This window comes from Dryobates pubescens, chromosome 8 (assembly GCF_014839835.1).
Source record: "Dryobates pubescens isolate bDryPub1 chromosome 8, bDryPub1.pri, whole genome shotgun sequence".
Taxonomy (NCBI): domain Eukaryota; kingdom Metazoa; phylum Chordata; class Aves; order Piciformes; family Picidae; genus Dryobates; species Dryobates pubescens.
This window is the reverse complement of record NC_071619.1, coordinates 15,953,105-16,097,283: the sequence shown is the minus strand read 5'-3', so window position 1 is coordinate 16,097,283 and position 144,179 is coordinate 15,953,105. Positions and strand designations below refer to the sequence as shown.

The 144,179-nt window shown below is 40.9% G+C and overlaps 5 protein-coding genes across 13 annotated transcripts; 1 reads left to right on the top strand and 4 right to left on the bottom strand.

Annotated features, from left to right (window-relative positions):
• Nucleotides 1-32,369: 32,369 nt before the first annotated feature.
• On the bottom strand, nucleotides 32,370-33,947 carry CH25H (cholesterol 25-hydroxylase). Its single transcript, XM_009897725.2, has one exon. It carries the CDS (start codon nucleotides 33,712-33,714, stop codon nucleotides 32,890-32,892), a length of 825 nt encoding a protein of 274 aa, XP_009896027.1. The 5' UTR covers nucleotides 33,715-33,947; the 3' UTR covers nucleotides 32,370-32,889.
• A 6,458-nt stretch (nucleotides 33,948-40,405) lies between these two features.
• On the bottom strand, nucleotides 40,406-54,925 carry LIPA (lipase A, lysosomal acid type). The gene is made up of 9 exons (XM_009897726.2): nucleotides 54,703-54,925; nucleotides 52,866-52,986; nucleotides 47,632-47,830; nucleotides 47,190-47,299; nucleotides 46,424-46,560; nucleotides 44,972-45,118; nucleotides 43,817-43,888; nucleotides 42,692-42,763; nucleotides 40,406-42,445 (listed from the first exon to the last, which is right to left on the bottom strand). The coding sequence occupies exons 1-9, from the start codon at nucleotides 54,802-54,804 to the stop codon at nucleotides 42,212-42,214; spliced, it is 1,194 nt and encodes a 397-aa protein (XP_009896028.2). The 5' UTR covers nucleotides 54,805-54,925; the 3' UTR covers nucleotides 40,406-42,211.
• A 787-nt stretch (nucleotides 54,926-55,712) lies between these two features.
• On the top strand, nucleotides 55,713-59,346 carry LOC104297782 (interferon-induced protein with tetratricopeptide repeats 5). The gene is made up of 2 exons (XM_054163651.1): nucleotides 55,713-55,837; nucleotides 57,864-59,346. Exons 1-2 carry the CDS (start codon nucleotides 55,713-55,715, stop codon nucleotides 59,287-59,289), a joined length of 1,551 nt encoding a protein of 516 aa, XP_054019626.1. The 3' UTR covers nucleotides 59,290-59,346.
• Nucleotides 59,347-65,121: 5,775 nt separating this feature from the next.
• On the bottom strand, nucleotides 65,122-95,740 carry SLC16A12 (solute carrier family 16 member 12). 7 transcript variants are annotated; one of them, XM_054163462.1, is made up of 8 exons: nucleotides 81,027-81,062; nucleotides 77,440-77,520; nucleotides 75,303-75,514; nucleotides 72,582-72,685; nucleotides 71,192-71,335; nucleotides 68,409-69,000; nucleotides 66,824-67,083; nucleotides 65,122-65,687 (listed from the first exon to the last, which is right to left on the bottom strand). In XM_054163462.1, the coding sequence occupies exons 3-8, from the start codon at nucleotides 75,401-75,403 to the stop codon at nucleotides 65,425-65,427; spliced, it is 1,464 nt and encodes a 487-aa protein (XP_054019437.1). In that variant the 5' UTR covers nucleotides 75,404-75,514; nucleotides 77,440-77,520; nucleotides 81,027-81,062; the 3' UTR covers nucleotides 65,122-65,424. The 7 variants fall into 7 exon arrangements, with proteins under 7 accessions (XP_054019437.1, XP_054019439.1, XP_054019441.1 ...); XM_054163464.1 differs by lacking the exons at nucleotides 77,440-77,520; nucleotides 81,027-81,062 and adding an exon at nucleotides 95,627-95,740; XM_054163466.1 differs by lacking the exon at nucleotides 71,192-71,335.
• A 12,148-nt stretch (nucleotides 95,741-107,888) lies between these two features.
• Nucleotides 107,889-139,581, bottom strand: PANK1 (pantothenate kinase 1). Of its 3 annotated transcripts, none has more exons than XM_054163389.1 (7): nucleotides 133,631-133,969; nucleotides 124,580-124,932; nucleotides 116,214-116,467; nucleotides 114,476-114,652; nucleotides 113,905-114,028; nucleotides 109,083-109,208; nucleotides 107,889-108,458 (listed from the first exon to the last, which is right to left on the bottom strand). In XM_054163389.1, the coding sequence occupies exons 1-7, from the start codon at nucleotides 133,884-133,886 to the stop codon at nucleotides 108,399-108,401; spliced, it is 1,350 nt and encodes a 449-aa protein (XP_054019364.1). In that variant the 5' UTR covers nucleotides 133,887-133,969; the 3' UTR covers nucleotides 107,889-108,398. The 3 variants fall into 3 exon arrangements, with proteins under 3 accessions (XP_054019364.1, XP_009896030.1, XP_054019365.1); XM_009897728.2 differs by lacking the exon at nucleotides 133,631-133,969 and adding an exon at nucleotides 133,166-133,297 and having other exon boundaries at nucleotides 107,892-108,458; XM_054163390.1 differs by lacking the exon at nucleotides 133,631-133,969 and adding an exon at nucleotides 139,483-139,581 and having other exon boundaries at nucleotides 107,893-108,458.
• Between the last annotated feature and the right edge of the window lie 4,598 nt (nucleotides 139,582-144,179).

The following is a 144,179-nucleotide window of genomic DNA, read 5'->3' as shown; positions in this document are numbered from 1 at the left end:
CAAGCCCTTGACTAAGACCAGATGAGACAAACTAGTTCAGGATGATCATTCATGTGCTGGTTTTGACTGGAATAGAGTTAATTTAATTCAGCTAGATAGTATGGGGCAATATTTTGGATTTGTGCTGGAAACAATGTTGATAACACGGGGCAGCTTCAGTCACTGCTGAGCAGTGCTTACACAGATTCAAGGCCTTTTCTGCTTCTCACAGCACCCCATGAGCAAGATGGTTAGGGGTGCACAAGAAACTGGGAGGGAACATGGCTGAGACATCTGACCCTACCTGGCCAAAGGGATATTCCATAGTATATGATGTCATTCTCAGCATATAAAGGTAGGGGAATAAGAAGAGGGAGACACAGACATTTGAAGTGATGGCATTTTGTCTTCCCAAGCAACCATTACGATAGAGCCCTCCTTTCCTGGAGATTGCTGAACCTTTGCCTGCTGACAGGGAGTAGCGAACAAACTCCTTGTTTCGCTTTACTTATGTTAGCAGATTTTGCTTTTTCACATCTCACAAGTTTTCTCACTTCTACCCTTTTATATTTCTGATTCTCTCCTCCATCCCTTGAAGGGATTGAGCAAGTGGCTGTGCAGTGTTTATTTGCCATATAGATTAAACCATGACAGTTATTTTGGGGTGACTGTTCCTCACCATCTTTAAAATGTGCCTTGCCATGCTCTGGGTGTCTTCCATGACAGCTCCACACCAGATATTTCAAACACTGGTAGACAACACCCAGGCTCTCTCAGAACACAGAGACACATTTCAGAGACAAAGAGTCTTAAAAAAAAGTTAAAAAGGCAGGCATGTGTTCTCTCCTTCCCACCAACCACAGCCTTAAACTCTCTTCATCTCACTCTTGTGTCTTCTCCCTCCCCACCATATGTCTGGTTTGTGACAGCATTCAAATCAAGTGCAAGGAACTGGCTTATGATCACTTGCTCTTATGAGTCAGAAAGGACCAAGCCATGAGAGATCTATTTTAAGAAGCTGGTGCTGAGATACTTACTTGTCAGTTGCTGAAATGTGGGACATTCTTCATTAGAAAAGCAACATGTTCATTACTGATTCAAAGGTCACCCTCTGCTGATGTTTATGACCTTGGTCTGACACACAAGAGTATCTGAAGGAAGGGTATCATCAGAACAGTTATAGCATTGCAAGCAAACTTAATCCCCAATGTAAAGTTATCCCTTTTGTTTGTCTATCATGGGACTTAATCCACTCTCTTGAAATATTCTTAATTTTATCTTCCTAATTTTAAAGAATAGAATAGAATAGAATAGAATAGAATAGAATAGAATAGACCAGGTTGGAAGAGACCTTCAAGATCATCACGTCCAACCTATCATCCAACACCACCTAATCAACTAAACCATGTAACCAAGCACCCTATCAAGTCTCCTCCTGTACACCTCTAATGATGGTGACTCCACCACCTCCCTGGGCAGCCCATTCCAATGGGCAATCACTCTCTCTGTGTAGAACTTTTTCCTAACCTCCAGCCTAAACCTCCCCTGGTGCAGCTTGAGACTGTGTCCTCTTGTTCTGGTGCTGGTTGCCTGGGAGAAGAGACCAACCTCAACCTGTCTGATTGACATTAAAGTATTTGGGGCAGATTTTGTGCAATGACTTTCATGAGGGACTGGCTCTGGATTTTACTTTTGAAGTTTTATACCAAAAAATCTGTCCATTTGGCAATGCTGTATGGTTTGGCAAGTGATCACGTATCCCCTGTAAAGCTGCATGCAAAGCATACAGGATTTTGGATGTCTTTTCTGCGTAGGCTCCTGATGCCCTTAGTTAATAGTATGTTATGCATGTTTGCACAAATATGTGTATATTCTATGTATATATTCTTGCTGAAGTGCAGTTGCATTTGGTGTGTGGTCTGTAGAGATGAACTGTAGAAGTTTGGCATCAGTGCAAGCTGTAAAAGCTTCATGTCATTGTACAGTCAACTACTCAGTCCTTCTTGACAGTCAAGCATAGAATCCTTAATAACTTCTCAAAAGAAATCTGAAGACATTTCCAGCTTTCAGCACAGGCAATTTACAGTATTTAAATAAGAGGAAGGTCAGAGAGACCAGACTTGGCACTGCTGGGAACTGACAGATGTTTTTGAGACCAAAAAAAAAGAAAAGGAAAAGGTCACTTTAAAAAAAGCTGCTGAAAGATTCCCATTTCTTTACTAATTGGTAATAAAATGAGGTTTCAGAAAGAGTCACCAAAAAGAACAGAGAATTCCCCAAGGTTTGTTGCCCATCTTTGTTCCTGTTCATAAATGCATATTATGTAACAGAAGGGAGACCATTACTTATCATTAGCCAGCAACTGAGTAGGAGAACATAAATGCAGGGAAACAGCACAAGAAACCTGCAAAATCCAGCCAGTAAAGAAAGTAACTTAAATTCACAGAGACCATTGCTGTAATCTTTCTATGTTATACCAAATCTGCTTGCCTACATCACATTTGCACTCATGTAACACAGCTGGGCTGTCTTCCAGCCACTTGGGCTTTCCTTATCTGAAACGGAACTACTACCTTTCCTGGTTTAATAGTAACTCTGGAGTTTACACGGTTTTTCCTTTCACCAGGAACTGAACTGGAAGTGCTCAGAGGACAAATAGAGGGCAGTAAGCATGTGGGCACAGTAGGTAGTGTGAGTTGAAGCACAGGTTAACAGCAGAGGATAACTGAATTGCTAACAGGAGAAAAAGATGCTACATACAACGTACATCAGGTCTATGCTGCTGCCTCTGACTTAGCCACAAGCTTCAGTTTTTCCCCAGTATTGTGCAGAACTGAGCAAGAGGAGAAACCTGTTAACATATATAACAGTCCATGTTTTAAGGCAGAATCATGAACCTGTATGGCTCCTAATGGATGTCTGTGAACAGCTCTTTCTGATGATGGCTGAAAAACCTTCTGAGAATCATATTCTAGCCTTTCCTGATAGTTGCCCCTTATACATCTTCCTAATATATTACATTTCCCTAATGTCTAGCCAAATCTTCTGTTACTGTATTTGAAACTCACCATTTCTATCCTACTAACAGTAGGTATATATATGTGTGTGTATATATATAAACACAATTACTTCTATCTTTGAAGCAGCTCTTTAAGCATTTGATGACTATTATGTCTCCTATCAGTCTTCCTTTTTGAGTAAGCAACTCCAGAGTCCCATTTTTCCCCATCTTTCCTCATAGATTATGTATTCTAAATCCTAATTACCATTCCTCTTCTCTGATTTACCTCCAATGTGTCTACATCCTTCTAAAGCCATACTGCTTCAACTAGGCATAGTGCTACAGATAATACTTGGCTAATGTCAAGTGAAAAAACCTTTATGCATCCTGCAAGCTAAGCTCTTTGTTTATATGATTCAGAATTTGTCATTTACAGAGAAGCACTGTTGATGAATTTTTGTTTTTCCATGCACTCAGTTCTTCTGTCACTTAACCACGTGTTCTCTTGCAACAGACTACTTAATTTGTTAAAATCACATCCTATTTTTTGTCAAACCATTTCTTCCAATTTTCAATTTTTGAATTCTACTTCCTTTAATTTACTGAAAAATATTATCCAAGACAAGCTTATGAAGCACCTGATTCTTCCATGTTAACCATCCTCTGCTAGAATGATCTGCATTGTGTTTCCCTGTTTTGCTAATCTGAATAGCATGAAAAGCCTCAGTGAAATCACAAACATCTAAACCCTGTTCTTTCCTCCATGCTCACAAGGTGGTTACACAAAGTCTTACAAGGGAAATAAATCTGTTTGGAAATAGTTTAACAGCTTATTATGACTTTCAGCTGATGAATCTTAGTCTTCATTTCTTCTTTTCCACTTTCCTTTGGAGGGGCAGGGCAGGGCAGGGCAGGGCAGGGCAGGGAAGGGCAGGGCAGGGCAGGGAAGGGCAGGGCAGGGAAGGGCAGGGAAGGGCAGGGAAGGGCAGGGCAGGGCAGGGAAGGGAAGGGAAGGGGTCCTAGCAGTGGGTAGAAATGTATCTTCAGCTCAGAACTCTGTAGATGAAGTTGCTATAGTCAGCAGTATACAAGGAGATGCTGGGGAGTGGGGGAAAGTAGAATTAAATGTAACACTGGAAGGTCTGCTTGGAAGGTCATAGACTTCAAAAGCAAGCAGTATATACCTCCTGCTCAAAAGGAAATAACAGAAAGCATCATTAAAAGTGCATGAAAATTGTTAGAACATCATGAAAATGCTTCTAAAATGTAATTGCAAACTGAATTTAACAATTGGAGGACATCCTGTCATTTCTGAGAAAAGCCAGTTTTTATCTTGTGTACATATTCCTGGCAAGAAACAATCAAATCATATTGCCAACCCCTTTTTTTTTTTTTTTTAATTCAAATAGCCTGAAAATTCCAAGTGAACACTCAAAGGAAAACAAAAAGTTAAGTGCCTTTCTTAAATAAGAAAATTATTGCCCCATTGTGCCTGGTCTAAGAAGTAGTTATTATAATGGGATGAACAGGATCTCTTTCAACTATCTATACGAGTGCTTCAGTCATTGCAGCTAAGTATGCTGATGACAGTATTGGCTTTTTTCACACAGACAGCCCTTCTGTGGCTTCTCATTGCTTCAACAATGCAATATTTCTGTTTTCATGCATCTGATCTCACTAAACCATTGAAGAAGTTAACCAATTAAAAGATCAGTTAATGTATAGAATGTATAGAATCAATGAAGTTGGTGAGGACCGCTGGAGGTCATCTACTCCAATCCTCTGCTCAAGGCAGGGCCAGTTTTGAAGTCAGATCAAGTGCTCAGGACCTTGTCCAGTCAAGTTCTGAAAAATCTCTCTTTTATATTATTATGCTAGAAGTTATCCACCATGAAAGGCTTTCTTGAGAAATATTGTTGCAATTTGACATGTCAGTTGGCTTCACCGTGCATACCACACCTGGTACAATCTTGATCCTCTCACACTACATGAGGTCACAGACATTGACTGTAGCATCAGCAGTCTGTTTACCACATACTTTTAATTCAAAAAGACACTCCCAAAAGAAGTGCTGCCGTCATATATGACATGAGCTGAAATGATTAAGTAGCAATCAATTTATTTGTGGTTTCTTCTCCCGTAATGTCTTCCTGCTTACACAGTCCCTTATAAAAACCTTCCAAGCAGTATGTGACTGTTTGAGGCTGTGCCTTTAAGGAAGGGGCACACTGGCTAAATGTTTATAAAATATTTTGTATTCTAAATGAATTTCATTGGCGGATTTAGGGGGAGGTAAAGTCTTGGACCCAGAGCAACTAGAACTTTGCTTCAGTTTTTCCTTTCTCCCCTCTCGCTTTCAGCTGGACTGCTTCTGGGCTTCTGGCCAACAGATAAGAGATACTAACTTCCTGTACCTAGGCCTCTGTCTGTCTTGCTAACCACCCTGCTCTCTTTTTCTCACCCTCTTTGGGGGAGAAGGGAGGTAGAGGGATGAGGGGGGCACAGGGCGAAGCCCCCTCTGTTGGGGGTCTGGTTTCTGATTGTGTTTATTTGCTGTATATTTCTGTATATATATTGTGAAATACCTGTATATACTGTGTTATATATAATCTGTTTCCTATATATGCTTGTAAATATAGTCTATGTTTCTCTGACTGAGTTTAGCCGTGGTTTCTTACTCTGTGGGGGAGGGAGAGCTAGGCCTTTCCTTTCAACCCACCACACAGTACTAGAACTATTTAGTGAAGGAAGAAGCCTCTGGGGGACTAATATAGAATAAGGAAGGCAGGATTTGATATCAGCAATCTATTTGAAAAGCTTCACTCCTTTTCATAATGAGAAAGACTTTGCTCAATATCCACTCTGCACAGAGCTATGCAAAGTGCCCTCAGTGGGCACGGGAAAGTTCCAGAGCACCTCACTGCTGGAACGGAAAGTCTGAGTGACTCCAAACACTGACAAAGGTACGCGGAGGAGTGCAAAACAATGATATTTCACTTAGTGAAAGCCTACAGGCCTACTGCAGTTTCAACCACCTGACGTCAGCTAGTAGAAACAAGCCTAATGCAGGTAGGTCTTCTAGTCAAGGCAGTGCTGGAGGGAAGAGTGGGCAGATAGCTATTCTCACAACCAAAATTTCCATTTACCTATCGAGCTTCAAGAAGTGGGAATCCCTTACAAATTGAGAAGAATGATCCCACATTCTTTCCCATGTGTTAAGGCATGCAGGTTGGTGTAAGACTCAGGTGTCTTGGATTTAATTTATTGAAATTATTTCTTCCCTGTTGCTTCCTGTGTCAGAGGGAGAACTTGAGCCATAAGCAAAATTTATAGCTTTTAATGTACATTTCTTTAAAAAGACAAATAATTGAAATGTACTTCATCTAATCTTGCCACTATTTTCAGCCAAGTTGTTTTATCCACTACAGATTCAAAGAAAAAGAAAAACCAAAACTCTTCAAACTAAAATAAAATTTCAAAATAAAATTTCAGAACTAATTTCAGCAATGAAAAACAACAACTTTAATGGTAGACTCCTTTGAGAAAGAATCTTACTCTTAACATATTTCACACTGTTTGATTCTGCTACCACTTTATATGTTTTAAAACCAACACCTTGAAAATAAAACATGATCTATCACAAAGTAAATAATGTTTCCTGGCAGAAAAAGTAAGTGTTACAACAAGTGTTTCCTGGCAGAAAATGAAGAGTTGCAGCCTGCTTCAGCTAGTCCAGTCCCTGCTTGCAGTCATGCTAATTCTTCTTTTTACACCTAAAAATTAGTATGTTATCACCACTGAACATCTCAGCCATTGCTGAAACCAAAACTGTATCTACGCCATGCAATTAAGCACCCAGCTAGGCTTACCGTGGCCCAGCTTCCCTTAACCAGTAAAATGAACTGGCCAATCCTGCTTCTAGCCACCCATGTCTGGCCAGTTAGATGTATTAGAACCCTTGAACTGAGGTCTATCCCTCTTGGCCAATGTTTACTGACTAATAAATCACCCCTTCTTACCACATTCACAGCATAATCCTTACAGAATCACAGAATTTCAGGGGCTGGAAGGGACCTTGAAAGACCTTCTAGTCTAACCCTTCTGCCAGAGCAGGATCACCTACACCAGATTACACAGTAACATATCCAGGCGAGTTTTGAATATCTCCAGAGAGGGAAACTCTACAACCACCCTGGGCAGCCTGTTCCAGTGCTCCATCACCCTCACAGTGAAAACATTTTTCCTCATATTTACATGAAACTTCCTATGTCTCACCTTCCACCCACTGCCCCTTGGCCTGTGTTGCAATCACTTTACTCCTCAGTTTGTGTTTCTGGAGAGACAGACTGTATAGAGGCTTTCTTCAGGCTTATGGCTCCCTCCATACCACCGAGCATGCGGAAGAATGCAGGAGAATTTCTTTCCATTTAGAAGGGATTACTATTTATCAAAGCTCATTGGGTGAGTGATACAGTCATGGTGCCATGTTTTCACATACCAAAGATTCCCTTCCTGAAATAGGCACACTGGCATTTTCTGTAATACCAAAGTGTTACTTCAAGACAGCAAATGGACACTCCACTCCCCACGTTACCACATAATGAACTCCAATTTTTGTTACCAAGCACTGGATCACAGTAAATGCTGCAACCATACACAGACACAAGAACTACCAAAGCTTAGCTCAAGGTGACAGTCATGCTCGTGTTATGTGACTTGAGGCAAGCTCCAAAGCAATTAGGTTTTTTCCAAAAATATTTTGTAGAATGACACCAGGTAGTCTTGTTTGGCCCCAACTTATCCCATCTGCTATTAATGACATCAAAGAAAAGAGTTCAGGATTGTTCCTGCAGCTTTCCTAGAAATGTCCCAGCGCTGCCTGCCATACAGATACATATTTTTCAACCTGAATGAGATTAGTGTAACCTACCTAAAGGAGTAATATGGAAATTAAGCATTAGTCATAAGATCACCCAAAGTTTAAGTTTTTCTGAGTCTGGCCAGCTCAGGCAGGACACAGACATGGGCAGAAAGGCTGACCATTTGGACAAGCCTAGTTGAAGGAAGATGCCTGGGTGGATCACCTAAGAAATGGATAACTGTGAAAAACTGCTCTGAAAGGAAAGGTAAAACAGTTAAGATATGACTTTTAAGTATTATATGCCTTTTAGCTGCAGAAGCTGAGAGAAAAGGAGTATAGAAAGACCTAAAGGCTTAATGCTACACACAAAATCTGGCACCTCAGAAGTGCTTTGAACATCCTGAAAGTAGCGAATACTACAGCTAAGGAAATGTTAGTTTGCAAATACCTCACCTGAGAAAACCTCATGAATAACCTTATGAGGCTAAACACATCCTAACTGCAAAAAATAACTCTCTCCTGTACATTCCAGTCATTCAGATCTCATCAAAAAGGAAACCTTTAACAGTTTAACAAAAGCAGGAATACCGAATGAGACAACTTAATGACTCACCAAACATGCTGAGATCCCAGAGAGAAGAGCATGTCCCTAGAGGAAACATCTGGACAGATCAAAGGCTTTTTACCTTGGTTAGTTGTTTCAAGACTAGCATCTTCCCTTAAGCAGACAAAAGTCTTCTTAGTGGAAGACTAATTTTTACAAGAAATATTGGCTTGGTTATATTTGGTGAAGAAGAAAATTTATTTACATATTATGGATAATCTCTCAGAGATAAGTATATGCCAGGAAAACTTTGTTTTTCTTCATCAGAATTACAGAATTTTACAATCCAAGAGTGCTGTGTTTTCTACAGTGAAAACTGAAAACAAATTAATCTCCTTTTCATTATCTCAGAACTTATTTGCAAATTACTCTGCTTTGGCTTAGCCCTGGTAACATTTAGTAAGTGCAGGAAGAAACCACTTGGAGCATGTAATACAAATAAAGCAAATGCACACAAATGTCTCTGATGACATAGTGTTCACTGCTCAAATGAAATTTAATTCAGCACTGACTTACAGCTATACCCAAATGTTTATTCTAAGCTCACCAGTCCGCAAGTCTGGGGGTTTTTTGTTTGTTTGTTTGGGGGGAGGGGTAGGTTGTTGTTGGTTTGGGATTTTTTGGTAATTAGATTCTGCTTATTTTGCTGTTTCTCACAAAAAAACCCAAATATTTTGGTTTTCCCTGCCAACACACAATACAAAGAGAAACCTGCTTCTGTCAGAGTAAAACTGTTTGGCACATCAGAAGAGCACATACACTGACTGTTTGGTCATAGCAACAAGCATCGCTTACAGAATAGACCCTTTTCTTACTCTCAACTTGCCCAATAAATGGCACCATAGATTTTTAGCACATTATCATTAACATCTGATAGCTCTCAGACACCTCTGCAAGCTGGTGCCAATGGAAACTAATTATACTCTTAAAATACCTTCCCGTCTCTCCCTTCTCACTCCTGATTTTACCCTGTAACTTGCTTTGAGAAGGAGTATAACCACTCGAAAGATCACTCCAAACTTGAAACTGCTCATCTCTACTGTATACAGAGATGAGAGGCACACACTCAAATGAGTAGAAGAAAGTTTAGAAATTAAACAGCTTTTCTAATGAGTAGGAAACTATGCACTATTGAACTGTATATTAAAAAAAACCCACAACATTTCTGAACAGGCCACTTTGAAATATGCAGTCAGAGTTCATATATAGAGTTGTCTACCAATTTCCCAAGCACTTGCTATGCTTTGGAGAACGATTCATCACAGAAATAGGAACTTACATGGTATTTCAGGAGCAAATACACATGAATAATATTTTAACTAAGATTAAGCACACAAATGCAATGCCTTCAGGAAGCAATTTCTAATAAAATAGTGACAGCAATAGTAGTGACACATTAGTCACTAGGAAACTTCAAAACTAAAGAATACTCTACCATCTGGGATGAGTTTCTAATACATTGTTTTCTACACAGACAACTGTTGTAAAGTAAATTGCTGCTTCAGAAACAAGAGAGGGAAAGCTTGTTGTCCACACTGCACCTTGCCTTTCCTTTCAAAGGAACATATTGACAAAACATTGCTCACCTTTCATTTCATAAAACCATTTGAATAGCATCTTTCATCTCATAATACCATTTGAATAGCTTCCAAAGTAGAAAACTTTAATGGCAGTAGAGTGTTGAGAACATCTGTCATACTTCTCTCAAAGCCAGAATTAAAAATGCAGGAACTGCTCTGTAAAACATAGTGCCAAAAGTAATCATAGTATCATCCTGTCTTCTTTTCCCTAATGTACCCCTAAATTGAGCTCATGTGTGGTACTTTAAGATGGTCATGGAAAACAGAATGATCTCCTATGTCACTGAACTCATGCATTTTCCCCACAAAAGCAGAAGTAACTCTCACTTTCCAGCCCATTCAGTTTCTACTGCACATTTAGCACAAGCTGAAAGCCAGCGTGAGGTCACAAAGCCATTTCATCCATTACTCTTGTCCAAATGAGGAAGAGTTAGCCTGTGAATCCTAGCTGAAAGGCGACAGACACTGTGTCCACCAAGTGTCTGAACACACTTTTCTGATAAGTGTGTCCCTGCTTTTCTGTCCCTGCTTAGGGAAGAGACCCATGTAATTCAAAGACATATGTTAAATGAGGGAGTGAAAGTATTTTTACAGGAAGAGATTTATATTCTGAGATTTTTTGAATTAGGGTTGGTTTTGATATGACCAACCACGTACAAGGCCATCTTTATCAGAAACTTGCCAGTAGTCCAGTTCTGAAGCCTGAATCAAAGATGAAACTTGACAATCCTGTTTTCTCCAAAGTGAAAATATTTCTTCCCTCTGTTGATTTTCTTTTGTCCTAGACAAACAGTCATAAACTTGTCATGAATCCCACTGAAAGATAGTTCACTTTCATGTCATTCTGTGCCATCCTCTGTGAGGGAAGAGATGCAGGACTTGAATTCAACATTTTGATCACTGAGCACTCGAGATGTTTGTTCTCATTAGGGCCATTGAGATCATCAGGCAGCATAATCTGATCTGCTATATAGATTGGTGCTGGCCAAGAAACTCAGTCCTGTAAGATGACCCTTAAAATAGATGCAGAGGACAGAACAAGTGTTGTCAGTACTACTTGGAATGTTGGTGACAGTAGGCAGCTGCAGGACAAAGACATGTTTGCAGGTGATGGTATTAGCAGAGAGATGTCAAGGAACCTTCACTCTAGCAGCTTCCTTTTTATTTCACCTCAAAAAACCATTTCCCAGTTCCTAGACTTCCTTTCATTTTCCTCTTCTGCTGACCCTCTCTTTGCTACTGTGCAAGCCTCCAGCTTTCTCTACATGGGGACATTCAGAGTGGCCTACCCCCACCAAAAAGACTTCGGCTGCCTCTATCAGCCAGGATTTTCCCAGCATATAAAGACCTGACTAATGTGAGATTTGAAAGTCAAGTATTATTCATACCTACATCTTCAAAACAGGTCTAAAAATACTAACAGAAGTTGTTATTATGCTTCCACAGCATAAACATTCCCTGATTTCCTATAATTATAGCTAAGCCTCATGAAGAGAGGGTATAATCAGAATAATAAAACTGTGTCTTGAAGCATTCACTCAGTAGGACTAAAATTACAGTTTTAAGCAAGATGTTTGTGCTTTCTGAAAATTCCAAACATAAATACTTTTAACAGAAATATAGCACAAAAACCCATTTTTACACACAGAGTCCTGTGTCCAGTTCTGGGCCCCTCAGTTTAAGAAGGACATTAAGACACTTGAATGTGTCCAGAGAAGGGCAACAAGGCTGGGAAGAGGACTTGAGCACAAGCCGTACAAGGAGAGGCTGAGGCAGCTGGGATTGTTTAGCCTGGAGAAGAGGAGGCTCAGGGGAAACCTTATTGCTGTCTACAACTACCTGAAGGGTGGTTGTAGCCAGGAGGGAGTTGGTCTCTTCTCTCAAGCAACCAGCACCAGAACAAGAGGACACAATCTCAAGCTGTGCCAGGGGACATTTAGGCTCAAGGTGAGGAGAAAGTTCTTCACTGAGAGAGTCATTTGCCATTGGATGGTCTGTGATGGTCTGATTGAGTCATCTTATTAATAGTCCACAACACACCAGTGGCCTGTGACCATAAAGGTACTGAGATATATCAAGTCCTTCACCAAGAAGTCCCTTCTCCAAGATATACTCCTGCCTCCTCTAAGTGCAGCCTTTATTTTGAGACAAGGAGGTAGTATCTTTGGACAATGTGAGGCAAAAAGGAAAATTAACAGTATACATACCAGCATTAAAGTGTCAGGTAAACCAAGAAGAGCTGCATTAACCTTGAGGTCTCAGATTTCCTGGGCAACCAAGAGCTCTTGGAGAGCTGTCTATGTTGCTGTGTACATAGCAGCTAAAGTCTTTTTGGCTGCTTGCCTGAGATCGGAAAGTTCACTGCCACACAGTAAAATGCTCACAGATCTCACCGCCGCACTGTTCTCACAGCAAAGGCAATTCTGACCTCCCCTGCCAGAACCTATTGACACTATACTATCCTATCAAATAATAACCACAGAACTTATCAACACTATAAAAATAACACTAAAACAAAGGGGGGAAACTGAGCTTGATTACACAACACACCTTCCACATTGCAGGTCAAGGAAGCAGAGAACATTTTATACACTAAGCCAAAGCACAAACATGAACTATACAGAGAGGTGCTCATTTCAGAGGGGCACCATCTGAAATTCTGTTCATGAAATAGCCATTTCTCATCCTTTTGTACCACATACTCTATCTGCAAGGCTAGGCCAGCAGAATATTTTGACACAAATTTAGCAGGAAATTTTTGTTAAAGAAAAAAAAAAATCTACTACAGCTTGTGTGCTGAAAATCATAGCAGGAAATGTGACATAATAGCAGTAAAATCAGTAATACTCTGTTCAGGGCAAAACCAAAAGAGAAGAAACATCTTAGAGGTAGTTTAAGGTGCTTTACCTGCCAAAGTTCCCACATCAGTGTTCATAGGTTTCTACTCATATTTTCCTTTAAAAGGTGTTTTCTCCTCTCACTGTAAATGAAGCTACATTGTCAGCCGAGGAAACAAACCAGAGTACTTTGTAGTCAGACTGGGGGGAAAAAATTACACTGAGAGTTTTGCTCTGTAATTTCTCCCATTTAGCTCATAATGAAAACAGTTAATGCAAAATTTTGTTGTTCCTTGTGGTTACTGAGCTGATAAATGTTAGTCTCCACTTGGGAATTTGATAACCATTACAGCAAATGGCTTTACCTGATCTATGTAAATTGTCCAATGTGTCTGAAAACATACATTGAATTTTTTGTACTCCAAAAATTTGATCAAAATTCAACCTCTGTTAGGTGTTTTGCAGTTACTGGGACTATTTCATCATAATTAAGCAAAAATTATTTACTCTAAGTGTAATTCTGATCAGTAAAAACTTCCAAGGTTAAATGAAACCAGAACTCGTAGCTGCAAGGAGGAGATCTGTCCCTCTGCACTTACCAGCCATTCGGAAGTGACAGGTAAGGGGAATCACCCATGGAACTGCCTAAAGTGTGCCTCACACCATTGCCCTGATGAGCTCTGGTTTCTAGCACAGAAAAGGAGGAAACATGCTACCTTATTTTATTCCTTCCTTGTACTGAGATTGGACTAAGCCACATGTCATCCACAAATGGAAGCTACCTCCTAAAGACTGCTGAATTCAGGGACGTGAGGAATTAATTGCCTGTCTGGCATCTGTGTGCCAGGTTAGGGGGGGAAAAAACTCCTTAACTCACCTGTAGGCTTTATGCCACTACAACTCACAAGTATTGCTAGCTAATGAATTGATCTGTCTACAATTCCAGCACAAACCTCAATTGCCAGACTTTCTTATGGGACATAGAAAGGATTTTCTCATGTGGGAGAAATTTCAAACTGAAGTGTAAACATCCCAGCAGTATGAACCTCTGGTCACATTTCCATCTGTCAGAGCTTTAGATGTTTCTAATGCATTTGGCAAACAAACAAACAAACATGCAAATCAATTGTAAAAGCAAAAAGCCTTCCAAGGCTACAAGACCTACTTCTGTGTTTTCATTAAAAACTAAACCTTCTTAAAATATAACACCAAGGTATTAAAACACTGAAAAGAATATTTTTTTAAAGTTTAATAAAATCATAGTAATTGCCTCTAATTGAAAACCAGTGATTGATATATGGGGTGGAGATGATGCTGGGTATTCCAATACATGAGTCTGCTTAATGCAAGGGAATTCCCTCCAAGTTCCCTGCAGAACAGTTTCCTGTAATAGCATGTTTATCTGTCAGAAGCTCTTATCCTTTCAGCAGCGTATCTGATGAACACAAAACCTTGTTAAAGAGTAATACAGCCCCACTAGGAAGACAATGAGAAGGTCGCTACACCACTCAGCACTGATTCATCTTAGCCTTGACCAGTATCTGATCATCTACAAATAACCTAATCACTTTCACTCTCATTCTATTTGTCCAGATCAAACACAAGGAACCAAAACTTAATAAAACAAATCCTTTAAAAAAATCCCACCTTCTTTAGACCTGCAAGTGATACCTCAGCACTGCAAACAAGTATCACAGAATTTTGGGGGCATGCAAAAGCATATATAATCTTGATTTTGTTCATTACTGCAGACCAGATCCTCCAGTGTAGCTGAGAACTCTGTCTTAGGAATTCTCTAACCTCTTTTCTCACCCTTCATGACCTCTGCTTATCCCTTCCCCCTGCTTTTTACTTTGCCCTCAGTGAATAAAAATTAAACACTTGTAACAAAACTAGCCTGTTCAATCCACCTATATAGTAAGTTGTTGACATTTTCTGTATTCCTATGAGGAAAACATGGTCTATTTTCAGCAGCTCTGACCTTTTGTGTACCTTCTTTGTATCCCTCGCTCCTTTTCCTTTATGTACAAGGCACACCCTGATAGCCAGTTCCTATCCTCTACCTCTAAGTGTTGTTATCTGGCCTCATAATTTTCCCCAACAACTTAGAAAGATAACAAAGTTTGTGGACAAGGTGCAATCTAATGTACATAAACCTGATAAGGGAGTTAATGTATAATGGAAAAGGGAAATAAGTTAAAAAGCAAGTTAAAATCCCCTAAGAACGTGCCATGTTAGAGTACCAATGAACTGTAATAAAAACCAGGGGCAAAACTATTCAACAGGGCTATAAAACCTCCTGTAAAATAAGAGCTGCAATCCAACTGTTTACTTTTATCCAGTCATTCTTAACTTTTAATCTAAATAAGTCCCCTATTTTTCCTCTATGTGCTTTTCAGAGGTTGCAACCACTTCCCCAACTAAGCTCCTGTAAACACTCCAACACATCAGTCATGCATTAGATGTCATAGAAAGTGTTTTCTTCCACTCTACAAACTGGCAGCTTCAGTAAAGCTAACTAGAAGTAGTACATCGATCGATGGATTTCTGCTTCTGACAACAAACAGAAGAAACTCTCTCTAAGTAGTTCACCAAGTGGCTTATTTAGGCTCAAAAGTAATGAACAGGCTATTGTGAAAGGAATAATGAAGTTCAGATGTCTGCTGCAAAGTGTTCCCAAAAAATCCAAAAAGAATATTACTATATTTGTATCATCAATAAAACTTTTAACTCCTCTTTGTTATCCCTTTTCCTCCCTTAAAGCTATGACTTTTGTCTGCCCAAAACCCAGAGAAGGACTTGGAGACCTTCGTCTCTTCAAGTCTTCAGTTTCAGCCTACAGCTAAATCACAGCAGTTCTTTCTGTCTAAGAAACTTCCTACCCTAGCCAGCCAGCCAAAAATCCTATCCATGTTCTCATTACATCCAGTATTGTAAAATCCTTTTCTCAGAAGTTATTAAGCAGTCTTTTCCTGCTCTAATCTACCTAGAAAGCAGCTGAAAAGATCAGTACCCTCAGCTTTTCTCCATCACACCCTTCCACTGTTGGGCTCTACATGAAACTGAAGCTCTTCATCTTACCTTTCAAGGCCTTTCCAATTTCTGCCTATCTACACAGAAAGATTAGCTTCCAGTGTGGGCAGCTTATTCATCACCAGTGTTCATCTCAGGAAGGCACTTCTTGCTAAGATTCAGGCTTGTAAGAAGCTCCCATTAAACAAAGTAAAAGCATACTGCTATCCTTTTCCAAGAACACACAATCCCTTTTCCCATGATATACAGATGAGAGTGGTGACCAAAACTGCCTATCTCCTTCCAACTCTTTGGAGCTTCCTGTTCTTCCTTGCTTTACACAGCACATACACGGCTGGAGGGGGTGTGAGAAGGGAAACGGAGGATGTTGGAGGTACCCTATGTTTACACAGTTCCAGTCACAATAGTCCATCCATAAGTGCAGTTCCTAGACACCATGGTAATAAATAAACAGTGACAGCATGCCCAGCAGAGGCAGGCTTCTCGAGACAGGCTGCGAGGCCTGAATCCTTCTCTAGCACAGTGCAGATTTCACTTAAAACAGCTAGCTGCTTTCCTAGCTCTGTTTCCATGAAGAGGCTGTTTCCAGCACTCAGCCCTGCTCCGAGAATTGCACAGAAGCAAAGCTCTGATAAATCTTGTCAGGCATCTGGGGACTCGGACCAGACCTCTGCACTAATGCACTGGCTGCTCGTGGTGCTGAGTGAGTGTGAGAAGCTCAAGCACTTTCAGTGAGGACAGGAAAGCATACTGGCAGCTCCACAAAGTGATTCACAGCTTCCCAGGAAGCACTCTTCTATTGAGATGACTACATTCCCTGCCTTGTACGCTCTCTGCTGACAGGATAAAAGTTCAAAGGGTCAGTGATTCGCCAGCAGATGCTGGGGGAAGGCAACCACAGAGCAGACTTCAGCTACACCATCAAAATGAAGGAAGCACAGTGCCAATGCATTACATACCAACCCGGAGAGTATCACCAGCTGGCTATGTAACTCTGTGAACAACGTTGTCAAGGTTAAAGAAAAAGTTGAGCTATCTGCTAGAAGAAAGTAATATAGAAGTCTCTGCACTTAGGAGGGGATCCTGCTGGGGTTCATCACTTCTCTTCCAACTGTGAAGGCTGAGCACAGGCAAGAAACACTGGGAGACAGCAGAGAACTGGAGAAAATTCAGAAGCCACGAATTTCACTCAGGAAGTGTCAGTGCCTGTCACAGACAGCACTAAGCTGACTAATTCAGGTCTATCTGGAAACAGAAGAAACCACATTACTCTAGAAACTGTCAGGGACTTCTGGAGTTCACCCAGACCAACTTCCTGATCACAGCAGGGCTAGCTTTAAATAGCACCCACAGATCTCAGGCAGCTCTTGTCTGTGCTGACCTGGCTGAGCTGAAGTCAAGTATTTGTAGTAATAGAAGCAGAAGGTAGCTTAAGCCACACTCTACACACCATGTGAATGTCCATAGTGCCACCATATACACACATTCGTTCCTCTGCCCTTCTGTTTTCTTTGCATCTTCAGCCAGATGCAATTCACTGTGTGCTAGAAAGCCAAGCATTCTCCTCATCTGTGTGCAAGAATTAAAAGACGAAGAGCCAAGAGTCATCTGCACAATGAAGACTTTTTGCAGACTTCTTAATTTTCTCTGCTGCTCATAAAGGAACTGGGGGCAGGGAGAACATTACAGCCCTCACTATGGATAGCATTTGGGTTGACATTCAAGTACAAACCAGCTTTGCACTATTAGACTTTCTGCTACCAGAAGGGACTACAGCAGTCAACTTGAATACACTCTGACCTAGATTTTTCAGAAGCCCATAAAGAAGACAGTTGTTTCCATCCACTTTCACAGACATGCACTGATGCACTTAGCATTCTATGTGTTGAAAAATAATTCTTTAAAAAACAATATTTTATTTTAACATATACAGACAGTAGGTTGAGAGTTGGATTTTGGGTGAGGATGCAAATGATCTGGATAGGAAATGGGAGCAGAGGGATTTAATTATTCCCCCAAAAGCAGTCTCGGAATTTAAATCTTGCATCACTGTTTGAAGATCAGCAGAAACATTCCAGGCAGATCCAAGTCAGTTAATTTCCTAGTCCAGCTGCTATGCTTGTTATTAACTGGTGCCAACTGATGTTTGGACAATTAGTCACCTCACACTTTCAGCAACATGACATTTTTCCTTGTTGATATTCCTATGGGAATTTTCTGCTGCATATTTTGGGAAGTTACCTGCCAGACCTGGATCTCATGCTACATACCTTCAAAAACCTGCTGCTGTCTTATGATGATTTATGTAAGAACACCTTAGTGAGGAGCCCTAAAAAGCCATATTTCTCATGACACGAAGACTGAAAACTGTAACATTTTCTCCAAGAAGTATTAAGTCAGAATTCATAATAGTTAGTGGAGGGCACAAGTGAGATGACGGTGATGATCTATTTCCTTTGACAATTTTTTACTTTCCTAGTTTGTGGTTTTAATAAATAAGAGGAATGTTGCTAATTAAACTGAGTTGATAAGGAACACATCTCTAATGGGCTGCATCAAGAGAAGCAGATCCAGCAGGTCGAGAGAGGTGCTCTACTCTATGTCTCGCTGTTCATGATTTCCCTCAGCATCACATCCTCCATGGCTCATCTGGTTACCCAATCAAAATGATTCATCAGGATTTTGTCTCTCTCCTCCCTGAAGAAAATAGTAGCATCTAAAGCTACTCAATCTTCTTTCACAGAAGCTTGATTTTTTTTGTTTCATTTTTATGTTTGGTGAGGGGGTTGCATTTTGTTTGTAAAGAAATGACAGTGATGCCAGGGCACATCATCTTTCTTCAGTTTCACATTCAAAATGTCTTTTAAAATTGTGGAACACTACTGGGAATCTCAGTTCTAATTCTGACCACATTTTTTTTTTTTGCAGAAAGCAGTGTCCCAGGTTATGTGACTTTGAAGTTCTTCAAAATACAGGCCACCCTCCCCTACAGCTGATTCCTAGCAGCCACCTCTACAACTCTTTAAACCAGCTCTGCCCAGCACAGTACTGGGAGCTTTGCTCAGTTTCACCCTTGTTCATGTGATACACTGTTAGAGATTACAATGACCTTCAGAAAAGAACAGAGCTCAACAAAAGGGCTTTGTAGACCAAACTCATACTAGCTATAATGACCTCTTCAGTAAAGAACTAATGATTAGTTTCAATTCTGAATGATATGAAATATTTACTACGGGATCTAGCACCTATGGTTATGACTACTGTCTAGTTAGAAGACATGTAATCAGAACAGATTGAGCAAGCAGAAATGAAATTGCTTTATATGTGGCAAAATAATTCTTGGATATAAAACCCCACAGCAATTAGGGTTAAAAGAAAAACAAACCTCAAAGTGTATGTAAAATAAACTCAAAAGATGATTCAGCTGCAGCATGCAGAATGATCAACTGCTTTCAGAATGGCAGCATGCAGGCTTTTGCTCTCACCATCAGAAAAGGGAAGCAGCCCTTGCAGTCTTTGCTTCTAGATAATCCCCAAACCCAAAGAAAATCTCAAGGAAAATGAGAGCCCAGAGGTAGGAATGTCATTATTTCCAGCACCTGATAAATTCAATGTACAAACTGTGCATGACCTCCAAAATAGACTGCAGTTTTCTTTCCCTGCTGATATCAAATCATCCATCCAAATAAATTAAAGGATTAAAATATCCACTAAACCATAATACACGCTGCCAGTACCCCAACTAGGGAAACCTTTTTATTAATGAGATTATAAGATGCAGAAAATAGATGTGTTGTGTGTGCATTCCCGATTGCTATACAATACCAAAAAGATGAGGCAGAGTAAAGTAATGTGAAGAAAGAAAAACACACTCCTTTGATGTCAGATTTGAAATACAGAAATGAATCCTCTAGAGATGTGTCTAATTCTTCCATAGCAGCTAAGTGTGGTGTGTTTGTTGGTGGTTTCTTTTTTTTTTCAGCATAAAACAAAGCTTTTATTTTCTGCAAAAGATGCATATTTGGATTATTAAAAACAGCTAAGTCAGTCACTTCCCTCCCCCCATCTCCCTACCCCACGGGGCTAAAAGTAACTTTTATAGTAATATCTGTATCATTCATTTCCATTTTTCCAAAATTCAACGGTTTACATTTTTGTTCCCAAATTGAATGAATCATTTTGGATTCATATAAAACTTAAAATGACCAAGAAATAAGTAATGTAACTCTCCTTCTATAAAAGAAAAGAAAAATACTCCACTTGGTTTGATTCCAAATGACTGTTTTTCCACGTGAGGCAATTAAAGTCACGGAAAGCTCCAATTTTTCAGTGATGCATGCAGCTGCTTCTAGACACCTCTGCACATCTGTGGACCCCTTCCCCCGTTGCCTCTGGAGGAAGGAGACCAAGGTTCTACCCCTGTAGAGACAGTTGAAGGCATCAGAGCACTGCTCTCTGTTCCAGCCTTGAACTTGTCCCCTTTTTAAACTCCTCTGCTGCCATTAAACTGTCTCCTGCAGAGCCGCCATGAGCTACACTATGTTGTGGGTTCTGGGAGAACATGGAAGCTGGAGATTAAAAACAGCAGATGTTGCAAAGAAAAAGAGTTTGAGGGCAGAGGAGTAGGAGACTATGAAACTGGTCATTAGGAAAAATGTGGTGATGGCACAGGCAAACGGTACAGGATGGAATAAGGCAAAATGAAGAAAGGAAAATAAAACCAAAATGCAAAAAAAAAGAGACTTTTAGTGTAAGTACTTTTGATGTGAAGTTTTGCATTTCAATGTGGTCATAATTTTAAGTCTCTGTTTTCACTTCAGAATGAATTTTGCATTAATGTAATTAAGCTAAAATTCTTATATTAGATAGTTCTAAGTTACCTAATTTTAATTTACTGCAGAATAATTATATATCACTAAGATGACCTACTCTAGGTGATCATGCATTGGCAGGGAGGTGGGACTAGATGAATTTTTGAGGTCACTTCCACCTTCCTGATGTTATGTGATTCTGTGATGACATTGGCCTGCTTTATTGTCTCCAGTCCTCAGTTTACCTGACTAGGAAAGGAGTAGGGAAACAGGCCCTCTGTTTCTGCAGCTCTTAGAAAAGGAGATCGTACTGGACACACTTTGTGCTCAATCTGTAGCTCAGTGTCTAGACAGAAAGTAGTTCCATAAGTAGAAGCTGGATCTTTGTGAGCTTCTTCTCAACCTTTTATCCAGCCTAGTTAGTTTTCCTTCTCAATCCTAGAAAAACCACACAGTCTTTATTCCAATTCTGGACCAACAAATTATCAGCATCACACAGTCCTCTCCAGATCTGAGTCTACCTGTGGGCAGACTGCATATTGCAAAGCAAAATGCATGTAGGCAGTAACAGCCATAGACCTATGCAGAACATAACCAAGAAAGATTTAGCATCTGTGTTGCAGGTTGCTTCCTAAGGGATCAGGAATGAACATTTTCAGTCAAATGAAGTCCAGTCATTTGAACTCATGACTGAAATTTCTTCGGTTTTGCAAATCTCTGTTAGCCCAATTTCCAGAAAACTGTTTTAAAAAGTTATAACCTGAGTGCAAACAAACAAACAAAACCAACAAGGTTGACAACTGATTGAAAATAAGGCACCTCAAATCATGATAGATAAAAGATTTTAACACATGTTATAGAATAGAATAGAATAGACCAGACCAGGTTGGAAGAGACCTTCAAGATCATCGTGTCCAACCTATCATCCAACACCATCTAATCAACTAAACCATGGCACCAAGCACCCCATCAAGTCTCCTCCTGAACACCTCCAATGACAGCAACTCCACCACCTCCTCAGGCAGCCCATTCCAATGGGCAGTCACTCTCTCTGTGTAGAACTTCTTCCTAACCTCCAGCCTAAACCTCCCCTGGTGCAGCTTGAGACTGTGTCCTCTTGTTCTGGTGCTGGTTGCCTGGGAGAAAAGACCAACCTCTGCCTGTCTACAACCTCCCTTAAGGTAGTTGTAGAGAGCAACAAGGTCGCCCCTGAGTCTCCTCCAGGCTAAGCAACCCCAGCTCCCTCAGCCTCTCCTCATAGAGCTTGTGTTCCAAACCCCTCACCAACTTCATTGCCCTTCTTTGGACATGTTCCAGCAAGTCAACATCCTTCCTAAACTGAGGAGCCCAGAATGGGACACAATACTCAAGGTTATCATGTTGTCCTCAATATGTCATTAGAAGAGTTGCAAACTAGCATTACTTCTAACTGTTGGTGGTCTCTCAATTTTCATTCCCTTAAAAGGAGGCCCAGTAATAAAGTTGACCAAGGATCAGAAAGACCTGGAGACAAAACTGTAATTTCAGAGTGGTATGGTCACACACACACACACACAAAAAGTAGTGGGGGAACACCTCCAAAAAAGGAGAGAGGATGAATGAGAATTGTGAGTACAAAAATAACAAGATTTAAGAGAGCAATTGTCATTGTTGCAAGGACAGGTAGTTAGCTTTAGCCAGTGTTTAGATTAGTCGTTTCCACAGATTTCACTCTACTACCCTCACAATGCTACTTGAGGACTAACATGGGATTTCACATGGAGAGGAAACTCCCCCTTTACCACAAAAAAATGTTCTACTCTCTCAGTCCTCAAAGACTGTTATTCCCCTTTAATATTACAAAGTTGAGAAAATCCCAGAAAATATTTCAGGTCCTTTTACTTTTGAGTAAGCATTCCCCACCCCACCACTCCCTCCCTCCCCCTAGACTCAGAGGCTAGTTTTGGCTTATAGGAAACACTGTTGAAGTCTTCACCAGCACTTCCTTTTTCTTTTTCTTTTCTTCCCCCACCCCTTCTGGAGGGGAGGTTTAAGCTTCATCTTGACAAACTGCAAGTCAAAACCAAAACCAAGCTTCTAGCCAGAAGAAAGGATTAGGGCCCACTCAGGTTGTTTTTTACTCATTCTTTCTGCTCAAGATGCAAAACAATTTTATATCCACCAGGATGACACAACTCAGATCAATGCAACACCTGCAGGCAAGGGGAATGCTTTTCAGAGTATTGCTCAAGCACTGCTGAAGCACAGCTTGTCTCAACTGATCTCTGAGAGAGGAAGTGTTTCTGGAACTGGTAACATGCTTGCCGAAGCTGAAAGAAAAAAATCTCAGCTGTTTTGATTTTCAGATATGCTCCAAGGCTTGTTCTATCTCTAAGAGGTGCAAGGCAAAGCAGAGTGTGGGGGGAAAGCTGGAACTACAAGGCTTTCTGTAGGTGAGGATGCAGAACTGAGGGGACAACTGAGCTGCATGAGGCTGGGGTTGGTTTTACTAGGATGTGGGATTCATAGATACATGTAAGTTCAGGTGTGGAAGGGAGTGCTATAGTCAAAAAGACTGGCAGCCAGGGTACACAGTTTGGGACAGACCAATCGCTTTGGATCTACAGGACAGTTTCAGATAAGAAGAAAAATTCAGATTAACTGAATCTACACACAGCTTCCTGACTAGTCTACTCAATTTTCAAAAACCTTGCACAGTTTTAGAGACAAATAAAAACAATTGGTAATTCCCAGGAAAATTCTTTATAGTAATTTTATCTCCACATAATATGTAGTACTTTCCTTCTCAGAAAAGGCTACTTCTTTTGATAATTAATGCCTCTGCACCCAGAATTTATAGTGGTTTACATTGCTGTCATGCAATCTTGGCTTTTAAACTCATAAAGATTCTATAAAAGAGAAGTGATTGCCTTAGGAAAAGAGTTTGCAATAATGATACTGCAAATTTATTTTTGGTGGACAGTGATAATTAAAACTACAGAAAATTACATATTCATGCCTTTAAATCACAATGTTTCTGTGCTTTCACTTCGAACTGCTGCTATTCTACAGCAAAACGTCACTGGGTATTGTTATCAGTCCCAAAATAATGTGAGAGCTGAAATTTACAGTTTTTCCTTCACTGATATCCATAGTGTTTGGAACTTGGTTTTAGGACAAAGATTATTTAGTCAAGGTTGAAGCTACCTTTCTTAGTGAATGCCAGATAAACTGCAGCTCTCCTAGTGTTTTTAGCCACTCAAGCTACCTTTATGGTCATGCTTCTGACCTCTTCCACCCTTGATACAGTTTCAGAAGTTGGGCATCCCTAGGTACTCTGTTTCTCTTACCTTTTTCTTTTTAACTCCCCTTCTCTGAAATCAGCTACATATTTGTTATCAGCCCCTTTGGTTGATCTTCTTGTTAGACAGTATATTCTTATTGTGAATACATCAGGCCTTATGAAGACCAACAGCAAGTACATGAAATCATTCAATGGCACTGTATCTATAATGGATTACACTACAGTTCCACAAAATCCTCAGTTGTCTCCCACATTCCCAAAGCTCACCTCCCCCCTACGCATACTGCAACATCAGGCTTGCATCTCATTTGACCTTTAGCTAAAGAACAGACAGAGCAGGCTGCAATTAATCCAGAGCTGCATATTTGTGCAGGGGCTGACAGAATGCTTTCACACAGAGAAAACCAGGGATGGTTCCTCCCTGCTTTTTTGCAAATGAGTAAATAAAATGGTGTAAATATCTCTCACCTTTGCCCAGCTAGTGATTTTCATAAAATGTCAGAGCACTTAATATCTTTTGGACCTCTCCTTGCCTGGCCAACTCTACTGAGCTGTGTAACAAGCTCACAAATTACTGGAAGATCCTGACAGACACTGGACTTGCGTAACTGTTGTCTCTTTCTGAAACTGAGTAAAAAAAGGACATTATCACCACCACCCACGTTTCAGCCATCCACTTCTCTGGCAGCATGTCTTGACTTGGGGGAAAACATTTAGGTTGCTTCTGAGACTGACCATGTGTGCCCACATCTCCTTATCTCCTTCACAGCCCTTTGTGGAGAACTCTGCCTCTACTAAACTACTAACCACAATTCTGGTTTCTAGTCAGCTCCAGGTTTCTTACACAATAGCTTAATATACCACAGGTTTATATATACAAACAAAAGAATACGCAGGGCTTTAGTTATTTTTTTCCCTCTGTTATTTATGCATATATTAATAATGTGAAGATATATATATGCTCTATCATGAGCTACTTCACATACTGATGGACAAGTACCAGAAGTGCTATACACCCATTTCTAATAATTTCATTCTGAAATTCCCACCCAAAAAGAAAGAAAAAGCAGTCACAGTATCACAGTACATTAGAGGTTGGAAGTGACCTCAAAAGATCATCACGTCCAACCCCCCTGCCAAAGCAGCATCACTTAGGGTAGTCTGTACAGGAATGCATCCAGGTGGGTTTTGAATGTCTCCAGAGAAGGAGACTCCACAACCTCTCTGGGCAGCCTGTTCCAGGGCTTCATCACCCTCACTGTAAAGAGGTTTCTCCTCATGTTGAGGTGCAATCTTCTATGTTCAAGCTTGTACCTGTGGTTTCTTGTCTTATTACTGTGCACCACCAAAAAGACTTGGCCCCCTCCACTTGACACCCATCCCTCTCAGTCTTCTCTTCTCAGTCCTTTCAAGAAAGCCACTGACAAATGTTGACTAAGCAACACTTACCTTTGTGTAGCGAGTCCAAGCCTAGCTTCAGATCTCATGTTGTTTCTTACAGGCTGTTGAGTTTTACAGGTTGTTGTTTTTCCCATTACAAGGGAGAAGTACTGTAAGCACAGAGCTTTAACAGCATAATTATTAGAGAGCCCTTACAGCACTGGATTTTACATCTTTGATCACATGTACTTCAACAAGCAAAAAGAGCTTCTAAATCCCTCTCCTTGCCACAGACACCTAGAAGCTTATTTGGTGCTACACCTGCATAAAATAGCCCAGATCTGTAATAACAGCACAGAGAAATAAAGCCCCTCTACTTGTTTTGTTTGGGTATTGGTACTTTGTAGCTGACACACCCATCAGCTCTTCAGGTGGGAAATAAAGGCCCATTACTTGTTTTGTTTAGGTATTAGGGCTTTGTAGCCAAGACACACCCCTCAGCTTTTCAGGTATCTGAAAGGACCAGTTCCTGCCAAGCCAAATTTAGATACAGTTTTCACAAAATACATGTTACAGATTTCTTTGCTCTTAGCTCAGAACTTCAATTCCATCAGGAAGGTGTAGGTAGCATGAAAACCGTTTGGCAGAGATAAGCAAAGCATATAATAGAATTTTTCTGCTAAAAGGCTTGGGAAGGAAAGAGTGAAAATTTACTTTCCACTGTGGGTTTTGTTGGTTTGTTTGTTTGTTTGTTGTGTTGGTTTTGTTTTGGTTTGGTTTAGTTTAAAACCTCCTACAATTATAAGTTTAGTTCTTATTCTCAGACTTAATGGGAAAAATGCATTAGGCCAATAGAAGATGAAGAATGTGTATATTGAAGGATTTTAGTCTGAATTTTGCTTTGCTTTGGCTATAACAATTAGAAACATAATTCATCTTCAGAGAATGCTTATGTCTTTTGGCAGCAAGAAGCAGGTGCTATAAGTAATTCCTGAGTGCAGAAGGTCCATACTATGCCTCTAGCCTCCTGGGAAATAGCCTTTTCTTCTATGTGTATGATGCTCCTGGCACCTAGAATGTGGATAGGGTTTCAAAGTTGTATTAGGAATGATAGCAATGAAAGAGGACTTACTGCAAATTATTGAGGTCTGTCAGGATAACTGACTTCTAGAAATTATACTGGTGCTAGTACATGAGCACTAATTTATCTCACTACTCTGATTAAGAGGCCTAAGAGAACAGCAGGGAAAAGTTGAAGTTCAGCAAAGGAAACAGAGTATGAGCTTGAATGCATGTGCCTTTCCACATACAACATGCCCTGATTTTTGTTACCTGTCTGTAGCTATCAAAGAGTACTCTTCTGCTAGCTGTGCCAAATGCGGCAGGAAGTGAAATGCCTTCTTCTAAAATATGGTTCAATTCCTTAAGATACAAATCTGAGTCACAAAAAGAGAAAAAAAGGAATCTCAAAAATGCATGTAGTACATTGGCTAAATGATGCCATTAATTTCCAGAAAGAAAAGAACACAGAATGGTTGGCTTAGGGACTGAGTGTAACAGTAGTGAGAGAGGCATTTTGGTTATAAACACAGCACTGGGATTTGCTAGAAAGCAGAAAAAAAGAGTAAACTGTTCATCATGGTACTTGCAAAAGAGTGTTGCTACACAGACTAACTGTCTGACAGCCAGTTGCAAAGTAGTGACTTTTCCTCAGCTTTCTGGCCAAGGCAACACACCTGCTACATAATATGAAATGGAGCTGTCCTAACTGGAAAAGCAGTTCCCCACAGGCCAGGCACAAGAAGCATCAGACAGTGCTGAATCCAGCAGGATGAGCCACAGCTGTGGGAACAGAGGACAGTCACTAGCTGGAAACAATCAAGTCCACAGAATGAGTAATTAAATATTTGTTTGTTTTCATCACCACATTAGTAGCAAAGCTACTAAGCCATCACTCGCTTTATTGAGGCTCCAATATTGGGGTTGGTCTGATCACAGTGGAATTGTCACTAGCAAGAAATGATGCCTTCAACCACTGCATCAGCTCTGCATCAGCATGGCCCTATTGACCTAACAGGCACAGTCCCACCAGAGCCCCTTTCTCTCACACCTCATTAGTCTGATTAGTTTCCTCACCAGAGGACCTGGCATTTGCTTTGTATCCATGGAAGAAACCACATATGGGAGCATTTGAGCTATCCTACCACCCACAAACACACTACAGCATAGACATCCAGCATGAGTTAAGGTCACTTTAGTGAGCATGATGAGCCAAACCAAGATCTCCCTATATTACAATTGAGGAGGCGAAAGCCTTCTCTCCTGCTCCTTTAATGCAGAATGAGCTGGTCTCAAGTGGGTTCTAGAAGGCAGGTAGGAAGGTAACAAGAGGCTCTCCCAAAGGGGAGAAGACATAACAAAAAAATACCTGAAATGCAAATCAGCCTGCAGGGAGCTCAGTAAAGTGATAGAGGCAAATGCTTGCTTTCTCAGATGTAGTTTTCCAGGACAGGTTGTGAAGGATAAGCCTCCTTTTGAAGCAGGACATGTGCAGGCAATGTATTACAGGTCCTCAGCTGATGCAGGCGCAAGGGAGTGATGATCTGCCTAAGTGAAAAACCACTGAAAACCTGGCAAAGTAGCTGGCAGTCCTCAGCCAGTGTTCTTAGGGTGGAAGGAGAGGCTGTCAGCAGCTGCTCAAGGGTGACCAGGAAAAAGAAATACCTGTGGAGAAGATCACTGAGACAGGAGGGGGAAAATAAAAGGGGGGTAGGAGGGAAAGCAGCTGGCAGACAACGGCAGTTTCTGTAAGCGTAAGCTCTACCTGGCAACTAAACTCTCTCACAGAGTCCTCTCTTGCAAGTCACTGTGTTTTGCTGCTGTGGGAATTTCTAGAAAGGATTAGGTAACAGGAAGAAAAAGCTGCATGTATATGTGGAGTTTGTGATGGTGCAGTGGTAGGAACCTGAGAGCTGAAAGCACCTGTGCCACAGGGTTCCTGTGCTGTCAGAGCAGTACCTGACAGCCAGTGTGTGATGCACCAAGAGACAATGATGGAAGTGTCTGCAGACACAATGAGTTCTGTTCCTGTTCTCCTTTCCTCCCTTGTCTACATTTACGGTTCTGATCACGGAAATCACTACAGCTTGAGAGATAAGTTGATTAGAAACATTTTCAAATCTTTTTTAAAAGGCAAAAGTCTGAAAAGGGGGATTAAAAAAACCCCAAAACATCAGCATCACTTTCCACAGCTACAAGCTCCTCTGCACTAGTTCTGTTGCCTGCAAAGTCCAGAATGATTGGGTTTGGGGGTTGTGTGGTTTTTTGGTGTGTCCTAAGAAATTCAAATTTCCATAAATTGGAAACACATTGAAGTTTTGGAAAACAATTGTTTGGCTGTTGTTGTTTCAAGAAAAACATACTGCAAACAATTTTGGACAGTGCTACAAAGACTTCTCAGGTGAGATTGTGCATTGTAGTCCAGAGCAATGCAGGATCAGCCTAAATATTTGAGCAAACTGGCACATAAGCCAATCCCAGCATACGAGGCCAGGGTCTTGAACACAATTTACACATAAATGTGATAGTAGGCTCACACTGATTAGTCTCTCCACCAAAGTAATCTGGGAATAAATCTAGATTCTTGTATCTTGAGAGAATAAAAGGTGACTGATTTTATTCATACATATAGAATGATAACTGGCTCAAAAAGAGCTGCATGGATGTAGGCAGGTAATAATGGAAGTGTAATAACTGAACATGGAAGCAAGAATAAGTAAAACTGCTGGAGTGACTGCTGAGTCCACTAAGATAAAGCCACATCAAAGAGTTATTCAATCCTTCCAATAATGTTGAAGAGGAACAGATGGTAGGTGTTCTGTCATTAAAAATTGCTTCAAAACAAATGTAGAGAGAGAATAGTCTGATAGTCCAAAGAGATGCTAGTTTTTCATTCAATCCAAGTAACACACCAGATAAACCAAGTCAGTAAGTCCATTAATGATACAGACTACACTTCAAATAATAAATCATATCTGCAGACTGTGTTGTTTTTCTCCTGTAAAGTATTTGCAATTGATTAACATGAATAAGGAACAAGGGCAACAAGGCTGGGGAGAGGTCTGCAGCACAGCCCTGTAACGAGAGGCTAAGGGAGCTGGAGCTGTTTAGCCTGGAGGAGAGGAGGCTCAGGGGAAACCTTATTGCTCTCTACAACTACCTGAAAGGAGGCTGTAGCCAGATGGGGGTCAGTCTCTTCTCCCAGGCAATCAGCAACTGAACAAGAGGACACAGTCTCAAGCTGTGCCAGGGGAAGTTTAGGCTCAAGGTGAAAAGAAAGTTCTTCACAGAAAGAGTAACTGGCCATTGGAATGTGTTGCCCAGGGAGATAGTGGAGTCACTATCCCTGGAGGCGTTCAAAAAGGGATTGGACGTGGCACTTGGAGCCATGGTTTAGTTGATTAGATGGTGTTGGGTCATAGGCTGGACTTGATGATCTCTGAGGTCTTTTCCAACCTTATTGATTCTACGATTCTGTGATTCTCCAAAATGAGTACTGACACATCATGGCTCTGAGCTTCATACACTCTCTCTGAAGCACACACACTTTGTTGCAGGGCTGAGAACACACCCACTGAGCAAAAACTTGTCCCATTATAGTATTGTATTCCTTTACCTCCAAATCACCAAACCAGGCATCAAAAATCTCATTCAATAGCTTCAGGATTCTGTGCAAACATCCTCTACTCACAAATGACAACAGATTAGCTTTTGGCAGATTAGATAGGAAGTCTGTGTGGCACATTATGTCACATATGATGAGGAAGGAAGCTAGGAAAATTTTGGAACAGAAAAAAGATTGGATTGGGTTTCTGACATAAACCTTACAATAAAGTGTAATGCCATTCCATTTGTCTGGTAAAGACTTGTGGTGATGACCATGGGAAAATACAAATATAGGAAGTAACATCTGTAAAATCCTGTTTTAAAATCTCACCACCATAAATACACAGAACTTGCTGTGCTTTCATGCTCAGGGGTGCAGTATATGCTGAACCTTCAATGAAAACAGGAACAAAAACAACTCTTATTTGTTTAATTGTCTGTATATGTTTCTGTCTACATTTGCTATTCATTGAATCACAGAGGCCTGAAGTTACACATTTGTCTGGGTCTTCTGCTCACAAGTGTTTCTCATACATACATCCAAAGTTCTATTATAGTCACTGTTACACAAAGTGCTTCAATATACATACAGTATGCAAATGGTTTCAATCCCTCACAGGTCCCTTCAGAGCTGGAGAAATGTCATAGGATTGTGCCATGATGACGAAGTACAGATATTTCTGGAATGGAATTCAGATAAGCCATTCCAGACATGTACTTAACAAATTTTCACTTGACAATTTTTTTGTATTGCTGTGATTATATTTTTATTATTCCAAGTTCATGCACTAACAAGCCTTTACACCAAGATTCAGGGTCAGATTGGCAAGAGCTTCAGTATGGTATAACCCTGGGAAATTCCACATTTCAGGAAATGCATTCTTGGTGTGTGTTGAAACATTCAAAAGTTGAGGATGCGAGGGAGAAACAAGTGGGATCATCGTGTAGTACATTTCCTCCTTCCACGGCTGCTGCAGTCACCCTCACTAACATTACACCACACTGTCAATGCCAAATGAGACTTGACAAGAGCAAGCACAGTTTTGCCTGCAGTTGACTAGGACTCTTTCTCTAGTAATGCAACATTTGCTATATCAGCTCTTAGGCTTCACAGGCACGCACAAAAAAAAGGCAGAATAATCCTACAGATTCAGCTACAACCTTTTGTATAGGATATATGCTCACAGGCAAGATACCCAGCTACCAATTAGCCTTAGAGACCAAGCATCACTAAACAGCACAAAGAAATTGGAGACTTTATTTTGCCTCTTGCACTTGGCGGGGGGGGGGGGGGGGGGGGGGGGAAACACAAACAATAAAAACAACAAAACCCTACTTCATTCTCTTTGTACCACCCCTCAAAATACTTCAGATTATATGACCAGAAAGATTGGGAATTCTTTCTTTCAGCTGCTTGCCCTCCTCTGTGATAAGCAGAGAGTAGTTAAGTATTAAGATTGCAGTGTTTCATACTGTTTATGAAGATGTTTATGAAAATTATTTCCTGTTATCAAAAAGATGTGGTGTCCAAAAGTGCTGCTTCCTTTATGAGTTCACATTGCTGGAAATACTAAGGGTTCTCTCTTCTCCTGGACAAATAGCCTCTGTAAGGCCACACAACCCTCTTTGTTATTACAAGGACATTTTTGGACAATGATGCATAAGTGTTAATCACACTCTCTACATTATTTGCACTTTCTCTGTTCCCACCACTATCCTGCAAAGTTATGAGTAATACAGGATAGAAGATTATAAACATTAAAACATTAGGTAGTGGACATTAGAAATCCACATGGAGCTCTGCTGAATAAGACATGGAAGACTTCTCTCTTTATGCTTATCTTTTCAGTGTGACTTCTGTGAGACTACATGGCAATGTGTTTTATATAACTGTTGTTCTAGTAACATGTACTATTGTTTAGGATCCTGAAAGCTTTGATTCTATTCCTCTGAAATCTGTTGGAAGAATCATCTATCTTGTAGCAACCCTCTTGATATTCCTTGCACGCAAGGAACAATTAATGGATGTGTTTGTGAAGGGCCATCATTCATGCTCCCTTTTATTAAGGGTCTGCTTAATGATCCATTCTCATATCATAAATTCAGGTATTCAAGCTTCTCACAAATGTAATAACAAAATTTCACCATGGCTTGGAAACCTGCCAAAAATCTGTTTCTACAAAACTGATTCTTGAGAAAAAGTAAATGGCTCCCTTCTGAAATCGTGTGACAATGAAAAACAATACCTCTGCAAAAGGAATCATACCTGTTCCTAGCATGAACAGAGGAATGAATAAAATGAAACAGAGTGGAATTTCATAAGAAGGACCACATTTATTCTCTATTAAAACTAGACAGTACATTAAGGTTTAAAACATAAATATCAAAATTATTGCAGTTGGCCAACTAGCTTTGTTTGGCAGCAATATTTTACAACATCAATAATATTCTCTGGCAGATTAAACTCCACAAAATCCATGATGCATCTTTTCTGTTTACATCACAAGTCATCCTACAACAGTAAGATAGTGGTTTTGGTGTATGTATAAAACACCATTACAAATCAAGGCTTTATGAAAGCTGGAAAGAAGGAAAGAAGAGAGAATGTCTCATAATGCTTCCCTTACACTTTTGACTCAAACAAATTTAAGCAAAACATATAAACCATCTACAGTCATTCAACATAGGCATTTCCAAGTACACATATAAAACCACATATATTAAAAGGATTTGTTATAAATAGCTATTGTTTTCATAGGCAGCTTCATATATACAATCTTCTGTATGTCTTTGAAAACTTAATGTTTCAGTTCAGTCTGTAAAAAATAGAAAAGTTCATCCACAGGTAAATATCCTCAATTAGAATGTGATTCTGTGAATGTCCCAAAGAGTTTGTCCCAATGGGTGAAGTAAGGAGCATAGTTTGATTTGAATTTCAGATGATGGAGATCATGATGTGGTGCTCCTCCATACAAACCAAAAGGCACAAGTCGGTGAGTTGACCACGGAAAGTCGTATCCTGAATGGTCCTCCACTGACAACCAAATATTTACAAGGAAGAAAATAATCTCTGTCAAAGGATGGCACCTGAGGAACACTGGGTTGATAGCAGCAAAGAATCCCAGTGAGAGCAATTCCCACACACTGGAATACTGTGTAGTAAGAGCAAACGTTGACACATGCTTATGATGCACTTTGTGGAAGGTCTTGTAGAGCCAAGGCACCTTGTGATGAAGCAAATGCCACAGGAAGTACTCAAAATCAAACAGAAGCAGGCAAGCTCCTACTTCTAGCAGGACCTCAGGCAGCTCTGGAGCTATCACTGGTAGGTTCAATGGTCTGCAGTACCAGTGGAGGAATGTCACCGGAAAGATCAAAACAACGTGGTGATATGCACTTTGGATAATGCAAGGCACCATCATTCCAAGAGTTGGATAGTTTTGCGGCTGGATTTTGTATTTTCTCAGGTTTGGTAGTCTAGTGCTTAAAAAGTCCAGTGCAATATATGGAAGACAGAAAGCCATATATGCTGTAAAAGAAAACAGCACTGGGAAAAAAGGTGACTTGATCAGTTGCTCCTTGGCTGTGACAAAGTCCCAAAGAGGCTGAAGGCACAACCTGTCCTGATGTCCAGCCATTGCATAGCTGAGCAGCACTTTGTTTGGCAGGCTGTAGTTCATGCTGATTGCAGTCTGAGAGGTTGGTAAATCCTGCAAGCCTTTATCTAGCCTGCTCGAGGGAAAACTCCACCCATCAGAAATCCTCCTTGCTTAGTAATACGAAGCTTTAAAGAGGAAGTTCTCTTTCCTGTTATACACAAGTGATATAATGCATTACAATCCTAGAACAGATTAAGCTGACCAAGGTAATCACTGGAGCTCTACAGCAGGCTTGCACAATAGGAAAACTAAACAGAAATGCAGAACACTGGAATTCAGAGCAAGAGTGTAGGAACATTTTCCACTCCACTTAGTGCATAGACTTGAAAAGTTGCTGTCTTGTACTCATTTTAAGTTGTGCCATCCTTTATTATCCTTTTGCCTTTAGAGGTAAGGAAATCAATCTTTTAATGTGACTGCTACCAAATATGTATGTGTACCTAAACCCCAGGTTCGACCTGTGGATGTTTGGTGCAAAGACATGTCCACCTAATGATCCCCAGGGTACACAGCAGACCATGTCAAAGCCTTTAAGAGACCTATGCTATGATTCCAGTCTGAATGTGGTGGCTGGGACTTATCTTCCTCTGCTTTTGAGTTCATGTTCTCCTTTATGTCTCTCAATCTACTTGACATGGTAAAATCCATCTGACTTGACTAGATGCAAAATTGAGCCAACAACTTTTGAAGAACCAAATGTTCCCCAGTTGCTGGAAAGAACATAAGGTAAAATCTCATTATGCCTCTAGATAGCTATTTAGTGACAAGTATTACTACTGTATTATTACAATATTCACTCTCACTTAGCATCCTAATCGCTCTTTGAGCGATACGATATGGAAATCATCCTGTACCCAACCTAACTTACTCAACAAAAAGATCCGCTGCTTAGACCTATGTCCTTTAAATGAATTTCCTTTGACCACAGGCAAGCACATAACAGAGAGAAGCCAGCAGGCTAGTCTCCCAACAGTTCTACTCTGTTGAAGGTATTTTAGGAGTAAATGATGGAAGTTCTGATTTAACCACTAAGACATCATCTCTTTTGTGCTTCTAGAAGACAAAACTCTGAACATTTAGGGAAATGGAGCTTGCCATCAGCTTCCTGTGAACTCACCTCTTTTGTAGGTACAGCATTTAGTCTAATATTAGAAATGAGCTCAACTTCCTGGATGACTTTATTAGCTTGTTCAGACAATTTTAGTTCTTTGCTATTCAAAAGAGAAATCTGAGGGGGGAAACAGGCAACAGAATGTCCTTGCTTCTCAATAATTAAGAATGATTAATTAGTAGTGACCTTTCTGAACTATACACAGACTTCTAATACTAAAGTTTGCTTTCAGGCTCAACTGTTTTCAAGAGCTTCTGCTCTTAAGGAAGCACCAATTTTGCTCTCTCCTTGGACTTCAGGTCACTTACTGAAGCAGTAACATTATCAGTGCTGTTATTTAGGCCATTACAAGTTCTTGGTTGGACACAGGTGAGGTACAGCCTTCAAAGATTGTACCCATGGCACACACATTTTAGAAATAGAGTCATATTCCCTGCTGTTGTAAGACTGTTCTTTTGAACCAACTAATTCAGACCATTGACTGTAGTGAACCTAAAACCCAGTGAGAGAGATTAATTTAATGGATGAGGATCTATATCAAAGAACTTCATTTCAATCTTCTGACTGTATTGTATCCTAACCTCAATTTCACAACATGGACATGAAAAATATGTTTGTAGCTCAGTCACCATTTGGGTCTGAAGATATTCTTGTGAAAGATGCTTTCTGTTGACATAGTTACAATCAGGACTCAAGCCTCCTAGATGGGATACTTGATTCTCTATTTTATTAGAATTTTTATTCAGGAACTAAATTTAATCTATTGTGTGTTTCAAAATCTGCCTTGAGGCAGACTGAAAGAAATTGCTCAATTGCCCTAAAGACAGTCCTCTGACTAATTCCCAATAGCTGTGTGAAGTCTGAAGAAGTTTTAGAACCACTGCTGCCTATAAGCTAAAATTTAAAGAATAGGCATTTTGCCTGAACATTAAGTCATAGAAAAATATTCTTAAGTCCCTTAAGGAAAAAAATCACAGAATTCTGCAGTCTTATTACTAGTAAATCCTGCAACATACAGCATAGGCACTAGGCGAGCAGAACCAGCCTGGGCTCCACACCCCACCTGCCGGTGCTCCGCAGGATGGGCCCCACTGGCAAGGACTGCTGGCAAGGACTGCCGGCTGGGATCTGCCGCAGCCTCGGCGGGGGACTGCGCTGAGGAAAAATGAATCCTCACGCATCGGAGATAGCAAACCCTCATTCTCCAGTGACTGAGTTCAAGCTCTTCAACTGACACATCAAAAAGCACTTCTCACATACTTCTGCTCCGCTAACTTAGGTTTCTTTGTCAGCAGGAGGTACATCGTGAAGAAAAGACAAAGTGCATGCAAATCCTTTCTGTAGTTGATTCAGCAATACAACTCCATTTTTTTTTTTTCACTCAGCTTACAGTTCTGCCAAAGTTTCCCAGTGTGTTACAAGACTTTAAACGGGTCTCTCAAAAATCAAGCCTCCTGCTACAGAGTTTAGGTTGAAGGGCACATAGTTTGGAATGAGGCCCCGCAAAGGGTCTTAAATAGATTCCACATGAGCACAAGATGCAAGCACCTACCCCAGGCGTCACTGTTAGGTATGAGCTATATGGTAAACAACAAAACATGAAGTGGGTAGGAAAATGAGGAAAAGGTTTGCAGGAGGGAAAACCAGGTCAATATACTGAGAGTAATGTCACATCAGCAGAGGCAAAATTTCCTTTCCCTTCCTCCTCTTCTTCCCCCTGTAAGGGGAATTGCTGTTCCACCAGAGACAGGAAACATCCAAGTGCAAGGCACTTGGGTATCGAAGTGCATGCTGAGCATTCTATCAGGAAAAAAAGTGCTGGAAAAGAGGGCTGTTAACTTGTTCAGGACAGTAGCAGGGGAGCAGGACAGTAACCAGAGCAAAGAAAGGCAGGGACAGTCCCTTCTCTAATTTTAAAATAGTTACCATGCTGGAAAAAATACAGTAAATCTGAGGTCCTCGCATCCTAAACTCACCTTACTCCAAGAGCGTGAGTGCAAGGAGACACTGTTCAGCAGTACTGATGGCAGTTCCGCGGGGGTGCGGGTCTAAGCCAGCTCTTTATGCTCCCCTGTGCTGGGCTGCAGCGGCCTCTCCGCGGGCAACAGCACCCCCCAGTGCAGAACAGCGCTGCCAGCAGGCCCGCTCCCCACCGACCGCTCCAGACAGCCCGCCCCTGACACGGCTTTCAAAGTAGAGGTTTGCTTTCTGTTAACGTTACAGTTATCGGGAAATATTTCTCAGACTTCGTTAAAATTTTCAAGGATAACAAAATATCCACTCTTTTGCAAGCATAGCGCTGTCACAGGCTGTAGAGGTGTAATAAGTTGGGAGGGAAAGAGGAATCTTTGCATATTTACATCTTTTCAACCTAGAGTCCCCTTCTTTCAACATATACCTAGATCCAAGTATAGATCTGAATCCAAAGAAGGGACATGGCTCTTTGCATCCCGGGTAAGCAGCTTGAGCCCTGAGCCCATGTGTATGCTGAGTACTTGAGGATGAAGAACACATACTCCTGAGTTCAGTTTCATGGAAAACTTTAGCCTAATCTCAAAATACTTTTCTTAACAAAAGCTAACACATCTTCTTAGTCAAAATACTTTCATACCAGCACTCCAACTCCCCAGCCAAGCTTCACTGAAAATTTCTCCAACCAGCATGAAAAGACAGTTTAATCAAAGGTCTTTTTAATGAAATCCTAACAATGGCTGGGGATTGAAAGGTGCTAGCAAAGGGAAGTGATAATAATCAGAACTCACCTTATCAGGATATGTCTTCAAAATAGAATCATAGAATCAATAAGGTTGGAAAAAACCTCAGAGATCATCAAGTCCAACCTGTCACCCAACACCTTGTGACTAAGCCATGGCTTCAAGTGCCATGTCCAATCCCCAAAGGTGCAAGATGTTAGGGCATGATTCATCTGTCCCTATATATCTAAGCTAGGTCAGATGAATCAGTTCCTAAAAGTACTAATTTGTCTCTAGTACCTTGAAAGAGAGCTTAGAGACTAGCTGAGGTGTAAACACTGTGGAGAAAGTAGATGCTGTACATGCCACAGGCAGACACAGAAGAGGTCTACTGACCTCTTCACTTTTTCACTTGGCATATTGTTGGGTTTGGTTGTTGTTTGGTTGGGTTTTCTAACCAGATCTCAAGCTGAGGTTAACAAAGGTAGCTGCAGAAGGATGTAAAACATGAGAACATGATGACTGCCAATGCATGTGTGCACCTGTGGCATATCCTGCCCAAACCACTCATATCCCTGTGGATACAACTTTGTTCACTTGCAGTTAATTCCACTCTATCCAAGTAACTGCAGCACTGGGATTTCACAAGTGGAAAAAATGCATTTCCAAACCTAAACCAATGAAGTTTGAAATCTCTGCATCTCAATTCCTAACACATCCAATGCAACCAGTACACTGTATGTACAGAAGGTAGGAAGCACACAGATTAACTGCAACAAAATTAATCTGCCCATCAATATTGGGCAATTTGCTGTATTTTAAATGTCATACCACATTGTGAGTTTATCAAAGGAAAAAAAAATGGGTTGTAGTAACATGGCCAGTATTAAACTAGAGTCAAGTTTTGACATCTTCCTAGTCTCTAGACTCAGTCTTTCAAGGCAGAATTTTCAATATTACCTAAATAATTTTCCCAGTCCAACCTGACCAGCTCTTCCAGAAACATCTGTTACTCTAAATGGAAGATTCAACACACAGGAAAAGGTTAATTTCAAATTTAGCAAACAAAAGGTACACCTACACTGCCCTGGCATCTGCCAGAGTTTTGTGCCCAAGTCTCCTGAATGTCCATGCCATTCACCCTCAAGATCCATTCTGGAGCAAGGGCTGTTGTTTCCAGGCTGGAAAGAACTAGGCAGAGACTAAGGCCCACCCCCCCCACACTGCAAGAAAGAACTGTATGAGTGTGACTCACATTGGATTTGGCTTCTCCCAGACTAACCAGTATTTCAGCTAGCATGATGTCCTAAGACATCCTTGGTGTTACACAACAAAAAGACATATATGACAGGCTGCAAACCAGCTTCCCCACAGCAGCCCAAGGCCACATCTTAAAAGGACCATACTCAAAATCAATAGCTCCATTGTTGGGAAGGTTTCTTAGCATCAGTATAAAATTATACTAAATGTAGCACAAGCTGGTTTTATACAAACTGGAGAGCAGTGTTGGTTCTAGCTCATCTATCAGTACATCCATGTAAATGCATATGAATTTTGTGTCCCACGAGTACATGTGTTTGTGTGCGTACACACATGCATGAGGGGTAACTGGTCCCTGACATAGCTGCCTAGGCTGTGCCAAAATAGATATGATCCTTGTAAGCACGACTGCAGCAGAGTTATTCTTGACCCATAATTGCTACAGTCACAATCTTGAGAAGCAGGCATCTGCTTTGCTTCTCCAGACATAAATACTACTGAGAATCCTAGCGAGAAGTCCCCTTCCTAGGATGTCACACCCCTAAAGACTCTCACATCTAATGGATTCGTTTTCACTGTTGTTCTGGTCACTTGTTCTTAAGTTTCCACAGCAGCTGGTTATTTTTTCCTTTAGGGCATAGCTATATTGCTTAACAAAAGAAGGATCAGGTAATGAGCTCAGGAATTCACACTTATTGTCACACTACTTAATTCTTGGCGAGTCTGGAAATCCATCAGCTGAACAGGAACTGCATTCTCCTGGCTTTTTACTGTAGTTTGTGTCAGTAAATGCTGAGATCGTCACTAGGTGTCAGCTGTCTCTGTTATGCCCAATACACTTCTGTATTATCCAAACCTGATGTTCAGTCAACCTGTAATACAAAGATGTCTATAGAATAGACACTAAGGATGTAAGATTTGTTTTGAGAAATGTACCATTCAGCACCAAGCTGCTTGCTCTTCCCTACCTTCAGAATGTTTTAGTTTGTACATTTCTTCCCACTGACACTTCTTCAAGTTTGTGTCATGCTTGTAATTTAGCAAGCCAGGGAGAGCACAGAAGCTCACAATTCATTCCTGCAGCCGTCTCAGCTCCAAGGAAGCAGAGCAACTCCAGCTTTTGTGTAAAGCTTCCACTGTTCTGGCTTTATTTCCAGGCAGACGGAAGGTTTAATCAGCTGACCGAGCCTGGAAAACACGGGATTTAATACACCCTGTTTTCCTGACTGCACATTTACTGTACTCAGAATGTACAGAAAGGTACAGCCTGAGCTCTATTATTTATTCAATATTTCCTGCTGAAGATAACAAAGGTCAAAAGCTAGGTCAAATGTACCCAAAGTAAAGCTTAGTTCCCTGCCTTAGTACATGCTTAAATGCTATTGATGAGATTACCAGGCAGTCCATTAAGCAATCCAATTACCCAAGATGATATGTGATACAAGGTGAATGTAATACAAGAAGCTTTTCACTATGTCAGTGGTTTGCAAGGAGCCCCAAATAGAAGGTTAAAAAATAACTCTTTACAAGCAGTTATTTACAATTGCTACCTTACTTAAAAGTCTCTCAGCAGACCCCAAAACATGAGTGGCCCTTTAGGCTTAGGAAAAGCCTAAACAAGTTAATGGAAGCTTACTGGGCTTTTTTTATTGTACCTGTTCTATGCATAAGTATTTGTGAAAACCAGGCTCAGCTGACAGGATTCTGCCCCAGAGAGTCACATGCATTCATGAAACAAGTGAAACAACACAAGGCTCTGAACTCCAAGCAGGTCTCATGTTTATTGAAAGATCTCAAGCTTAGTATTCGTGATGCACATAGCTCTTGCTGTATCACATACCTTCACAACTGCTATGTTGGCCACTTCAGATTCCTACACATACTTCCTTTCAGCACAGCAAGATGAAGTAAGTATGGCTGTTATAAAAGAAAACAGAAGTCCTGCTAGGAATTGCAACTGAAATACCACGAACCACTTTTTCCTTAACACAGCCTGAGGATTCTCTGAGTCTCAATTAAAAAAACCAATACAAATTCAAACCAACAAACCCTAATTTACAGCTTGTGTATCTTTTTGCACTTCTTTTTTTTTAAACAAAAAAGTTTTCCTCGATTAAAAATGCACTATTTGCTATGCCATGTAGCAAAGATTTTTGTAATTCTGTTTGGATTAGAGACAAAAATCTGAGTTGAATCCAACCATGGCACAGAGATGATCACCTGAAGAGAGGCAACTGACTCGAGAGGTTGCTCATACATCAACATTTGGTATGGAACTTTTGTGCAAAGCAGAGGAGCGCAGTCCTCTGCATAGTCAATGGAAAGAGCAAGGCACCTATACTACAGAATTACAGCTCCAAAGTCAGTTCCCTAAAGATGATGTGAATCATCTGCCCCACTAAATGAGGGCTTAGCCCCATTCTGAATTGAAATGGAGACAACTGAAAACTGCCTTTAATACTGTCAGGCTTCACAAGGGTGTTGTGTGGTTCTTGAACACCATGGTGGCAAGCACCACATGAGTAGCTAAGAAGTAAATAGATCTTCAAAGCAGCAGATGATTAAGAGAAGTCCATTGGCAAATTAAGTGGCTCAAGCTATAGAATCAGTGCTTTGGCTCTTCCCTCACCCGCTTGTTTTCTAGTGGTCAGTGCAAAGAAAACAAAACATGAGTATATTACATCATTCTTCTTGAAAGCCATAATCTATTGACAAACCTAAGTGAAAGTGGTTATTTCTTTTAACTGCTTCTCTTGTTCCAGGAATCTTCATGGGCAAGCAACAATCTTTATTCATAGATGGCTTGTGAAACACAAAAGGCTTCAGGGACACCATTAAATCAAGAAAAATGTAGCAATACATCAGTCCCAAAATAGAAGACTGCATCCTGACAATGGGGATGACCTCTGGCTTCATGACAGTTCTTTTGGCCAACATTGAAAAATAAAGTAATATGACATAGCTAGCTTGTAAGCGATGGCTAAAATAACACCACCCAAAAAAAGTCACTAAGTGCTTTTGAAAGTACCAACACCAAATGGATCACTGCAGTACAAGAAGTACTTCCACAAGGTACTCAGAAATGACAGATGATGGCAGTGTTCCATGCACACTGAAATACTTATTAATCATCAAGCACAGGAGGTGCTGAATGGATTATCTCGTCTTTCAGACACGTCACTACATTTACGGACGCATGATACACTCCTTTTGAACAAAACCACACTGCTGTTTTGTTAAGTACTGTGTGCAAAATCAGAGGGACACATCGAGGGTTTCTGCAGGAGAGAGAAGTAATACTGAGAAAAACAAACCAACTATGAATCCAATTCAGCAGTCGTTGCCGGCATTTTAAAAATGCATGATAAAAACCCAGTGTAGCATTGCTGCCAGAAAAGCATGTCCCAGAGAGGTGGATTCCTGGTGAACTGACACTCTGAAACACCATGCAGGTTCAGAGATACTTCCTAATCATGTTAATTATCTCGTTATACATGCGGTAAGGGGCATCAAGGCCCCAGATGAAATCCAGATGTTCCCATTCTGGAATGTTTTTGTGGTAAACCAAGTTTGTGATCTGAGTGAGCAGCATAGCAACATCCTTGGGGTCTGCCAGCCAGTCTTGTCCGCCGGTCCACACCGCGGTTGGTACAGTCATCTTCTTTATCTTGTAGAATGGGGGAGTAGACTGTGGAGGAGAAAAGCGAAAACAAAAGCATTAGGAGGAGTCTCCAACATGATACTACACTGCAGTGGAGCAGACTAGCAAATATAAGAATGTGTCAGATTTTCATTATCTCTTCCTTTCTTGGGCATCTAGAGAGGGGAGCTGAAGTCCTGACTCAACAGAAAGTGTTAACCCAGAGAAGTGCACAAGGACTTCTTTTTTTTTGTCACACTCAAGAATTGTAACATAATCAGAAGAGATGTCTACCTGGTTATAGTGAGCCATATTTGCAGCCTTGCTTCCCCAGTCATAAGCTTTGAGTTCCCCAGTCTTCACAGCCTAGAAATAAATATTCACACATTCACTAAGAAGTGAATTATTTCTGTTTTAGTAATAAAGTACTACAGGTCATCCAGAGAACAGGCAAAGGCAACAGACACAAGAAATGGCAAAATACCAAATATTAGCAAGGACAAGTGTCACTGCTTCACCTAGCATCACAGGAGAGGGAAACATTAACATTCAGTATCAGACTTTGTCCTCAAGGGACAAAGGATTTCACACTCTTTCATAGCAACAGTAGGAAAGATTAAGGAAAACAGCTCAGCATACCAAAACTCAGGATACATCAACTCCATGTTTACTTCTGAAATATTTACCTTGCTGTCTAAATGGCTAGGAGCACAGCATGGAACCTTCTTAGAAAGTCTGTTCTGCATGATTTACCACCTATTATTTTTCAGAAACAGAAGTCTGTATCACAGGGATTTGGGAAAAAAAAAAGTCTTCACCAATTTCTTTCTGAGCCAATGCTTGAACAGCTATGTGCAGAAGAACACATTGTTTCTGTATAGAGCACCAAGTCCAGTTGTATCACAAATGGACTATCACAAGTAGCACTCATGATCACTGCTTGTATGGTAAATGTCTTCTTGTATTTGCCAGCCTACTGAGCAAACTTCAGGCACAGTATGATCACGGGGATAAATGCACTGAAGTGAAATTCAAAACTAAGCCAAACAGAATGGAACAGAAAAGGAAGTCTGCTGCTCTTCACTGGCTAAAAACATTAACTTGGAATCAAAACAATTTACTGAAAGGGAAGCAAATACTTGTTACAACAGCCCTCTAAATTATTCCATTGCATTGTTTGTTGGCCTGAAATACTTAGAGTTAGCCTGCCTTCAAAGGCACAGAGGAAAGGGGCGAGCCCCTGTAAGTCAGTACCATCAAAGCAGCTGAAATGAACAGTTGCCATTCTAACAAGTGGCAGTTTCAGAATTTTGCTTGGGCTATGCTGCATACATATTTTGGCATTTTATGCCATTTAAGTATCAGAGACATCGCTATTCTACAAACAGAGCCATGAACATTGCAGATTCTGGAAACTACCTGGCTCCAGTGGATCATGTTTTGTACAGATGTCCCTGCTGGGCAGTGTGTTGAATATACATCCACTCGGCTCTGCAACAAGATAATGAGTAGGGTTTACTCCTCACAGTGCAAACATTATTGCTTCCTCAACAACTACCAAAAAAATTTCCATTCCTCTTACAACTGTTATAAGCAAAAGTTAACTGAAGCCACACATACAGCTCAAGTAAAAGATTTACATGCTTTAAGGATTACTTGAAATTAACTGCTGGACTTTAAAGATGAACTTTAAACCTGATAATAATAGCCTTTAAGCCTTTTTTTATATATTCATAATATATTTTAAAATGTGCTAGCATTCTAAAAGTTGAGAGGGCCTTAACTAATACTTAGATGGACCTCCAGTGAAACATGTTACTCCACAACTAGACAAAGCAACTGTCAGTCCAAAGTGATTCAGAACTTCATACACTTTCAGTTTAAAAGTACAAAACACCCAGGGGAAACTTAAAATCCTATCAGGCAAAAAAAATACTATGCACCATTAAAACCATGAAAACTGTGTGCTGGGCAAGGAAACATCAAAAATCCCTGCACTTTCAGCTTAATATGAAAAAAATAAATACATTTTTGCACAGAGAATGGTGACAAAAAATGCTACTAATTCTGCCTTCACTCACATGAGGGTGAACTGACACCAGATTCTGCCAATTTCAGGGTGTTAGAAACACTTTAAGAAGCATAATGGGGAAAGGTAATGACAACTGGTGTGGACTAACTAGCTTTTAAATAATCAAATAAGTCCTATGAAAAAGTCCCTTGGAACTAGAGCCACAGATGAAGCCATCATCAGGGTCAAAAATTAGTCTCAGGTAAAACAATTGCACGAAGAGATCAGGAAACAGTTCTCTTGCAAATGGTTGAAAACTACATCTTTATTCCTCACTTCCTTATCTGAAATAACGTATTCTAGATTCCCAGTAACATTTTAAAAGGTTAATTCTATCCATCCAAGCTGGGCAACTATATCTATATTCATTCAAACTCAGTATCATGAAGGCAGAATTTATTTTTTTAATAGGCACAGGTAAAGGACAATCAGTACAGTGATACACAGACAACACTGTGTCTCTGTTCACAGTAACTCAGCTATTAGAAGCTGCCCAAACATACCATATTCAAGTTTCTCTCATTAAAACCACACAAAAGAAAGAACACATTGCCACAAAGGTCATCAAGTATTCTGTGGGTGCAAACATGGGTAGCAAGCCACTTCAGCAAAAAATTCTGAGGGAGGAATTGCTTCTTTCCAAACATATCCTACAAAATAAACACATAGGACAAACTTATAATTACATAGAATCACCCAGGTTTAGATTTATACTACAACACTCTTGAGGCAATTATTTCCATTTGCACTGGTGACAGGCATGTCATATGAAAATGATTTATATCACCTTATCAATCTTGTTTGCAGTCCAATGGCAGGGTCACAGTTAGTGCTTCTGCTACAAATTTTACAGTCCATTACCCCCACAAAAATATGTGGGAAATGGGACTATTACAGAATTCCAAACCTAACCTCAAACTCTAAACAGTTTCAAGGAGTCCTACGTGGTTTCTTGTCATGAGAACTGATTAAGGTCAACATATTTTAAGCTGCATCTGCTAATGTTAAATGGCTTTGTACTTGCAACTTCTGCTCAAACCATGTGAGCAAAACCAGTTGCATAAGCTGTTGTAGCCACTTCCTCTTGATATGTATTTTGAAAACATCCAAAGATTTGAAAGTGGCCCACTGACCACTTCCTTAAAAGTGACACAGCTTTTCAAAGGTAGCAGCTGACCAGTGAGCTTGTGGCTCTCATGTACTTTTGCACTCCAGTTTTTCTGCAAGTCACCATGAGAATCAAGTTCTTCAGCCCAACTCAAACACTTGCACAGGGCACTGATCAGCTACTTCCTCATCAGACAAAGCTCTTTACACAAGGAACAAGAGACCCCACTTGTCAGTGTTACTTTTATGTATCTGCCTCTGGAGCAGGGAAATAAGGCAAACAGACACGCATTAAATGTGTATGAGTTATGTTAGAGAAGGGTTTATCTCACAGAACAAACAGCTCTGTGTGGGGATCTCCACAGGTGGCCAAAGGAAAAGTGATGGTTAAAAATGACACATAGCAGGGTGTTCACAATGGCTGGCTTCAAGCACTTACTGCAGCCTGCATCTGACTACACTCCCTTTGATGTTAATGGGGAAAGGTAAAGTCCAGAGGGTGATTCACAACATCTAAATAAAGCTGCTACTCTTAATCACGCTCTGAAGAGTCCTCTTCTGGTACTAAATGGTTGATTGTGAAACATATCTGTTGAAAGTTCATGAGAATTCAAAAGTACTCTATATAGAGCTATCTACTCATTAGTCATATGATTTCTCACAATGCAAATTCCAGAAACAGGAAGATGGAAAAACATAATTTTACTTAATTAGTCAAATTGTAATTGTAAAAAATTACTTTCAACTGACACAAACTGACTCATTAGACAGCAGTGAAGTCAGAGAAGCCACTGATAACTTTCATAGACAACTTATGCATCTTAAAACGTTTACACTCAAATACACACCTTGAGTAGCATGTCAGGAAACACTCCCAATTTTACCAGAGGACTAGTGGCAAACTTGACTGTAGCTACTGGTGCCAAGGCAAAGAACATTTTGATCTTCTTAGCCAGCTGTGGCAAAGTTGAAAAAGCAATGAAAGCTGTAAGTAATATGAGAATCATTAACAAACCTCAGTGACAGAAGTTAGATAAGAATTTTACCTGGCAGTGATTCTATAAAATTAAGGTATTCTGAGTATGCACAAGTATTTTTCAGATTAGTAGTCTGGTTGTTTTCTCCATGATCAGTTTTGGCATGTTAAAATAATCCAGTTACTGTGGAGGACAAATTAAATGAGGCAAATCAGCAGGATTTGTTTTCTTCTGAAAAAAACCCCAAATTTGTGCAAACCAACCCAACGCTCTTCCAGCTCTTTCTATCTGCAGGTCTAAAAGCACCTAAGTCAGACCTTACATACAGCAAAATATTCTGGAAATGGGGTCTTTACATGTCTGACAATTCTCATTTTGTTATGCACAGTTCAACCTGTTTTAATAGAAAGTGTACTGGTGTATCTGTGACTTCAATTTACCTTTTCAACAGCTTCCCACTTGAAATAAACACAGAAAGGTTATGTGCAGTCTTTTTTTTTTTAACTGATGAATATTCCATGAAGCAGGTAAAACCCAGAAGCAGTAAACTTTAAAAGCTTCATCATTAAATAACATATATGAACTTGGTATCATTTCAAACGCAATTATATTGTAACAAACACATCTCTTCACATACCCATTGTGGTGCCCTGTGAATGGCCAACATAAAATATTTGGTTTTGGCCAGTCTTCTTCAAAATGAAGTCCACTGAGGCTGGAATGTCATATTTAGCCATTTCATCAAAGCTGCAAAGCAAAGATAGAAAGTCAGTTGTGTAAGTAAAGTTATCAGTGTGGAAGTGGTGCATAGAGCTTTACTGCACTGCAGACCAATTGTTTGGATGCAAATTTTCCTTCTGATGAAGAATCACTTTGGTGATTTGAGTCTTCACATCATGCACAGGTTGAAGTAACTGATCATGTAAGAAGGCTGCCTCAGGATACTATACTGACCACAAAAATCCCCTTTACTGCCTCTACATATATGACAGTACAAATAACCAGAAAAAAACCCCACAACCTTATGTATTCACAGCACGTGTGCAGTTTCTCTAGTTCCTCTAGCAAGATGAGAATACCTGAAAACCCAGAATTCCTCTTGCTTCACCGTGTAGTGTATATGTTTCCTGGACCAGGTGTTCCCTCTGCTGTTTCCCAGCCATACATCATAGCCAGCATCTGCCAGCATAAAACCAAGGCTGTTGTAATCCAAGTTCGTGATCCAGTTGCTGGCATCTGCAAGCAAACCATGCTGGAGAAACACAGCAGGCCTCGGACCTGAAAAATAAAGGATTTACTTTAGCTTTCTGTTTATCTAGACTTGAGTGCCTAAGAATAATTCAAGTGAGTTATTGAAAAGCCTATTCAGAATTGCACTTTGAATATTTAATCTATTTGACTTAATCCACTAAGAAGAGCATGTGCCATGAAATCATGTTTTCACAAAAAGCTACTTTCAGTGAAGAAATTTTTCCTAATATCTAATCCAAACCTCCCCTGGTGCAACTTGAGGCCATTTCCTCTTGTCCTGCAACTCATTACGTGGAAGAGACACTTGCAAGCTCTTCCACCAGCTCCCACAGTATCCTCAGGTGGATTCCATCTGGCACCATAGACTTGTGTGCATACAGGTGGAGTAGCAGGTTGCTAACTGTTTCCTCTTGGATTGTGGGAGTTTTATTCTCCTCTTTGTCTTTGTCTTTCAGCTCTGGGGGCTGAGTACCTTGAGGATAACTTAACTACTGAGGACCGAGGCAGAGAAAGCATTAAGTACCTCATCCTTTTGTTCATCCTTTGTGACACTGTATTCCCCCCTGCACCTAATAAAGGATGGAGATTATTTTTGGCCCTCCTTTTGTTGCAGATTTGTAAAACCACTTTTTGTTATCTTTTACAGGAATGGCAGATTAAGTTGTAGCTGTATTTCCACCTTTCTAATTTCCTCCCTGCATAACCTAATGATAATCTTACAATCTTCTTACACTCTCTACTCAGCTAGGCCTGGCTTCTTCCCCACCTGCTCATCTTTTGGCACAAGGGGACAGCCTGCTTCTGTGCCTTTCTTTAAGATTTCCTTCTTGAACAATGTCCAGCTTTCCTGGACTCCTTTGTCACTGGTGGGCCTACATGAGAAAGAACTTTCACCCCATGACTTGAGTAGTTAAAAGAACAACCACAGTCAAGACCCAGGCGAAATTTAGGAAGCCTCTCTCCCAACTTCCTCATCCTGAAAAGGGAAATGTCACTTATGTGGAATATACATTAAAAAAAATGAAGGTTCTTGCTTCTACACAAAGAAAATAAACTAACATGCAAACCTTTAGGAGAAACATGACCTTCAGAAAATCCAGAGACCTGTCTCTGGACCTTGGATTAGCACAGGTGTTTCCCTGTGCATTTTTTTCGCCTGCTTTAACAACTGATAACAGTGTAACTTCAGCTTAATGCAACAGATTGCTGAGGAATTTACCTCCTACAGTGACACATCATTCTACTACAATACTTACTCACAAAATACTTCCCCCATTGATAATTCAGACTTGGATCTTTCAGTAGCAACAGCCCAATCACAACTGTTTCAGTCACCTACAACTCCCATTCCACACCATGTCCATAAATGTTTGCTCTGAGCTCTAAACTGCAAATCAGCAATATTGCTCCCTTCTGGCAAACTTTATACCCATGACAAGGAAGCTTTTCAGTGCCTCCTTTTCCCTGTTTGTTAAAAAAAAAATAATCACATTGTAGTGTACTGTCCCTGCAATCAGAGCAACTCTCCAGCAGTGCCAAACTGGTACTGGCAGCAGTGCAGTTCACTGCAAGTGTTTACCCCGTTGCAATAATACTTCATTGTCACTGCTTTATGAACAGTGTGTGGGATTTTCAAGCCAAACATTAAATTTGCTTCCAGTAATGTTCATGTTTAGCTTTGATACCATCATTCCTTTTACTACACTCAGATCAACCAGCTTCTGATTTTCTGAAGAGGAGGCTCCCCTCAAGCTGCTACTTGCATGTTTCATAACATATCAAGGGGGAAACTGTTTAACTGCTTTATTGCTTTAATTCTGTTCTCCCAAGAGCCTCCAAGTTCTGCCATTTCCCTTTTCACTTTAGGAAGCAGTCACCAGATCTGCATGTGAATTGTACAGGCATATGACAACCCCCAGAGGGAAAATAAGCAAGGTAGGTCCTTAAAGTAGACTTTCTGCTGGGGAACATTTTGTTCTCTTGACTGCACCCCCAGGAAGCTGAAGACAGATTTATTTCCATGCTCTTCTTTCCCATGCTATGCAGCTGTTTTAGATTATTAGTTAATACTAAAACCAAAAGTCATTGATGTTTTGCTTTTAGGTTCTCTGGATGTTCTTCTGTTTTTTGTTCTTTTTTAAAGCTATAGAACTGTAGGGTTAGTTCCAAAACATCATGTGGTATGTAATTCCAAGGGATCCTATTCACATTATGCAGGTATTGCAAAAGAAGTATTATAGCATATGTACACTAAGTCAGCAGTACCATTGGTATCTTTCTGAGAAAAGATACCAAGTCTATAAAAACTGAAGATCAACATGAACTTTGAAATCTTCGTTCTTCCAGAGATCATACTTCCCCAAATGTGCTTAGTAATCCTTGTTTTGAAAATTAAAGCACTTTGCAAAACATGAACTTGGGGTCGAGGGTGTGGCAAGGGGAATGTGGAGAATTCCCACAGGTCAGGAAACTTCTGTTTGCTTATGTCATCAATGATGGATTTGACAAAAATCAACAGGTACAAAGGCAGCCTTTTTCCTCCTGAGGAAACCTGTGGACTTCTCTGGAATTAAGTACAATGACACCTGCCAGGTTTGACTGGCCTCAGCCATGTACTGATCTTTACACACTCACCTTGCGAGAGACTGAACAGTACAAACATCCTAACTCATACAAAACCAACAGATAAGCTCAGGAGGACTGTTGCTTGGCCTTTGGCAGAGGAGAAGGTTTTTCCACAGATTTTTTTCACACCCCAGGCTATTGAACAATCACAGATTTCTTTTGTGAGCTCCACGTTTTTACCTCACATCCTTGGTTTTGTCACCCCAAAGGGTACTAAGGCAGTCAGAATATGTATAGTTTCTATGCAGACAGGCTATTATTTTATGGATGCAATTTTCTGTAGCATCTTTCATATAGGGTGGTGACAAGACTGATACCAACTGCAGCCACTGCTGCTTAAATACCTTATGCAGTCTGCGAGTACAGCAAACCAAAGGATACGCATGTCTCTTCTTCCATATCCTGTCCCCACAAAAACCTTTGCCCGTATCATTTTCCTAATTTTCAGCTTACATTCACCCTATCCTTCACAGAACCAGAGAACTGTTTTGGTTGGAAGAGACCCCTAAGACTCCGAGTCCAACTTTCAACCTAACACCACCACGGCCATTAAACTATGTACCCAGGTGCCTCGTCTATATGTTTTTTGAACACCTCCAGGTATGGTGACTACCACCTACCTGGGCACCCTGTTCCAATGCCTGACCACTCTTTCTGCAAAGAATTTTTTCCTAATAGCCTACCTAAACCTCCCCCAGCACAATTTCAGTCCATTTCCTCTCCTATCACCTGATACTAGGGAGAAGAGACCAACCTCCATCTCACTACAACCTCGTTTTGGTTGTTGTAGAATTTTGTTGTGGGTGATTTTTTTTGTTGTTGCTGTTAAGAAAAGGAACAAAGAGCTATCACTAACTAACACTAATTTCTTTCCACTTTCCAAATGTGGTTTTTGTCTAGTCTCTAGTTCACAGCCTTGTCTGCAATGGCTCAACCTTCAGGAAAAAGTCATCCCCAAAAGTGTACACAGGTAACAGAGAGCACAAACACTATTAAACAAGTGAAAGAGCCAGATAGATACAGATCTAGTCTTCAACCCACCAGTATGACTTGCAAAAAAAACCCTGGAAAGAAGGCACTGCTGACTTTTCATTATTTTCTATAGTACTGCTGCTGACATATCTTTAGGTAATTTTGAAAGGCATGTTGTTGAACTTGTTTTAGCCTCTACATGCAAGAGAAACATAGCTTTAAAGAAGGAATGATGAAGAGAAGAAACAAGAGGCAGAAACAGGGAGGATCTCCAGTCACCTGCAATAATTAGTCTCTCTCCTCCCCACCTCCTCAACTGTATATACTCTCCATCCCTTCCATGGTATTATACCAGCTTTGACAGTAATTCTTACAGCTTGTAAGAGTGCTCTGGTGGCACATGCAAATGCTCCTCCCAGTCCCCCATCAAATTACATCCATAAAGCAACACTGTCTGTACCAACTGTTGTCAACTACCTGTTACACTCGTATACATTGCAAATGGAAGTATTACACTCAACATGCTCTGAAGGGATTTTATTCTTTTACCTATTTAAGCATAGAATACATAGAATAAACCAGGTTGGAAGAGACCTTCAAGATCATCGCGTCCAACCCATCAACAAATCCAACACCACCTAAACAACTAACCCACGGCACCAAGCACCCCATCAAGTCTTCTCCTGCAAACCTCCAACGATGGCGACTCCACCACCTCCCCAGGCAGCCCATTCCAATGGGCAATCACTCTTTCTGTATAGAACTTTTTCCTAACATCCAACCTGAACCTCCCCTGGCACAGCCTGAGACTGTGTCCTCTAAAACACAGTAGTATGCAGGATTTGTCTGGTTGCACCTTACTGCAAAGGGAGCTTCAGAGAGGTTAACATTAAGTAACAAGTTCTCACTGTATACAGAAATCAGACAATGATTATTTTGTGAACACTGCAGTGGGAACCCTAGTAGTTTAGTTTTATTTCACCAAAAGAGGCATGCAAACTGCACCACTTTGAAAAATGGTCAGGCATTTTTAACAAACTTATTTGTTACCAAAAAAAAAGCATTTTTAAAAATGGAGCTTGGAATAACCAAAAAATGTTATAGTCAATCTCTTTTCAAGGCACTTTATCCCTTAAAAAAAAAATAAATCCCACATAACCCTTACTTTTAACTTCCTAGAAAATCCAGGCTTCTCAGCCCCACCACCACCCCCCTCCCCCAAAAAAGTAAAATACAACAACAACAAAAATATACCAGGAAAAGATAGCTTTATGTGTCCTCCTTTACTTAAATCACTCTATATGTATGTGCCTGATCTAATTTGGCTGTGACATCCACCAATAAAACATTTTAACTGCATGGCTCATACAGTCTTTGATCCTTTTCTGGATTATCACATGAGCAAATGGTTTCAGAACAAAGAGAGTTTGTCCATGACTTTCTATTTTTCCAAGCAGACACATACCTTTGCTCTTCTCCAGACCTTTTCTTCCATAAGGAATTCTGTTAATGGACAGGATGTATCCATCTTCTGTTGTCACTTCATACTCCTCACTAGGGTATCCCCTGAAGGTAATAATTTGACTCTGAAGAAAGAAAAGAAAGCACCTCAGAGTCAGACTGCCAGCCGCCTCAGTTCATTAACATGAGCAAAGCACTCCAGGTTCCTTCCAAAATTAAAGGACGCGGTAGGAATGTGCCATACCACACATCCATTAAATGTAGACATGCTTTTTTATGAGACTCATTCCAGTGCAGAGTCAGGAACCAGTCAGAGCACAAACCATACACTAGGGGTTTGGAAGGATTCCCTAGCATGTCTCTGTCCACTGCCCAATTGGGTACTCATACACCGCTTACAGTAAGAAAGGAGACTGAAGTGCTCAAAAGGGGAATATGGTAACAGAGTAAACCACCAAACATGTGGATTCAGCAGCCAAAAATTGAAACTGTCAGCTCTCAAGGAAAGCAGTATCTTCAGTAACAAACAAGTGAGGACAGCAAAATGCCATTGGCACCCCAGCAGCATATGGAATAAGAGGAGGAAGAGTTCATCTCTCCTGAAGGGAAAGGCTTCCTTAAGAATATTTCAGATTTATATCTGAATTCAAATTCTTTATTTTACAGAGGACACAACCACGTTTAAGCTGCGTGCTGAAATAAACCACAAACACAGCATCTTTAAAACACACTCTTCACATGCAAGCTGCCAACAGCACCACCTCAGCTCACAGCTTCAGGTGCCATTTCTTACTCGCCTTTCTCCTCAAGCCCTATGTCCATTGTAGAACTTCTAAGTCCCTTTGCAAACAATCCACATGAGAAAATAATAATAGAAATATCCACACTTGTTTAACGCAATGATTTCATATATATGTTCATTAATAAGCTTATCTCCCGTCTCTTATGTCTGAAGCTTTATGTTACTTTGATGCAATTCCATCAGGACAAAGAACTTGCAATTTAATTTGTTTCATGACAGCAAGCATGCCTTGAAAAAATGTAAAACATGCAAGACATGACCAGAGTTCTGTTCTTAGACTGCTGGGCAAGGAGGAACATTTAATTAAACATGCTTTTTCTTTTAAATTGATCTTTAATAATCACATTAATCCACACTGACATCAACATTCCAGCATGATTTTAAGTCTAAATTCCATTCAAATGCCTTAGACTAAATGACTACTTTCAGTCCTCAAAGTTGGATTTTGATGGTAACATCGAGTCAAGAACTTCTTTTCTCACAGACCTTAAGCATTTCTAGATTGAAGTATCTTCTCACACGTGAAAAACTTGCAGTTTGGATGGGGTTGAGCAAATAGTAATTCATAACAATTACTAACAGGAAATATTTCCTGGAGTTGGCTATTGCGGCAAGTGAACTTAAAGAGAGCAAATGCCAAATGGGAAGAAAAGCAGTTGCGGGGCTGAACACAGGAGCATCGGGCTAGCAGCACAAGTGTGCCTCATAAACATGCACTTTTCTAGCACTTCAGGAGGATCCTGACTTGCAAAAAAACCACAGGTCTGGGCCTGAAAATACGTGAAACATCACCCACGGGCAGCATAGTACCAAGGGCCTGCAAGAAGAAGAGACAGAGGGCGTATAGGCAGGTGTAAATAAGCAGTAGCATGCTGACTGCTGACCAGTGGCTGAAGCATGCCCGTGGAACCGTAAAGGTGCCGTACGCCGCCCAGACACCCCTCTGCTCCTCTCTTCGCCCCCTTACACCCCGCAGCCACAGCCGGTGACAAATCTCGGACACCTTCCCCTCACTGCCGCGCCCCACCGCGCCACTCACGATGTTCATGTTCGTTTCGGGGTCCACATGTCTTCTCCCGCTGGTGAATGCGCCCGACCCTGCGATGGTCTGTAGCAGGAAAGCGACCACCAGGCCCCGCATCCTGGCCTTACGGGAAGCAAGCAGGAGGCCCCGGCTCGCCACGGCGAAGCAGAACTCGGCTCTGAGGCGGGACAGGCGGGCCCCGTCGAAGCTTACGTACCGCCCCCCCGAGCGCGGTGACCGGCACGAGACCGCGTGACAGAGGCGGGGGCGACCCTGGCTGACAGGGCGAGGGCAGCCGCGGGCTAGTTACAGCGGCGGGGAGGCAGCCGCGGGCTGCAGCAGTTGTAGCAGCCCCGAGCGGGTGAACGAGCGCGGCTGGCCCCGCCGCACGGCGCTGACAAGCAGGGCACCTGGGTCTGCCCCGCACCCCTTCGTGCCTCTCCCTTGGAGTTACTCTGTCGCAGCAGAACCACCCGGCGGCACAATGACCCACCCTCCGCGGAAAGCTGCTGCTGCAGCGCCAGGACGGACCTGCACCGCTGCCCGCCGGCCCGCTGCTCCCTGTGCAGATGAGCGCGGCGGGAGGAGGGCGCTAGGCCAGCGGAGCCGCTCAGGTCATGCGGCGCGGCCTATGGGCGGTGGCAAAAACCGCCAGGCCCACCCCCACCGGGCTCCGCAGGGCGGGAGCTTGCCCCGGGGTCGAGCCCACCGATCCTCGCGCAACCCGCGGCCCACTGCTGCCACTGTGCCACTGGCCTCCATCGCTCGGCGACGAGGCGAGGGTGCGCGGCCTTGGACTGCCTGAGCCGGTGTGATTCAGCGTTTGTCAACAATGTCCGCCCGCCCCCCCCCCCCCGCCCCCCCCCGCCCCGCAGACTCCACTTTCAGAACTCTTTCAGCCCTCCTCGTCTCCTGCATCTGTGCCTCATCCGATGTCTCCAGAAACTATCTAAGTGCCTCCCTGCGAGGATGTGTTTATTTTCTGACCTGATCCCACCCCAGAGCCGCAGCAGTCTCCAGGGGGAATGGGTCAGCAGCAAGGAGGGGATGAAGCCTTGTCCACCGCGCCGCCTTCCCGTAGCTGGAGCATCCTTGGGGGAAGCCTTGCCAATGCACTACACACCTGCACGTCGGGAAGACCTCGACCTTTGTATAGCACTATAAAGCGTTGTCAGCGATCACTATTATTCTTACACAAATAGATCATTTATTCATTGCCTTTGAGAATAGTATAAATCTATGTAATACAAACAGGATTAAATTACATACAAGCACACACTTTTAGCACAGTTTTATCTTCATGCTCTGAGGCAATTAATTGGCACTGCACTGCATATCTGTAATTTCTCAGAAAAGCGTGCCTGTGGTCAGGGAATGTGAGACCAGGTTTACAGAAACTTGAATGAAATTCAATCCTATAATGTAAATACTCATGTTACTAGGTCCAGGTCCATAGCAATACCTGCAGACTAATACAGAAACCTGATATACATAATGGTAGAAGAGGTGTGTCAAGAACAAAAAATACTTCTCATTATTTAGAAAGCATTAAGATTTTAATTGAAAAAATTATGTTCTCATAGTATCTCCCTTTCCTGATACACAGGTACACTTGATACAAGTGGCACTATGGCACCCTTTGCATTCTTGGATCCCATTTCTTACAGTTGTGTGCTTTTAAAGACTCCTCAGTTTCTGTTTCCTATGAGCAGCTGTTCGAGATTCAGACACAAGTTTCACTTTCTGTTTCCCTGTTAATTACCCACGGATTAACTAATAACAGGAACACATAAAAGGGATGTCCTCACAGCAGCACCACTAGTTTGGTTTTGAAACTACATGAAGCCAAGTGACTAGAGAAGGAAAACCATGAGGTGAGTATGCAAGCTACCTTCTGAAAGTTGCTTTTTTTGCTATGCCATGGGAAAAAAATGCTTATTATTTATATAAATGTAATCAGTAAGGGACTTTCAGGGTTGAAACAGCAGAAAATATTACAGAATATTTACTGGAAGAATCAAAAGAGAATAAGGATGGTACTGAATATTGTAATGTTACTGCTTCTCTGGCAGGGGTCAGTCCCTGTGCATGGAACTGACAGAAAAACTATGTGCATGCAGTTCAGGGATGAAATCCAGGTTGCTACTGTAGCTGGTGTCCAGCCAATGGGTGACTGACAGTGATGCATTTGAGAATTTACTTTCCCATTTTGACAACTGCAAGGACCAGCAAGCAGGTTCTGGGGTGCATTTTCTGGAGACCATCACATGTGCACAGCGGCACATGCATACGTGCACACACAACTAGAGTTGTAAACAAGTAAATTGCGTTTACTGGCTTCATGTTGAACTAAGCTAAATTGTGTTTCATTTGCATCACAAGTCTGTGACATTCATGAAAATTCATTTCCCAAAAAAATGCCTTTTCATTAATTACTCTCCACTGTTGTTTGCAACCATGACACTTTTATGGTTCCCAGTTGAGGCAATAAGAAGCAATACACACTTTAATTTAATGGTACTGCTTAAATGCTTCCAGCTATTCCTGCAGTCTGCTGATTTGGGAGCCAGTGTCTGTTCTGTGGTATTTGCAGCCTAAGGTTTCTAACAAGATAGCATAACAAACTTATTCTCTGTTCCTTTTCAACTCAGATGAACTGTAATTGCCTCACATGAGGCCTTCTAATTGGGAACTGTTACTAATACCAATCAAAAATGCTAGTTAGGCAGAGGAGATTATTTGAGAAAGGCAAAGAAGTCTGTAAAACAACATATGCATGAACGACATTTATAAATACCAGTTTGATCTGAGAAAGTTTTCTATTGGATTACCTGTTTTGAGTAGGCTTCAGCAATTGTTACCAGCATAGGAAATGTTCCTCAGACCCAGCCAGCTTTACCATAGAGACTACATTCTCCTCTTTGACATCCAGAACACTATCTCTGTGTAAGAGGTACTCTTACGCACTGGCAAGGAGAATTACTCAAATAACCTTTCAGCTCTTTAGACCTGTCTTCCTACGGCTTGGGCTTGTTTGAAGTATTGTTTACTAGTGGCACCTGCTAAAGTATTGTCTGGTTTTGAGATACATCATGCCTAGTTTAAAAACAAGAGAAGCAAAAATCGAATGGAGTGTAAGTAAGTTTATGGGGGGTTTTTTATTCTTTTTTTTTCAGTACTGTTTCAAATAATTCCTTGAGGAGTGCCCTGCAGCAGCTAGAATGTTATTTTACATGGCCTTTGCTGAAGGATGATGTGGATCTCAATGACCTAGAGGAGAAAATAGGCTATCAGATTGAGTTTTTAATAAAAGCCAGGATCAGAAGTTATAATCTACTATCCTATGTATGCCACCTAAAGAATTCAAATGAGGAAGCCCTGAGAACTCTCCAAAAAGCTGAAGAAGAAGTTAAAAAATATCATCCAGATGAAATTGCCAGGAGAAGTCTTGTAACCTGGGGGAACTATGCCTGGATCTATTACCACATGGAGAGATATGAAGAAGCTCAAACTTACGTAAGCAAAGTGGAAAACAGCTGCAAAAAGCTTTCAAGTACTCCTCATTGGAAAGCTCAGCTTCCTGAGATCTATGCTGAGGAAGGATGGGCACTAATAAAATTTGGGGAAAAACACTATGAGAGAGCAAAGATTTGCTTTGAAAATGCTCTGCAGAATGAACCAAACAATCCAGAATTTAATGCTGGCTATGCAATAGCGATGTATCGTTTGCAATATCATTTTAAGAGTCAAAGACAGTCCCTGGAGCTCCTGAAGCGTGCAGTAGAACTGGATCCAGAGAATACTTCTGTTGTGGCATTACTTGCAGTAAAACTTCAGGACTTAAGGCAAACTGATGAAGGGGAGAGATACATTGAAGAAGCAATGAAGAAAACTCCTGATCATCCTGATGTCCTGCGATATGCTGCCAAATTTTACAGAAGGAAAGGAGAATTGGACAAAGCAGTGAAGATTTTGAAGAAGGCCTTAACAGTGACACCAAATTCTGCCACTTTGCTTCACCAGCTAGGACTCTGCTACAGATCAGAGTTGATTCAACTGAAAAAGGCTGAAATACACCCACCTCAAGAGCAAGTGGATAGACTCATCGAACTTTGCATTTTTCATTTTAAAAGTGCAATAGACAAAAAGACAACATTTTTTCATTCATATATGGACCTGGCAAACATGTATGCAGAAGGAAAAAGGTATAAAGAAGCAGAAGACACTTTTCAGAAAGCATTTCAGGTAAATAATCTATCCAATAATGATAAACAACAATTCTACTACTGTTATGGCAACTTTAAGCTCTTTCATGTGAAAAAAGAATCTGAAGCCATTGAGCATTACATAGATGTGCTGAAAATTAAAGAAGATTCTTTTTACTCCAGTAAGTGCAAAAATGTTCTTGAGAAATTGTTGGAGAAGAGAATTCAGAGAGGTTCAAGAGATGCAGCAGATTTTGGCAGACTTGGACTTGTTCATAATCTAAGTGGTGAGAAACATCAAGCAATCAAGCGCTATGAAGAAGCACTTGCATTGCATCCTGACAATGAAGACTATTTGAGTGCCTTATGTGAGCTACGACTTTCCATCTCAAACTAAAGCTACCCAAATCCTTCATACTTAAAAAATCCCAACACCACAACCCAGGACACCAAAACAAACACGCAAAACCTTTTCATTTTGCATGTGGTGATTGTTCATCTGTCCGTTCACCAACAGAAAGCCTGAATAATTGCTCAGGTATCTTAATCTTCAATGCTAGCACTGGTATAAAGGTTGTGTTTAAGTGGTTATCTGTAGAACACTTCTAAGTTGTGAATATAAAGAAAAGCTTTTTTTCACTGTGAGGGTGACAAAACACTCTAATGGGCTGCCCAGAGAAGTTGTGGAGTCTCCTCAGGAAACACTGAAAACCCACCTGGACGTGTTCCTGTGGGACCTACTTTAGATGATCCTGTGCTGAGAGGGGTGTTGGACTGCATGATCTTTCCAACCCCTAACGTTCTGTGATTCTGTGAAATCAGATCATATCTTCTACTGAGAAAAATCTGAGGAAATCACATTGTAGTATTTCGTCTATCCACTTGAAAGGCGTGATTATACACAAATGGAATTCCTGCTGCTTTTTCAGATTTTCATTTAAATAATGCTAAAAAAAAGTTTTGTGAAGGACTTGTTGTTTACTACCTTGTATGTTGTTTAACTTTGAAAAGTAACCACTGTTTGGCTCTCTCACTGGAAAGCTTACAGAATAAATGTTGTGAACTAATAAAGGGCATTGCACCCATCAATTGTTGGTTCTGGTATTTCTCTGCTCACCAGTCCTTGTGCTAGTGGATGAAAGAAAGGGAAATGACCATTTGAAAAAGTAGTAGGGATAAAGTTTTGGCAGGATATCAGTGGCCCCATTTATTTTCCCAAACTCTCAGCAAAGCTGGCTTCAGAGGTGTTGCACCAAAGGACTGAGCTGTGCCCCAAACGATATCCAACTAGTTTACCTCAAACCACACTCAGGAGCCACTGAGGAAGGAAGGCAGTCTTCGAGATGCCAAAGATATGGCTATCTGTGCCCATGTTTGTGAAGCCAAGGATAAAAAACACACACAAGCAATGTACTGAACTGTGCATGGAGGGCAGAGCACAGGTAGAGCAAAGAGTTGCATGAGCACATGAGTTGCAGGAGAACACTAGGGGCATGTGGGAAAAGGGGTGGGTACCCTCAGTCTATGTGAATGGAAGAAATGGCTCAAAGGACAGAGAAAAGGGGTGAGGAGATTAATTTCTTCAGGTACTCAAAGTTAGTAGTTACAATAGGCTGGCCTAATTCCATGCTATTGTACCTTGGTATAATAGATTATATGATGCTCAGGGAAAACTAATGCTGTGCTTCCAAACTACTTCTGAGCCCTAGCCAGTAGCATGGAATGAGGCAAACTGGTGACAGAGCCAATCACAAAGGATGTGCACTTTTGTTTACAGACATCCTGGAGCATCCTTGCCCTGCACATCAGTTCCATATACAGACAGGGTGACAGGCCCAAAGGGGCATAAACTATGATGCCAAATCATTAAGCATCAAGAAACCTCTCCTCTCTCAGCTCTTCCCCAAAGCTCTCATAATACAAGCAGAAGTGATCACAAACTTAACAGTATATATAATACAATCACATCTTCTTCCTAAGAAAGGGATGAGGCTAAACAAGTCCTTGTTTTCCAGTCATCTGCCATCTTCCCTCTTGCAAAGAGAAAGCAGAGGAAAGAACAGGAAGGGAGGAGAACAGGGAGAACCGTAAGTAGAACTGACATCATTCCTGGAAGCTGGTAGGAACAGCAGGGTCAGGAACTAGTGATTACCTCTGTTGTTGTGCTCAGCTATGTGTGTAAAGGCAACCTCACTGCCTTTATCAGCCTTGAGACTTCCATCATCAGAATTGTTGCCATCCACACCCTCCTGAGGGCATGAGTGCAGTAGGAAAGAATTCGAGGAAGGGGCGGTGCAGGTTCCCAAAGCTGTCGTGGCACATCCATGGTGCCATCCACACTCTGCCACCAGGCCCTCTCCTGCCTCTCTGCTGGAAAATTAACCTTGCAGAAATAAGAAGTAATAAATGTATTTTGAGAAAAATGTGAGCCCAAAATTTTATGAAGATTCAATCTTCTCCACGGGGGGGGGAAAAAAAAAAAAAAAAAAAAAAGGCAGGTGATGCAAGAAATCCGTACATTGTGTCTTGCCTCCTTCGGGGTCTGGAGGACTGTTCGGGATGCCAGAACTACCCGGCACTGCTCCGTGCTAGCGCTGCCTTCTAGTTCTTACGTAGTTGCCTTGTAAGGAAAAATGTTATTTCCCACAGGGTGGTGCTGCTGCACTGCCTGGCTTGGCGACATATGGAACGCCTGAGCTTCAGCTTCACAAGGTGGACAAACAGAAAGTATATTTTGCAGTGCCCAGTTGGCAAGACCAGAACAATGCAGTAAGCCAAACACCTCTCAGTTCACACCCAAATATGAAGACATCAGTGGAGCCTATGCTAGCAGTGCAGCAAAAAAAGGAGTGAAGATAACCCTGCAATAAGTATTCATTGATAAATCCAAAGCACCTTCTAAATGGTATAGTAAACTACTGGAATACACCAGAATAGTTACTTAGGAGAGGGTATTATTTATTGAGGCAATCCGTGCTAAAGAATCCATTGTTCTGACCCTGAAGCACTGTTACAGCAAAACCTAATGAGCATTCCATTCTCGCACACATTTGTTACATTTTAGAAAGCAAACAAGGAACTGTTGTGGCAATGTAAAATATATTTGCACTATATAAGCAGAGACAACCTGTGTTTCTCAGGAAAGAAATTATCATCCAAGCTGGCAGAAATGTTTCAGCCTTTAGGGTTTGGTTGGTTGGTTTTGTTGTTTGTTTGGGGTTTTTTGCCTTCTTCTTCCTCCCTTGTCATTTCTCTTCTCTTCTCTTCTCTTCTCTTCTCTTCTCTCTTCTCTCTTCTCTCTTCTCTTCTCTCTTCTCTTCTCTCTTCTCTTCTCTTCTTTCTTCTCTAAGACAGGGTTGTTCTTTAGCAGAAGGCACTTGAATTTTCCAATGTCATTTTAACACAACTTTTCAGGGAACAATTTATTAAATGGTCCGAAGATGATAAAAAATGATAAAAAATAAGAAATTCCAAAATAATGATGATTTCCCCATTTTGAACTTCATGGGGTGTAAATAGAAGGAATAACTTCAGCAGTTGTAAGCCATTTAACTTCTTTAGACTAAATTCTTGATCACTTCATGAAATGGAATGTTATCCCAGGCAGGATTCACCTGAGGTAGGATCTGTGTGTTTCTGCCTTGGACAGATGTGACCCCAAACCATAATGTTCTGGGAAACCAGACAGGCTCAGTGGTGCAGTGCTCCATTCAAGCTCACATCCATCTGTGCTCAACAGGGGCTGGTAAGAACATGCAGTGATTGCCAGAGAAATTGTTCACAGCTAGCCCAGGTATCTCTGCCTACTGCTTCACCATGCCATGCCAGGAAACACCCTCTGTAGAGAGCAGTCTGATATTACAATCTCTGAAACAAACAAACAAAAAATCCCACATTTCAGATACAATGAGCAATTGGACACGATGATCTTGAAGGTCTCTTCCAACCTGGTCTATTCTATTCTATTCTATTCTATTCTATTCTATTCTATTCTATTCTATTCTTTTAAAACTCTATATAATCCACATACTCCAGCAACACACTGCCTAAAATATTTTACATGGTAGAATGAAGATGAGCTGTTGAGTTTGGGTTATATAGACCACAGGGTAGAATTTTGGCTTTGCAAACCTGGATTATATTCCCGTTTCTTCCGCTCACAGGTCATTTGGTGCCATGGTTTAGTCATGGGGTCTGTGGCGACAGGTTGGACTTGATGATCTTTGAGGTCTCTTCCAACCTTGGTGATTCTATGATTTCTTGTTACGCTTCCTCTATTTCTCAGTGGGGAGAATCATGACAGAGTCATTCTGGTATATAACCTTTTGTCCACTGGCTTAAGTCAGAGCAGAAAGAGTGTTACCCTGAAATACTTCTACCATTTTCTACAAAAAGTCTGTGTATAAAAAAATAAGTTGAATGTTTTCTGCTAAATTAGTTATTTAAACCAAGAAATCATGCCTTAAACACATAAATGGAATAGCCTATGGGCGGGGGGGCGGGGGGGAAGTTTGAATAAATTTTTAAAGTAAAATAGTCTTTTAAAAGCTGGAAATGTATTACACAGTACTGTTTACTAGGACAAAAATGCATATTGTGTTATTGCAATAATGCTTTTGCAATATGCAGTTCTGGCATGAAAAACTGCTGACGTGTTATGGTGTGGTAAACAAAGTAATTAAATATTTGCAAAGTAAAAGACAGTAGTAACTTGTTGGAAATAGATTATGTTCTTTGTAGGCCACACTCTTCCCCATTTTTATATATTAAAATTTTGCATTAAGATCTAAAACCATATCTTCACTACTTTTTTTTTTTTTGCAAATGTGCCTATTTTTCCTAATTCATTGCAAAATACTTGTGGATAATTTTTGTCTTCTCTTTATGAACACTGGTTAAAACCAAAATGAGAGCCCACGACTTAATTGCCATTCAGAGCTGGGGAAAAAAGGTTATGTCATTTGTTTTAAGCAGTTTTTTGCATATAGATCAATGCTACTGTCTCTGACCACATTTCTAAAGAAGCACAGTGAGAAAGGTTTCCTTTTTGTTTGAGCACAGACAAATTAAGTCAAACAATTTTAATATGCTACATTTGAAGTATGCATGAAAAATAAAACTACTCGATATACATACTATTCGTATATGCAGATGAAACAAGACATTATAACCCAATGGGTGTATGCTTGATCTAAATCAAATTGGCAAACATCAGTTCCCTTCCAAAGCACAGAGTGGAATAGGACACCATGAGCAACCACTTAATACACTGCAAATTATTAACAAAAACTGCTAGTTCAGCATGGATAAAAAAAATACTTGATCAATTTGCTAGTGAACACAATGCAACTGTATGTGGCATCAAAACACAAGAAATTATTTGCTTTGCAGAATGTGAAGTTCCTGCACTTTGGACAACAGTTTCACTCTGGAAATGTAGAAATATCCCATTGTTTACTAAATCATCACATCAGTAATTTACCCCATGAGCTACGTTAAGTCTACAGCTCCTGTGAAGCAGCCAGCTCTATTACATTCCTCACACAAGTAGCAGGAAACCATCGGCAAACTGTAGCTCTTGTGTTCTGGCCACCCAGGACAAGTGACTTGATCAGCATTTCAGTTAGCACAAATGAGTAATTTGTACCATCTGAAGATACAGTCCGGGTCCAAGAAGAGCTAGGCTTGCCACTGGAATACACGGAAGCACCTTTGTCTGCCAACATCCTCATTATTAATAGCCTGCGGAGTGGGCAGTTTCTCAGTCATCTGCTTGCATGAACTCTAAATTTCTTCAACAGCTGCTGATTTTACAGGAGGAAGAGGCTTTGTGTTTGGAAAAAAACTGTGAGCTTTTCCCCTGGTCTCCTGGGCTACCTTTGGGCTTCTTCCAACTATCGGAGCTAAAGCAGGAAACCTGGCGTAAATTTACTCCTCTTCAGAGAGCAGAAGAGCCATGGTACCACTTCTCCCTCCCAGACAAGGTTCAGCTGGAATGTCAATGTTTAGAAATTCAAGCTTTAATGAAATCCAGGAAAAAAATGCAGCAAGTGCCTCAAAATTTTGCTGTTCAATGCAGATTGATGAATGTGGAGGTATTTTGGTGGTGTGTATTATTGGTCCCTTGAAACATAACAGACCAGAAAAGCAAAAAACTTACATCATTAAAACTACTTCTGAAATAATTTCAACTTTATTGTTCAGTTTGGGTGACTGATTACAGTTTTTTTTTAATTATTATTGCCAATTGGCATATTTGAGATTACCTGTGGAGTCAATATAATGCATTTGAAATAAATCTGTGAACATTTGTACCTAGAAACTGTGCTTATTTTCAGTCTAGCTTTCTTATAGCATTGCATTAACTTATTCTTACTGTTGCTCTATGTAGACTTTAGCCAACTAAAACACAATAGAAAAATCTAATTGAAAGATGCCTTGTTTCACAGGAGGAGTATCTTGAACAGCCTAGTGCTACAGAACCACCTCTGTCTCTGTGGTGGCTGTGCACCACTGAATCTTGCAGCACTTGTCATCTGTTGCCATAGCTGTTTGTATCCGCAGCCAAAAATTCACCATCCTTTTGATCTAATTCTGCTGTGACAGAATAAGCTATTGCTCCATTTGTCCAGATGTGCTGTTTGGTGCCAATATCATTGGTGAGTGACCTCAAATGCATTCTTTTGATTTTCTTTGCTAGTCTTGCAAAGCACAATAACATTGAACTAAATATCATAGAAAATCCACACAGGAGAAATGACGCAGTATAGCTGCCAGTTGTGTCCACAAGCCAACCTGTAGGAAAACAAATCATGATTTTTTTTAAATGCCCACCAAAATTCTAGTACTTTAGAAATGGTATGATCAAAGGGAGTTTTATAAACTTCTGGAATTACCACATATAAATACAATCAAACAATGTGGGTTTACAGTTCCATGCTTTTGCCTCCTGGGACAGGAATGGATTTGTCCTCATCAGGCAGGTAAGGTCTTTTTTATAGGCTTCTCTTTAGAGGTCAGACCCATGAGAAAAGGCACAACAGTCGTCACCACAAGACCAAATAAACATCTCTCAACAGTATGGATTTAACTGGCAGTCTTTAGACAAGCTTCAAAAGCCTTGGGATTAAATATTGTGTGCATGAGACCCTCAAACAGAAATATCTAGTGACTTATGCCCTACATTCCTGCATCCCTAAAAATAACTCCATTTTGTTATATTCTTTGCTATGAAAAGTCAAATTAATAGCTTCATGAGCAGAGATTAATTGGGACATTATGTGAACAGCAGACAAAATATGCAAGACATACACACATACATATTATAGTACTAAAAGGCATGTCAAATTCTTTCTAAAGAGTAGTGAAAGTACAGCTCTCATCCTTACTTTGCCATAATGGAACCAATGGGGAAAATGATAGATATTACAGTGATAAGCTTGTGACCAAATAGTAATGAAGCTGACTCGCCCACCCCTTCAAAGCAGCTTGGAGAGAAGCAGCTCAAGTCCTCCACACAAAAAAGACCAAACTTTGGAATGAAACTCCCTTTAGGTTGCATTTCCAAAATCATGTAATTTCACAGTGGAATCTTCTGTTCTTTCTACTTGCACAGTTCTGAACTACACGAAGTCATGATGTAACAGCTCTTAGAAGCTCCAGGTGTTTCATACTAGTTTGCTTGGTTGGTTTGGTTGGTTTTTATGTGGTTTTGTTTGTTTTGTTTTGTTTTTAAAATTTCAGCTACTCTCTATGTAGAAATCATCCCATTGAGACAGAGCTTAAGTAGCATGTGAAGTTTCATGAAGATTCACTGCCTGGGGATACCTCCATTTAGTGTGCATTTGCTGTTCTTCCTCTCTTTTTACATCACACCCTCAGGTAAGTCTGAAATAGTGATAAGATTATAGGAAAATAATTTGTGAACTGACCTGCAACAGGTGGGCTCACTAGATATGGTATGGCATGCAGAAAATACACAACACCTAGTGCTGATGATAAGGAAGAAGTTCCAACTACGTCTGCTGTCACAACAGGGATCAGTGTTACATAGGCTCCATCGAAGTAGCCAAAGGTAAATGAGAAAGGCACAAGCAAAGGGAAGTTTTGGAGAACTGGCAGGAAAAGACAACAAAGGCCATCCATTCCCACAGCAAAGAGGTAGCAAAAGTGCCGATGCTTCTTCAGACACCTGCAAATTTCAAAATGGAAAAGAAAGAGATTATCACTGGACACAGCATCTCCTTTTATGCACCAACAAGAAGCACTTCAGTCTCTCTCTCTCTTGCTCTCTCTTACACAGTTCAAATTTTAGTCCATTTTCTTACACAGTCTTCAGGATGAAAAGCTCCACTCTGATGAGCCCTCTTAGGGAAAGCTACTCACCTACAGCTTCAAAAGCAGCTGGTAAGCAGTAGCTCATGCTGTCTGACATGCTGCCTGCCTCTACTGAGGGAAGCTGCTCCACTACAAGAATTTTACAGTCTTCTGAAGTTTCAGTGTTTTGCATCCCAGTTCAGCAAGGTGCTCCCAGTATTATGCAAAAAGTATTATAGTATACCTATTTTAGCTGTGATCTTTTTTATCAGCCCTTAAACACTGGAGTTACCATGAGCAAAGCAATTCCCTTTCTCCCATCAATGACTGATTTTCCCCACAAATTAAATATACACAAAGAATGTATCTCTTAGAATCAAAATACTTCTTGATTTAGCCAGTCTCTACTGATGATACAGATGATGCACCAAAGCATTGTAAGTTCTCATGTACTGGAAAGCATGTATCAATTTTTGGTCAGTTCTTCTGAGCATGTGCCTGAGAGTGTTGGGCCCAAACCTTGCAAACCTTGACCCTTTTCCATAACTTCTGTGCCACCCTAGCAGCACAAAAAAAAAAAAAAAAAAAAAAAAAAATGGAAAGGCAGAAGAAGTAGAGACGCTCGAGGAAACAAGTACAGAGGATCATGCTCAATGTACCTCAGGCAGGGGGTTACATTCCTCCTGTCAACTGCAAAAGCTTTGCACAAACCCATAATTTCTCAGGAAAAAAAAAAAATCCCTCCAAAACATCAGAATTTAACAAATTCAGAAAAGACAAAACCATTAAATAGTAGGTATTTGTGAAAGTTAGTGTGTTGTTTTCTTTCTTTTTGAAGTTACACAACCTACAAGAAAACTATTGCAACTCCCTTGCATCCAGCCTCTCATCAGATAGAGCTTACACTTAGAATAGACTAGACTAGACTAGACTAGACTAGACTAGACTAGACTAGAATAGACCAGACCAGGTTGGAAGAGACCTTCAAGATCATCGTGTCCAACCTATCATCCAACACCACCTAATCAACTAAACCATGCAACCAAGCATCCTGTCAAGCCTCGCCCTGAACACCCCCAGCAACAGCGACCCCACCACCTCCTCGGGCAGCCCATTCCAGTGGGCAATCACTCTCTCTGTGTAAAACTTCCTCCTAACCTCCAGCCTAAACCTAAACCTTGCTTAGCCATAAACCATTACCTTCTGTCTGTTAGCCATCCAAAGGTGACATTACCAATGATGTCTATGACACCAAGTATGGACATGAGAAAGGCAGCCTGGTGATGACTCACTCCAACACTCAAAGCATAAGGCACTAAATAGACAAAAAGAGGGCTACAGCCATATGCCATAAATAAAATCGACGCTGCCAGCACCATGAAACCTGGCATCAGTAAAAAGTCATATTCCTTTCTTGAGCAGTAGCACAAACATTCATGAGACCACACTTTGATTAAAGGTGAACAGATGGACATTCTCTTCAAGTCTCGTTTCTGCTCTTCGGGGACATAATCCTGTTCAAGAAACTCGGGAGCAGTTTTGCAGTCCTCCTTTAGAGCAATTGGCCGCATCAAGGCACCACAGACACAGAGGTTTAAAACAAAACCTCCCAGGATGAGTAAAGCTCCGCGCCAGGAAAATTGCTCGATTAAAAGCTGGACCACAGGGGCCAGGATGAAGGTACCAATTCCACTTCCTGACATGGCTATTCCATATGCCAGTGCTTTTCTTTTGTTGAAATATTTGCCCACCATCGCAATGGCTGGAGAATAACAGAGTGCAAACCCAAGTCCTGGAACAGAAAGCACAGCATGGATGGCTTAACACTAAGCATAACATATGAAACACATTACATTACATCAAATAATCTATTTTCATCAGGACTAATTAATAAGAAGCCTTTTCTGATTCTATATCACACAGTCCAGTCATAGTGTGAAGGGAAACCAGGATGACTCCTTTCTTTAACTGTTAAGATCATTGACTTGACAAACCTAATGGATCAGCATTAATCCACAGTACAATGGCTCAGAAAGAAGTGATGAGGTTCACTTAGGAACAAGAAAAATCAACAAACATGAGAGAAATGGTGTGTCAGCCTCTCTCTCCTGGATGCAAGATGAGGTCTTGCCCCAGGGTCTGCGCAGAGCTGGAACTGGACACACTGTCCTCATGAGGCACTACTTTGTGTTTCTGTCACTTGAAATCATGAACATTAATTTCCAGCTCTTTGAAACACAGTGCAAAAAGGTTTGTAACTAATATTCTACAACAAACCTTTTTTAGTCAGCTAAAGAAACTCCATGCAGTAGCTGCTTGGATTCCTGACTATTTTAAATCCCTGTCTTCAAGCAAAGAAAAAGCCTCAGAAAGTAAAGTCATGTCCAATCTAATAAAAAAATAAGATCCACCTCTCGAATGGGGAAAAGGATTTTGGTCTCTGCTACAGAACAAGAAAGCAGATTTTAATCATCAAATCCTTGGCCTAACACTAAAACATATATTTCTGAATCTGCTGCAGAAATGAACTCCTGACTAGCTGATACAGAGAATGTCCTGCACTGAAGGAAAAACAGTTCCCACTCCCTTTGGCAGAACTTGCCAATAGAGAAGGCAATTACCCAACATTGTAACCAGCTTTCCACATCCTCCTCAAAGGCTGCACTGTGCAGAACGAGCAATAAGCCTGCCAGGATGGGGGTAAGTGGATTAAAGGGACTCCAGACAGTGGGTGCCCCTGCTTTGGCATGCCTCAAGAGGTGAGGGGAGAACCGGGGCAGAGAGCTGGGATTGTGGGCAGCAGAACCACAGAAGCAGTCCATCATTACTCAAAAGCTCTATTTGGCATACATACCATTATTTTTAGAGCTGGCAGAGGAAAATAGGTACTAAGAAAAGCCAATAAATGTCCTGAGAAATGTAGAACTGCAAATATCTTCATATCGCTCAGAAGGAGCTCTGCTACTTATTGCCGCTCCCCCATCTCACCTCAGCCTCACTCCTCACAGTTTCAAGTCCTGCAGCTTTCATGGATTTAGACCATTACTAGTTATGCTCCCACCTCCTTTCTGGTTTGGGGCACTACCTCTACTGTTTACCAACAGTTCATATCTCCATTTATCAGTCTCAACAGACTAGCAGTTCGCTGCTTGTAGAACTGGCTCTTTACAACTCCATGTACAAAGTGCTACTGCTTTTCCATCTCATCATTCACAGTGGTTCTCGCTAAGGAAGCCTCAGTGGCATTAGCATGGTATGTGGCACACTCCCTTGAGCTACAAGGAGCCTTTTTATTTGTTCTGAACACATTTGTCAAAGATTAACATTGTAATACAGGAGTGACAAGCACTACAATAAGGATTTTTTAAATTTTTTTTTTTTAAACAAATAAGCCGTTGGCAGCCTGTGAACTGCAGTTAACTCCACCAACTTGTTACTAAATAGCAGGGGACCAAGTACAAGGGCTTATATCACCGTGGCTACCAGGTCAGTATTAGCGAGGAAGGAATGTCAGTGAGGCCACGGGCACTTCTCAAGTTTTGCTGTGCACAGCAAACACGGGGAGATTAGGACAGAGCAAAGGCAATTTCCCCCATACCTGAACACAAATGGAGCAGCTGCTACAGCAACACTACCAGACAGCAATTTGTTTGCTGTTTAAACGGAATGTAATGCAACTAAAAATAAGGTGCACAGCTGAGGTACCAGGTATTCACCCAGTGCTCCTCTGCCCACTTACTCTGATTAAAACTATTTTATTTTATTTTTAATATGCAGATATTTGGGGGCAGACTACAACTCCTACCTTAGGGGCAGCCAAAGCCTGTATGTTACAATGAAAGGAACAGATCTGAGTATCTCTATTGACCAGTGGGGTGGCAATATGACATGGAGAACAGACTACCTCTCTTGGAAGTACCATAATTTGTAACATTCCTGTGTGGTTTTCCTGGCAGGAGCAATGAGAGCTGATTGCCTCCTACCTGTAAGAACTCCTAATGATAAGTAGAGATGTTCCAGGCTGGTGGCGAATGAACTCAAAATTAGTCCAGCAGATGCAAGCAGGCCTCCTAGCATGATACCAACTTGGCAGGAGACATGATTACTGATTAAACTCCCAAGTGGAGCTTTAAAGAAACAAATAAAGCTGATAGTTAATAGCAGGTCCTCACATACAGTTTGTTGCAACAGTCAACAAGGAAATGGAAGCAGCAGGCAAGCAGGTGATCACAGCCACACAGAGTGTTCTTCCAACAACCACCCTATCACAATGATGTGAGCACCAAAATATTTCTGAAAGTAATTTTCCTGAAAGTCAGTATAAAACTGAAATTTACAGTTGCTTTCTCAGCAGCCATTTTTGCAGATTGAAGTCATTATGGGTCAGTTTTGGGGGTCAAGAGGGGACACAGTGACAGCCCACACTGTTTGTTACTCCATGCTTGCAACAGTGAGACCTTCCTCCACCTAGAATTTGCACTTTATCCCTCAGTAATTTCAGATGTCCTACCTCGCTCCTCTCTGGCATTGTGGGCTCTGCATCAGACCCAAACAGCAGAGGTTTTACATCTTTTGGAGTATCTCCAGGGTTGCTACCATGGTTGTTAACCCTCTTCTGCACTTCTCCAGCGCTGATGGCTCCCAGATCACTCTGCCTATACCATGGGTTGTCATCACCAGCCCTCTCCCTCCCTGATACTTGCAATGCCAGGGCGAGGTTATCTTTATTTCTCTCTCTCTTTTTTTTTTTTTTTTTAACCCCAAGATATAACCTGACAAACACAGAATAGTTGCTGTGTCCCATTACAGCTGTGTCCCTGTAGTTCAGCAGTTCTCATGGACTAACCCTCTTCCATAGTATTAGGGAATGGGTTTTCACCTAGCTGTACAGTTTTAAAATAAACCCATGAGAACTTCAGTACAGCTGCTGCACTGATGCATGTAGCTCTCATCAACATTCAATTTTCAAGAAAAGAACATACAAATTTGATAAAAGGAGAATGACTGTGACTTGACTGGAAAGCTAGAGGTACATCCTATTCTAAATCTCAAATATGATTCCAATCAAAAGGCAAAAGAAATATGTGCTTAGTTAGTAGTTCTTAAGCACAACTTGTCCCACTAGACCTTGACAAAAATACATTTCTCAAAACTTAGATCATTTGACAAAACAAAGCTCTGCTTCTTTTCTATAGCATGAAGACACTCCCTTCCTGTCTAGCTATGCTGAGGGTTGCATTTTGGATATACCATACCCCAGAGAGCCCACAGTATCTATCTTTACCAGCTGACTTCACAAACTTGTGAACATGTTAAACCCAGATGGAGCTGAAGAAAAAGCAGCCACATTAGTTTTAAAAGGGTAATACACACCACAGAGCATTGTAGCACAGTCGACAATGGAGTGGATCCAAGCTGTTCTGGCATAATCCTGCCCAAAGTATGCCTGGAACTCCACAAAAAAAATGGAGATGCACCTAGGAAAGAAAACATTTAACACCAATCTGTTGCATGTGGGATATTTGCCTTGCAGAAAACACTGATCTCACTCTTCAAGTATAAAGAGTACCCACTTGAAGGTCTTTGCCAGCCTCCAGGAAAATCAAGTCTATGGTTTGCCTAAATTTTAACAGGTTATTGGAAATTATGGGCTACCTTAGTGCATGAGGATGTGAAATGATGTGTGCAAGCTGAATATTTCCAACAGTGCTCTGTGTAAGGCACCTAGGCTAGGGTGATTCAGTCACAGAATAATCTTTGCTTTACACTGGCACAACTGAAATTTGTGTCCAACTGTTATCCTGACAGTGGGATTAGATAATTAGGCTGGTGTAGAACCTAATTCAGACAGATAGCTATTCCAGAACATCATAATACCATGTTTTTCACAGTGGTATCTGTTGCTAGGTTTTAATAACTTATGATTTTTAACTGAAACGAAATTGAGTCATAGAATCATAAAGGCTGTTAAAGACTTTAAAGATCATCAAGTCCAACTGTAACCTAACTACCATGACCACTAAACTATATCCTGAAGCTCCACATCCACACAGTTCTTGAACACCTCCAGAGATGTTGACTCTACAACCTCTCCAGGCAGCCTGTTCCAGCCTCTATTCCTCAAGCCTGTAGTGTTGCTTGGGCTTGTTGTGACCAAAGTGCAGATCTGACATTCGGTCTTGTTAAACCTCATTCCCTTGATCTCAGCCCATCAATTTAACCTGCCCAGATCTCTCTGTAGAGCCTGCCTACTCTCGAGTAGATCGACACTCCTGTTTAATTTAGTGTTGTCTGCAAACTTGCTGAGGGTGTCCTCAATCCCCGCATCCAAATCATTAATACTAAACAGAACTGGCCCCCATACTGATCCCTGGGGCACACTGCTCATGACCAGCTGCCAGCTGGATTTAACTCCATTTATCACAGCTCTTTGGGCCTGCCCAACCAGCCAGTTTTAAACCCACCAAAGAGTACATCTGTCTATACCACAGGCTGCAAGTTTCTTGAGAGAATGCTGTGGGAGACATTGTCAAAATCTTTACTAAAATCCAGATAGTCAAGGTCCACAGCCTTTCCCTCATCCACTAGCTGTGGAAGCTCTAATTATCACCACATTGTGATGTTTCTTCACTGGTACAGAAAGCCTCATCTCCTGAGTTCTTCACTGACCTGGTTGCTCATTAATGGTAACATTCACATCTGCACAAACTGGCAGGATAGGGCCAGCAACGTACCTATAGAGCCAGCAACGTACCTACAGCTATGCGTTCATGGATGTACAAGTGCAAAGCAAGTGAAAAGTAACTTCTCATGAACAGAGAAACAAAACACAGCAGGAGCCCATGGACCTTACAATAGTTTATTAAAATGCTTCCAGGAGAGGTTACTTTTCTCTGCTTAACAAGTGTTACTCTCTCTGCAGAGGAAGGGATTAAAAGGCTGCATAATTTCATTCTGGCTTCTGGATCAGCAGGAGATCCCTTTTCCCTCCTGCAAATCAACAAACAATCACTTTCTTTGGGGTTTTTTTGTTGTTGCATATACGTCATTCTCGTAGATACTCTAAATGTCTGCCAGCCATTAGGTGATTTCTTGGCTATAACACATTTCACATGTGAACAGGCATTAAATACACAAGGAAACCTCTACTGCTATTACAGAATTGGTAACTTTGTGTACATAAACTAACACTTTGTCAGCATTTCCATACCCCTTTATGATGTTGACTCAAGACCCTAGGCTTCAGATCCCTAAACTTGACAGATTTATTTTTTAAAGAAGCACAAAATTTAGCTGCAAACCACCATATTTATGTTATACTGACTGTCTAACACAACACTGTGCTCCTGTCAGCATTCTGAGTGTTGCTCACTTACCAAGATGTCTATCTTGCTGCTTAACATAGCTTAAATGTCTGTGTTCACACACACCAGGCTTCTCTGTCTCCACTTGACATGAAAGTCACCCAACAGCAGCTGTGGAACCTATCTCACCCCAGATGTCTATATTATGTTTGTGCAAGGCAGTAGTCTATTCCTGTTCTTTCTATATTTGAGAAAAATATGTTCTGCATGTTTTGGATACCAGAAGGGTATAGAGAGAGGCCTCCTCTCTAGGCCACAGACCTTCTCAGTCAGGATGGTATGTGAAATGCCTGCAATAGGAAAAGGGGGTATTTACAGGCTTTTCAGATTCGGGAGCCAAGAAAATCCACTGGGACTACCAAAAATGAGAACGGTTGTGGGGTCGGAGGGACACAGCGGACCCAAAGAGACTCTGCATGATTTCTCCCTCTCTCAACGACCACAGCCTGAAATAAAGCTGCCTGCCCCAAGCTTTGCTTCCATAAGAAATCAAGGAGAGGGTGTTGAGAGATAGAATAGTTGTCAGAGAATCTGAGACTGAAACTAGAGGGCTCATAATCCCTCAGCCATCCCCACGGCCTTAGGAATTTCTGGAAGCCTTTTAAAATGTAGCAAGAGAGAGGTTTGTGCTTAGCAGAATAACCCAAACCCTCTTCCTAAGGGGAGAGAAAATAACAAAAGGGGGGTAATGCCACAAACAGGTCAAAAAGACAAGATGCAGCCCCTTTACCTCGTCACGGCCCTGGTACAGATAGTGACAAGGAAGCAGCCGGCAACGATCATCCACCCCCAGCCTCCATCAGGAGGCCCGACATGCCGGGGCGAGGCCATGGCGCAGGCTGGGGCGACTCCTCCCTGCTCCCTGCCTCAGTGGTAGGGGCCGACGCCAGCTGGCTTGCCCAGAGTGGGCTGGGGCTGCCTGGCACATGGGTTACTGGTCATCTGAAGAGAAAGAGAGAGAAAAACCAGGCAGAGAGGGGATCGAGGTACATCACACATGCTTATGCCACAGACATGGGGGTGTCTTTCAAACATCATTTATGAAAATTTGCTGGAAGAAGCAAAAGTGCCATCAGAATTTGGCCCTCTGTCTGGCATCATTTATTTCAGGGTAATTTGCCCAGTGGTTATGTCCTAGAACAATGTAACCTTTTTCCCCACAAATGTTGTAACACATACATGTAATTCACACTCTTTACTGGTGCCAGTTGCTGCAGCTCATTTACCTTCAGTGGGGCTCCCTTGACTCACACCAGTTCCTGGCCTGAATTGTATTTTCAGTTGCAGCCTCCACAGAGTAGCTATAGTTCCTTGACAGATGCTGAATATGCAACATTTCCACTCACAAGAACCACAGGCTTCCCAGGAAATGCTACCTGTTACAGCACATAATATGGACGCCGAGGTACTCCAAAGTGCAACTCAAGAAAGCAGCTACATGGTTAATAATGTGCCTTTTCTGTTCTCAGCCAGGCAATGTTCAAAGCTTGGGTGTGCAAGACCAAGGGCTCCCTAACCCAGAACAGCAAGGCATCCCAGAGCCAACCCTAAATATCACTGCATGTAAACCTTTGAGACATTATTCATCAGCTGCCTTTCCAGAGATACCAGAAGGTGCATTGCAAAACCACTACAAAATTATTTCAAGGAAATATAAACACATGCCAAATTTTAAAGTGAACTAAGTAGGATAAAACAGGAATGACAAAACAAACAAAACCCACAAGACATTGAAAGCTTAGCTGAATTTTTACTAGGCTGTAAGTAGTTCTCTGTAATGACACTGTATAAGAGAAGTAATTCTCATCTACTTGCTTGGCTTTGCAGATGATCATTCAAGACACAATCAAGCCCTATATGCTAGCATAACTCAGTGTGTAAGAGTTAAAACCAGAAAAAAACAAGTGCAATTTTCAGAAAGAAGTCAGGTCCAAACTCCAGTAGCTGTGATGTCATATGAGGCACCTGAAAGGCCATACGAAGTGAACAGCGAAAAGAACTGGTTCTAATCTCAGCACAAAATGTGTGTTTGTCAATGCTTTAGAGCAGTGATTTAAGGTAACCATGGTTGAGGCAGAATCCTCGAGAAAGATCCATGAATAAATACATCCACAAAAGATGCCAAAAACTATATTATGCAGCTATCTAGCTACAGAAGCTAAAAAAGTTACCATGAAATATCTGTTCCAGGTCTTTGCCTGTTCCTCAAGTACCATTTATTTGTGCCTGTGTGCTAGTCAGCCTGCTAGCTACCACTCATTTTACTCGAGGCCAAAAATATTTAGGAAAGAAAATTATTGTCCTATTTTCTCTCTTTGCATAGAAGGCTTTGCTAATATTTATTTATGTGTAAATATTTGTACAAATCTTTCCAATGATTCAGAACCAAAAGCAATGCCCATTCTAAGTCTTAAAACATGTACTAATGCAGCCTGTGTTATTCTCTTTTCCTCCATTGTCACAAACATCTGCTTCATTGTAAATTGAATTCTATCATAAAGGCTTTGCAAGGTCTTTGTTAACCTCTGTGTTTATATGGAGTCTAGTATAATGAAGTCACTGCTACATGAGGTACTATTACAATATAGCATTCACTAATGACTTGGAAGAGAGTTCAAATATGACAAAAGAAGAATCTCTAATGGCCTGTTTTGCTCAGCACATCCATGGCTCTTTGGAAAGATAGACATTGCTCCACTCTGCCTGATTACATAAATGCTTCACACCGCATAAAGAATAGTCTACATCTCAAATGAGACATGTGACATAGCTGCAGTTTGTATTATATGGCAACACACATAGCAGCTCACAAAGACTGAGTATGAATTCACAACTGGGATAATAAGAACTTTTGTAAGCCACCAAACCTGTTATCTCATGGGTAGAGGCTCCTAAGTGACTTTAAAGGGTCCCAGATGGAGGCAGTCTCTACAAGTTCATTCCTACAGCTGATTAGAAAAAACATACAAAGCAAATGAGATCCAAATGAGTTTACAATTTCAAACTTCATCTCCAAGGTATTCAATTGCTGGCACTTATGTACAGAAAAGATCAATGAAAGCTATGAAATGGAGACCAGGGCAGTTTGCCTTTTCTGAGACAGCTTCCTAATACAGAGAAAAAAATGTCAATGCAGCTGACAAAGCTATCTGAGAAGCCTCTGTGGGAGCCCATATGACCCTAATGACGTCACTGTCCTCTTCACAAGCTTTGCAACGTTTTGCTTAAAGGGTACATTTCATTTTTTGACCTTACTTGTTCTCTTCAGGACAAACACACAGCAGTACCAGTGTGTACCCACACCCTCCCTCTCTCCACATTATGTTCTGAAACAAACTCTCCAGCACAAACACAGACAAATTGAAGGAAAAAATGGAAAACAAATTGGCTAATGAAGTAAATTAAGAAAGCATGTGTAGGCAATTGTAGTATTATTCACATAAAGCTATTAGGGAACATGAAAATGCATGCAGTCAAAAGTGAGAGGATACCAGGCACATGATACAGAAGACACATCCATGGACTTGTAACCTGACACATACATTCTGTATTTGCCTTCCAGCATGCACTGCTAGTTTGTGAGTAAACCATCCAACATCCAACAACAAGTTTTGCAAGGTTTATGTTACATTTTGAGTAAGCTGCTGTGAATTAATGACAGATTATTTTTAACTAGTAGGGTCAATTATACATCCCTTTCTATATAGTTCCAAGCAAAAAAGTGACTAATTAAATATGTGCAGTTATTGGGTCAACAACTTATCTGATGTCTAAGGCAGTGATTACATGATAATTCATGCCAGATCAGTGAATGAACAGATCATCAAGCAGATCATCATCATCATGTTCCTGCCTACTTAGGTGGAAAATAAAATCCAAATCTTTTGTGGGGGTCTTTGTCTAACCTAGCCACAAAACGCTGATATCCATTCCAGTGAAGCCAGAGTGTCACAAATAGATTATACCCTAGCTGGCAATAAAGTCTTCCAGAACCTTATCCTGTCAAATTCAGCTGAATAAAGCAAGTACCAGTGCTTACCATCATGTAGCCACTACATTTTTCATCTGCAGGCCTCAAAAGTGGATTTACTGAGTTACTTCAAGTTTAAGATGGGTGATTGTATATACCCCTAATAATAGAGGACAACCACCTGAACTAACAAAGCACTGACAAAGTTCAAATTATTTTGCCCGCGCGTTTTTTGGCAATCGCAAGTAATGCAGTTAGGTGAAGTTTATATAAGCAGATGATACATCACAGAAGGCTCCTGAGCACTTCAGACACACCTCTGCAGCACATTTGCAAGGCAGGGCTTCTTATTTTGAATCTGAGCAGTATCTTTCACTGCCTGTTCTGGAGGAATGAAGATGTCATTTTATGTTTTGATTCTTAAAGCTGGAGAAGGAAATTCCAGAAATGCCAGAAGAGATAATAGCAACCCTTCAATAAGCAGAAATATACATCCCTTTTTTTTTTTCCAGAGGAGTCAACAGTCTCCACATGCAGAATCCTAACTAATTTCAATGAACAAATAGCAATAGCCAGGTGCCAAGACTTCTGGCCCAACTTTCCAGGCAAGCTTCAGATCGTGTTTGAGACCCTAGTTCGCATTTTAGCCTTATGCCAACATACCTGAGGATTTGATGACATATCAGATTAAGCAAACATAGATTAGGTATTCGGTTGCATGATCACTTGCTGTTATTTTCACAGAACCCTGCCTGCCAACTTACACACTAACAGCAAACATTTATTGAGGTTACAAGCAACAGAAAACAATCGTATTATAAGAAATGCCTGGCCAACAAAGAAATAGGCCAACCTCCCTGTAGGAGGATCAGTGCAAATCTCATCTACTTGACTTCACGCATGCTTCAAGGAGTACTGTGCCTTTTGTAGCTTCTGAACTAATAGGCAAGTTAAATAATTACCTTTCTTGTTGCTGCATGTCTAATAAACACTTCTGTCAACCTGGCAATTTCCTTCTAAGTTTAGAAAACTCAATTTGCTTACATTCCGGTACTGTTTTCTAATTATCCATATCATGGACAGTACAGATTGTGGAGTCTGCAAATGAAGCTGAACAGGCAGAAAGTGCATATTTTGGACAACCATGTCCTCCCCTTCCCAACCCTACCCTGGCTTGCTCTCATGTTGCATCTTTTTTTAACCTTTCTAGTGCAGGGTAAGACTCCTGTGGCCTATTTGCTTCACCTTTAGCAATGTAAGGTCTGATCCCCACTGGCAGTGCTGATTGCTATTACAACACATCTCAGCTGTGCATAAAAATTCCAACTGCTTGTGATGGCTAAAGGAAAGCAGAGTTAAAAGAAAAGCTCATGAAAGACCTCTACACTTCGAAACCTTTGACAGATCATTTTCACTCAAGCATTAAGCAAATGTGCTTTGCTGTGAGTTCAAAGAAGATATGTGGGGTGAAGGTGACAACAAATTCTGCTGATGCACAGGAAAACCTTAGTTACAGAGCATGCCCTGACAGGTCACTAAACAATGACTCTGTTCCTCAAATTAATGTGTTTGGTTTCATTTGGCAATATAAGTAATTTATCAGTTACTTCAGCAGCTGTTTTTGAGAGCCCTGAAAAGAAAACAATGTTCCTGAGAGCATCTCCCTTGCTCAGTATGCTCAGCCAGCAGAAAGGAGCGGGTGAGGTTACTAAAAAGGCACTGTTATAACCTCACACCTCATCACGAGGTCCCTTTCGCTGAGGAAAAGAGCACAAAAATCCACGGCAGCCTAGCAACTGGCCAGCACAGTGACGGGAGCCACTGACCTTCTAAAACGTGGCACACAGCCAGCAAAGCACTCGCTGCCCACTGTGCCTGCCCCTCTTTCCCCCTTAAAGATTTTCTTCTTTAAACTAATTGATTCAATAATTATATCACAACACTGTGAAGTGAAGATGTGTAGCAGTTTCATGACATAGGATAGAGGAATAGCAGGTAAGGTCACAGTGGCCTGGCCAGGGACCAAAGGGTTGCTTTTTTCCTGCCTCATTCTGCTGCTCTGTTTACAGTGTTGATGTGTCTGGCCAGCTCCATCAACTCAAGAAATGCCACCTCATCTTCCAAACAGTTTGTATGTTTTTTGAAGACACATCATTTGTAGAAGAATATGGGGACAGCAAGAGGAATGGGCACAAGGTCAGGTTTGTATAACAGCCCCACAGCAGGAGCACACAGCCCCCAGACCATACTGGGTGTTCTCAACCTACCACTTTCCATTTCTTCACACTATCCTGGCTACACAAAATAAAACAGCTGTGTATTAAAATATCTTTGCAATTTCTTTAGAACTGTGTGGAAGGATTTTGTGCAGTTTACCCAAAGTAACCGGCCCAAATAGATATACCAGCATAAATAAGCACAGAATACAACACCTACTTTCACCTGTTTGATCATACAGAGATGTATGTAAGAGAAGAGACTTACCCAGAATTTTCTTTCTGGATCAGTGTAAGACACATACATACATATAGGCTGTACATGCCATTTGCTGCTTTCACAGTGATGGTGGCTTTGGTGAGGCCTGAGAAACTTGTGATAGTCTCTGTGTCCAGCACACCAAGACAGAGTCCCAGAACAGAGTCCCAATGAATTTAAACCCTACCCCCACCCCCAGCTTTTATTTTTTTAACAATGTACACAGCTTTCAAAGTCACTTTGAGAACATTCATGTGCATGAATTTTATGAAGAACAAGTCTAAAGCAGCTTAAGCATAGCTGGAGAAAATTAATTAATGCTTAGAGTGAAAGGTAATGGAATTGCATATATTTACTGCATTTACCACTCTGCACCTAGCTCTAGGACATTGTTAATATTTTCCTAGATATACTCTATTCATGTAGCTCTATGACAGTTCTACTATCTGTCTTATTTTTCTTGACGTTAAGATTGTGTCAAGCATTATTTGTAGTCATTTGCTACATTCATTCATTCAAAAAAAAAAAAGACTAAAAAATAATTAAAAGGCATAGATTGAGTAGCAAAGGATAGAAGAAGGGGAGAGAAAATTGTCAGATAACAAAGAATGTGCTATGTGACTGTAGATTGTAAGAAATGTGTGAGATTAAATATTGAACATGTTTTGAAAGAGCTCATTTTTTAGATCCTGAAGGGTCGGTGATGACCTTATCTGAAACAACCTACAGTAGAGAAATGAGCTTCAACCAAGCAGCAGGTTAAAGGGAAGACATAAAGTTGGCATAATACTGATTACCATTTAATAGCCTATTACCTTCATGTCACACGTTTCTCTTAATACTATGGTGTCAGTGATCTCCCTTCTCCACTGACCAGTGCCCCCTCCAGAGGCTTCCCAGCCCCATCTCACCAAATACAACAGAGCACGTTAGTGAGATGCAATATTTGATATGAGCACAGAAGATGCCAATAACTGCAGAAGCTTCTATCAACAGAATTGCCAAGAAATGGAACTTTTTCAGCCTCCTTTTGCTTCACCCCTCCAGCAACTGCATACCATTGTAGGCACTACATTTAGCAGTCTGGAAGGCAGATAAAATCCGAGTTGTTCCTATATACACGGCTCTTTGGATTCAAAGGCTATTTCTAATCTGATTTGTTTTCTCCAAGAAAGAGACGTCCCATTCTGCACCTTGGGTTAGCTATTTAACTGGAAAAGTACAGCTTGTTTTGATTTCACAGAGGCTATTTATCAAGAGCTGTATGATTACAACTTTGCCTTGTTTAACAACAATCCAAGAGGTCCTTTCCAACCCTATGTTCCTAAATAGCAATAACTTTGAGCATTGTAAGGCTACTGCTGTGTATCCTCAGCTTTCTTCTCTACTTAAAGATGTTTCTGTCTCTAGAAAAAAATGATGTTTATGCTCTTCTGAGAAGATTGGCAGGCTGGTCCACTGAAATATTTCTTGTCCACGTCAGTAAGCCTGAAGATTACATGTATCTATATAAGTAGCACATTCAGCTTCTCAAGTCTCCATAAATTCAGCACCTCTCCAGTACTGTTAAAAATGGTTAACAAGAACCATTTACCTGGAAGTTCATTAAGGGGATTGTACCAGAACCACAGTCAAAAATAAACCAACCAACCAACCAACCAACCCAACCTGACTTCTAATTGTTAGTCACAGGGCTAGCACAAAAAGAATACTAAACCAAATTGTAATAATAATTCCAGGTTTTTATCTATAATTTACCTGAATAAATCTGGATGGTTTACTCTGCAAATCTTTAACTTCTTTTACACTTTTAAGGAGGGGCTTCCCCATGATACAAAATAAGAGCAACATTAACAACCTCTTTGTATTCTAGTAGCACTTCAGGACTTCTAATCAGAGTGGATGTCACAGTTCTAGGCATCATACAATTGCCTGCCTCCCAAAATATATCAAGATAGAGAAGATAAACTGTATGACGGCCCAGCTTCCATTGCTATGCTGAGCAGCAAACATTCTTCATTTGCTTCAGTTTGTGCATATGAGGGAGGGGGATGGCTATTAAAGAGGACAGACTGAACAGAGCATGGGTGTGGGAACAGGAGAAGTAACATAGAAACCAAAGGAATGTTAAACAGGTAGTAGAGAGCAGGGGTGCCAGAGGGGCAGAGTATCTTTCAGATACTGGAAGGCCACAGTAAGGTCTCCTCAGAGGCTTCTCTTCTCTAGACTGAATAGCCCCAACTATCTCAGTCTGTTTTCATAGGAGAAGTGCTCTAACCCTCAATCATCCTCATGACCCTTCTCTGGACATGCTCTAGCATGTCCAGATCCTTCCTGTAAAAGGGGCTCCAGAACTGGAAGCAGTACTCCAGGTGGGGTCTCACCAGAGCCTACCTAGCATGTGTAACTGTATTACTGTAAACACATGGTAGGCAGGCAGTGGTTGTGGAAGGTTTATTTACAGTTACCTGTATGTTTCTAATGATTTCTAACAACATTACATTTATCTATTACTTACTTTTTGAGCTTTATAACATACTATTAATGATAACTAAACATTGTCAAGCACTACTTGTTGACTATTAAATTTAAGTATGATAGTCCAATCATTTTCTAAGTCATCCCTATCTGTGTGAGGATCTGTGTACTTCTCTGGATCAGGCACATATTAGTTTCCATTGAATTCTTAAAGAAATGTTAATATATGACCCTAATTGTTTGGAAATTCTGAAAAAGCTTTTTATTAAAAGTTGTCTTCAGCTGACACTTTCCCCACATCTGTTATGTTATTTTTTCCATACTCAGGAAAATCTTGCCTGGAGAAAGAATATCACTGCAAAAGTTCCATGGAACATGTGAGAACAGAACACTCTTTCTCAGACCATTACATAGTCAGTCTGTGGAAACCACTACTCTCCATTCTTTCACTGGTTCCACATCCCAGATTTGACTTTGGTGATAAGGATTCTCTTAGGTCAGCTGGAGATGACCTGGCAAAGGAGATACCAAGCAAATGCTATTTGCCCTCTCCAGAGAAAATGAGGATGTTATCAGGCACTTCAGGAGTGCTCAGGCGCCAACAGTACAGCTGTGCCTGTGTAAAACTGAGAGGCTCCAAATTATGGAGACTCATCACGTACACACGTAGAAGTGACAAAGGCCATCCAAAAGCTGTGGCTGCTGACAGCTTTTATGTCTTGTCTCTGATAAGAAACAGTACAGATGCACACCATTTCCAACATACATCCCTAGTTGGGGGGTCACAACCTGGGGAAGAGCTGGCAACCATTCTGCAGTGTCCTGGGAGGGCTGTGACATCACACTCAGATGCTCCTCAGCAGAGGGGAAGCCAAAAAGGAGGCAGGACTCTGGGAAATCTGTATGTCCTCACCTAGAAATTTCAGTGCTGTTCTTAGAGAGCGCATGCTTGTACGCCGAGCTTTCTGCAGTTGTCATCTTTTCAGCCCTTCTGTTTATGGAAAAGCCTTATGCAAGTTATGCAAACTAATTTGATTTATATTGTCTGTGAGGTTCCTGAGTGGATGTTAGTAAAACTAGGAACTGCACTTAAAGATATCTTTTCCCCCTGTTCTCAATGTCAGAGTCTGAGCAGCACTGCCAGGTTTTTAACAATTCACACAGAAAAATACATTTCACTGTTAATTTGCAAGATGTGAATTGCACACAACTGCTTCTAAAGGGAAAGAAGAGAACTGTTTTAAAAACCAAATTCTATACCTACAGAACAAGTTATCCAGAAGATTACCTCTATTAATCTGACATTCTAGGGCTGCTGTTAGTGTCATTTCGTCATCCTCTTCTATGTGCAAGATTTGTTTGAACTCAGGTGTGAAAAGGCAAGGCAGGTTATTTCCTTTTGTTCACACAAGCTTATGTTCTGAAACACACCTATTAGGATACTTGATACCATATGTGCTCTACTAATGGAAACACACATCACATGATAGCAGACTGTCACTGTGACCACTGTTTTTCTTGGGAGGTTTTCAGCAACTCTGTAAAATTAAGATAGCCTTGCTATCATTTCAAAGCCCCTATTAATTTCCCCTTTAACAATTATAATATATAATATAATATAATATAATATAAATCCAAAAGGATTGGATGAATAAGTCTAAACACTGAAAAGAAAATAGAAAGATTAAAACCTGGATGTCTACTGGTTACCAAAACAGGCTTCCAATACCAAATACTGATGAATGTTGCTTTACAGGGTTAGGTATTTCTGAGAAGTCACAGCACAGATTATACTTACTCTATTATAAATAAATACATAAATAAATAAAAGCATAAAATATTACATAAGACATAATGTATAAGATACAATTGCTATATTGAATTTATAATATATTACAAAGAGATGTAGTAGATATTATAGCCACAGGTACATGCCAATGGACACGTCTCTACAAGAAGGTTTGTATGTGTGTCACTGCACACAAAACTTCAGAACCTCATGACAGCAGGGGAGCTACTAAACTGGGAGCTACTAAAATGAAAGACAAGGAAACAGAAGGAGGTCAAGAGGAAAAACTTTTAGAATGCCATTAAAAAAACCATCTCTGACCAGGAACAGCATATTTGACAGCATGCACATTGTGAAAACATGCACCTACTCACGAGTAACAGTTTGTCTTAGTGAAATCACACACTGAAAGTGAACAAATGACTGATGTGTCTGTGGCAGATCATCACATTCTTCATTCTCAGTCTTCCATTTGCCTCACAAAGTCATCCATAATTCAACTAAACCCTTGCTTAACAGTTTTAAAGATTCCCTAAAAGCTAAAATAAACTTGAAGAAAAGTGCCTCAGTTCCCTCTGCCGAGCCAATACTGGTGCAGCTGCTTTGATTACATCATTTACAGAAACGACCAGCAGGAACTTTCCATGCTACTTAAGGGTGTGCTTCTGCTAATTACTATTGCAGCCCAGCAATACAGTTTCTTAATTTTAAATTAAAGAGCATTTCTCTCCACAGAGAATGTTTTTCTTTTGTTCTGTGAAACACACACATGCAAAAAAAAAAGGCTACCTGTCCTATTAAGTATGGTTTGCTTTCCAGATTTCTGGCTATTTTAACTTTTTAAAAGGCTTTCTCTGGTGTTTCTGTACAAGCTCCATGGGACTCTCAGCAAGAAGAATACTACAGTAAGTGTTCAAACATGCCTATGTTCATATTTATGGAATGGAAATATAATTGGAGAGAATGCTTGAAAAATTGGCTGACCACAAGAAGAATGGAATTATTGTAACTCATAAAAAGCAGGAGACCAAGAACACTGCAGCAGAGGACCCATGGGTGCTTCTTGCAGGAAAAATAACAACCTAACTTGTAAGTTGGGAGGGCAGAAATTTTACAGAAGAGAACTCTGAGCTACATGAGGACTAATGAGTTAGTATGTAGAAAAACAGGAAACCACTTTCCCCAGATTGTATCATATTTGTCTTTTCAACAACTGCACTGAAAAGGCAGATAGCTATAAAACAAAGAGAAAAAAAGCCCATCTGGAGCAGCAAGACAAGATGTCAGGGAGTCACCTTGTTAAATGTTAGACAGCAATGATACAAAAACCCATAAAAGGTGAAGTTAAAGGACTTGAAAAAGGGGGAAATAAAGAAAGACAGGAAGAGACTGATGCTATCTAAGAAAGTCCTCTAGAAATTTATCTAAGAACTGGCAATAAAAGAACTGATGTAAATGCTCCATCTCTTCTTCCTATCAAACCCTGTCCTAATTAGAGCAGCTGAAAGCAGCACAACATTTACAGCCACAGAACCAGCCCAGTCTTTCAAATCTCCCATAGAAAACTCCTACCAGCAACCTCTCAAATGAAAACACTTCCAAAGCAAACTATGCAGGCTCTGCTGTTTCATGTCATCCTCCAGACCAACTGCAGGCCATTTATCACAGCATCTTGAACCACAGTTTTAGAAAGTTTATGAAAACGAATGCCAAATGCTTGGCTAAAAAATTCAGGAAAAGATTGGAGAAATAAGAATAGGCTTTCAACCTGGTACCATGTTCCAATAGGAGTTATGAATAAGTTTAAAAAAAAAAAAAAAGTAGTCCTGCCTCCTCTATCTCAGCTTTCTATTAACATTACTGGCCAAGGAGCCCTCACAAAGAAATGCAGTTGCTAGCTGTTCATATTGGACAGTTATACAAGCATTGTTTGGTCAAAGTCTCACCACGTATCAACTTGGGAACCAAAACCCAAGAAACTTACAAGGAGGACTCAATAGTTATCCTCTTACCCTGTTATTCTAGCCAGCCTTGTAATTGTCCATCAACTAGATCCCATTTTCATTGATCCTTTTAGTAAGATCAGTTTCACTACAAATAACTTACCACATGGATGACAAAAGAACTGAAAATAACTTGAGAATTATCAGGCAACAAAAATTATGCCTAAAATCAATGTTTATATCTTGAAGATCAGAGAATGATATTCCTTAAAATCTTCTCTAGGTAAAATTAAGTTTCTTTTGTGAACGACAACAGGTCCTAGTGTTTGTTCTCCTCTAGAACATCTTCTATTTACAACAGAAATTGGCATTATCTATTGAAAAAACTATATGTATCATGGTAGCATTATTTAAATTTCATCTTCTGAATAGAAAGAGTAACTTGGAGTATCCCAAAGAACATTTGAGACAGAAAACTTTTGGTTCATCCGTAAGTACATCGACACCGTAATAGGTAAAGGATAATCTTGATCTCATGTTAAAACTGGTAAATAAAATCTAAAGTCAAATTAAATTAACATTTATTTCTCAGCTAAGAAATCTCTCACTGAGCTAAGTGTCCATTTCCAGTTAAGTAATGTCTGTGTATGTTGGTAGTCTGAAAAAAACCTGAAAGATAATGCTATCAGTGCCTTCCTATGAATTTGGCTGAACAAAGCTCTGTTGCATGCTCTAAATCCTACATCATTCGGTCATTTTTCTTCTTGAGCAGGCATTTCATGTTAGGGCAGGTTGCATATGATAACTGTTAGATTGCTACAAACTTCCAAATACAGCAGAATTAAAAACAAAACAAAACAAAACAAAACAAACAAAAAAACCCCAACAAACATTAAAAATCCCAACCAATTTATAATCAGTCCTCAAGTGCCAACTGATTTCCTTTTCATCCTTCACAGCCACCCTAGAGCACAGTCCACCTGTTTCACATGGCATCCTGCCTGTCACCACCTTTACATCCTCAGGGGGTTTACCCGCATTGTTTCCCCATCTAGTTTTTATTTCATGCTTCAGCACTGATTGCATAGTCCTTCTCTGTCAGGAGGCACGGATACATCTGATACTGAGGCATTGACATCATTTACATGTTTGCTGTATTCTCTAGGAGCAATAAAAGAAACTTTTTCATTTTTATGGAGTTTGTCCAAGGTGTAGCGTAATGTACCAGCTTTTCACAATTGTCCCAAGATTTACTCCCTAATTTAGATAAAACAGTAAAGATGCCTACTAAAGGAGTTCTCTGGAAAAAATCTCTGCTAGATATGCCTGAGATGTCTATGCAAGAGGTCTTATTTAATGCATTCTTGTTATCCCATCTTTTATTACAAACTAGGAGAACTTAGAAACTTTGGTAAGCATCATTTTACCATCAGTCACTTGGGGGCTGTTTCTGTGTAGCACACACCATAAGCAACAGCAGAATTACATCATGTGGGCTGCAACTCCCAGAGATTACTCTCCCCTCCATTAACTTCATTACAAATAAACTAGCTGTGTGGGTTAACTCTACTTTATTCTTTCCAACTTTCAGCCATCGGGGTAAATTAAATGGACACTGGCAGAATGAACTCTGACCACAAACAAGAAAGAGATTAAAAACGAGCTTCATGAAGAGCAGAGGATGGTGGATCAGGCAGGGAATGAGTCACAGCTCATCCCAAATTTCCTATTCTTCTCTGCATTGCCTTGTTCTACTGCTCTACATCCTCTGCATCTGGATCCCTAGGGAAACTAAAATGGGAACTGCTCAAAGGTTGGAATGTGTGCTGTGCACCACTGAGCTAAAGAATGGGGTATAGAAATATCAGTGTTTGTCTATACAGGAAGCCAGCTCTGGCTGGGATGCACAGGGATGTCTTTTTCCCTGCCAATTCTCATCTCAGCCACATGTCAATTTGTGAAAATGAAAATTAAACCTGACCCATTTAATTGTTCACCAATTACATCCTGGTTTAACTGCTGAGATGTTCACATATTTAGGATGGAAGCCAGGTCCTTCAACACAAAATTACCTCAATTGCATATTTTTGCTGAGAGCTTGAAGACCCTTTGTGATCATTAGTGATGGCACATTCAGCACCTTCATCCAATGCCAGTTTCTCAGCTGTCATCAAGTTGCATTTTACAGCGACTGCATTTCCCAAATTAAACATCTGTGCCACTTTCAATACAAAATATCAGAAGCATTGAGAAACAGTCTGAACTGGTGTAGATGAGGAAATAGAAAATACTAATTCTACACTTAATAATGAAAACAACTTCTATAGAAAATGCTTCAGATGCTGCTGGAGCACAGCACTAATATTGCTCAATTGAAGAACCTACTTAGCCCTTGCATTGACTCAGACCCTTCAATAGGGGAAGGTGCTGCTCTCCTCAGCTGGCTCTTCTTGCTCAGCTGATTATTCTCTGCCCACAAAGGACTTTTTTCATTCCCTTCAAAAAAAGGACTTTGTGCTTGATACTGCTGGCATCACACTATAGCTGCCCCAAGGACCACTCAGACTAATTAAATAAAGAAATACAATTACAGAAGTTTGGGAAAGAGAGAAAAGGGAAGTCAATAGACAGAGGGCAGTTTATGAGGAGGGTTCCTAAATGCCTAGCCAAAACACATGGTGTTGGTTTGTTAGATTATATTTTACAAGCTCTATAGGAAGGATAGATGGAGGAGAGGGGGTATTGCCTTCTATGTCAATGATCAGCTAAAGACCGTGGAGCTCGAGACCTTGTGGGCCAGAATTTAAGGCAGGTCAGGAACAAGTGAAGTTATAGTGGGAGCCTGCTACAGGCCTCCTGACATGGAAGAGCAAGAAGATGAGGTCCTCTACAGACAGGTAGGTGAAACCCCATGTGCACATGCCCTGGTATGCATGGGGGGCTTCAACCACTCCATTATCTGTTGGAGAGGCAGCACAGCAGAGCACAAGCAATCCAGGAAGTTCATGAAGTGTGTTGATGACAATTTCCTTTTCCAAGTGCATTTCACATCTGGGAAATGTGAGTCATCACATTTACACTGGGAGAAATCCAAAAACTGCAGGAAGGAAGGAAAGAAGCTTTGAATTTAAAAGAAAGGGAAAAAATAAAGTGAAAAACAGGAGGCTGTTTCCATCTTGAACAATGGGGGAGAAGAGGCCAGCGCTGTCCTGCTGAGGACTGAGGATGAAGAGTTAAATTCCCAACTTCAAAACTACTTTCACAAGTGCTATTCAGAAAAGAGGATGCAAGAGTCTAGTGGTTGTTACCTAAACATCTTCTTGGGTTTTGTACTCAAAACCTGCCTCTAGGAAACATCTTTCAACTTTTAAATATCCAAAGACAATGTTTTCTTCTTCTATTAATCTGCCAGCTTTGCAATAAAGAAACGTTTTTGTTGTTTTTTTACTATATATTGATCATCTCTCTTACCTAAGGTTTAAAATGAATTCAAGGGTGGCTTCCAAACATTAGGTACACTGCTGCCTCAGAAGAAATGGAGTATAAATGGTGTGTGTCAGCAAGGACACCAGCTAACTAGGCCAGTTGAGGAATCCTACAAGTTTGGTCATGTCTCTTGACAAGCTATGGATATTGCTTTGATGGCATCACCAATTGCTAAGACCAGAAGAGACATTTCTCTTGATAAGCACAGGCTAGCTTTCATCTAGCAGAAAGAAAACTCAAAATTCTCAGTCTCTCCCGGATCATACAAAAAGACTTGGAGAGTTGAAAAGAAAGAGGTGATAAATTAGTTCTCCACAAACAATGTATCAGGGAGTTAAAAGAACAATAATGTACATTCTAACTAAATATCCACAACTGTCCTAAGGCTGCACATTACCATTATTTCTGGACACTGTTATGACAAACCTCTGGCAGCAACTAATGTACTTATCATTCAAAAATCATTCAAGGATAACATTCCCCTGAAATGGAAGGTGATGACCAGAACAGTTAAAGAAAAGAATGTTTTATAGTAAAAGGAGCTCAGTTTATCTCTGAAGTGATGGGTTTATATTAATTTTAACTCTATTCAGTTAAAAAGCATTACCCAACATACACTTTGCATCAACTTGAAAACCCATTTCCTGGTGCACAGAAGCATGGAGGTACATCCACAACACACATGAGACATACAACGTATACAAAAAAAGACAGTTACTTCATTCTTCTCTGTGATTTACATTACACTCCAAGACAACATTCACACCAAAGCCCAGAAAACCATCTCAGAATGAAGAACCAGAAAAGTGTTTTCCTTCAGTGAAAACAGATAACCTTGCCTAAAAGCAAACATGGAAGACCACCTCATTTACTGCCTTCTCACTTCATTATCCCATCAAATGGAACAAACAGAAACTAATAAATTAAACACATAAACAACAACAACAACGAAGTGCTGCTTCATTTGTTTTAAGTCCCAAGGGAAAGCAGGAAGAATGCCCTGCTTTGTGGATAATCTGCAGTTCTCCAACACTGAACTGCAACTGAGAAACAAGTATTCAATAGCTTTCAAACTAAGGTCACCCCAACTCACTAATAAAATATATTGCTTCATTCCCTCAAGCCAGTTCCACAGTTCCCAGCTGCTGCAGGCTTTGGGGAAGAAGTCTGCTACAAATTGCTGCCTAATCTTACCACTGAGTAAATTATCTTGCTGCTGAAGCAATGATCTGTTGCCCCAGGGGCCCACTCAACTTAAAAGGCTGCAGAGACAAAAGTGATGGATTTTGCCTTTACAGTGAAAGGAAAGATACAGTATGGACCTTCTGGGTATACCTGCATTCTACAGGATCCAGACCTGTGCTACCTTGGTGTCTTGTGATCATGCTAGACAAGTGTCATCTGAGCAGCTGGGCATACAGTACCACAGAAATTGAGAATGCTTCTTTCAAAAGCAGAAGGATGAGGGACCTTAATTCTGAAGATTTTCACTCAGAAGACCACAGCTTGTCCTGCATGTAGTTACATCCAGCATTCCACAAGCCTAAGAGAGACAGACAATCCAGATAAAGAGAGCCTCCATCTGGGTATCTTCAACCAGAGCAGTTGAATTGGTATATAGCCCTATTCACAACAGCTCTTCCCACTTGCCAGAACACAGACAGCTTTAATAGAAGAAAACTAAACTGTCTTTGCAGTTCATTTTCAGTGAAGAAAAACTGAATTATTAGCATGGACATCTTTGACTTTGGTTCTAAAGTCAAATTTCTCCATACAATATAAAAATAAGATAATAGCAGAAAAAATGATGCCTGAAGTAAGAATGAGTACAAGTCCTACAACAATGCACAAAACCATCAACGCTCTCCAGACTGAAGTAAGTTATAGCAGGCTATAGAAGGCTTATACTCTGCTGATTTTTCAGTCTTCCCATACCAATTAAAACAGTGCTATTCACTTAATCATTTCTACCATTCAGAACTTAACAGCAGGTCTACACTACATTCCAAAGCATATTTCACATTATATGCACATGTAAAGGTGTTTAAGTGCATGCAGGTGACAATTGTGCTCTCTAGGATGAGAGGTACCCTCTTAGGAGTAACTTCATTTTCCCTTTTAGGATTTTAGGCATCCATCTATCCATCTGAATATAATCTGATTAATAAAACTCACATACTCACAATGCCTAGGTCTATTTTCCAGAAAACTGGCCTTTTGAAATGTTCATAGTGCAAGAGAGAGGTGTGGCAAATGTATCCCAAAGTTATGCAAATAGATAGCTATACGTCACAAAAGTAAAATCATGAAGTGAAAACTCAGAATCACAACAGAAACACAGGATCAGTTCTCTGTGTATAGAGCTGACTACATTAGCACAACTGTATTAAGATACCTAAGCATTTAGATATGTTTCCCATGCAACTACCACATGTCATATACTACTGACCACAATTTAGGAAGCAATTATTTCTTTCATCAGCCACAATGTTGGCAGAAACAGCCCTTACCTCCCACTCCCCACGACATGTTCCCTCCTCCCAGGCTACCTTCTCAACCCTGCAGCCACACAGTCAAAAAGATCAGAGTTAAAAGTAACTGATAACCAAAGAAAAAAGATGGTTTTGAACCTGTGGCAGTTTCCCAGTGTGGTTCACCAGCAGCCCCACAAACGGTTGTACTAGTACAGCACAGAGGGTGGCAGGGGGCTGCTTACGCAAGCGCAGTTGTCTAAGGAAACACATGCCAAATTTCTCCCTGAGGAAGCAATTGTGTCTTCATCAAAACATCTGAAAAATCTTCACACACACACCCTGCCCCCATGCCCAGTCCATAGGAACCTTGTCTGGGAATACAGATCTAGAAAGGATCCATGGGGGGTCTCCTAGTCCCCTTCCCTGCAGTTCTTGGGTGAGAACCAACCCAGTAAACCAAATCATTTAGGAGATGTACTCTAGCAAGACACTCGTTAGGTAAGTGAAGTACAGCTTGAAGCTGAAGTGAATGTGAAAGCTGGGGGAAAAGAATTTGCTGAGGTTTCCTCCATCTACATATCAGCTAAATCAATTCTGATAAATCTTTGTAAAATCAAGTTGAACACTGTACATATTCTCTTTCCTTGTAATTTTCCAACTTGAGTTAAGGCAAAAGTTAGTGATTGCATTTTAAAGGCAATCATAAAATGCATAAAATTGCATTTTAAAGGTATGGAAACCCCTTAAGGAAGGCGCTGAGAAGCCGTCCTATCAAAACACAACTTCTGTCAAACTGTTGCAAAAGATGGGAACATAAAAGTTAAATATAATGCAAGTGAAAAACTATAACCCAAAAGCCACATAATGAGCTACATAGCTAAAAACTTAAACGAACACATGAAAAGACAGTAGCTGCTAATGATTTAAGGTGAGTAATAATATGTCCATAACAGAGGCATAATAGAATCACCCTGAGCAAAACACAATCCTGCTTCACTTCATTAAGTTTCACATTCTCCTCCAATTTCCCAGCGCTGACGGAAATGTTTCCGCATTGCCACTGCAGGGGAGGACTTACAACAATAAACAGGCTCAGCTATCCCAACCCGCTCGTTAACTTCATGAAATCAATTCAGTCAAAAGGCTATCACACGACCCCAAATTCATCCCAAATACCTAGTCAATAATTTACCCCCAGAGATATTAAACGGTACGCAAGTGGCAAATTATTAGAAAGATCAAAATAAAGGTAATGCTCACTGATTCTTTTTGCTTATTTTTTCTTAATTGGAACCATTTCCTGAACTTACTCTGTCCATGAACAACGAATTTCTTGTAAGACACATGTTGACAAGTCCACCTCTCCTAGGCATGTTATTGCACACCTACTGAAGTCTCAAAACGGACTATGTAGTCTCCTGGAAATTAATTGTATTAACATCCCAGGAAAATTGTCAAGGCTGCTCAGGAAAGGGATCACTAGGATTAGCCGCTTTCACAGCTATTTCTGTGGAAGGCCACAGAACAGCTCTTCCACTGAGCACTCTGTGCCTCAGGTTTTAGAGCTGTTTTGGGAGCCACGTCCACAGGCTGTGTAAGGGAGGGAGTCAAGGTAACAGCCCAGATGGTCCATGCACAGACAGCCACAGTGCACACAGCACAGCCCTGCTCTGCTCTTACAGCTGCCTCTGGACAGGTCTGGTTTTTCTCCTTATGCAACAGGAAAAAAGAGAATCACGTTTTTCTTATAACTTTCAGGAACTTGAAACTCTGTATATTCATTAACTGACTAACATGTTACCTTACCAACGGCTTACATATCCTCATGCACATATACACACTTCTTGAATGGTGGGGCTTATAATTAGAGTCATAGGATGGTCTGGGTTGGAAGACCATTCAGCGGTAACCTCCCTGCCATGGTCAGGAGCACTTTCCACAGGTGCTTACTTTTTTTCCGCCTTTCTTCAGTTCTAGGTTCCATGATGCAGGCAGGCATGAAAGCGACCCAATTGAAGCCCCACAAGAGCTGTGCGAAGCGCCGCCAGGCAGCACGGCGCTCCGCGCCCGCTCCACGCACACCCTCAGCCTTGCCCACACCGCCAGCGCTGGGCGGACCGGCCCCCCAAACCGTGCGCACCCTCCGCGGGGCAGCCCCGTCCCTCCCCTCCTGCAGCTCCCGGACGAACCCCACGGCGCCCCACGCAGCCCCTACCTGCAGGCTGCCGCCCCGCCCGCAGCGGGTCCCGCCGGTGCGCGCTGTCCCCGCGGGGCGGTGGCTGCCGCGGGCCCGGGGCGGGGGTAGTGCCCGCCCCCCGAGCAGAGCTTTGCGGGACGGAGCCCCCATCGCTTGGGGCGGGGAGGCAGCGCGGTTTCGCCTCCGATTCATAAGGAGCTAAACGTACCGCGGGAGCGTTCCCGGCAACTTTGGTCACCCACCTCCTTCACTCGCTGCCGCCCGGCGCTGCCCCGCAGCGGGACCCAGGGGGCTCGGCGGGGCGCTTCCCCTTACTGTGGTTACGGCCCCGCCGAGCTGTCATCAGGGGGACCGGGAATCTCTCCTAGCGTGGTACCTTCACCAACATGAAAAGGGCGTCTCAACAGTGCCACAAGTGTTTTCATCGCATTAAGAGGTGTTGTTTTTTCCCCAAAGCTTTTACTGGGATTTCAGGATCAGTGCGCTCAGGCATTTCAGAAGGTATTTTTAAATTGTTCCAAAGTCAGGCAACACTGAAGAGCAGAAATAACACAGATCTACATACGGCATTCCCTATACACCATTAGGAGTCGTGCTGCCATTGCTTGCTAATCTTTACATTTCCAAACTCCATTCAAAACCCCAGACCACGGGAAAGACACACACAGATTTTAGCAGGCTTTGGACCCTAGACTCTTGGAACGAGTTTCAAATTCCAGCAGCCTTGTGTTTATCCAGGGAAGATAAACTAAGTGGCCTGCTGAATGCTGCATGGGTTCTCAGACACAATCTGGGAAGCAGCAGGTCTTTAAGGGACATTAAACATCCCATGATACCTTCCGTGAGAACAAAGATAAAACGGGACCTTTTCTAACCCTTCCTAAACAGTCACCAGACAAGGACTGCCTGGTGCCTGTCTTTCACCCAAGCCTTTGCTGTCTTCAGTGCTGCTATAAGAGCAAGTGCAAACCTCCCAGGAGCACGCAAGCAAAGTGAGAGGAAAGGGTGGCTGGGAAGCATTTGCTACACTACTCTTCCAGGATAATTTCAAAATCCTTCACCATAGGAAAGGACACATGATTTGGGCAAGAACATGGAGGCTTTGCGGCAGACTATTAATTGTAAAAGACTCCCCTTTCCAGGTAACAGAGCTATTCTGTACAGGACAGTGGCACAAGATATCTAGGAGAGACTGGTCTACAAGTGCTTCCTCCTCCTTCTGCACCCTGCAGGGCTGAACCTGTGTGCTGGGCAGCCCTCACCTAGAGCACAGCTTCCCTAGCACAAGAACTCCCTTTCCCGTGATGTGGTAGTTAACAGCAGGTGTAGAGGAAAGGGGCATGGTTTTCCCCATCACTGCTGTGGGCAACAAAAAGTTGTTCTTGAAAAAGAAAAAAAAAAAAAGTGTATCTTTTACTTTCTTGGTGAGACTTGAGTTTGTCCCTTTTATATTTTTACAGTTGTGTAAATACAGTTCTTGGAAAGATTTATAACCTTACCTGGATTTAACTGTGCTTCACGTTGAAAGATTGTCCATGCCAAAATACTCTACAAACTGAATTGCAAAAAGCTTTGTTTGTACAACAAGATGACCTGTGCATGAAGCTACCATCCAAAAGACCAGGGATCTCAGCACAGCAGCAAACTTCCTCTGCAGCTCTGGTTGGCAGCGCCTTTATGACAACTCCCCCTCAGCGATGGGAATGGCAGTGGTTATCTGTGTTGTCTGATGACATCTTGATGTCTGGGTTAACAACGGGTGATGCTTTCTTCCCTCTGGTGTCAAGAGGACGTGGTTAGAGCATCACAGAACCACACCATGAATATACACATAGAGGCAGTAACACCGCTCCTACTCTGCTGATCCAGCCATTGGCACTGGAACAACTTTAAACTACACTTTTGTGCTATTTAAGTTTTAAACAAAGTTATTTTCAGCACCGAAATATCACATGCTAGGTATCACCAAAACATTATCCTTGACTTCGTTTGATTCTTTGGAGCGATACTCTAACAACACTCTAACAACACTCTTAACTCCTCAAGCAAGTTTCAGCTGTTAACACCAGATAAAAGATCCATTGTACTGCTCCAGCTAGCACCTGTAATGACTTTAATCCCTCCAGGACTGCAGGACTATACATGCCACTTCTCTAGAGCTACTGTATTCATGATATCAAAGGAGTACATCCCCTCATCTGACCAGGCAAAGACAACATGTCTAGGAAGGGGATTGGTTTGGTCCTTATGGAAACAAGAATAATACCTGTATGCTCCTTTGCACTTTCCAAGCCACAAAAATAATCACAAACTGTAATACTATGGAATTTAATGGGTAAGGAAAATGCTTTCAGAGTTTGAAGAATGGCTAGGTACATGGTACAGTTGATGAATGGCCTTTCTATGCATATATATTCTTAAAAGTATGTTCTTTAATAGAATATTTATATACAATTATCTGTGGTAAACTGAAACCCCCACTACCCTCATTTCTCTTACCATTTCTTCCGTTTTCCTGATACAGCCAGCCACCAGTACAGGCTGTACTGTAATGGCATGATAAGAGTAACATTTCCAGATCTGGACAGTGACATAAGGATCTACAACCTTTAGCATCCTATAGCCAAAGGGATGCAACCCCCCCCCCCCCCAGCATCCCTGGAAATTAAGCCAGAGACATCACAGGCTGGAGAAACTGTGGTTCCATTGGCTACCTGAGGTTCCTTTGGCTACCCCTCTACAGCTACAGTCCACGTCTTGCTGACTCTAAGGCAAGGATGTAAAATACTTGCTTATCACTTGTGAGCAGAGACTCCTTTGTGAAGGTGAAGGCAAGCTTTGTTCCTACCTGTCTGAGCACATGCAATAAGCTTTTTGGACATTATTTCGATGCCTGTATTTTACAAAGTTCAGAACTCTAAGTAGCCAGAATTTTCCAGTGTAACCATTTCTCACTAGAAAACACACACTGACTAAAACAAATGTTCTACGGAAATGGCTTTCTGTGGCTCTATAAAGGCAGCAGCTTAAAAAAGAAAACTAAATCTCGCCTGTCACATGCCTTTTTTCTGGGTAGCCTGCTAGGCTTCCTGCTATCAGGCTTTATTGGTAGAAAAAGGAAGTTTTCAAATTGTCTAAATTTCATTTCACAACAGGACGAAAAATAATTACACGTTGGAATTTTTCACAGCATGGGAATAATAAATTTTGATTGGTTTACTTGGAAGCAAACCTTTGTACAGTCATTCTAGTCCCTCTGCCATATCCACTTAACTGTGCACCTGAAGCTTGGGCTATTTCAGTCCATAAAGGAATGTTCCTCCAGGAGAACTAGCTCTGTCAATGGCTCTACAACTTACCATGCATTGTGTTTCTGTTCTACCTGCTGGATGACAAGTATGGCTTGCTGTGCTCTTCTGTAGAGTTAGTATTAGAAGTCAAATCTTGCTCATCAACACCCTCACCTATACCAGCTGTTGGGAAAGCACACAAGCTAAAAAGCCAAGGTTCAAAGCCTTAAGACAGAGCAGGCTCTTTATTCTATTCTCCAAACCAGTGCATGATGCCAAGTAAAAGATGGTAAACTACTATCAATTCTCTATAACTCCACAACACAGAAAACCACACACTTAGCAAGAATTGGCCATACCTGAAACAAAACTCCAGCTGGTACTTGCTGACTGCTGGGACTTTCAGGGAGAGGTCCTCACCTGTCCCAGGTGAGGGTGTTTTTTTCCCTCCAGCTCACCTGAGAAATACACAGCTTAACAGCAAGGATCACTTTCAAATCAGTTTTTACAACCTAATTGTTGTATTTGTATTCACAGGCTGTTGTGTTCACAGGCTAAAGTTTATTTTACACTTTAATATACTCCTTTAAATAAAATGTGCCTATTAGTAATATCTACAGCAAACATTTACAGAGTTAACAAAAAGAAACTGTTGTCATTCCAGCCAGAGAGAAAGTTCCAAGCATCAAAGATTTCTGTTTTATTTGGAGATGTACCAGATTAGTTCCAGGGGCACTTATGCAACACAACCCTCAAGCTGTTTTTTCTTTTTTTTTAAAATTCTCTATGTGTGCAAGGCATGTGTTTGCTTTTTTCTCTGAGAGTTAGGCATGTGTGGACAGAGACCTAAACCAGAACCAGCTAGAAGTACATCAGAAATTATCTGCAATGCATAGCAAGATACTGCGTTAAATACTACAATGACACTTTGTGACCTTGCACTTTGGCATCAGCCTCACGCCGGCAAAGCCAGACAAGCTGCCACCATTCTGGTGCTGAGATGGTTCAGTTCCCTCCAGCCACACAGCAGTAGCAAAGCAAGGTGCCTCATGGGTTCTCAGAGAGTTATTTTTAGTACAGAAATTAAACAGACCCTTGAAATGAGAAGTACATTTAGGAGACAGGCTTCACCTGGGAGCAGTGAGGTACCCAGAGGTGGGCAGAGGGGTGCAGCTGCAGGCTGGCTTGTGCCTGTGCTCACACACCTGGGTACCACACTGGCCTGAGGGGAGGAGGTAGGGCTGAAATCATTCTGGCCATGCCATATAATAGGGAAAAACAGTGCCTGACCCTTCTTTGTGCCACTGGTACTGTTTGGTAGGAGCAAGTTTGAGGCATCACCCCCGTAAGGGCTATCAGATCAGTACAAGCCAACCCAACTCAAGACATGAAATTTAAATCAGTAAAGAGATGTGAAATAGTCTTATCTAGTATTCAACTGCTGTAAGACCAATGCTGCTAATTTTATGACTAGGGACAGAAGCTGGTTTCTTCATTGACAGATTTCTCATTCAAGCTTGAGTAGTATTTCACTAATCAAGGGACTTTGCTTGTATATTTTTAGGAGCAGTCATTTGATGGTTGTGTATAGAGACAGATTTTTTTGTTTGGCTGTGGCTATACATTACTGAGTTGATAGTCATGCACCATTGCCTTCCTATCACAGCAGGGTAGATGGAATGGTCAGGGACTAAAATGCAAATTGGTTAGCAAACTCATAGTTTTTCTCTTACTTTTGTGAACTCATTTCAATTGCCAAGTGTGATGATCTCCAGAAGAAAAATAGACTTCTATAATGTTTTCATACCAGTAGACAATGGACTCCACAGGGTGATATAACAGCTCTTTTCCTGTTGATAAAGGCACTTACAATTCCAGGGTTGGTATCTGAGAACTTTACAGTAATGTGTATAAAAAGAAACTTAAAAGATTCCCATAATGCTGTGAAGCAGAGATTCATGGAGATCTGACAAAGATGATTTTATAACTCTTTCAGGTAAGAGAAACAGATCAGGTATAGGTTGTATGGCAGGTTAAAAATTAAACTCTTAATAGTCAAGTAACAGAAATTGTGAGATAGGGTTATGGGTCAGTCTGCAGTCATGATCAGAAAGCAGCTTTAATTTCCCTTGCACCACTCTTCCCAACTCAATGAAAAGGCAAACCAGTGATACATAGGGAGTGCCACACTTTACAGGCAAATCTGCTGGAAAGAAGACTTCATACCTGCTATATTTGAAAAGAAGAGATAACTTTCTAAGCTAAAAGCTACTACAACACTGGGAAATCTGGGAAGGATTTTGGCTTAGCTTGTAAATAGTTCTGATTTTTTGTATGTGTACAGCCTGTTGTAGCCAAGTGCAATATGCTGAATGCTAGCTGGGTAACAGCATGCTCCATGCTTGGGACATAAGAACAGCCTGTATTTGTTTACTTATTCAAATAACACTAGGAGTGAGGTTGTTCAAAACAAAACATTCTTCTAAAAGGAACTTAAGTGTTTAATCACATTCAGCATTGTGTGATTCATTTAGCTAGCTTTGAAAATAGAAAATGGTTCAGTTGTTTTGAATTAATATGCATTATTTTACAGTTCATTTTAAGAAGTACAAAAAGAGTAAAAATAATTTTCAAACACAGGAGAGCATTCCCACTGTCCAAAACAATTCCAGTAGTATCTTTTTTTTATTGCAGTCTCTAGGTGAAGCTTACGCAGTCTTCTCAGGGGAGAAGCTTCTAATAGCTTCATCTGCCTTGCCCACATTGTATTACCCCATTTTACGAACCAGATGTTCACAGACCATGTTTACCATGCTGCCTCTGTGGCACTCCAGGCTATGGGTATGCTGACAGGATATTGACGGGATAATGCCAGTGGGAGGACAGAGAGGCTGGATTCAGCAGAGTGGATCAAAATAAAATCATAGAATTGTTAGGGTTGGAAGGGACCTCAAAGATCATCTAGTTCCAACCCTCCTGCCATGGGCAGGGACACCTCACTCTAGATCAGGTTGCTCAGAGCCACATCCAGCCTGGCCTTAAAATCCTCCAGGGATGGGGCTTCCATCACCTCCCTGGGCAACCTGTTCCAGTGTCTCACCACCCTCATGGGGAAGAGCTTCCTCCTAACATCCAATCTGAATCTACCCATTCTAGTTTTGTTCCATTCCCCCTAGTCCTATCACTACCCGACACCCTAGAAATTCCCTCACCAGCTTTCTCATAGGCCCCCTTCAGACACTGGAAGGCCACAGTAAGGTCTCCTCGGAGCCTTCTCTTCTCCAGACTGAACAGCCCCAACTTCCTCAGTCTGTCTCCATAGGAGAGGAGCTCCTGCCCTCTGATCATCCTCACGGCCCTTCTCTGGACACATTCCAGCATGTCCAGATCCTTCTTGTAATAGGGGCTCCAGAACTGAACAAAGTACTCCATGTAGGGTCTTACCAGAGTGGAGTAGAGGGGGAGAATCACCTCCCTTGACCTGCTGGCTATGCTTCTCTTGATACTACTATGTCAACACAGTATTACATCTGCCAGTTGGCAATGATTTACTGACTTAGCACAACAATGCTTTGATTTCAGTCTCCCAACTGATGCAACTGTTACAAAAGCTTGCGTGAAAGAACATTTTGATCAGGACATTTTTCCTATGGGCTTGAGGCATTCACTTTCTTATCCTTACTGGCACACATGCATTCCCACTTCCACCCAACCTAGCATTTACATTAGGAACTCCTATAAGTAGAGACCAACCAGTTTGGTTTTGTGCAACTGGCTAACACATAGGAGTGCAAAACAAAACCCCAGTTACAAAACCCCTGAGTGTCAACCTACCAGCAGCCACACCATCTCATTGCTTGAAGCACTCATGTCTCTACTGCAATAATATTCTGCATTGTCAGACTGCTGTCTGTTCTTGATGAAGCTCTTCCTTGCTTTAAGCACTGCTCCTTGATGCTTTCAACACAGTAGAGAATTTAGACCAAGACAGAAGAATCTAAACAACAAAACAAAGCATGCCACCTGGAAAAACAATAAAACCTCTTAAGATATTCTGTAAGAAAGTGGTAACAAGGTTAGCTGAGGCCACATCCTCATGGATGGGCATAAATGGAGAGCTCAGTAACAGAAGTTAAACTCAACCCTGCACATGCATTGCCAAATCTGCTTTGGTACATCAAAGAATTTGTTAAATTCTGCTTTGTACTAGGCATGATGTTCAGATTTGCTCTTTTACATTTGCAGAGACAGAGTGGACATTCATCCAAAAAGCTGGGTAGCAGTGCAATTGTCAACTTTGAGAGATACAGCTGAAGCCAGAAGTGTCCTGATCATCACAGCAAAATAAACAAAACCACCTGGGAACATGGAGTGACACATTGCTGTTCTAAGTATAACAGGATGCCATTTGTCTTCCTTCATTGTCTTAAACCGTAACATTAAATTGGTGCTTCATAGTTGCATCTACAGTGTTTAGAGATAAAACATGCAGGACCAAAGCATTTGTAAGCAGCTTGGGGTTTACCTCAGGAGAAGCTGCAGGAGGCTGCCAACCCCTTGCTGCAGCCAGCTGTTTTGCACAGCTGCATACAACAAAGCAAACTGCTGAAGGCCAGCAGAAAAGAGCTGTGTTTCTGCCAATATAATAGTTTTGAAGGGGGGCGGGGGGGAGGAAAAATAATTCAGAGGCCAGTACATCCCCTACTGTGTCTCACTTCCCGAGGCAAGCAATGTTTGAGACCAGGCTATTCAGGCTATTGCCAGCACCAAGAGAGCATACCTGCCTGTAGAGATCACCACCCATGGCTGGGTGCTTCACACAGCGGTGCTTGACCCAACTATTAACCATTAACTCTAGCTCATGACTCCCTAGCTGCACCCTTCCTTTACGTCTGAATTAGAACTGCTTGCCATTCTCACACTGGTTGAGCTAACAAAGAACTAGTTTATTGCTTACCCTACAGTGTCGCTTCCCACCTTGCTCATGCTACTCCCTGAAATCTCTAAAGGTGATGCTGCTGTGGCACTTTCCCAAGCTCAGTAGCTTGATCCTTTACCTCTTATCAGCCTCAGCATTTCTTACTCATTTATCTTGTTTCTCTGAGTGCCTTTTGTTGGGATTTTGGAGGGGGGAGGTAAAAGGGGAAGGTTCAAAGAACAGACTCTTACTTCACAGTCCCGTTTTTCTCCAGATACACCAATAATCATGCAACTAATAAGATCCAATCAGGACCTGTAATATTTAATTGATAAGGTTTTTAGGTTTAAACAAACATTTATTTCCCAGGATATCCTAGAAAACAGATGTCCTCTAGTGCCCAGGTACTGAGAAACAGCAAGACACAAAACAAATGCAAAATTCAAAGCCACCTTGTACTTTTAAAACAGACCCCAGCAGAACTCCTCTGACTGGAAACAATGGTGCGTGTTTTTTTTGTCACCAGTTCAACCTCATACGGTTTTTCCATCTCTAAAATTTTGCTGCATCCTGCCAAAAATCACTTTCGAGTATCTTGTGACAGTCTAATGGGAATATAAGCACTGATAACAGTGAAACACCAGGGCAGCTTTGGCGCGGTTGGAATGCGCTGCAACTACCCAACTTGTGCTGTCCCCATGTATTCCATGCTACTCTTCTCTATCAAATCTGATCAAGTAAATACTTAGTAATCTCTCACCAGCAAGCATTAACAACTTTCCCCCAGTACTTTAGACTAAAACCATAATTTTAAAACATAGACCATTTTTTCTACGGGATACAATTAAACTTTTGTCAAACTATTAACAATTGGGAAGTAACAACAAATGTTTGAGTCCAGAAGAACTAGATCCTGTCACAAGCCACCACAACCGAGAACAAAGAATCCCAATCATTCTGCTCCTACTTACCTTAATAATTACCTTAATATGTCTCAGAAAAAGAAACCAGATTAACATAGCCCTATTAATCAATTTATACTGAAACGAGCGCTTTCAATACATATTAAATCTGCAAACTCCCTGATCTTCCTTTGGAAATCTGGCCCTTCAGCCTTCTTCATTCCTAAACCAAAATGATCCAATGATCCAATGATTTCTAGGTTCTCAGCGCAACTCCAAGCTTGGCGTGCTCAAACTTAGAGGTTCACCTAGGTAGTCAGGCAAGAGGGTTTTCAGCCTCTTTAGATACCTCTGGATGATGAAGCAGGGCAAAGAACCCTCCCATCAAGTGGGCTGTAGACAGCAACTGGACACAAAATACAATCAGAAACATTCAAGATGACGGTGATTCTGCAAAGTGCTTCCTTACAGCAAAAATATTGGAACGGGGCTAGAAATCAATTACTCTGCCATTTGCCCAGTATCTTCATTATGGAGGAGGTACATGCGAGAAAAACAACAGTTGGGATAAGAAAGTTATCCATGGGACAGCAATATGCCCTTGCAGACAAGAAGGCAAAGGGCATCAAGAAAGAGAAGCACATTCAGCAAGTCTAGAGAGGTTCTCCTCCCCCATACTCTGCCCTCCCATTTCTCCTACTTAGTGGCTTCCATAACTCTCCAACATATTAATTTAGTGTGACAGTTATTGTCCCCAAATTTTCTCATTTGTGAGGATTCACTTCAGACTATTATTCTTCCAGTCTTTAAACTGGAGCAACTTACTCTTTAAGCATTTTAGATTTCAAATTAGTATTTTGAAGCTCATGTTTTAACTTGTGCTTCTCTTAGAACTGCTGGGATCACTTACCTGACAGCCCCTGGAATCTGACAGCTAACATTAGGGCTGCAAGAATTTTGCTTTCCTTCTTCAACCACACAGCTTCAATTGGTGCATCTTGCATAGTTCATATATGTATTTTTCTGAATGTCTTGCTCTAGGCTCAATTTCTGCATTATTTTTTTTTTAGGATTAGAGGATTTCCATTTGTTTAGTTCACATTGTAAAGAAGACTTTAGGCAACTATAGATGCGTAGAATGCAAGAACACCTAAATGATAGACAATCCCTTCAAAAACTGACCAGAAGGGGGGGGGGGGGGGGAAAATGAACTCCTCCTCTGAAACAAACCAACCAACTCCACAAACTGCTCTGGAGTTCCACTGCTTTAACAAGGCATATTTAGATTGTTGATGTTATGCTTCCCTCTACTGTTCATCATAATTAAGTGCAGTTACCTTTAAACATTGAGGTCTTCCTCATAAAAACCTCAAACATAGAACACAATCTTTGGTGGCAGGCAAAACTTGGCAAATAAGCTTTAGAAAAGCTGCATTTTGCTCAAGAACAATTAGAGGCACTGAACAGAACTGTCTGCATATATCTCAAGCTAAGGATTACATGAAATATCAACTACAACATGGCAATTGTCTCATGCTGTGGTTTAGTCAGGGCAATCCCAAGCACCAATATAGGCTGGGCAGTGACTGGCTTGAGAGCAGCCCTGAAAAAAGGACTTGAAGGTAGTGGTGGACAAGAAGCTCAACATGAGCCATCAGTGTGCACCTGCAGCCCAGAAATCCAAACATTTATCCTGAACTGCATTGAGAGAAGCATAGCCAGCAGGTCAGGGGAGGTAATTCTCCCTCTCTACTCTGTCTTGGTGAGACCCCAGCTGGAGTACTGTGTCCAGTTCTGGAGCCCCTGTTGCAGGAATGATATGGACTTGCTGGAATGTGTCCAGAGAAGGGCCGTGAGGATGATCGGAGGGCTGGAGCACCTCTCCTATGCAGACAGACTGAGAAAGTTTGGGCTATTCAAGTCTGGAGAGAAGGCTTCAAGGAGACCTCTTGTGGCCTTCCAGTATCTTAAAGGGGGCCTATGAGAAAGCTGGGGAGGGACTACAAGTTTAGGATGTCAGGGAGTGATAGGACTAGGGGGAATGGAACAAAACTAGAATGGGTAGATTCAGATTGGATGTTAGGAGGAAGCTCTTCCCCATGAGGGTGGTGAGACACTAGAATAGGTTGCCCAGGGAGGTGATGGAAGCCCAGTCCCTGGAGGTTTTTAAGGCCAGGCTGGATGTGGCTCTGAGCAACCTGATCTAGAGTGAGGTGTCCCTGCCTATGGCAGGAGGGTTGGAACCAGATGATCCTTGAGGTTCCTTCCAGCCCTGACAATTCTGTGATTCTAAGCTTCAAATACCAAAGCAATGTAAAGAAGAGCGGAAAAAAAACCCCAAACTCCAAAAGTCAAACTCCAGAGAATTACTATAGAAATAACTAGTCATGTGTGCTACAAACCAGTGTTACATATTATCCATCATTGATTTCAATAAATAATTCCACAGATACATTAAAACTGTCAAAACAGTAGTGGTCTTTATTTCCATCAGTCGAGTTAACACTTCAGTTTTAATATTAATTTATTTCCACAATTGGGAGATACAGAAATAAATGACTACTCAAAAGGTGAAATAAACCCCCTTCCAAAAATATACTGGAGAATACAAGTGTCTGAATTTTACACCGCTCCTCTGATGAGCTCTTCACATTATGTGACATCACATACAGATTTTAAAGTCAGAATAATTTATGGACTGGTTTTCATGTGAGCCTTCGTGGTGTCCAAGAAAAGCAAGCTTATGTGTGGCTATGCAGCAATCTAAGTACATAGATTTCAAAGGGGTCTCAATTCAACTGGAAAACAATTAAATCTAGAGCAGTCCACAAATCAAAACAAGGTTAGGAAATACTGTATTGGAATAAACACTCAAATTTTAAGTGTCCTGAGGAGAAAATTATCTTCAGCTGAAAACCAGAGAAAACATTAGGCAGTGTTTGTCTAGTTTTAGAAGCAGAGCTTTGCATAATGCAATTATCAGTTGGTTTTGACTACGGTCAAGTTAAAAGTTTCAGACTACAGAAGAGTCTTCAAATAAATGAAAACAACCTCCTCCCTCTGTCATCTAATGCCAAGTATGTACCACACACACAACATCTGTAGTACACAATTCCTCAAATAGATCAGAGATTTTCAACATCAAGTCAGGAACTGAAATGTTAGTTCACGTCTTCTTTTGACTTTTTAATACGGAGGAGAATTAGTCCTACAAAATCAGTTAGCAGTCTGATCCTGCTGCAATCGTGACTACTGAAAACTTAACCCCCTTGCCAGGTTTTCTGGCAGTCTTGCCATGTAGTCACAGAAATCTTGCAAATTTACATTGTTTTCTGAAGGGGCTGAGGGGTGTTAAATAAAAAAAAAAAAAAAAGGAAAAAAGTGTCCCATCTAATGAGGAAAGGCAAAAAAACCAAAACATGATCAGTAACTCATTTCACATTAAAACGCATCAGCTTCGTAGTTTCATTTGAAACCAAGAACAAATCATGAAACGTCATGAAAATAAGATTAAAAAAAATCTCCTAGAGTGATTACTAAATGAAGTTCAAATTACCACACTAATCAGTAAACCCCAGAAGAAAAGCAGATGCCTCATCTTGCAGGTCTGACATTAAACAGTATCTACTTTTAAAATAAATTCATAAAATCTGTGTTTGGCCACTTTGCACATTTTTTTTTTTCCCCCTAAAAAATACAGTGTACAGAAAAAAATCTCATTATTCCCAGTATGAATTCTGAAGTATAAGCTCAAAACCCAGAAGTTAAAGATCAGCTAAAAGGTCTTTAAATTATTTACAAATCCAGCAGGTAGAACTACCATAATGGCTTCATTTCCATCCTTGTAGTGGCTTTCACTCTTATCCAGCAGCATCTGCAGTAGGAATCTCTTCAGACAGCTTCATCACTGATCATCTGTCATTTTAAGCAATTCTAGAAGAGCCCCAACAGCTCCAAAATAACCCTTTAAACAAGGCAAAAGCAAAATCAATTATATTTCAGAATAAGATGCAAGCATAAGCATGCAGAGTCTTCAGTGCCGTTAAGCCAACTGAAAGACTTTTCTTATAAGATTGTCCCTGATGTACAAAGTAGTTGCTGTATCTGAATTAAGAGATTTAAAATGATCTTGATTAGGTCCAAGAGGAGCCCTTATACTGGAAGAAGTCTTACACAGTTCTCCAAAACCATTAAAAAAAAGAAGAAATTATAGAAACTGCTACAATGGTGTTGCATTGAAGCATCATTTCCATTATTAATACATCCATCTGACAGCCACCTCAAAACCATGCTTATTACCAAAACAAATTCTAGTTCAGGCTTATATAGCAAAATGATGTAAATGAATAGAAAGCAAAGCTAAGATGTGCAAAGTTTAGCAACAAGCATCACAAGACTAGTGATGAAACAAGGGAGTTAACAAGGGGAAGAGCATTCTTGAACCAATGTACAGTTATATTTATGCAGAACTTGCTTTGTGCTTTCATTTCAAAGCAATGGCATTGAAATTCTCCCTGTTGAGTTCACCAAATGAAGAACCACAAGATTTTGGTACTTACAAATGAAAGTTCAATACGTATTTCCTTACCTCATGTTCCAAAAACAGAGCTTTCAGCTGTCCCTTGGACCAATAATCCATAGCATATGCTAGTACCTTCATAGAAATCATATTAATTCTGAGGAAGTTGCCAACAAACACCACCTTGTCTATGTTCTGCAAAATTGAAAAGCAGACCAGGAAAAATTACATTTAGATATATAATTTTGCCTCCTTCAATAAGTACATTTCCCTCCACTGAAGTGTAATGAGAATTTTGGGTTACATTTGAATTCTCCAGACTGAAAAGTTAAAACCAGTAATTGCAGTTACAGACTGCTAAACAGAGATGTTGAAAGGGGAAGGAGAAAAAAGAGGAAATTTTCTTCCAAAGAAATTCATCATCTGTGCTATCAGTCTCAACATGTTCTAAACAGTCCCAAGACTTCCCCAGCATGAACAGCATTTTGCTGCTTGGCAGATTTGGGGGTTTTTGTGTTTTTGGTTTTTTTTTTGTGTGTGTGTGTTTTTTGTTCTTGGTCTTGTTTGCTGCTTTCTGGAGATTGGTTGGTTTTGCCTTTTTTTTTTCCCTTTTAATTGTGTATGATGTGGCTGCACTGAAGACATCTTCCCCACCCTCAGTTTGTTAAATGAAGCAACCCTAGAGATCACCGTGATTATTAAACCCGAGTGAGAACCTCTGAAGGGTACCTGAAAAGGATTATGTTAAGAGATGTAGAGATGGGAAAAAGCATCCTTCATTATCTAGACTGTGCTTCCATTTTCAAAAAGCAATTGAAATGCAGCCAACATGCCACGTGGCATGCATTGCATTCCTTTGTTTCAAAGTTCACTTGAACTCAATTTTCATACAGAACCTTAAGAATGTTGAACAGACAGCACTAGTGTCGGCGAGAAAGCCACACACTCCCCTTGCTTGCATGGTGCTTATTTCTGGTGCTTAAACAACACCCTGTGACTATCTTATCAAGCCTGGGTTTGCCCGTTGCATTTGCCTGCAATGCTTCTGCATTTGCATTTTGAATAGGTGTACCATATGATGTTCACCATACACCAGAAATGGTCTGGAGGATTCAGTAGGAGGTCAAATCCTGTAGACCTAGCTTTTACATGAGTCTTGAAGGAGCCTTAGTAAAGTATCTCCTAGTGTCCTCTGCTGAAAATTACCAGCAAAAATCTGCATAGAGGTAGAGGCACGAAGCATTACCTCTCTACATTCATACAGCTCTGTAAAGCCCAACATCTGGCTCTGCAGCAATTACTTCACTACAGACCACACTTCTATCATGTCTGGTACTGTGCACATGAAATACCACAGAGAATATCCTCACTTGAATACTCAACATGGAGAGTGCTGATATCCAGATGCAATAATTCATTCATCCAGTCTCTGATGACTGAGTTACGTGTCTGAATGTCCTCAAACCAAACACATTGACACAAACTTTATATAAGTAACTCAGGTTTATAGTCATCTATCCCTTTAGACTCTGCGGTTGCATCACCATGCATTCATACTCATTCTTAGGAACTTATATGGCTGAAAATAACAACTTCTCAAATTCCAAAGAGCTGCTATGAAACATGGCCAAGAGCACTCTGAATCCTCTGACAAAGCAGTTTTGTTGCTCAAGAGATTTCTGACGAAGGGGAGACAAATATGTAACTAATTTCCTGTAAATGCAATACCATTACATTGATCAGAATCTACATTTTAATACCATTTTCACAAAATTACTTTTTTGACTGCATATACACACAAAGCAACTGTTACCAGAAATTCAAGCAAGTAGTGCCTAGCACCAAGTACAAAAAAAGTCACTGAAAATATAGATACCAGTCACATCTGCTAGAACAGCAGTGTATATCAACATGCAAATGTCAAATCAGTTTTATTTTCCAATATTCCTTGCCTTAAAAATTATGTTAAGGTTGTATCCTGGATTTTTGAACTAAACCCACCAATTTTCAGGAGCTGAAAAGCACTGACTTTTAAGCTCTCTTAAACGCTCTTGAGGGAGTCTTGACAGTTTTAAATTGTTCACTACTGAAAGACAGAAGTCTTAAACTGATGAAGGAATGGTGATGAAATGCTCACTCAAGCTAACCAGACTGCAGCATCCTTCAAAAGGCATGCATTTTATTTTTGTACTTTGTGGGGGTCTTGCTAAATCATTCAACTACCCTGCAGTTGAAAGCTATACCATAGCTTCAATGTAGTATATACACAAATTTGCCAATATAATTGAGTTGAGGATTCTACATCCAAAATGTAATTATAAAGCCTCCACATTTTTGCAAGTAGCCTCATTCAGCTGCAGCTTACATGTTCTGCTAGTAAGAAAATCATAAACCAGGGAGATTGGTTTCTTGGATGCAGTTCTGCTGTGCCTACAACAGACTGTTTCAAACAACGTATAGAGAAATGGTTCCAGACTATGGAATTTATGTGCCCCACTGCCAATTCTGCGCAAGTAAACTTTGCTTTGAAGTTCTGCAGACAAAATATTTCATTTATTCTCCAGATTCATTTTTCCCCTGCACATATGCAAGTCATTTTCCACACAATATTAAAACTGCAATAATTGGGGAACAAAAAAAAAAACTGGGAAAAAAAAAGCACAAAAAGCCCCACACAATTAAAGGAAAAAACCAACAAACCACCAACTTATCAAATCTTGTGCTTCAGGGCACAAACTGATTTATTCAAAGAACCTGAAAGTGAGCTTCACCATAAACCTAATTTAATACACATGAACTCCACAAAAATATATTCAACTGATTAAGCTCTCATTTGGGCTTTTCATTGATCAAGCTTGGTGAGAATCAGAGCTGTACATCCCGAAGGCAATTTAGGTGTCAAGATGATTTAGAACAGGATTACTTCCCCCTACCAAGAGCAAGCCAGCTGGAGATTAGCTTACTTGCACTTTTTTTTTAATAGTATGTAAAGCTACTAAATAAAGTTTTCATTCTCTAAGGCTACAAAATAATTTAGCTCAAGTGCTGGAGAAATTCTGCTTTGACATTGTGAAATGAAGACTACTTTACACATCCATCTGCAATCCTCAGAAAAATCACATGGCTCATGTCCAGTTTAAGTAAGCCTGCCCACAAAACAAAGATGTTAGGAACTTTCACAGCAACTCAGAAGCATTAGTTTTATTAGTAGCCTGTTTCCTCTGAATGCATTGCATGTGGCTCCCTGTGGCAACTCTCCATGCTTTGATAGCCCTGTACAATGCTGCTTGAACTCCATGCCACAAGGCAACACTGTAAAGAAGCTGAAAGCAAAGAGAATACTGAAAGAGAATCATCTTGACTGAGAGTCAAATTGCCAAAACCCTGCTCCCCCAACAACGTCTGCAGCCACTTTTCACAATGAAAGGAGGTTATCAGTAGCATTTGATAAGGGCTTACACTATGACTTGGGCTGTTCAAGATATTTGGAAGTGCTCTAGAAGAGCACACTAGCAAGAAACACAACATTTATTGGTATAGAAAGTTGTTCAGGAGAGCAAGGATGAAAAATTAACAGCATAACAATACTGAAGAGACTTACATCCAGTGTCTGAGGAATAAAATGGCAGCTGAAGATTCAATTAAAAAAGTTAAATGACACAAATGGAAGGAAGAAGACAGAGAGCCTTCAGGATTCAGTATTCCAAATCAGCCACCACAACTCAAGACAGACAGAAGGTACTGTGGATGGTTTCTTAAAACTACAAACTCTTAGTAAAAGAACTTAGAACAAAATAATTATCAACATGTCATCACAGAAATTTATAGTGCAACCACAGTCAGAACACTGCATGAAGATCATTCGATCCCAAAATTCAAACCATAAAAAGATTAAGAAGGCAAAACTAAGCAGTGGAAAAGCGACACGGTGTCTTTTGTAGGAGAGGAAACTAAGGAATAGGAAATTTCTGTCTTGAAAAGACCAAAAGGGAGATTGGGTAACAGTTTATTAAAAAAGGAACAAACCAAAACCCACCCAAAGCACTAGTGACTTATTATTTTGCTATTTCTCCTAAAGCAAAAAGCTAGAAAGGACCCAATAAAATGAGATGGCAGACTGGTTTTGGTTTGGGTTTTTTTGGGGCTGTGTGAGTGTGCTCAAGAGAAGTGCCTAAATGTTTAGAATTATTTTTTTTAATGGTGTTTTATTGTTTGTCAATTCTTTTTTTAAACTGCTGGAAACTGGAAAGCTACATGAATGGAACGATCCATCCATAGTTACCCATGCCCAAAGGAAAGAAAGCAGCAAGCATCTGAGAGGAGTTTGAGGCAGTAAAATGGACTCCACCTTTTCTTCTTCCAGGCCCAATAGAATGGATCTCACATCTACCAAAACATTTAACACAATACACCATCTGAACTCATGCTATGGAAACAAGCCAAGCAAAACACTATTTAACAAAAAGAACCACAAATGCAAAACAAACAAACAAACAAAACAAAACAACCAAAAATTATCTGTCATGGCACAGTAAGATCCATTAGTAACTACAAGGTAATTGGAAGTATTAATTTGGATTACAAAGGCGCTAATGTCTGTATGTTACAGCATGAGAGCAATTGAACAGCTCTTGGCATCAACAGTTGAAGGAGATCTTTACAGTCCACTTTTCTTCACTCTCAACCAACTTGAAGTTCAAAGTACCCCAACACTTTGCATTAAAGCATACACAACACAAATCAGTAAAGTTTCATTTAATAAAAGTTTAATGTGGTGTCCTATTTACCAAGGCCAGTTCACAGCTAATATAGCAACAGCTTGCACTTTTGTACTCTGACAATCAATTCTGTTTATAAAGGTTTTAAGCTCATAGTAAATACGCTGTCTTACCTCATTCAATGCACACATGCGAGCAATAGAACCTATGTTGTTGGTGATGGTGACCAAAGTAGCTCTGGCCAAGTCCTCTTTACTGATGGAATCTCTCTTTTCTTTGCTCATCATATGACCAAAGCTGTGTGAGGAAGATTATTCCTTTTAATAGAAGTTATTTAGGAGTGCTAAAAGCCCTCAGAAATGTTATTATTTAGTAAGATTTGCTTGGATTTGATAGCCACTGGTTCGAGACAGATTTGAAATGTGAAAAGGCGTCTCACTGGAGAGGCAGATCAATGAGCAAAGACCCTTCTTCAAAAACTGTTATCTAAATGGAAGCAAGCTACATCAAGCATTGCTTATACCTGTTGTTGTGTTTGTTTTTTGGTTTTTTTTTTTAAATAAAATGAAAAAAAAAATAAAAATAGGCAAAGGGTAGTGAGAGATCCAAGGACAAACCAAACAACACATTCAGAGTGACATTTCCACAAGGACATAATGCACAGTCCAGGGATCACGCACTCATTTCGGCAACCAGAGTACGTTTCTCGAGGAACTCCTTAAGACCAGTTCAATTAACACATACCTTGAGGCTACAGCAGACCCTTGAAGGCCAAACCGCTCATAGTCTCCTCCATAAATATCTTTCACCAGCTTGTCCACATTGGTGCTGTCTCCTTTCGCGGCCATTTCTAGCGCTTCTTCAAATGTCTCGCAACCAGTCAGCAGACAGCACAGGCCCAGGAATGTTCCTCCTCCAAGACTGAAAAAGCACAGTTCCTTCAGACCAGTAGCTTGAATAAACTTTCACTGCAGCTCTTCAGACTCCCGTAAGCAACACTGTCTACACAGCTACCAACTGTTATCCTGTAACTCCTCCCTCAGAGAAGACAGACACCCTAAATTGAGTTTCTATTTAGCGTAAATAGCATCCTGTGTGGTTTTAACTGAACTACTCCAATCATCAATATTTAAATAGGAAAAATTACGCTAAGTAAACTGTTAGCTAAGAACAAGGTCCTGTCAAACACTGCAGATGTCAGTTTGCTATTTGGAGCACTCTAGTGAGTTTTCCTTGAGCAAGAATGATTAGCCAGCAGCTACAAAATAATAAGCAGCTGAGTATCTAAGCAGGGGACGCAGCCAAAATCAATCTTCTACCTTTGACCAGTGGCAGGAAACAGTCTGTTTGATTCCTGTTCAAAGCAAGGTTAGAATCAGCCCTGAAAGTCTCAGCCTTCCAAAGAACTGAGGGAGGAGCATGGGCTCGAGTACAATATCAACTGACTACATAAATTTATCAGTGAGTATTTGTGAATAATAGGTTTCTAACTAATTCATTAAGATTTTACTTTGGACTTCAGTCTTAACAGATGAACTTCAACTTACTAGCCTTCATGTCCTTCCTCATTCTTTCTTAACACTTGAGAAAGTTAGCCTATTTCCACTGATTGCAGTCACTGTAAACAAGAGTATCAGAAAGACACTACACTTGCCATTCACAAAAAAAACAAGCAGGGGAGGTCAGATAAGGAAACCACTCAGTACTCTTGGATTGTTAGGGCAAGTTTTTAAAGAACATCTTGTAGCACTGTAACATTCAGCATCTGAACGGCAGGAAGCTCTGCACACCAGCCACAAGGCAGTATTAATTTCATCACCTGTAACAAGTCAGTAACCCACTGCAGTCATGTTTTTCCTTTCAGTGGAAAGGGTCAGAAGCACATCTAAAGATATCATAAGGGCTATGCGTGAAAACAAACAGAATTACAAGTAAACCAATTCCTTTTCCCTTCAACTTGTGTTCATCTGTACTATACACAGAAATGTGGCTCATGGCTCATTGTGACAAAGATATACCCTAGATAAAGCAATGAAAGACACAGACAGTCATGTGCAGCAGGCAATGAGGAACCAAATGCAGCTCTGGAAGGGCCCCTGGAAAATCCAAGAAGCTTCTTTGGTGGTTGTTTTTGGAAGGGGGGCGGTTTTAGGTTTCTGTTTTGGTGGGGTTTTTTGGTTTGTTTTTAAGATTACATAAAATTACTTCACATGTACAAGGAAGAAGCAGATCTACTGGTATTTTTACTACTATTCTGGATGGACACATTTGTAACTACAGTTGACTGCATCAAAAATTTCCCAGATGCAGACCCTTTCTCTAAATGAATCTTATGATTCCAGCCTTGCTGCTGGTGAGCTTTTAAAAGCAATGGGAAGACAAGCACAATTCAGGGCTGTGTATGCTAGTCACACTGTCTGGTTCTATCCCTTTATTAAGGGGGAAAGAAAATAGAATTAAAAGAACGTGAAACTAAGTTTACCTCGATCCTGTAACTCTTTTATAGTTGTCCTTAGAATACACAGCTAGGATGCTGACCCCTGAGCCTATGTTAACCAGCAGCATAGGATATGGATTATCAAGGCAGTAAGGCTGTTTCTGGCACTGTTCAGGATCTGTAGGATTTTCAAAATAGTAGCACTCTGGCTGGCCATTGAAACCAACAGAATCAACATAAAGGAGGCCCTGGATCAAACAGTCCAATTCATCCAGTTTATGGAGTTGCAGATCCGCAATCTGCAAAAGAACAACAAGAAAGTAATAAACAAACATTTCCTAGTATAATATAACACTGAGAAGTACCAAAGGCTCTGCAGAAGCACTTTGATCACTTTAATAGTAACACATTATGCTACTTAAACAGCACAAAGATCTGGCTAACCACAAATCAAAAATAAAAAGTTCTTGCTATCTGCCAGACAGTGGGTACCTTCCAAGACAACGATGTGCTGCATAGTAATGTTGTTTAGTTCCTTTGCCCTTGAGACAATCTCTGCTCTGAAGGCAGGAAACACTTCTCCTCCCCCACCACTGTTGGGAAACAACCCATTTCTTTTCCCTCATCCCCATTCCATGAAGAGCTGCATTCTGCAGCTTTTGGACAGTTATCTTGACGCATGCCTGCACAGCAGCATTCCTTAGGATGCAAAGTGTTTTAACTCATCATCCAGTGACATTTCCCAGCAATTTAATGAAATATTCAATAGAAGCACTAAGATCAAGGAACTTCAGTTAAAGAACAAGATATTTAAAGCCTTACAAAATGGACATGTTTATGTTAATATGCATTACATATGCACTGGATTATGCTTAAGAGCTTTCCATTATTTCTTTTCCCCTGTATATGTCACCAATAATCCAAAAGAGCTGTTTCTTCAAATTACAGTGAGTACTTTCAAATGCCTCATAAATAATCAAGTATTCCCAGTGTTTGGTGAAAAACAATGTAAAAACCCAAACACTGTCAGACCTATGCTCCCAGCAAAATGTTCATGAAAATTTAACTATAAGAGAAGGTAGAAAAACAACTCTAAGAGCTTAAAAAGAACATCCCCTCTGAGATCTCACAGGTCACCCATGACTGTACTTGAACAAGTCTACTTGCCAAGAGGCCTGTTTAATACAGGTGGAAATCTCATCCCTTTGCCCTTGTATCCTATTTTGAGAATCTGTAGAAAGTCTTCTTTTCATATGACAATAGGTTTAGACTATATTAGGAAGAAAATAAATAATTGTAAAGTTGTTCATCCATTCCCTCAAATCATCTGCATCCTCACACGTGCAAAGGATGTCTCACCTAACTCAGCTTTCTAACAGAAAAAGCAACAGCTTATAAGGTACAAAAGAAGGTTATACAGTACAGAGTTGGTTCTCAAACACTTACATACAGGAGGATGCTTTTATAACAGCTAATGAAGAATATTTGTGAAAGTTAATCACCTCCTGCTTTTAATTCTGGAAGGTATAGTAAGCCAATATAAAAAGGAAAGCTATTTCTGCAGAACAGGCACGGCTAATACATTACATTCTTTTGAGTTATTTAAATCTCTCCCCTGAAGGTTTTTTTCTCTGCTTGCACATAGCTCTAACTTGCCTGAAGAAACAGCTATTCTACCCTTTGGTTTGCCTCTTTGTCCAGCTTGCTAGTGCTCAAATCCTGGAGCCATATAAAAGAAATAAGCCCAAAAGAATCAAATCAACAGTCTCAAAGACCTCAATATAGACTCAGTTATTCATAGGGCAATACAGGCACTTGGACATTATTTCTTCTTGCTTTAGTATTTCCTCCTGTAACATTTGTAATCCTTTCATAATTTTTTTCTTGGTTACCACATGGTTACACAATTACAATTGCAGAAATTCAGCATAAAAGACCTGAACCATGCAGCCAGCAAATAAAAAGGACAAACATGAATCAGAAGAAAACACTTTTAAAAGAAACATTACAAAAAAACTTGAGGCTCCTTTGGATTTCAGCAATTTCTTGTGATTAGGTTAAGAGGGAAAGCTGCAATTAAGAGATACACAACACAGGGCATTAATCAATTCTTCAAGCACTGTCTCACAACAGACATTGCATGGAGCCCACCAAGTCACTGCTTGTTAGATTTCTTTGGTTAAAATCCAACTAATCCTGCACACAGTTAGTCAAAATATGGAAAGATTCTATACTAACTACAGTCTCTCTCTAGGTTATGTGCTGTGCAGTCTCAATTTCCTCACCTTATTGTCTACATTTGATGCAGCATGACCAAACATAGACATAGTATGAAAAATCAATCATGTGAGGAACCAGAACTGTTATACAAAGACAAGTCATCAGCAGGTTTATGATCCCTACAAAAACCTCTAACCTCCCATAGGCCTAACACCCAGCCACAAGCTCCATTTGTCTCGTCCATGTTGCAGTTTTATAAATAGGAAAGCATTGATGACAGACCTTGCATGATAAAAGCAAGCAAGCAATACAAATCTAAGAAAACTCTTCTGGCATCAGTGCAAGAACAGACAAAAAAATCCTTGTTTCTACAAACTCTCCAGTCAACCCAACAATTTTGTAAGGACAGAAGAAACTAATCAAAGGTTCTTTTTCAAGCACTAAGCAAAAGAGGGGTTTATTAGGTCCAGCCCTCCACATATGAAAGACACACTAGAATTTCTTCGGCTTTTTATAGCTCTCTGCTATATTTAACAGATGATATAGTGTAAGCAGGAAAGCCCTGTTACTGCTTTCCTCCATGTATGATATTCATAGCAGACTGCAAAACTATTTTCCTGCATTGTTACAGCAGTTTGGTTTTAATTTTTGGAACGACCAAGGCTGGCATCAATATTCCACATCTATTCACCTTCATTCAAAGAACCACAAGCTCTGAAGCCACCAGACCTCCGAGGACCCAAACAGCCCAGTGAGCCACCAGTGCTTCTGAACACAAAGTAGGGCACAGTTGCAAGAAATGTAGGAACAGTCTCGTACAGGAAGTCAAGACAGAGCCAGAGTCACAACTCCCAGTCCCTTCCTCTGCATTTAGAGCTGCCTTTTCTCCATTCATTTCTTTGCTCACAGTGACTTAAGCAGCAAAACTGCATCATGAAAGACATGCCTGTAAACACTGTAACATGTGTAGGAAAACGTGTGTTTTCTGGTGCTGCCACTTGACCTACAACACTCCAGCGGTCTTCATCTTTTACTTGTTCAAACCTCTTCTTGCAGGAACTGAAGTTTATGTGCAAAAATGCAAACTGAAATTGGGAGCTGCATGTAGCAGCACATTGTAATTGAAGTTTTTCCCTACAACCTTTTTTCAAAGGGCATTTGCAGATGTTTTCCATCCCTTTAGAATTCCTAATGTGAAGGCAGATAGCATAATGGTCAACTTACCCTGTTTTACACTCCTGTAACTATACTCAGCATAGTGCCTCTCTAGAAGAGTTTTATCTCAAAGTTGTGCTATGAGAGGAAGAACTGCAGAACAAAGTAGTATACAGGACCCTGGAGGGAAAATTTACAATGGTTACAGGAAAACCATATGTACATTTTCTTAAAAAGAACAATTTTTATGCATTACAGCCAGTCTGTAGAAATTCCTCTTTATTTTAGACTGTTTCTTAAATACTGGGGAGGAAAACACTTTAGACTTCAATGAATGCTTCAGGACCATCAAAACAAGGGACTCAGGACTTCAAACACATTTACAAGCAGGTGCAACACAACAAGGAAGCAATGAACACTTCCAGGACAGTTCACACCTTAGCAACAAACTCACAAAACTCATCTGGTTTCAAGGGTACACAAGGTGTGCTGTGCCTGCAAACAGATGCCATTTTAAGGAGAATGAAAGCTCACCTCTTCTTGTACACTTGCAAGAAGTGCTGGAAAATGGTACTGCCTGTCCAAGTTTAGGGTGGACTTTTTTGTTTACTTTGTTGGGGTTTGTTTTTTAATAATATGGATGACGTAAAACAACATTTAGCTGTATCCAAGTATCAAACAATAAGAAAATAACATGGTACCAACTCGCTGCTGCTTTGAAGCATAGAAGCACATGTATCACATTTGTTTCTTTATGGCAAATATTTCCACCTCAGCACGGAAAACAGGAACAGCCCAGTTCTCTCCAAGTTAGCTGAGGGCATCCATGACACACATGCAGTGGAGCTGAAGCCTAATGGATCAACACTGGCATGCAGACAGCTTTTCAGTGAAGCTCCAACTCATGAAAGATTTCATCCAGTTTGAATCTTTACACTGTTACCAAGTTCTATCAAGCACAGGAATGTCCAGACCTAAATGCAGTTATGAGTTCTTCTGTCTCATGGAAATTCAATAAGAAATATGAATACTTTTTTCCTGAAAGAAACTGTTAGGAACATAACATCTTGCACATTTTTATATCAGCAGTTACAATTGCCTTATTTTCTATATCACTCTGGCTCTTATATGCCTTCTGGATCACTCCAGTTTTTCTTATAATAGTTTACAGTCTAGCTTTTCCTTTCAACTTTCCTAAAGACACACTTAAACTCCTTTGTATTTTGTCTTCACCTCAAACTGCAACCCTGCTTTGTTTTCAGCCCCAATGAAGCACTCCCCTCAGCTAAGTTCCACATCCTGAGGCTGAAAAATACCTACTTGCATTCAAAGGACAATCTAATTCAAGTAAAGAGTGAGCCCAGCATTAGCTGAGGCAGAGAAGATAGACTGCACCAGCTCTGGGGCAAAACAAAGCACTTGTCTGTGATCCTCTCTAGAGGATCTGCCCTCTTGCTCAGCTAGCTGTAAGGACCTCTTCCTTCTCTTGACAAGGAAAAGGTGCATGTTGCTTCCCCCCCTTTCTTCTGAAGAGTTTTAGCTTCTTGTGCTCGTGGTAACAGAAGGCATCATGATTACTTCACCCATTCTCTGGATGCCACTTTCAACTCCAGCCCAGTCTACACACTACAGGCCAGCACCTATGGCCTGAGCAACAGTGTCCAACCTCTTCAAGCAAGTGAGGTACAACAACATTTTTTAGTGTCTTACACTAATCTAGAGTTACACACCCTACTAATACTAAACCACAGGACAGCGAGTTCACTTGCTTTAAGGTAAATAGAGTCTATGGGTCATCCACAAAGTCAGTCCTTAGAATCAGCAAGTAACTGGCACAACAAAATCATTCTCCAACAGCCAAGTTTACTCTTAAAGCTTTTATTCCTTACAGATTATGGGGCAAGTCAAGGCCTGATTTTGTGTTGGTAACGTATTTCCTTCCTCCGCTGCCTCAAATGCTCTTCATTAAGTTATGGTTTTCAGTACAGGCTCTGCTTCCACTGAAGCCATCAGTAAAATTTCTACCAAGCTAAGTCAGGTTCTGTAAGTGCCTGTTCAGAAAAGGAACACAAATTCCACCACTGAGCCATTGCAATCAATGTGAATTTTGCAATGGAGCAGGAGGATTAAGCAACAGACTCATCCATGCCTTAAAACCACTGCTAACTGAAAATGAAGTCAAAGGGCCATAAAGATTAGACATTTAGAAAGGGGGGACAAAAACCCAAACAACAGCAACACACAACATGGAAAAACTCCTCCAGCACCCAACAAAACCCCCAAACCAACCCAGAGAAAAATCCCCTAAGCTGGAAATAGTCCTTTTAGTGAATTACTGATGTGCTTCAGTGAACATTAAGTATAACCACATGGTTGCTGAAATTATTTCTGTGGTCTAGAATCAGATTTCCTACTTCCAGGGGAAGCATTCGCATCTTCAGAATTAATCAAATGATTTGCCAGGCTACTGATCATTATGGCCTGCAGTCACCAAGCAGACCATGGAGTCTTCTCCAGGTCTCCCCCTATCCACCAGTGAGGATTACATGAATGGGAGAGCAGACCGGTAAACCGAGCTAGCTTTGTAGATTTAGTTGTCTTTCCGTAGCATGGAAGGCAGGCTAAGGGTAAACAGAAGATTTACTTTTGATACACAAAAGCAAAAGAGGCGTCTAAATCCAACCTAACTCATTTGGGGATTCAGAATTGAGACACTGTAACAGGCAAGTAACAACAGGGGATTTGCCTAAAGGAAGAAAAAGCTGCTGTAATCATAGAATGATTGCTTCTTTGGGATTCAAATGTTGGTTTGCAATATGTTGCATCTTTTGTCCTAGTTCTATGCAATTCTGATGTCCCATAAGCATTTAGAAACACCACAAAAGATAAACAAAAGCATGTGCATAAGGAAATAAAGAGTTCAGACCAAAAGCATGTTACCTTTGTCAGTTAGTCAGCTTCCTAGCATTTAGCCAGATTTGTAAATGCTGTTCATTTCATCAAACATACTTAGGTTTTCTACATTGCTTCTAAGAAACAGAAACATTTAAAGCCTCCTCCATAAATGGTATTACACAATACTGAAACCTGCAACAGCAAGATATTAGACTTGGCACATGTTCTCTACCTCTAAAGGTGCACTAGAGTGACCAAATATTGGCAACAAACATTTCAATGCATTGAGAATGCAGCCCCGAAGCTGTTGTCCAACTTCAATTTGCAAGCAGCATAACACACCGAGATAGCTATTGTAGCAGCAGTTGGCTAACGCAGTATGAAATTACAAGTGTCATGACACAGGACACACAGCCCTTCTAGAGAGACTAAGCAAGCAAATCTTCAAGTAACAGGTAGTATTTTGCTTCTGTAATACTCTATGTATACCACAGTTTGAGCCAAGAAATACTTGCTATAAAGGTGTGGAACTGGATAACTGCCAAGAGAAGGCCTCCAAAGCACACACTCAGGTGAGGGCACTTCACTGACTGCTGTTACATGACACCCCAGCCAACCATTACAGTGTTCTTCTTGAACTACCTACACACAAAATGCAAACTAACACTGCAAAGATATGGGATTTCATTCCTAAGTCCACCAATAACTTGCTATGTGTCCTTGCATTTTCGTACAATAGCTGGCAAAATATCCCAAGCTTCCAATGCTTCACCAGCTACTGCAATAGAGATGATAGACACTGCTCCCTCACTGCAAACTTGCATCTTTACATCAGACAAAGCCAAAGCTGTGGAGAAAAATGCCTAGCTGCTATAGCTACTGGGTAACCTCCAACTATAGAGCTGTGGGAGAGAGGGTTATGAACTTATCAAGTGAGCATTTCTAGCTGCTATTACATGATGCAGAAGAGATGAATTTGGGAAGATTAACCATTCCAAAGGGATAGTCAACCTCTTCAGGAAGTTTCAAAGTGACCTTCCATTGTCACTAGAGAATGCCCTGGACACATGGAAGGACGCTCAAACACCTGAACTGAAGCCACACTAAGTAACACTGTCCTGCTGGGATCCCAACATCCTTACATAACACGAAACTAAAACTTTTGAGGGTCCAATCATCAGTAGTCTCTAAGACATAAAAGACTTGCAACCAGCCCACAGTAAGAAATCTGGCACTAGTAGCAAACTGCTAGAGCAGCTCAGAAACTTGATAACCTTTCATTAGGCTAGCTGCTTGCATGTCCAACATTTATTGACAATGACTACACCTACACAAGAATTCCTGGACTTCATGGTGATTTCTTACAGCATTATCTTTCTCCTGAGGATCTAGTTATCTGGTAGGTGAGGGGTATTGCCAAAAAAAAGTAATCTCTTTTATTGCAGGAATGGATGTTTGGAATTAAAGCACACAAAGCCAAGGAGTGCAGGCAACAGCAGTTGGTAAATCAGTACTCTAGCTCGCTAGACTGAAGCAGCCATCACTTGCCCTCAAGAGAAGTTCAAAAGCTAGAGGTGCAAGTGTCAGCCCAGCCTGCCAAGTGAATCATTCACATTAATCTTAGTGAGACTGCACCAGCACAGGCAGACTAGTCATTCTTTTACAGAAAATAAATGAAGATATATCTCAGTAGAGGAAGATAGACAACAGGCAACTGTCTCCAAATGACTGTATCTCTATAATGCAATTTGTAGAAGGGCTCTCTATGCCTCCATTGTCACAACCCATTTTTGCAGTGTGCTCATCTAAGAGCTAGGACTGTTGCTGAAGTTTATATAAACAGCAGCATTCAAGTAATTCAGATTTACATAAGCTTCTGATGCTCCCTGCAGAGGCTGTTTTTAAATTCTAGGGCATCCGCTCACCCCGTGAACTGCCTTTCACATGACATACTCCCAGAAATGGAATAAAAATCCAGCTGCCACCATCATGCTTTCATACACTTTTCTCCCTCTGCTCCACATTTGGCCTCCCAGACTCTTAAGTCTGCCTGAATACACAAAAAATACTTTCTCTGCAAGTTCTAATAGCAGGACTCCCATGATGACTCCTTCCCGAACCCATTTCAACTGTTCACGTACCGTTCTGAAGTCCTCCTCAAACTTGTAAGCCCCACCTCCTGTGGCACAGAGCGTAGTGTGCAAACTGGAGAAGTTCTTTTCACTACCCATCTGTATAAATCTGTGCATGGCACAGCTGGGAAAGCGGATGAAGTGCAGGTTTCCTTTGCGTCCACACATAGTCAAGTTTTTCAGTTCAAGATGGACATCACGAATGCCAGTTTTACCATAGGCTGTATTGGAGGTCAGGTATTTCCTAATGCTTTTCAGGTTTTCCACCTCTTCCTGTTCCTCTTCTGCAGTAATGTCCTTAGGTTCAAAGTAGACCAGTTTAACCAATGTTCCACCAATATCCATTCCAAACCATGGAAAAGCTAAGGACAAGGAGGTTGGGGAGAAAGAAAGAGAAAGTAATTATAAATGCACAGGTTAGCCATATCCCTTGAAACATTTGCTCAATGAGAATTCAGTGTAGTCACAGTAGCAGCATCTACTCCTAAAAGCTGAGGGTCACTTAGGTGTCCAAAACTTCATAAAGTATCAGTTAAAAAAGGAGAAGAAGAAAATAATCTCAAAATACTCTTCTCTAGAGAATGAGGTTTTAATAAAATTTCACTCTTCAGTCAGCCCCTCCTGTCAGGGCACACTGACTGCATTTCATCCAATCTGTCTCCTGGCACCAATTTATAAAAGAAGGGGAGGAAGAAACAACCAAACAGGAGAGTGAGATTTCTCAACCCATCAGAACTACCTCTGTTGAAATTACACCACCTGCACAAATTAGCAGAATGAGAAAGCCTTGGTTTAGGTTCAGTATTTACCACTCGCAGTCCTTTTCTTTGAGTACAGGCTCCCTTTGCTGGTATGTGTATTAGCCTGTCATAAATCCATACAAGAGACGCCACCACTTGCTTCTCAGCATATATGTATTTGACAAAGATGGCCTAGATCTACCAAAGCCTTTGCTCTGTTAATACCAAATGCAAATAACTACAGAGAACAGGCAGACAGAAGACACTAACCAAACCAGGTTGGTTTGTCTGCTTTGCTTATATACACATGCATACATTTTACATCGTTAGCCATGTCACCTTAAGAAGCTGTGAGAATGCAAAGTCTATACACAGGTACTGCACAAGGCTAGTAATGCTTCTAAGATTAATTTGCAAGTACTGAGTATGTGGCTAATATCTAAGACCCATTTCTAAAATACCAGTCACACAGTCATCTTTGCTTTTAGGGAGAGCCAGGTAGACTTGCTAGATGTGTGATTCTACCACCTAGGGCATCCCGGATGCATTACTGCTATTTCTACCAGTGAAACTAAATGCCAACAACTCGAGGCAAAGATTTTAATAAGCGTAGCATGTACTGATCACACTGCTCTTCCTCACGTAATCAGACTGTTACTCATCTTCAGGCTGAAGGGAGCTTAGAGGCTTTAACTTCTTACCATAAGGGTCTCAGCATCATTCTTGTATGGCTGAATAATTTGAAAGTAAATTTCACAACTGTTAATACACCCTCCCACTCCCAAACCACTCCTTAAGTGTTTTGTTATTTTGTTCCATTGCTGTACACCAAATAACTCATTCATCAGTTTCTCTCCCCTTTCCCTAAGGACAAGGCAGGCATAATGCAAAAACTCCCATGAAGTAGCTTGTTTACAAATCACTTTTTCTAGGAGCACCTGTTGTAAAGTCCAAGTTTCTTTTTCCATGCCATGCAAGCTGCAAGACACAAAGACACGGAAACGTAGTTTAAGGTTTGAGAAGATAAAATATACACAGATGCACGAGAGCTCCCTGAAACAGGAAGAATTCATAGCAAGCGCTTTTAAAATGGGCTATATTTTAAAGAGGCAAAATATACTACCATACACTGACATGTAACTCAAAGACTTTTGAAAGCACAAGGTAATTATGTAAGCAAAAGTGCTCTGGTCCACACTATACAACACTACAGTGCAGTGAAGCTCAGGGCACCAATCCTGTTAGTGATTCACACAAATTTTTATTTAAGCTATTGAGAACTTTAATTATCTGTCCCACTGGAATAGTGAGCCTCCTCCTTGAACGCATCTTAACTACACAAGCAAGAAGTTTAATTTTAGCCTGTAGCTAAGCACATGCCAACTTTCAGCACTCTACATTGAGGACAAAATCTACTACAATCTACCTGTACTAACAGCTGCTTTAAAGCTATAGTGTAGATTTAATCAGAAGCAGCATCCCATCCTCCTATCAAGCACAAGTGTAAGTACTAACAATCGAGAGTTATTAAATGACTGCCAAGACTTTTTGTATCTTAACATTCTGAGAAGTCATAACAAAATCATTATCAAATAAGTATTGTAACAAACAACTATGACATTATTTCAAACCTGTATAGTTCTTGGGACAGGCACACATATTTATGGAGTAAGGAGAAACACCGAGACACTTTTAGTTTATTCTGTGAATCTAAGCTCTTTTCATTTCATTGTGAGCCAGAGAGTTGCAGAAAGAAATGGACTCTGCTCTTAGAAGAGAAGCAGTTTTCCTCAGCACAAATAAAGACCACAAGACCAGTCCACAATAACCTCTATTTTGGTCACTCAGAAGAGCAGCTTAGTTTTCTTCACATCTGCTAGCATCAGCTATCTGTTGGAATCACTTGCAGTAAAAACAACCTACAACCTACTGGTTGACCAATCAGGACAATATTCAAGTCTCAAAGTTCCTAGTAAGTCACTATGAAATTCATACAACTTCTGTACAACTACAGTGACACAGTAAGAACACTTCTGTATTCCAGTGATTATTTAAAAATGTACTTCTTGTATCTTTTTTAGCTATCAGTATGTTTCAACCCAAAATGTACCACTGAAGGACCATGAGCCCTTTGCAGTATGTTTAGATAACTCACCTTAGCTGATACCTAAGACACTTCAACTTTCCTACCACCATTGAATAGGCTGATAATGGAAGCATACATGCAGGCAACAAAGTGCTTCTGGGTTCTTCTGACTCCCTGAATATGGAGGGAAAGACCACTTGGAAGCCTCCAAAATTATCAGGGTCCTCAATGCTATGATCCAGGTGTACAATGAAAGGTAGGTATTTGTGTAGATGTAGTCTCCACAAACCTAAGGGAAATGGGGAGGTTTTGGGTTGGGTTATTTTTTTGGGGAGTGGTGGTGGTGTTTGTTTTAAACTGGAAGTCCAGCATTTCACTGATAACCTGAATAAATGTCTAGTTTCTTGAATTATTAAAAGACAGGAAAGCAAGGAGGGGAAAGTGAGATCCAGCACATCTACATCTTAAGTTATTAAAAATGGTGTGATTTACCATGAAAAAAAAATGAAAAGTGTGTTGCAGAAATGGTTTCACAGTATAAAAAGATGTATTTAACTAAAATTATCTGATAAGACTGTTATGAGCCGATTTCTCTCCGTCAGTATACAATATACTTATTGGATCAATGTAGTTTATTGTTGTGGAGAAAATGGAACTATTCTACTCTTAGTACACTGCAGTAAGTCATAAAAACAAGAACACTAATACCTATGTGTATCACATAACTGATTCAGAAAGTATTAAGATGATCATGCATTCTTAAAAGTCTAGCATAAATCAAAGACTTCACTTATCTAATTCTCTTTAATGTTAATAACCACCAACAACTATTTACTGGTTTCACAGAATCTTAGGGGTTGGAAGGGACCTCAAAATATCATCTAGTCCAACCCGCCTGTCAGAGCAGGATCACCTAAAATGGATCACACAGGAATGCATCCAGGCAGGTTTTGAATCTCTCCAGAGTAGGAGACTCCACAACCCCCGAGGCAGCCTGTTCCACTGTTCTGTCACTTTCACAGAGAAAAAAAATTTTCCTCATGTTTACATGGAACTTCCTATGCCTCAACTTGCACCACTGCCCCTTATCCTGTCATCAGGCATCACTGAGAAGAGCCTGGCTCCATTCTCTTGGCACTCACCCTTTACATATTTATAAACACTAATGAGGTCACCCCTTAGTCTCTTCTTGTCCAAGTTAAAGAGCACAACTCCCTCAGTCTCTCCTCATAAGGAAGGTGTTCCACTCCCTTAATCATTTTCGTGGCTCTGCACTGGACTCTTGCAAGCAGTTCCCTTAAACTGAGGGGCACAGAACTGGACACAACATTCAAGATGCAACCTCACTAGGTCAGAGCACAGGGGTAAGAGAACCTCTCTTGACCTACTAACCACACCGCTTCTAGTACACCCCAGAATGGCATTGGCCTTCTTGGCCACAGAGCACATTGCTGGCTCATGGTCATCCTTCCATCCACTAAAATCCCCAGGTCCTTTCCCCCTTAACTGCCCTCCTTTGTTGTCTTGATATAAAAATCTCCATTACTCCAAAATTTAGCTGCAGAAGTATGTGACAACACAAACAGAAGGTATCTACAGCATTGCAAAGTTAAGTAACCTGATGAACACCAACAGCTGTGCTATCTGGGGGAAAGGTTCACCTATGAGAAATTCCATGTCACATTTTACCTAGTTTCTGCAGAGACTTTTAAAAGACTATGAACCTGTAAGGCATACTGCATTCAGTTGAACACATGTGATTTTTAAAAATCCTGTGCTTAACATAAAATATAAGGAGGGTGTGTGGAGTATAAATATCAGATTATGACACAGAGGTCAGAGCAAGTCAAAATAAAGGAGAACTCCGGGGTCACTAATTAACATTTCCCCCCATTAGAGAAGGTAACCAAGGGTAATCCTTTTCATATGTTTAAGAAACTACCAAATTAGGTTAGCTGAATCTTTTTACTTCTCAACTCTTAAAAACAGACTGTGTCTGAATCCTTGCTGGTTAGAACTTTCTTCCTTTTACCTGGACCCTAGGTTAATTTATGACCAATTTGTGAAGGTTTCTTCTTTTACAAAACCTGTTTCAGCCTATACATCTCTCTTACAGGACTTGTATTTCCTTGAACATATACAGTATCTCATTCTTTTACCTACAATTTGAACGGTGGTATCAATAATCCGATATTTTAGCCATAAATAACCCTGATAAAACATCTTAAGTTCAGCTACTTTTCTTTCTGGACATACATATGGTGAAATCCTATTACATAATTTACATTTTCCATTTCATTTGCACAGCTTGATGATTCAATGATGAAAGAACTTCCTGTTCTAATAAGGAATAGAAGAGAGAAACAAAAATAAGAACAGAAAAGTAAGAATCACCTATGAATGTGAAAACTGCTTTCTGTTAAAATAGAAGCCAGTAATAGCTTACATATATTTTTTAATTACTTCTACTTCACACAGTTATGTTTGGATTGCTCAAAATGTTCTAAAAAGGAAGCATTTGTCTTCCACCAAATAAAAATATTACCAAAAGCTGATTTCTGAAAGTAGCCCTGGCAGATTAGGTCATTACCTAGCCTGCAGCAATTCATTAAACAAACAACCAAGCCAGGGAAAAAACACCCAGAACCAAACACCAAAAAGCCACAAACACACACACAAGAACAACACCACCCCCTGCCCCAACCAAAAATCTAACCAAACAAAAAAAAAACCAAACCAACCAAAACAACTCTAACAAAGAAAAGCCAAATACACAAAGACAGAGGCAGCAATAATTACCTACCAAGAATCTCATTCTTGGATAGTTTTCATCAGGTTTGATACTGTCTTGTCTGCATAAGCTTCCCATTCCTGTTGGCAAGGTTTTTTCTTTGTGATAAGACTGATAGATGGATTGCTGGGCCACAACACACCATACAGTTCAGTTTGTTATGACCAGTCCTACTCCTCAGGCAACCCTTACTCCAAATCAAATGGAGATTAACTTCAAGCAGCATGTCACCTGAAGTAATTCTTCAAAGACTGTGGAATGTTCCAATGCCATGGACAGAATTTCAGTAACCAATAACATGGTATTATACAATAGCAAAACCAAACCCACTTTCATTCCTGTATTCTTCACCAAAATACATTACTTAACCGTGGCATTCCATACTTAATATCAACACAGGTGAAAAAGCCCAGGTTTTCCACAGTTTCCACCTGGCTAAGTACTACATCATGCTGCAGCCAAACACCACAGGTGGAACAACCTAAACACTGGCTGAAAGCATTCTTTGCTGTGAAGCTACAACTTGAAGCATTTACAAATTATAACAGATATGCCTTGCAAGTGCTATTGCTAAATGATCACAATGCCTCAAAATACACATTCTTTAACCTCTAACAATTATCAGCTGACCTAAGGTGAGATGCAAGATGACAATTTGACCAGAGACTCCAAAGCTTTATCCTAAGAAAAGCAATAGAATTAACATGTGCAGCCAGCTTCTTCCCTACATCTGTGGTAGATTATTGCTGTAAAGCACCAGCATAGTTATCTGCATGCTGAAATCTTTGTCCTTACTTGGCTACAATGGTGTTTTCACAGGGGTCCACAGAAACACTTAACTCCTTTTCCTTTCTTCTATTCAAAGATCACATTTAAACTGAATGAGATGACATGCTTCTGAAGTTTGCAGAACTCACACAGTTTCAGTGTTTTACTCTCATCTGGAGCACTTCACAGTGGAAGATGCTGCAACAGGTACTGTATGTGTATTGATGATGTACTGCGATACAGAAAGGTAATGCAAACCCTACTCTTATAAAGGGTCTGCACTAATGAGCTAAACTGGAAAGCCTAGCATCCAACTCTAGTTCATCTAAAGGGAAAAAAACAAAGCAAAACCAAGCTTCTCAGCAGAAGTAGGTGAGTCAAAGATAAATTAGTCCCAGATCCTCTCTCATCAGAGGCCAATCAGCAAAGCACACTGGTTTCACACAGAATCTTTCCTTTTCAGACAGGAAAAAGATGGGTATATAGAAGCTACTTCACTTTGGCAGAAAGCCAGATCACTCAAGAAAACATTTAATTTATAAGGATTTAAAGGATTAATTGCTGGAGAAATTAAGTTTCATTTGCTGAAATATTGGGAAACGTCAATTATCTCATCATCTTTTCCACCATGCAAAACAAGCCCCACAATCAATACTGAAGTCCATGACATGTGGCAACTGCACTTCATTTTGCAATGTGTCCTTAAGCACAGAACATCTGCAAAGAACAGGACTAAATAAAAAAATAAATTAAATAAACCAGAACTGTGTAATATTCACCTTGGATGCAGTGGAAAGCTCTGTAGCACCAGGAGAATACGAGTATAATGTAACTAATTTAGGCTATCATATTTTACAGCAGGACTAAATAGCAATTTTATTCTTGTACAAAATAAACCACAGGAGCTAAAAACTGTAGGACTGGCAAGCATTTGTGTGTTTTATTCAGCAAAGAAACTGTACTCAAAGTAGTTTTACAAACTGCTTCCCTCGTTTGCTGTTTTCATTAAAGTCTTATTTCATTAAAACTCCATGACTGAACTCTCTGTTGATGTACATGCCACCTCTTCACAGCGATGGACTCTTTTCCCCCTCAAGATGGCAAAGGAATTCCAAATATCTCATTCCTTCTTATTCAATCAATTACAAGAATCCCTAAAAGCCTTATTCTTTGTTTCAAAAGGTTTTATTATTATGAAGAGTTTGATATGCACATGCTGCCTCTTCCCAGTTGCACCAATTCAAATGAAAAGTTGACTCCAAGTGCTGCAATCGTTGTTAGGAGATGACAATGTGAAGCTAGACGAAGGCTGCAAAACCAGTTTGTGACAGAGAACGCTTTGGTCACCAGTATGTTAAAACTGGTAGAAGACTGACTTACAAAAGGTACTGTGAGCACTACATGATTAATACACAAGATTCTAAAGGCAAAGCAGTATACAAAGCTCAACAAAAAACACTTGAAAGCTGGAGAAGGCACCGGCTAATATGTAGCCTTGTGAAAGCCAGAGCTCTGGCTGTGCCTATTTTGTTCTGCTTATACAGAGAAGTTTTTTAGGTATTCATTTCAAAATAAAGAAAGAAGAAAAACCCCTGGAGTAGCTGAATGCACACTACTTCCTACTGAATAGAAACATCTTTAAGTTTTGGCAGCTGGTAGCTGTGATCCTGACTATCCCTGATTACCCTTTTGGAACATGCTGAACTTTTAACAAAGCAGCAAACATTTGTTGGCTTTTTTGAAGAGCCAGTGAAGTGAGAGTGCAAAGAAACAATTTTTCTACTCTACTTGTAAACTTTACCATAGAATTATTCAATAGTTCCACACCTACACATAGGAAAGTAACTATGATCAAGTAAGTAAAAGATGGTATTAATCAACACATCTTAATAATTATGTACATAAGTATGGATAGACTCAGTGCCTTAAAAAAAACCAATCAAGTAGGCGGCCAGTTTGATAACACCCTTCTCACCAAAACCCACAGGTAATGCTTACAAAAAGCATATGATTAATTCATTGTGTTCACAATACACTATCTTTTTTTCTTTTCCCAGTCTGAAAAATTCACACACAGCCTCAACATCTACCTTTTTTTTATTAACTCTAACAGTGTTTGGAAGAAAGGAAAGGCACATGTACTGTGCCCGCAGTACTTCCCCAACACTGAAAGCAGAGGCCTGCCCCTCGCTGGCCCGGGCGCTACTTACAGTGCTTCTTGGGCACGATGAGCTTCATGAGCGCGTCTGGGAAGCAGCAGAGGCCAGCAGGAACCTGGGCGCCGCCTGACACGGTACTCAGCTCAGCGCAATAGCTACCGCCCGCCCGTGTTTGTGCCGGGCCGCCGCTCCCCGCCCGCCGCCGCCCCATTGGCGCAGGGCGGGCCCGGCCCACGCGGTAGCGGGGCCGTGGCCGGCTGCCGCCGCCGCATTGGCCAACACCCGGGGCCCTCGCTCCGCCCGCCCGGCCAGCCGGTGGCCGGGGGGAACGCCCGGGACGCGGGAGCCGGGCGGCGCTCCGCAGGGGAGGCGGTGCAAGACCCTAGCCGCCTGACACCGGGCTGATGTCCAGGCGGGCCGGGCTGCAGCAGCGCCACACGGAGGCTGTCGGGCTGGCAACCCATACCAGCGCCACCCCGCAGTGCCGCGCCTCGCCCGCCGCGCTCATTCACTTACGTGGCCTGTGCCGCCGGCCCGAGTCCGTCCTCCGGCGCAGCCTGCATTTCTTGGCCGGAGAGCCGTGGCTGAGTGGCGGCAGCTCCGAGCGGAGCAGCAGCGGGTGCGGAGTCTCCCCGCAGCTGCCGCTGCTCAGCGGCTGGGTCGAAGGGTGGAAGCCGTTCTGAAGCAGCCCGCCGAGCAGGGAGCAGGAGGCAGCGGCGGGCGGTGGCGGCCCTGCCGGAGCGGCGGGCTGGGCACGGAGCTGCTCTCCCATGGCGACTGCCTCTTCCCCTTTGTTTCCTGGCTCAGCTCCGTCTGGGCGCGGCGAAACCTCCGTTCATTCCGGCGCCCGTGCCCGCAGCTCTGTACGCTGGGGATGCGGCGCCCGCCCCCCCGGCGGCGGTGGCGCACGGCGCAGGCGTTCTGGCCGCAGCGCGCTGCAGAGGGGCGGCCACCGCCCTCCGCCTGAGCCGCGGCGACCCCCGCCCCCGGCTAATGTGCGCATTCCCGGCTGCCGCGTCCGTCACCTGCAGGGCTCGGTACGCAGCCCCGGGAGCGCGGCGCGGGGGGTGGGGGGGGCTCGGGGCGGGCCCTCAGTCGCACGGTGTGGGACGGCAAGGGCACGGTCACGCTAGGAGCCTGCACCCCGTGCAATGTCGGTATGACTTCGTTCCCGTGATACCAACCCCCTCTTCGCTGGCGCACACCGGGCAGGCCTAACCTGGTAACCGGCTGTGGAGTCATTTTCGCTTCAGTGTCCACACGCACACGCTCATGTGACTCAGGTGTCTAGCTCTCGGAGGCCTGTGTGTGTGATCCCTGGTACACCTCGTACCTCATACAAAGTTATTTTTGCATCAGCACCAATGTTCAAGTTTTTGTCTACATTGTCACGTGTGTCCTCAACAGCTCGGAGGGAGAGGGTGACCTTGAGTGTATTTGACCTCATGCTTTTTTAGTATCTTGGCCTTCCCACCACAGCACTGATAAATCTCGTGACTGTGATTTATTCCCTGACCACTGAGACATCCAAGTGTAAAAATACACTTTCTCAATGAAACGTATTAAATATCAAGTGGACATAAAATGGGTGAACTCTGCTGCTGCGGTATCATATGTACACTGAAAAGAAATACTGAGTTTTGCTCTGCACGTGAAGATGGTTTCTGATACTGGCTGCCAGTCACTGTATGGATGGTTGTCCTTAAACAAAAACAGGTCACAGGCTCATCCTTACACCTAAAATTAGTACAAGGGACAGGCCCTCTGCTATGAAACAACTATAAAGATTGAAGAGCTATTCTAACTGCCTCTAGAAGGAATAATGCAGTAAGAAATTGCTTCATGAGAGGTAATGTGACATTCTCCCCAGTTCCCTTCTGGGACCACAACATTATGTTTAGGTAACTGGGAGCAAGCCACAGCAAAACATGCACCTGAAGTTGGGGAAACAAAGAGAACAAATAACAAGTAAAATTTTCTTCCTAAAAAACAGCCACCAATGTTCTGAAGACGATTAAAACACTCATTTTCCCCCTTCATATCCTAATGCATAAACAACTGCTGTAATTGCCAGCCCAAAAGTGATTACCCTGAAGACAGTAGGAAGAAAGGCAGACTATATACATTTATTGCTAGAAGAAGCTATAGTGCTTCCACACTATGACATTCTTTGAGAACTTCCTAACTGAATTATGTTTAAAATAAAAATCAGAAGGCTGCTTCCTGGACTGGCAGGGACCTTCATACCACATGGCAAGTTGATGCAACTGGCTAGTTAGGCTATATGAAGACATGGGGAATCCTTACTGGTACTATTCTCAGTAGGCAATGGTTGTCCCTTTCTCCATCCCTGAGAAGGAAATTGACAGGAAATACAGTCAGCCCAGTGGAGAAGAGGTCAATCGTTCCTGCAAATCTATTTGTCTCTGCAGTTAAATGAAAGCATCAAGTATTAGTCCAGAAAATTAAGATTTGAAAAGATATTCAAACCTGGAACAGGTAATAGCAAAGGAGATAAATCACAGTTGCTGAGAAATAAGAAAGACTTCTTAAGAGATAACTGCAGTAAGGCAATTTCACTTTAGACTTGAGGCATTTCCTGGAATCAAGTTAGACAAGCATTAGACTGCACTGGAATACTGAACTATTCACTGTTCCAAGTTTCTAGGAAAATTTAAGTATCTGTGAGGAACAGTCTAAGTAGAGCTGATCCTGTCTTAAGAGTGAGGAGAAAGCATGGCCTCAACACCTTTTTGAGGTTCTTTCCAATCTTTCATTTTTTCATTAGATACTTCCCTAATATTTTGCTGTAAATATTGGACAATCATGCCCAGGATAGAAGCAAATGAGATTCTGATAAATAAAAGTACATAAGCAAAACACTGTTAGGACTGACAAGTTCAGGACAGTGCAGTCCAATGGCTTGTTGTAACAACAAATGTCACCTCAAATAATGCTGGAGAAAAATATAAAAATGGAGAAATACTGAAGACAGTCCAAATTAATTGACACAGGAACAGATTTCACTTCTAAGTGTGCGAGTTTGCCTTCAGCAGGAATGGAGGAAACCACTTTTGTGTTGTGGAGAGATGAAGCTTCAAACCACTGTGCTGCTTTATCGAAACAATTTCAGATTCTTGTACTGATAAATCATATCACACAAACAAATTTCTGCACTGCAAAACACCAACTTTTTTGGTATTATTTTTGTTTATGCTTATTTAACTTTGGAATGAGCTCTTAGAAAGGTTTCACATACCCTCTATTCTGCATCAGCTGTGAGCCACAGTACACATGGACTCATCGCCTGATGTAGACAGCCTGCAAAGGGGCTGGATTGGTGGTGTGAAGGTCTCACATTATACTTAGTATTTGAAAAGCTCAAGCGCCTTAGAAAACACAATCCAGAAGAATATGACAGAAGTGATAATGTCTCCTCTTGAAAACAGGACAATAAGTAGAAATAAACTATCCTGCTACTCTCACAGTTGAGCAGTTGACTCAAGACTTGCTGGCTGCTTGGTTTTTACCCATATTATTTATGAGACAATGCATCACAGCACAAGTGGCTGAAAGCAGGTGTTTTTTAAGAGGTACTGCACTATCTTCTCTTCATACCACATACACACATTCCATGTTACTGCCTACTCTACCGCCCTTAAATTTAAAATATTTAAATCTCTGTATATTTAAAATACACATCTGTCAACAAAGTCATGGCATATAATACAGGTTTAGTTTATACACTTTGAGGCAAGTAAAGTTTTCCTCTTCCTTTTATCCTAACTTCCTAAACAAACCCTGTGAGCCTGCTCGGTTTTCAGTCTGACTTGCAAGACAACAATCCAGGCAGAGGCGCAATACTGACACAAAACTGAGGATGCTTCCAGTTCTTTCAGTATTAACATTTACTCAGTATTTCTGTCTTCCTTTCTGAACAGGAATAGGTGGAAATTACATGTTTATTTTTAAATACTCTCCTGTGTATTTCACTGTAAACCAGCAATCTGGTGGGAAAAGGACTACACACACATATCATGCTGAAGAATCCAGGACACAAATGGCCTCCCATGAACAAGTCTGCTATATTGACTCACTGCACAGTACACATTTGTATGGCAAACACTGCATGGATTGTTCCATAACCACTTGCACTTCAGACACCCAGCATTCTATCACCTCTATTTATTTGTTTATAAATAGAGGCAGGCTGCAATTCTGTAACTCTATGAGTCAGTTTCAGCAAGCCAACAACTAACTAACTGAGGTTAAGATACTCTGCCATAGAATAAGTGGTACTGTGCTCCAGTCCTTACACTTTAAAAAGCAATGCTACTAATTAAACAAATAACACCTAACAAGCAAACAGACAAAACAGAAACAAACAAACAAGAGGCCAACAAAAAGCCACAACAACCTTTCAAGCATGTTATCATCAGGCAACCTGGCCTGATATTTTCAGGAACCTATGAGGATTACCTCCCCCTCCCTCATTCTGTGGGGGGTCCTGTATCCCTGGTCTGAGGCCAAGCTAAAATAAGCACCAAACAGGTGCAGTCCACATGTAAATCCATTACTCAAGAACTGGAAAAAAAAATAAATATCTTGCAGAGCACCAGTGGTGTTACTCTAATTCAAAGCCAGCCAGCTACAAAGCTTTGGTCATTTTTTGGAGAGAAGTGGTAATGAGGAGCATGTGCACATCTCAGTTTACACAAACTATATTAAGCAATGCAAAGAGTGTAATGGCATAGCTGCCTGCAGATTTATGTTCAAGGGGTTGCTGGCATGATGCCATTTCTGTTTCTATTTCTATTCAGGTTACTTCTATGTTTATCTTGTTTCTGTATTATAGGAAAGTCCTAGGATTCAATTTTTCCTCTTGAAAATAAAGCAAATAAAGTACAGCTTGATAAATAAACATAAAAAGAGTAACAGCATTCCTTGCAAGAGATGAGATATTGTTGATTTATTTTTGGGATATTCACATATCAAATACCAAAAAGAAAGTACCAAGACTCCAGTATTTCTTCCCGATTGCTTTTCACTCATACTTTTTGGTGTATGCAGGGCCTTCAATAGCCATTTAAATGCCTTTTCTCCTTATTTTAAATTGCAGAGCTAGAAAACCAACAGTCAAACATAACTACATGATGACAAATGATAGAAGGGTAAATCAAATGGGACAAAACAGCTCTAAAACTGTGTACAATCCTTATCTAGAAAATGCAATGACAAAATATTTAAAAGGGACACAAAGGGCTCTAGTGATCACAAGAAAGCTAAGGCTTACTATGACAACAACTAGCTAGCATTAGAGTTCTGCTTGCCCCAAACAGTGATGCATCTGGGAGGCAAAACTGATTTCAGGTGACAGAGGAAGTGAAGGGCATACATTCAGTCATGTGCCTGAGTCTTTGCCAGATGGAAGCCAAGAAACATTATGTTGAGACCACCAGTTCCTTTCCCCACTCCTGGTGCAGGCTCCTTTCAATTATGCCTTCACAGAATCACAGAAACATTGAGGTTATTAAAGACCCTCACGATCACCAAGTCCAACCAATAACCCTACTCTACAAAGTTCAACCCTAAACTATATTCCAAAGCACTACGTCTAAATGACTTTTAAACACATCCAGGGCTGCACACCCTGGGCACCTCATTCCAATGCCTGACCACTCCTTTCTGTGAAAATTTTTTTCCCCTATGTCCAGTCTAAATGTACCCAGCTGTAGCTTCAGGCCATTCCCCCTTGTTCTATCACTACTTACCTGTGAGAAGAGACCAGCACCAGCCTCTCCACAACATCCTTTCAGGTAGTTGTAAAGAGTGATGAGGTCTCCCCTCAGCCTCCTCTTTTCCGAACTAAACAGCCCCAGCTCCTTCAGTTGCTCCTCATAAGACATATTTTCCAGGCCCTTCACCAGCTTTGCTACCCTCCTCTGCACTCACTCCAGCACCTCCCCATCTCTCTTGTATGGTGGTGCCCAAAACTGGACACAATACTCAAAGCCTTCTGTGACACATAAACAAAATCTATTGATTTAATGAGGGAAAAGCCCTGTTCCTCTTCACAGAGTTGCAACTGATCTCCACTTTTCATCAAGGAAGATGGAGAAAAACACTCTAAGAAGGAACTTAGATTTGGTGGTCTGAACTACCCTCAGGAGGAATGTTCTTTCGCTTCATCAATGACAAGCAGAGCATAGATAGATTTCCTGGCCGAATCACCAAGCTTAGTGTCTAAGCAAGGGACTATGAATGCTGCCTGGAAGGAGTTGTCTGGTCTAGGATATACATATCTAGCAGCAATAGCCAAGACTAGGAAATAACAGTCAAAAGAGTACATAGACGGAATTTGTTCTTACCAGCCTACCCATCCCCGTGGTCAGACTTTGCAGTTGGCCAAGCAGTTTCTACAGTTATCCTTTGGCAGCTCTGAGATGAGGTTAGAGATCACAGTTGACATCTTCCACCCCAACTGAAAAAAGCCAAACATGCAGCAGTCACAGAACAGCAAGAACTTTTTCTTTCTAAAGCTTTCCCTTCCAATACCTTTGTTACTCTGCATCCAACTATACAATTACAACTTAATTCATTGCATTTACTCTTTAACTGAATCATAGCAGAGCTGTTGGTGCTCATCTGTTACAGGGAACAAAAAACCTTCAGTGCCTTATTTCAGTTATTTCATATAAAAATACCTAAATTGGTAAACATTGAAAATCTAGTCCTTGATTATTGTTTATGAGTACAAGCCAGCAAAGACAAAATAGTTGTTGGAGGTGAATAATCTTTTTTCCATGCCAATAGTTTCTGTTCTGTGGTTTGTAAAAAAGGAAAAGCTAGGTAATCAATTCAAGCTATTAGGTATGGAAAAAAACCTAAAAATCTCATTTCAAATAGACTGTCCTAGGTCTCCATCCACTCTGTCTCCTGCCTACGTATTTGGCTCAGTGCACTGCTACTGGCTTTTAAATATAAGGCTTACATAAACAAAATTAAATTGGAAAACATGCAAGTTCACAACTCACTGTTGAGAAATACTGTTCATCATCATAAAAAATGATTGCAACAAGCAGCAGAGCACTTGGTAGATTGCTCCCCCACAGACAATTACCCTCATGTATGCACACATACTGGTTTTGCTTGGGTGAATGTTTTCACTTTTTTTCCCCCCCTCAACTCAGCATTTTTACATGGACCTTTATAATGTCATCAGGAGGGAAGCAACAGTTTCAAAAATAGCACTTTGAAAGACAACAGTGGCTGACAATTACAAGAGACTCTCCTTCCTCATTCAGAACTGCCCATCTGAAGAGGAGGAGAAACTTGTTCCTCTATCAATACTCAGCAGCACAGAGATTTCTCCCTTGCATTGGTCTGTATTCCCAGAGCTTAAATGAAATTCCCATGAATATGGATGATTACAAATCAGGTAACAACAAGGAAACAGACTTTCTATGCCTGTTTGTGGAAAAGGACTAAAAGGCATCTCTCTGAATTACTCTAGCTAGACATACACACCTGCAAAACAGACAAAACTGGCTTACTCCTCTAAACCAGGAGGAAACACACAATGTCCATCAGAGGATAGAAGGGACACAGAGCTCGTACTTTTGTCCTTCCAAACTAGTCCACAGATGGGAATGAGTGCAAAACTGAAACACAGCACACCTTTGATATTTCTCCTCAACCAGTAGCAGGGAAGTGTATATACAAAAGAACATTTAAGACCAGGGTTAAATCCAAACACCACAACTTATCTGGAGTTAAAACTTTAGTACTTGAACAACATCATTTTGCTTTCAGCTAGGTAAAACCAAAGTTTTGCTTAGGAATCTCATACTGAAAAAACATTTAATATATCCTTGTGAGATTAAGAGAAAACCACAGACAATAAAAGTCAAATGTTAAACCTTTAAAAAGTATCTTTTTATCCACACTTGCAAAAAATGAGAGCCTTGTGTAGGAAGGGGCTGCCATATAAATGACAAATTTGTTCCTAAAGGCTCTGACTACTTAGTAACAAAGGAAGCACCAAAACATTATGCTAACATTAGGGTCATTTGCTGTTGTTACATCCTCTGGTATTTGTGGCACTGGTGACCTTTCAGGTAAATATTACAGCTAAGAGTCTGTTCTGTGCAATGCATTTTAGTTTTGTCAAGAGGCTAGTTTAGAACTTCCAGGTTTTCACAACCTACGTACACAGAAAAAAAGAGAAACAGATCTGCAATCATAGACTTCTATCTTCTCATTAGATACACTGTCAAACAATAGGAAGTAACTTCCAAGGTCTCTCCAGCATAGAGGGCAACTTGCACTTCACTGCAGGATCCTTAGTGCTAGCAAAATATTTTTTTCTTGCAATAAACCATAACTAATACAAACACACTCTTGGTCTATTGGGAATTTGTGACCTGAACAACTGCTCTTCCACTTCCTATTTAATCAAACAAGCAACAATGTTAAAATAAGAAGTAGTGAGAGGTCTGAGAAAGGGTTTGAAGACAAGTCTCACCACCAAACTGAAACCTGCATTTGGATCAGTTTGACACAAAATGGAAATTAAAATATGCATGCTTTCCAACTGGAAAAATGAGTTGCAGTATTCCAGAGTCATTCACAGATTTTTAACTCATTTGCCTAGGCAGGATCAGTGCTAAACGGAAATTTCAGAGACTTCAAATTTCTGAAGCATCAGAATATATTAATCTTCTTAAAAGAATTCCCATTTTCCCTTGCCCCTCATGGATTCAAGAAACATCTTCAGTTCCTCAGAAATCCTATTCCCAGCAAAAGTGGCTATTAATCTACAAGTGCTTTGGACTGGCTGCTTCACAGTCAAACTTAACATTTCATCAGACAGAACATGCTGTCTTTCATTTGATATGGAAGGGCCCTGGAAAGAGTCCTCCTTCATGTTGCTTATCAAAAACCAGGATGTATTTAGGTTTCAAAAACAACAATGCAAGCAAAAAAAAAGATAACCCTTGCTTGCAGTTTCAGCAACTTAACTCATCAGCTTTAGCTTCCTCTGTTGAAGTTTTTTTAGCCTGTTGGAAATGTACATTTTAACTGACATTTCTGCTTGTAAAGTTCAGTGAAAAGCCAACTATTCATCCTTGCATGTACATCCACATAGGTTATGTCATTTGGCTGTTACCAGTGTGATCAAAGTTCTAGGAACACAGGTTACTGACCTCAAAACACAGTCTGAAGTCCTTGTTTGACATAATTTGTGTTATTCTCTATGTCAATGGTGATGTCATCTGTTGTCTGCTGTATTTGCAACTGAACAAAATAAAGAGAATAGAAAGTACTACTCAATGAAGCTTTCTGAAGATATTTTGTCTTGGTACAGGAATAATTTTACCTATACTGGCAAATAGCCCACTTCTTAAGAATAAAGAAGTAGTATAGGGATCTGCAATGCATGTGAAAAATTTCTAATGTTACAAGTTACACTGCCAATTTAAGAATTGTACTTGAGAAATATGAGCATCTCACCTAAATATGTCAAGGCTTTCCTCTTTATTACTTCAGCTGAAAATAATTAAAAACTATCACAATAAAATTGTGTTCTGTATTTTCATTGCATGATAAATGTCCACACAGAGGTAACATATGATTTATTTAGGCAAGACTGTAAGTATAGTAAAATGAAACTGAGTTCTCAGCAACCAGTGACACTGAACTTTGATAGGAGTTAATGATACAGAGGAAGATCAAGTGCAATGGGAACTGGGAAGGAAAGGCAAATATGAGCAACTGACTTGCCTAATAAGAGGCCAGAAATCCCAAGTTTGTGGTCTGTGTCCTCTTCCCGTCACAGGCAGGTATTGGCATTAGTTGTGGTTTCATCAAGTCTGACCTCACTAGTGATACTACAAACTGCAGGCACCGAAGCCGGGAGGGGGAGAGAAAAAAGAAACAAAGCAGAGAGAGAGAGGGTAGCCAGCAATATGGTGCTATATCCATCCCATGCAAAGCTGCATGGATCTTCCCATCATCCCCCTATCAATGTTTGCTCAATAATATTTATCAAGCAATTAAGAATTCTGAGGTGAAAAATTTATTCACAGCTCCTGGATGGAAAGAAGTACATACCACATTAGAATTTCTTTGCCCAAGTTCACTGCTGAGATCCTTGGTGGCCACAGCTGCTACAGACACCCAGTATCTAGCTACACCATCCACCTAGAACTGAAAACATCAGATAAGAAGAAAAAAAAAAAAAGAAAAAAGGCTTGTGTAATACATCCTCAAAGAGGCCTGTGGTGTAATTTAAAGGATAAAGCTATAGTTGTTACACCCAAAATCAAGATTCATGTTTATTTGTACCAGAAATAGCCATCTGATTAAAACAGTAATAAAACTATAGCATCTATTTTTGAATACTTTGTCTTGGTTAATTCATTTAACAAGAGCATGAGTCATTCAGTTAGAAATGAGTTAGAGAATGACTCATTTCTAACTTCATACTAATATTATCCTTACAACAAAAGGATCCCTCCCTTACCATAAATTTGTTTTGGCTCTTTTCACAATGCCCCAATCTGCTCTACATGGAATAATTGGATTAATTATTGGAACAATTATCTTCCTTTTATAATGGTGTTCACCCCAAAAGATCTTACAATGCTTTGCAAATGTGTGTATTCTTCAGTCAAGCGTGGTAATATGACAGTACCTGCCAACACTGCACAAAAGCACCTGACGGAACTACAGTCAGATCCTATCATCTGTTTAAACGGCGAAGGGAAATTCAGATGCACACAACTGAATTATTAACAATGGAATTTTGCCATTTACCATCCCAGTTTTTGCAAAATGGGATTTACTGTGGCCACAGAGGGGCAGAACAATCAGTGCTTGGTGACACTTATTTCAGTTGAAAACTTTCAATTTCTTCAGATTTCATCTGCGAGCAGTGTTTCAGTAAGGAAGCCTGTTTCAAAACTGCCTGTTTCAAATCCTTGGCTGCAGCATGCTGTGACAACATTAGGCAGGGCAGCATCAAATTGTGAACTGTATGTTTAACTTCATTTGGAAATACTAA

Bases quoted from the DNA above. Each gene is read 5' to 3' on its own strand.
- LOC104297782 (XM_054163651.1), top strand. From the start codon at position 55,713: ATGGGTCAGCAGCAAGGAGGGGATGAAGCCTTGTCCACCGCGCCGCCT. The intron at 55,838-57,863 runs GTATAGCACTAT...TTTTTTTTTCAG, and splicing joins TCGGGAAGACCTCGACCTTT to TACTGTTTCAAATAATTCCT.
- CH25H (XM_009897725.2), bottom strand. From the start codon at position 33,714: ATGAACTACAGCCTGCCAAACAAAGTGCTGCTCAGCTATGCAATGGCT.
- LIPA (XM_009897726.2), bottom strand. From the start codon at position 54,804: ATGCGGGGCCTGGTGGTCGCTTTCCTGCTACAGACCATCGCAGGGTCG. The intron at 45,119-46,423 runs GTGTGTATTTGA...TTTATTTTGTAG, and splicing joins TTCCTGACATGCTACTCAAG to GATATGTTTGGAAAGAAGCA. The intron at 42,446-42,691 runs GTAGACATCTCT...TCTCCTCCACAG, and splicing joins ATATGGCTCACTATAACCAG to TCTACTCCCCCATTCTACAA.
- SLC16A12 (XM_054163461.1), bottom strand. From the start codon at position 95,576: ATGAATCGGAGGCGAAACCGCGCTGCCTCCCCGCCCCAAGCGATGGGG. The intron at 72,686-95,402 runs GTAGGGGCTGCG...TTTCTTTCCTAG, and splicing joins GGCGGGGCGGCAGCCTGCAG to GTGCATCTCCATTTTTTTTG. The intron at 71,336-72,579 runs GTGTATTACCCT...GTTTCTTTAAAG, and splicing joins GTGCTACAATGCTCTGTGGT to CTCCACTTGGGAGTTTAATC.
- PANK1 (XM_054163389.1), bottom strand. From the start codon at position 133,886: ATGGGAGAGCAGCTCCGTGCCCAGCCCGCCGCTCCGGCAGGGCCGCCA. The intron at 124,933-133,630 runs GTAAGTGAATGA...CCTTGTCCTTAG, and splicing joins GGGCCGGCGGCACAGGCCAC to CTTTTCCATGGTTTGGAATG. The intron at 116,468-124,579 runs GTACGTGAACAG...GTTCTTTTGCAG, and splicing joins TTGAGGAGGACTTCAGAACG to ATTGCGGATCTGCAACTCCA.